Source organism: Mya arenaria, chromosome 12, assembly GCF_026914265.1.
Source record: "Mya arenaria isolate MELC-2E11 chromosome 12, ASM2691426v1".
Lineage (NCBI taxonomy): Eukaryota > Metazoa > Mollusca > Bivalvia > Myida > Myidae > Mya > Mya arenaria.
Genome location: NC_069133.1, coordinates 47763624 through 47907802, shown reverse-complemented (window position 1 = coordinate 47907802; position 144179 = coordinate 47763624). Strand labels below are relative to the sequence as shown.

The 144179-nt window shown below is 34.6% G+C and overlaps 5 protein-coding genes across 10 annotated transcripts; 2 read left to right on the top strand and 3 right to left on the bottom strand.

Moving 5' to 3' along the window:
• Positions 1–5937: 5937 nt before the first annotated feature.
• On the top strand, positions 5938–49846 carry LOC128210376 (fibroblast growth factor receptor 4-like). 3 transcript variants are annotated; one of them, XM_052914692.1, is made up of 16 exons: positions 5938–6090; positions 15266–15471; positions 28152–28308; positions 29074–29207; positions 29500–29562; positions 30581–30801; positions 32833–32956; positions 34696–34883; positions 36349–36493; positions 39018–39238; positions 40990–41272; positions 41710–41820; positions 42111–42322; positions 42614–42736; positions 43717–44037; positions 44429–49846. In XM_052914692.1, the coding sequence occupies exons 2-16, from the start codon at positions 15393–15395 to the stop codon at positions 44546–44548; spliced, it is 2502 nt and encodes an 833-aa protein (XP_052770652.1). In that variant the 5' UTR covers positions 5938–6090; positions 15266–15392; the 3' UTR covers positions 44549–49846. The 3 variants fall into 3 exon arrangements, with proteins under 3 accessions (XP_052770652.1, XP_052770650.1, XP_052770653.1); XM_052914690.1 differs by lacking the exon at positions 5938–6090 and adding an exon at positions 6102–6369; XM_052914693.1 differs by lacking the exon at positions 5938–6090 and adding an exon at positions 13215–13237.
• An 11855-nt stretch (positions 49847–61701) lies between these two features.
• LOC128210745 (uncharacterized) lies at positions 61702–62406 on the bottom strand. The gene has a single exon (XM_052915098.1). The coding sequence runs from the start codon at positions 62404–62406 to the stop codon at positions 61702–61704; it is 705 nt and encodes a 234-aa protein (XP_052771058.1).
• Positions 62407–64182: 1776 nt separating this feature from the next.
• Positions 64183–89618, bottom strand: LOC128211027 (AT-rich interactive domain-containing protein 5B-like). 3 transcript variants are annotated; one of them, XM_052915410.1, is made up of 13 exons: positions 89386–89618; positions 88906–89160; positions 84298–84511; positions 79799–80044; positions 79510–79646; positions 78937–79090; positions 77567–77619; positions 76627–76724; positions 73332–73482; positions 72341–72532; positions 71540–71878; positions 69295–70392; positions 64183–68600 (listed from the first exon to the last, which is right to left on the bottom strand). In XM_052915410.1, exons 1-13 carry the CDS (start codon positions 89404–89406, stop codon positions 68232–68234), a joined length of 3327 nt encoding a protein of 1108 aa, XP_052771370.1. In that variant the 5' UTR covers positions 89407–89618; the 3' UTR covers positions 64183–68231. The 3 variants fall into 3 exon arrangements, with proteins under 3 accessions (XP_052771370.1, XP_052771371.1, XP_052771372.1); XM_052915411.1 differs by lacking the exon at positions 76627–76724 and adding an exon at positions 76192–76289; XM_052915412.1 differs by lacking the exon at positions 71540–71878.
• A 149-nt stretch (positions 89619–89767) lies between these two features.
• On the top strand, positions 89768–113669 carry LOC128211028 (ectonucleoside triphosphate diphosphohydrolase 8-like). 2 transcript variants are annotated; one of them, XM_052915414.1, is made up of 13 exons: positions 89768–89892; positions 92512–92631; positions 93052–93187; positions 94496–94632; positions 103287–103404; positions 103712–103862; positions 104464–104638; positions 106312–106548; positions 107265–107411; positions 109254–109400; positions 109964–110083; positions 110617–110751; positions 111485–113669. In XM_052915414.1, the coding sequence occupies exons 2-13, from the start codon at positions 92524–92526 to the stop codon at positions 111713–111715; spliced, it is 1842 nt and encodes a 613-aa protein (XP_052771374.1). In that variant the 5' UTR covers positions 89768–89892; positions 92512–92523; the 3' UTR covers positions 111716–113669. The 2 variants fall into 2 exon arrangements, with proteins under 2 accessions (XP_052771374.1, XP_052771373.1); XM_052915413.1 differs by having other exon boundaries at positions 89770–89935.
• An 857-nt stretch (positions 113670–114526) lies between these two features.
• On the bottom strand, positions 114527–128080 carry LOC128212502 (uncharacterized). The gene is made up of 12 exons (XM_052917986.1): positions 128021–128080; positions 125654–125803; positions 124839–124930; positions 123922–124417; positions 122468–122933; positions 120583–122049; positions 120023–120119; positions 119558–119639; positions 118176–118246; positions 117212–117307; positions 116324–116464; positions 114527–115933 (listed from the first exon to the last, which is right to left on the bottom strand). The coding sequence occupies exons 3-12, from the start codon at positions 124906–124908 to the stop codon at positions 115857–115859; spliced, it is 3063 nt and encodes a 1020-aa protein (XP_052773946.1). The 5' UTR covers positions 124909–124930; positions 125654–125803; positions 128021–128080; the 3' UTR covers positions 114527–115856.
• Positions 128081–144179: the final 16099 nt, after the last annotated feature.

The following is a 144179-nucleotide window of genomic DNA, read 5'->3' as shown; positions in this document are numbered from 1 at the left end:
CGTTCGTTCAATCTCTCCCGGAGCATTGAAGTTGGAAGACCGATACATGCCACCAAGTTTCGAACTTTGTTCACGTTGTTTTCGGAGATCTTAGAAGGTAGTGTCAAACTTAATACATCGATATAAATATGTGCTTGGCAAATGCATGAATAATAATCAAATGGATTGCTTTTTTATGTGAAATTTATTATTATTATTACAACATACAATTAATCGTGAACTTTTTATCGATACATTAAAATGTTTAGAAAATAAATATTTGTATTATATATTTCTAAAAAATTCTTATACTGCTTTTATTTGCTGTTTAAACATAAGAATTGTCTATAAAACTTTAAAGACCGTCGATAAAATAGTTTTTTAGGCACAACATTTTGCTTGACAGAAAAAAGACTTGGAAATATGTACAAATAGCCATGTACTTGTTCTGGTTCTTTCTTTAAACAGGGGCCAAACAATGTAATACTTCAGTGTTTACTTTTGGTCTTCTTAACAATAAAGTCAGCAGGCCGGGCGCAGAACGCCGCCACATAATCGTTTAGCAGACCCGTTATTATACACATTAACTTTCTTAGTGGTCAGTGCGAAATGCCGCGCGAATGCCTCAATGTTAGCCAGCGCGCATGCGTGTACTTTTAAGTATCTTAATAAAACCAGTAAATGACTATATGAAAAGTTGCGGTTGTTGTCGTTTCTATGTTTTGTAATCTGCTTAGTGGATTTTTGGTTGTCAGAGCTATTCCTAAAGATTAAATGTGAATTTGTCTGGCGATCCCATTTGCGATGACATGACCATGAGCATCAAAGGTATATTACTGTTATTATATTTATACCATTTTTATGAATGTGAAATACTTTAAAACAATAACGGGCCTGTATGTTGGTATAGATATATTACACGAGGCATATATGTTCAGTTACTAAATTCAATATTAATATATACATTTTAATTATATTGCCCCAAAACTGCAATAATCCATCTTAAGCGTTTATTGATGCTCCATGTTATAGTTCATACTTAAGAATGGACGTATTAAACAAAACAATATGTAATTAGAATTTTAATATAGTATTGGTGTACTCGAATAGATATGTATACGGCGTTCTGGGTATATGCTATATTTTAAAATTGCCTCATATTTTTATTCGTTGTATCAAAAGCATCAGTTATTTTCTTCTAAAAGAAAATGAAAAATATATATGTGGATTGGAATTACTTTATACTTCAGTAAAGTCATAGTGAACTTTCTTCATACTATGAGGTTTTTCATACTACAGTGTATGTGGATTTGTTTTGAAAATAGTCGTTACAGCTCGGATATAATTCAGTTTAAATTAATTAAAAATTAACCGGAAGAGAGGTTAGCGGTTTATTACGTATCATGAATTTCAAGTGCGCTGTTTTCAGGTAGGTGGTGACTCTGCATTAATCGCCTCGTTCAGCACTTCGAAAACCCATTAACGTCAACCTTGCCTAACTTTAAAACAATATAAACGTCAAAACAAGGTTTTATTCTGCATATCTTCATTGTAATCATTTAAATATATTGACTACATGTACATTGCGGTATATATTTTATTTATGAGTTTTAGTAATTGTACATGTACACTCGACATGTGACAAATGCTTTTTAAGAACACCTTGCTGGTATCTTAATATGATAGCTCATGAAATGACACCGTAATTTTTAATTTCTATGTAATGCTCAGGGGCGTAGCTAGCCCTCTATTCATGTGGATTCATAATTGTGCAAGGGGGTCCGGGGGCAAGCCCCTCGGGAAATTTTGAAAACAAATGGTGCAATCTGGTGCATTCTGAGGTGCTTCATTTAGTATTGGAAAATGGACAGTTTTAGGATCATGTAGTCAAGTACGCATACTGCAACATCGGCTCCAATGTTTTTGTTTTATTTTGTTTTCAGACTCATGTGGATTCATCAGCGTACTCGCGTATAGGCAGCTACGCGCCTGATGATTTCTATAATTTATGCGCTATATTGTACATATCATTTATGTATTGTTTTTTTATGCACAGTATATGTTTCTTCTTCTTCTGCTGCTGCTGTTGCTGTTAGTGTTGTAGATGTTGTTGTTACTCAAGTCCGCTTTCAAGCAGAAAAAATGTACCTTAAAATATATAACATATACAGCATGTGTTTATACCACGCCCACAACATAAATGACGCAACGCTATTGGTCCCGTACTGGTCTCGCGCTGACCCCATATTTTTTCCATATTAGGTCACCAAAATTATATCGTACCAAAATGGCGTCTTTTTTCGGATTCCAATGAATATTCCGATGAATAAATGAAACATTTAAAAATGTAAACAGGTTGTCGACGTGATATATACGTTACGGTGTTAGTAGGTGATCCGATCTGGGATATACGGAGCGCAGGAAACCATATTCGGGTTCGAGCTTCTCTGTCACCCGATATGGTTTCATTTGCCCGGTATATCCCATATCGGGTCACCTACTAACCCCGTTAATTATAATAGTACCAGCAGGTTTGAGTGTTCTTGTTGTGGTTTGTAATAATAGAATGATGATTTCACTATTATAGTAATTGTAATGCCTCGAATGACATTGTTCTTGGTTTAGATAATAACAGTTAGGTTAATTACGGTATGTATTTATATATACAAGTAGGATAAGTTTATACTATATAAGGATATCACACCACATATATAATATAAACACCTGAGGAGACAATGGTTATAAATTTATAAAGAAAGAACTCATTATATATATGATCGTACATGCTTAATATTAGTAATTAAAAAAATATCACAATGTGTATGACATCGCTCAAAACTGTTTGAACAACAGCAACAGTACTATATTAAGGGTTGTAACTGCGTGCTAGTACCGTTATATATATTTGCTAAATTTGCCGATATCTGTCGACAATTGTCTCACTTCCCAAGTTTTCTACTTTTGTCGACACCCGTTTGTTCGATTTGTCGACAATAGCTTCACCTACCAAGTCGGTTACAATTGTCGACACCCGTTTGTTCGATTTGTCGACAAAATTTCACCTATCAAGTCGGTTACATTTGTCGACACCCGTTTGTTCGATTTGTCGGCAATAGTTTAACATACAAAGTCGGTTACATTTGTCGGCACCCGTTTGTTCGATTTGTCGACAATAGTTTAACATACAAAGTCGGTAACATTAGTCGACAATCGTTATACCTACTCAGTGTGTTCTGTTTGTCGACAATAGCCTCACCTACCAAGTCGGTTGCATTTGTCGACACCAAGTTGTTCGATTTGTCGACAAAAGTTTCACCTACGAAGTTGGTTACATTGGCCGACACTCGTTTAACCTATTCATTTTGTTCTATTTGTCGACAATAGCCTCACATACCAAGTCGGTTACATTTGTCGACACTCGTTTAACCTATTCAGTTTGTTCAGTTTGTTCTGTTTGTCGACATTAGTTTCACCTACCAAGTCGGTTACAATTGTCTACACTCGTTTAACCTGATTAAGTTTGTTCTGTGTATCGACAATAGCCTCACATACCAAGTCGGTTACATTTGTCGACACTCGTTTCACCTATTCAGTTTTGCTCTTTTGTCGACAATAGTTTCACCTACCAAGTTGGTTACACTCGATTAACCTACTCGGTTGGTTCTGATTGTTGACAATAGTTTCACCTTCCAAATCGGTTACATTTTCAACACTCGTTTTACCTATTCAGTTTATGCTAATTGACAACGAATAAATTCACCTACCAAGTTGGTTATATTAATTGGCAATAGCTTCATCTACCAGTCGGTTACCTGTGTTGACAAACGTTCCACAAATATATTTGGAAAGATCTGTCGCTTATAGTTTCACGTTAAAACATTAGTCGACATGTCCAAGTACTAAGTGGTTACATCTGTCGACAATAATTTACCTTGCCAAGTCGATTAGATTTGTCGATAATAATCTCACCTTCTCAGTTGGTTCCATTTGTTGGAAATAGTTTCACCTACTAAATGGTTTCATGTGTTGATAATAGCACGTACCCAGTTTGGGTTAGGTTTGTCAACAATAGTTTCAACTTGTCCAGGTGCGTAGCTGCCTATTCGAGTACGCGGCTGAATCAACACGATTCTGACAAAGGAAAATCAGCCAAAGTTGCAGTATCAAAAAGCACCTAAAAACGCCCAGAATGCAACAGATTACACTATAGTTTTCGAAATGTTCCTAGGGGACATGCACCCAAACACCCCTAGCACAAATTATGAATCCACATGAATAGAGGGCTAGCTACGCCCTTGTTCTCTGCTGGTTACTTATATGGATAATAGTTTCCGCTAGCAAGTCGGTTAAATTTGTCAACAATAGTTTCACATACAAAATGGTACCATCTTGTCAGCTGATTGCATTTGTCGACAATGTTTCAACCTGTTTGTCGAGAATAGTTTCATATGTAGCAGACTTATGACATTTGTGAAAAAATACACACCTACTTTGCTAAAGTGTCGACAGTAGTCGGTTTCATTGCTAATGCTCTTTTGCAGATTTTTTTTTAGATGATGTACAGCAATTATAGACACTTACTTTCCGGGTTAAATGTTTGCGAGCGGTTGCAGGGGGTGGGCCCGAACAGTTTGAGATGATGTACAGCAATTACAGACACTTACTTTACATGTTAAATGTTTGTTTCTAAGCACGAGCGGTTGCAGGGGGTGGGCCCGAAATAGAAAATTGAAATCGAATTGAAATGAAATAAATTGCTAGAATTTGCTTTTGTGTACCCCCCCCCCCTCCCCATTTTTTTAAGGACCAGCGCAAGTAAAAAGGTAACGCCCCTAAGTTACGCCACCTCTAACGTCCAATCCTGCATCTGCCCCTGTGATATACGGATTAGCTTGGATTGAAAATGTAGCATCAATTTGGCCCCACATTGCACGTGTAATTACAGTACTGTAGTAGCGTAACACAGAAGATTTATGAAAAGTAATAAAGTTTTTATAGTACAAAAAGATTCCTCAAGAGTGTATTATATAGTATTATAAAGCAGCATGTGCATCATTACTCCATATTACTGAAGCAATTCGAGATGTTCGCCCTCCCATGCGCGGAAAACAGGTAACAATTGCAGAATTTCAGGGTAAATTTCAAAATAGTTCCCCTGATATCTAAACGCATTTTTTTATACGCAGGCATAAGTTACCACCAATCTAGACTTTTTTTTTTAAATGGATTTATTATAATAAAGTAGTTATAATTATTCAACATTTGTGAATATAGACTAAAATATGAAAGAAAATACACCAGAAAGCACCAGTTCAGTAGACTTATAATAGAACGATGCCCGCATTAAATTTTATCATGTATTTTTCGGTTTTAGGGGAGTGAATCACGTCCAAAATTGCGTCCCCTTAAATGCACCCCACCCTCCCCACCTCAGACATCAATTCCTGTTTACTGTGTTATATTAAAAAAGTATATACATTAGTTAATTCTAGTTACTGTGTGTGTCGTAATTAAAAACGTTCACATTTCCGTCAGCAATAGCATGACACGGACATATTTCTGTCTTGAATGCAATAGAAACATGTCATTTGGTGACCATGACCTTCCTCCCATATTCTGGAAAGGAGCAAAACAAAATACAACATGTTGTGTTAGTGTTTGTGAACTAAGCAAGGCATATATGGCATGTAACACTTCCCGAGTCTACCAAAGGCCAAGAAAAAACAGGGTACACTTGCATTTTAATTAAATTCCCGACTGCGCAGTTGCCGGATCATTGCATCAAAATTTATATCCATTTTGAGTATCTATCAACTTGAAAGTAAGTTTAAATGTTTTCTGTAACTTTTGTTTTTGATGCAGTCAGGCGAATACAATAGTTCATATGTTCAATCATTTACTTTTTGTTCGATGACAATAAAAGTAAATAATTAAATGTTCATCTTCTCTTGGCCTAAAAAAGCGCCCCGCGGAAAGCGTTTAGGTATCAGCGAATTTGATTGGATAAGTAAACCCGAATTTCGGCGGTGGGCGGGCCAGGCGATTCACGTGACTTGTTTTTTTCCAAAATGTGTAATTCACTCATCAGATACACGCACTGAATACCTCGAGGTAAGATAGGACTCAAATTTTGTGTTTTGGGTGTGAGTTTTTCATCAATTTGGATTAAGATATATCGGATTAACTCGTAGGATTTTATACAGACCATTACACCGTTGTTATTTGTGCATTTTAGAGACTTTGGATTTACTTTGTGACTGCATTTTAAACCATTCTGATTCTGTCTGGATTAATACGGTTATTGTTTCACAAGTTGTTTATCGGGTGGACGAACGGAAATTGAAAAAAACTGTGATCGGTTTAAAATAAAAGGATTTTATCGCTTAAAAGGTGAGTTTGACACAATTGTGTGTAAAAGCAGTGCATGTGCACCTTGCACGTGCTTGTGGAGGCACGTGTATTTTGTGTACTTCAGAATTTAAATTAAAAAAAAGTTTCACATGCTTTTCATTATTGATGAGTGTCATCTGCGGGTTTTTTTCTAATTCAAACTGTTACAAATATTTCATGAAAGAAAAACCCTTTTAATCAAAATGATACTGTATTTAATCTAGACTTGCTTTAATGTTGTTTTTTTCCTTTTCCATTTAATGTTTTCAAGGTTCAGAATATTATTTTACATTTACAAATAATTCTACACCGAAAGTTACGATGAATTGATTGAACTTTTGCCTGTCAGTCTTTTGTGATACGATTCATCCTTTTATAAGAAAAAGGGCTTTCTTTACTTATGGTGAGAAACTGGGCTTTTTTGCTTTCTGGTGAGAAATTGAAGGAAGAAAATGGGAGCGTTCCTTGGAGAACTTCTCAGTCTTCTAATACAGATTCTATTGAGCATGCGATGGGAAAAGTGAAGGGATTTTAGTGTTTTCAAATTACTGCTGAAGATAAGAGCTGAGATTTTCCATCAAGATGACATTCTTGCTTTGTTTTTGATCCATATCATTCCCGTGTAGTCGTGAAACTGGTCCCATAAATGCATTAATACTTGTTAAATGAATCGGAGTCAAGTTGTCATCTAAGTGTTTCTATTTTGGCATGTTGGAATTGAGAGTTGAACAGACTCTTAATTGATAAATAGTGGTAATATATCTTTATTCTTTTAACTAGACAATAACGTTACTCCAGAATAACATGCCTTTCTATTTCAAATCCTTAGAAGTACATGTATTATTTCAACATCAAAACTCATAAGATTTCAATCATTTGCATAATATTCAATGTATTTTTTTTACGATAAAATAATGTGAAATTGCATTGCAGACAGTAATATAGCCTTTGGTATTCTATTATAAATAAAAAATGGTGATATTTTTCTTAGAATATGTTAATTAAAAATTCTGTAAAGTGGTATTTAAATAAATGCACTTTACTAATTAATAAAACATCAATTAATTAAGAATGCAGCTTATTTGCAAGAATTCATTATTCATTAGCTAGATTTGATGTCATTAAATGCATGAAGTTTTAAAGACCTGATATCAGACATGCAACATCTATAAAATAATATAATGCTGGCGTAATTCAGGTATTATTGAAACAAAGAATGCATTTAAATGTGATGAAATGATATTTTATTATAAAGTAAGAAATAGTAAAGGTACATCACACACTGCTCTGTTTTTAATTAGTATCATATAAAAAAATTCAACACTTGGCCAAACAGTCAACACATAAATATTTGAAAGTAATGTGTTACTTTGTTTTCCAAGAAGTCGGTCATTTGCCTTGACCATTGCATCTATTTGGCAATTACATTCAAATGGCAGTTCATCTTGCATTTTGTTGGACATACAATATTAGGACAGTAAAAGCATTCAATTTCAACAAAACAATCTGATCTGATCATATAAGGAAATCAATTTTTATGTATGGAGTATTTGCTGCAAATTGCACTCAATTTAATTAAAATAACACCTGAATTACTTACCTTGTGTCAAAAGATTTAAAATGGCATTGATCAATTCATCATAATTTATCTTGTTACGAAAATCTCTTGTCTGATCTATCAAAGTGTTTGTTAAATTGCAATATAAATACACAAACGATCAAGATTATCAGATTATTTCAGAAAAAGCAAACATAGGTAGATTGATATACCTATCAGGTACTTCAAAATGTCAACACCTGATTTCTAAACACTTACCAATTTTGATCGACTAAATTGTTCGGAAGTTAAGGGTTAGCTGGAATAAAGAGAGCTGAAGAATTAAAGCTAAAAAGGACAAACGTTACAATTCAAAACCTTGGCTCTCATGTTGATAATTGATGGTCTTGATTTCTTTACAAAGCACAATTAAAAATGCATTAATATAAAATCATATTTCGTCATTGATAAGGAGTTCTCTATAACAAGGGCACTAGGAAATGTTTCATGGTCATATATAAATTTACAAGCATGAAATATATGTCAGTGTTGTACACAGTCCCATTTCTTTGTAAACTATGCGCTGCAAAGAGTACTAGGGAACATATAATAATTGTGATAAATATCCTTTCGGTATTTTTATTAAAATGCAGTGAAAACTGAATGCAAACTACAGCAAAACATTGCAAGTATTAATATGGAAAAAAGGAGGTATAACGAAGGTTAGGCATTCAAGTCTATAACAGTTACTCAGGTGATAACAAAAAAAGGGCCTCGATATACCTCTGCTATGCCACGCCCTTATTTTGGCCGTCTCTTTATAATGTGTTTTTTGGTAAAGGTGATTTGAATTAATGTGTTTTGCATTAAATACATACATTTAGGCCTAGATAGATTAGATGTCTGTTAAAATGAAATATCTTGCCACCCCCAAGGGCTGTAAACTGTCTCCAGAGAACCTAAACTAGGTTATTGCTGAAGATGATTTTCAGACATTTGGAATGATGGGTGTTTACTGAATGGGATTGAAATGGCTGCCATATGGGGCTGAAACATAAATATTAGTATTTGAATCCCTGGTCTGGCTTGCCTTGTGTTGAAAGGGAAGTATTTGGCGTGTGCCAGTTGAGAATAATAGAATTATCAAGAAGTTTACATTAGATGATTTGGAATGATTCCTGGCGTGGCGTTAGGAGTAGCATTATAGAGCAGTTGTTATTAGTTTCCAGAACTTCAAACACAACATAATTTGTCACTTTTGATGGACTGATAGATTTTGACTGAAATATGTTAAAAATAATGGACTTATCAAGAAGTTAATGTAAGATTATTTCAGATGATTCCTGGGCTGGCTTTATGAGTAACATTTTCGGTGATGTTATAAACAGGGGTTTTAAAGTTTTAATCCTAAAATCAGAATTGATAGCTTTTAACTTCAGAGACCACTTGTATGAACAGTTTTAAACCTGGTTTTTGGTCAGACATTTGCATCAAAAACAGAAGGAACGTTCCATGTAATAGACGACAACAGGGAATGGAATGGAAACAATTGTAAAATGGGGTTTAAGCCCCTTAAAACTGCTGCATATTCACAACAGATAACCCTCCCAGGCCCCAGGCTGTTTTTCAGGATTGACAATTATCAGCTGTTAGGACCCCTGTTTTAAGGTACCAGAAATTATACAATTTTATAGGTTTAATAGAATTAGATTGAAAGTACGTTTATTCTAGGCAAACCAGCTTTTAATGCAGAAATGCCTATGATCATGCAAGCTAGCCATGTTCTCTAGACAATGGAATTGTTAAAATAAAACTGGAGATTACATTTTCATAGTGGTAATATTATGGCCATGAATCCACTAACTCTCATTTCATGATCCAAGGAACAAATGATTAGAAACTTGGTCAGTCTCGGCAATAATGAAGTTGTCATTTTCTTTGATGGGATCATTGAAACAGCCAAGTCTGCTTTTTTCGATCTCCCATAGCAAGTAGGAGAGGACAGATTCTTGTATTTCATTCCGGGCAAATTTCCCTCAAGTGTGACTAGGATCGGAAATTTTGCTGTCAAAAATAACTGTCTACAACGGTTTATGAACACTGATTTGGCCAAGAATTGCTATCGACATGATAAAATTGGTCAGTCGGTGAGCATGTTTTCTTGGAATTTTCATTGCTGTCTTGGCATCATTATTCAATTGAACTAGTTTCTGCCTAGTCGAGAAATATTGCTCTTTAATAATATTACCATTTTGCGATTGATAATTATGGCATTTTCCAGGCGTTTTATTTGTGCCACCAGCATCATTCAATCTGGGCGATAAAATCATAAAAATAGAAGAAATATATATATATATATTTAATAAACCATTATAAAGCTCATGTCTGGGGGTTAATGTTACACAAGACACAAATAGTATTCAGTTCTGTTTTCCTATAAAAAATGCACTTAACGAAGGCATGCTTTGAGTTGTGTAAGAATGCCTGCTGTTCTAATGTGAGGTATCATAACAAATATACCCAGCCGGCTTAACCTGACAATCTTTTCTAACTAGCTCAAAACCATCAAGACCCCAGGGTTCCAAGTTAACTAAACCTGGCTGCCAAAAATTTACTACAAGATTTATATTTTGTTGTTAAGTTACGTTACCATTTGTATTAATTGTTAATTGAGCCCCTGGAATTTGGCAAATTTTTGGAATTCGGTTTATTTTCTTTTTGTGCACTATAATCTGGAATACCGTGGAAGTTTTTAACACTTGCGAACATTCCCCATCCTGTTTTGCCTTGGACCATGAAAAGGGTTTACTGACAACACCAGTCCACAATTTTGAACATGCGCTAGTGCATCATGGGGGATACAGGAGGCCAGTGTGTTGGGCTCTTTTTCAACTGAAAAGGGGGCTGAATTTCAGCAAACCCTTTATAGCATAAAGAAAGAATATAAAACAATGAACACAATCATTATAAAACACAGCTAGAACAATTTATGTTAAAATGCAGTCTTATTCTCTTAAAACACTTCACCCCCAGGGACACTTAACCCCCAGGGACACTTCACCCCCAGGGTTTTCAAGAGGCTTTGCTGTGTTTCTTTGCATTAAATATACTGTATATACATATATATATAAATATACAATAGTTCATTCACTATTTTAAGCCCCATTCACAGAAATGTGGAAAGAAAACTCTAAAACTATAAATCTTTTCTTTGATGATAAAAATAAGAAAATGTAGACAAACAAATCCTATTAGTTACAGTTTTGTTATCTGAAACACCTTTACACTGTAATTTATTATTATACTTACAGCAAGTTGGCTATATGATAACAGAAATATAACTAATTACATGAAATATATATATATTTTATGTGTCTTTAAGGAGAAATAAATTTGAGGTGTTCAGTCTTTTTGTTCAAAAGTGCTAATTGATTTCCCATAATTATTTCCAGTATCATGAAAGATAAACATGTGTGTGAAAAGTATTCAGATTTGCTGAAAATTGAAAAATGGTGCAATTTTGTAACTATAAAAGGGCAGTTTCAGAAACATTATCTATTGTTGTAAAGCTGTCATGCTTAAATTATCTAGTTAGGGATGACCTTTTGCGAATAAATTATGGTGGTAATTTTGTGTAGTTGCACAGGTTGAGAGTTGAAAGAATGTTGCTTGTTTCCCCCAAAATTAGGCCATTTATCATGAGAACCACATTTTCACCATATTTAGACCAAATTTGTAAATAAATACACGAACCAAGATGAATCATTCTTTGTATGCATGTAATTTCTTTGCATTATTTTCTATATTATAAGAAATTTCTCCATCCAGAAAGTAAGATTATTAAGAGCCTGACTTAAAGTTCATGGCTTTAATCAAGCCAATCAGATCAAAGTATATTGTTTACTGTATTTTGGTTATTGGCGTACAAGACTTAGTCAATTCCCTAATTGGGCGGTGAAGTCTTACTGACAACTGTTTGAAAAAAAACTTTGCAAAGTCTATTTGTCCATCAGCTAATGAAAGCATGATCATGATGCCTTATTGCAACGAAAAGACAGTCAATTTTTACTGTCCAAAATGTAAATTTTAACAGTGGATTTAAAGAACTTCTTTAAGTGTTATATAAGGCTATATTTATTGACCAGTTAATATGATGTGAAAACAATGGCAACTATACATCTATGGATCCCTTGCTGGTTCATCAGCCCGCCCGGTAGTAAGTTCCATGTTGATATTTGTAGAAGAATACAGCTCAATCGCTGAATCAGTGATTCAGAATTTACTCAATCATTAAATCGGTGATTCAGAATTTACTTGATGTTTTACGGTGTAGTAAAAGCTATGATCATTCAAGGCTCCAACACTTTCAATGCCAAGTTCATTTGGGAACAGTTGTAATGATCTACTTAATAGGAATATATTGTAATTATATACATATTACAAATAAAACAAACTTAGCCTGGCGGTTGCTGTTGCTCCCTTAAAATAAATTAGTTTAATCTTAACAACAAAAACAATAGCCAGAGACTTTCCAACTATACACAATTTCCTCTTTAGAACAACAGTATTTCTTGGAGATCTACATAGTATCCACGGCAAAAAAGCCAAAACGTTGTAAGAAACATAGAAAGAATTATCAGATAGAGCCATCTTGCCTCCACCCCTCAATACAGTACTGCTATATTTTAGACCCTTGTGTGGCTTCCAGTCAAATTCATGAGGAGTACAATATCAAAATTGACTTTTCTTTCAACATCCACAACAAATGGTCATTTTGTCATTTTAATCTTTTGAAACCATAAATTTTATTTTTGCTTTAATACTATATCCAAATAAGTAAAAACAAGTTGTTTCTAGAAAATAATTTTCTAAGAGGTCAATGACATTTAGGGAGAAAAAATCAGGTTACATGTACCTAAACATCTTATATTGAATGGTGAAATTGGCTTAATATTACCAGCTCTTTCTAGTAATTATGCATTAATGAATGTTTTATGATCATTCAAGGACAGGGACTTTAGAAAGTATGTGCCTTATTTCCACACAATTTCTCACCTACGCTGTATAGTTTATAGAAACAAAAAGAGAAGAAACCACATGAATCATTTCTGTTCTCAGAGTTGTTTTATGTCTGATGTAAAACCGACATACAGATGTAAGAAAGCGTGTCAACAAGCTGTCGGCTTTTGTCAACTTGCTACAAACTATCTTATTCCAGTAATAAAGTAATGTCATTACATCCCCGTCCTATAAAATACAATCAGTGTAAAAAATATTGAGGGATTTAACTTGTGGGTAACATGTTGGAGTACTATTTGCATATATTAACGTGTAAGTGAAAGTTCTAGTCAGTGTGTTTTCTCAAAGAAAAAACAGTCGAGGCTCGTTCGAAGACATATTTTATGGCCGTGTCTTGCTTAAATATTAAAACAATTACAAAAATGATGCATTTGACATTGTTTTAAGGCAGCAGGAAGGAGGAATTTGTTTTCATACATGATATTGTCACTTGATAATTGTTTGTGTTCTTTGCTGAGATTGGATGTATAGCAACTATAATGCCATAATTTTGTGATACTTTTTGAATATAGTCCTCCATGTACAATTTGTCTCTTGTTTATTTTTATATTTATGTGCAGACTTTTCATTATATGTGCCGAAACACAAGCTTACATTGTTTAGTTTATGGATGAATCAATTTGGTGATTACGCCAGTGATCATTTCCATGGCTCCAAGGATTCTAAGTGTTTGTCAGTTTGGGAAAATATGAAAGAGGTCCTAGTCACGTTTGAGTGAATGTCAAAGACGGTTTTGTTGTAACTGTCATTGCAATTCAGGTAATTACAGGGATAAATTTGTCGATGTGCACATTGTATTTTTTGTCACTGCATTATTGTACGTCCTACATGTCTTAAGAAAATTTAACCTCCTTATATTTGAAATGCAGAATGTAATAAAAGATATACTGGTAATGGAGACTGTAGACGTTATATTATACGCATCCTAAGGGAAGCGAGGCCTTTAATGTTTGTAATTTTTTGCCGTAATTTGAGAATTGAAGCTACATTTTGTATGCTGGAGTTTAATTCAATTGATGCAAACGAAACAAATGTATGAAATAGAGAAACATGATCATTATGATTCAGTTCTGTGCATTATTTAGCTATAAACTTTTTAAAGTCTGTATTGTGGTTTTCGAACAAAAATGCATAACAGTAAATGCTGTTTTTGCATGCAAAATTGTAAACATTTTAAGACAAATTGCAATTGTAAAATTCAACACCAGCATGCCCTGAACTTGAAGTAAGATGGTGGTTGGTCTTGCTCAAAATCTGAATTTCATGTAGCTGAGGGCTTTTTGCAATTTTAGGAGTAAAAAAAGTGCAGATTGCCGTGTTCTTCGAAAAGTCTTATTTCAATTTTAAGAGTTTGTGAGCTTTTGTGGGTGGTATAAAGTTTATATCATATTACAATATGAGTTGATATTCTAATCAATCTTGTTTCATTAGACCACAATTTACTAAGTTATATGTAGTAAACAGTGTCATTAGATTAAGATTTACTAAGAGATGTTACTTAACTGTATCATTATTGTGAATATTTACTAAGTAATATTAGTTATCAGCATTTTATGTCAGTTGATAAGCTGTGATTTTCTGCAATGGGATTCTATTACATAGCTGTCAAATGCTGATTGCAAGGATTAGAAGGATTATGGCACTGAAGATTTCTTAATAAAGTTACAGATTTAAACACATTTGGTGTTGGATGTAATACAGAAGCATTTGTTAATATTAATCTCCTTTCCTTAGTGTCTAAATAAACAAACTTTTAAATAGCCAGCAGATGTAAGAGTTTAAAAAGTGAAAATACCTGGAGCCTAAAAAGGGCCAATTCGTTGTACAGCAAACAGGAAATTGTAAATCCTTCTTTTATACTACAGCCGTTTCCTGTTACAAAAGGGTCCCATGGTGCCCTGCTTACACAAGAAACTGAATAGCCCCTGGAGCCACATGTGGTTGAAATAAGGGCTGGGTGGTGAGGAGGTGATACTGGATAATTCTACCAATTAGTTCAGGGAATTAGCTAGGATTGTTTCTTGACCTTGTTAGCTAATTTCTAGGAGAGCCCTTACTCAAAGAGAAAACGTTACTGGTGGTCAGTTGGGATTTTATGATCTTGTAGGGTTTGGGCTGCTTGTTATGTGTTTTCAGTGCCTTCCACAAAGGTGTGTGTGCACAGTCAATTAAGTTTGCATTCTTGAATAGAAACTGTTGTGTTCTTTGCTACAATTTCCACCCACATACAATCTATTCACTATGTGAAAGGATTTTACAGAAATTGTGCTTTTATTTCAGAAACATCAACCTCATCAAGACATATCTGATGTTTTTAAGACTTTGACTGGAATATTCTGAAGCTCGTCCATGAGTAAGACGTGGGTGACGCCCTCGAAATCAGAGTTCTAACGTGGGTGACCTCATCATGACCATGGAGGCGGACACTCGGCTTGGCCTTTTGACCCAGTTACTTCTCTTTGCGTTGTTGTGGCAACTGACTCTTGGTAAGTTCGTAGAATAACCTTCACCATCAAAGTAATAGTATCTCTTAGTTAATGTATGATATTTTTCCTCCATGTATTTAAAGGTTATGAATTCAATGATATGAAAGAGATTCCATGTTATTTATAAATTTAAAACACCCTATGCATGGCTGACTAAGGTTTTTGTGTTAGAAATATTTCATTTTCAAGTTTTAGTATTTTTAATGTAGAAGTGCAGACTGAATATAAATTTACAAAATCATTTAATTCTGCACTTGTATGTATAATATCGATTGAATTTAGGAACAATGGTCTACCAATCAGTTGACATTTGTTAAATATCAGACTTATAAAAGTTAATGAATGGTAAATTGAAATGAATAATATTATGGCATGGTATTTTAAAGTTGTCATAAACTTTGATGTGGTTAATTTATGAAAAAATTAATGCTCAAGCATATAGTGAACATATTATGGTCTGAAACTTTGAAAAGCGTTGAGAAAATTAATTTGTTTTATCTTCCATCTATCTTAGGAGTCAACTCCAAAGTTTGCTCAAACTTTGCTTTTATTTTGGCTGGTAAAAATGTCAAAATTATAACCCCTAGCACTTTGGTAACCATTCGGAGGTGTTTGTTTAAGATAAGCTTGGTCAAAAACTCATTTAAGATGTCTGTTTTGCTGGGGAGATTGCTTTCAATCCAAAGTTTGCAAATGAAGGGGTTAACTGCTTGCATTTTGAACTCTTGAAAAACTGGTCTAAAATATATGCAAACAATTGTATGAGGGAAGATCCAGAATTAAGCAGACTAATGTTTTGAATAGATCCTCTGTTGTAAGTTTACTATCATCTCAGAAATAAGTTAAAACATCTGAGAAAATGACCTTTCTGTTTACAAATAGATTTTTTTTTTATAACTTTAGATACTTGACAGTAAATTTTGGTATGTAGATAATCATTCGGATGTTATATGTATGGTACAGAAAACATGAAGAGAAAAAATTCACCTGGTACATAGGCGGGTTTGGGGTCTTTGACCAAGAGGTTTTCCATTTGCCCTTGGAAACTGTTGAACATGCATGCCCGTTGCCATAAATCATTTCAGCTAATTGCTTCTGACCAGTGGCTGTCATCCCCAGCAATTTACTGATAAGCACTTGAGCACAAATTGCTGGAAAGTTGTGGAAAATTGGATAGTCAACACTAGGATAATGATGAACTAGCTATAAAGTATTATTTTGAAGACTTTGCAATGAGAAATTCACAGGAACATGATAAATATTTAATGGTTATTTTGCGTACTAGTATATAAATATTTAATACATGTATGTTGTTTACGGACCATATCTTTGAGGTAACTTTAATTGTGTCCAGTTTTCAATGATTTTTTATTCAAGGATGGTCTTTGTGTCATTGACGGAGTCGCAATCGGAAAATAGGTGCCATCCTGGTATGCTTTAAAGATTAGTTAGACCTAATACAGAAAAATATTGGGTCACCACGTGACCAGTCCTGGACCAATGGCGTCTCGTCAATCTTGTTGGAGGTGTTGATACATGGAGTAACACTGTGCACTAAGACCTTGAATATGATTTCTGAACAGATTGTTAAGAAAAATATGATGCAATATGGTGTCTGAACATTTTCTAAGAAAAAAGCCTTGAATTATAAATCATTCTTGTGATCCTGCAAACCAAATGTATGTTGCCCAACTGTGTCCCGTCAAAGAATCCCATCTGTTACAGGCCCGGCATGGTGTATTGTTAAGATAAAACATGAGTCTTTCTTCCTGGAATTGCCGGCTTGTTCCAAATGGTGTGTTTTCTAGAGGGCATTCAGTGTAAATATGTATAACAAGAGTAGATTATTGTGTTTAGCTGATATCAAAGTTAAAACAATGGTGTTTTGTTGAATTTTTGCTATCTATTTTTGTGAATGTTATATCGGTATTAATTATTCAGATAGTTAATAACCATTTACTAGTTTTGCAAAACAGATAACATGTTATCGAGTTAATTAATAATTTTTTTTGTGTGTATCTAATGCTGATTAGCCGGAATAACATTTCTCTATAATACAAGTTACATCACATCATAATTATAGCGAAGGCTGTACATCAGTTTCATCGGCTGACTATCTTTCAAAAGTACATAAATTGGGGAAAGTTTTATCTGAAATGAACAAATAAATGGGAGAAATTTTGATAGACTCCTGGCTGAGGTTGATAGGGCGCAGATAAAGAAATTCCTGCTAATTAAAATACAACAGGGGTTTCACATTCCTAATCAGCTTTTTTGAATACTTATATTAGTTGTTCCTATTTTACTGATACACTTTGTGGTGAATTTTGGTGAGATATTTTTGTTTGAATTTCAAGAAGAGATGTATGTAAAAATCTGTAATAGATGCTGTTGTCCATCAGAGAAAGGGAAAAGGTACCAGAAAATTATGTCTTAATATACCAGGCAATTGTTACCACGGCCTCCCAAGGACTAGGGAATAGCCGGGACTTTGACTTTTGGTCCAAATCCCATTTAAAATTTCTGACCTGCGGTGACAAACTACCTTCCAAATACCCCTGCACCCCATGGACATCCTAGGTAAGGCCCATTCCCTGCCATATTTGGCGCGAAAACAAAACCACAGCATCCACTCGGCACTGCGCGTCCACCTGGTATACCCCGTGACCTGTTTCGGGGGGGGAACAAATGGGTCAGGCCACAAGTTATTACAACATAAGCAAAAGGACCTCCCCTGTAATGATCAAAATAACAATGGGGGGGGGGGAACAACATAAGATAATCTGACCCATTACTTGAATGGCAAAATTCTCTTAAATCAATGTTTTGACAAGTTAATCCTAGAACTTCAAATCCCAATTCAGTGATGTTAGTGTGAATTGTTTCCAAATTGAAGTTCTTCTTCCCATAATACTAAGAAAAAGGCCTGATGACCCTTACCATTTATAGGGATCATTTTTGTGTATATAATAATTATAGAGTATTACTTTAAACTTTGTCATATGTTCTGCATTTGTCATAATTTGTTAGCATATATATATTTTGGGGGGTAACAGTTCATACCAAGTAGATGAAATTAAGTAAGAGTTTTACCTTGCAGATAAATTCATGTTGATGTGATAAAACTAAAAGCCTCTTTGTTCATTAGTATATCAAAGTTGTTAATACAGTAGAAATCTGTCTAATTTATAGTTAATCTTTCAATGATCAAAAGTCTCGCGGCATTAGCTTCTCATCATAAATGGGTAAATTTTCCAATTTGGACAATTTGCATCATTACTGAACTGAGACGGCCATTTTGGAGGATGGGGAATAAAACTGAAATCACATAATGTTGATATAATATAAAGATGCTTTGATAGGAAATCAGGTTGTATCAAAATAATGCAGTTTTATATGGAAATAACAACTTTCAGTTGAAATTTAATGACAAATATATGAGTTTGACTTTTCTTTTGACAACAAAAATAATCACCAATAAATACTTTTATGATACATTGTAACGTTTTTGAAATTTGAGCACATATGATGTTAAAACAGTCATGAAGTAATATTTTCAAATTGTTTATATTAATATAAGTGAATATATAAAATGTGTACCTACATTTGTTTATTGTACGAATATGCGATATACTTTTGTGTAAAACTTTATTAATGTGTTTCGATGCATTATTGTTTTGCAGTTTAGTAAAAATAATAGAAATATGATGTGTTTCAAAGAAACTATATCTCTGATAGTTTTTAAGATGACGTCATCTTGTCAATACAACACCAGGCTTAATCTGTTCTAATGAATTTCATCATAAAAGAACATGTCAAAGGAATAAAAGAGACAACGAGTCCCATTTTGGCACCATATTGGGAACGTTCGCGCGAGTTAGTCCGTATAAATATGAGCTGAAATAATGTCACAAGCAACATCTGTAATTGATTGCAGTAAATTCTTGTTTTGAGTATGCTTATGTTGTACAGTAGTAAAAAATTCCATGCATATTTTACGCTAATTTTTAGAATGATGTAACAGAATTTGTCTAATTAAATGTCGTTTTGAGCACTTTAATGTATAACTGTATTCACTTTTGGAAAAGGTTAGTATGACTTGTAAGGCAAAATTTTAAATTTATATATTCAAAACAAATCACAGTTGTATTTTATTTTGACAAAGGACCACCATCGTTTTTTTCATTGCATTTTAGCTTATAAAAGTTTTTTGTTTGACACACAATACAAAAACGAACGTTGACTATTATACTTTGCATGAATGAACTAGATTTAAATATTTCGCTGTGTCAGTTTCGAACCATTTTGGAAACGTGATGCACCAATGTGCGATATAATACTGATGTTGCATGCCGTCTTTACACAATGTCAGGATTAATTGATCAAATTATAGTGTAATTTAATCTTCATTATGACAATTATTGTCTGGAAGAAACTGGTGTCCAAATTCTCTATCAAGTTTGCCCCCCAAAAAATGGAAAAAAATCTGGCAAAAAGGTCTTTCACCAGCATCGATTGATACCATTCCATTCTTTAGTTTATATGTTTTTACCGTAACATCTGTTCAAGTTGTTTATGAATTTACAATTTATTTACTATAATGAAAGTATAATTTATGAATGTGAATGTATGACTCACTTTATTTATATGTATTTTTGAATACAGATAATATGCAAAAACGTCAAAATTATTAACGACTTCATGATTTGGATATTGATAATTCAGATGTACAATTAATATTCTAAACAATAACACAACATCTGTTTTTCAACGAAGGTTAAATTATTATGATTTTACAGAATCTGATGTAAGCATGATTTATAAGTTTTCATATGATAAAAGCTCAAAAGTAAAAATTACTATCAGGACTACAGAAAAATGGGATATGATTAGGAAAGAAACAAGATGGGTCTTAGTGTGTAAGGTAAAACTGTAGAGACATTGAAAGATCTGATGTAAATTAACTGGTCACCTTGCAAAAAGCTAAAGATTCCATATGCTTGTGGAGATATTTATGAGGCAGGGAGGGCTAGAGGGTACATGTTGTTATCAGTGGGGTTCTAATTGGCAAGAACAACAGCACTAATTGCTCACAGATAGCCACAAGGCGGCAAGGTGCATCTCAACAGAGATAGCAGTGATTGCAGGACAAGATAGCCCACTATTACAAGCTTACAAGCATGTATTTCTATTGTTGTTTTTCAAGGAGCAAAGGGGTCTGGGGAGGGGTGGGGGAGGGTTTAAGGTTAGCAACCGGACCTCTTGCATCTCACTCTGTTTCTTCAAATCTTGACAGGGAATTGCAGTCGCTTCTTTCTCAAATCATATACACTTTGAACACAATCACTATGATGGCCAAAATGCTGCCAGTGGGATGGGGCAGATCTTCATTTACTCTAACAACATATATTATTTTAGGTACACACTGTAAGGTAGTATTTCTATTCAAGATAATTGCAGGGTCGTTCATATTCAGTTAACTTCATGTCTTGTGACTTGAAGTTTTCAAACAATTAAACAAAGTATAGATGAAAATACAATGGACAAGAAAACAAGGAAATATAAATACAAATACCTTCCGTTTTGTTTCATGTCTCTATGTCAAGTTTGGCCTATGGACATTGTCCACATTCATTGGAGGTTTGTTAGATTATGAAAGACACAAATGAGGAATGTTTCCTATTTCTCGCCTTAAAATGGCCAGTCACCATAGAATTTGAATTTACAATCATGAATCACCATGGAGGGTGGTCAGGTTCTAGATTTTAATGAAGTGAGGAGATTTGTTTTCAACTATTCACTCCGTATACAAACTGTCTTTGTGTCATCCCGCTGCGATACCACAGTGTAAATGTTTGTGTTTTCGTTTAATTTTCACATGCTTTGCCTCAGATAAGTAGTCGACAAGTAGTTGTAAAAATTCAGGGTGGTATACTTCCATCCCTCTTGACCATCCACTTCAGACTAGTGAAAGATTGGATATAAGATGCTCATCATCAAATACTGCTAGTACTTTAGATCTTATGGTAAAATAACAAGGTTACATAATGGTAACAAGGTTACATAATATCATTAATCTCCAACCTGGCCTGATAATTGCTATGATAGATCAGGTTTATACCATCAGGTATATAAAGAATATTATATGCAGGAATAAGTCAGTAGGGTGCACAGAAGTAGTAATTCATCCTATTATCTTGTAATTATCCTGTTATCCTTTATCAGTTATTGGCACTGGGCAATAGCTGTATTTGTTGCTTAATTTATTTTTATTGCCACTGATGGCATAAGAAGTGTCTGAGGTCTTCATTCTGGAACAATTGAAGACAGTGGCAGGAAAACAATTGAATATGTGTCTGAGTGTATGTTATCAGTTATTTTGTTCATTTGACATTTGATGTCTAGTCAGTCAATTTTCACTGATGTTCAGTCAGGAATATTTTATTTTTGGACGAACAAGTCCAAATTTTTAACCAAAAGTTCTTTGCATAAGAAATTCGAAAAAGCCCCAGAATTCAGTCACTGGATATTTTGTCTATTGACTGATTTGAGCCAATGTTGAATTTGTTTTTTGCCAAGAAAACAAACATCTTAACGAAAAATTCACAAAGGGAGTCCTAAGTTAAATCCACAATGTTTAGGTTTCAACTGGAATTCTTTAGAATTTCTTTAATAAGAATAGGCATTTATTTATTTAATTGAAGGCTCGATAAATTATATTGCAGGAACTCTGTGTAGTGTCTTTCTCGTTCGAATGCAGGATTTTTGTATGAGGAAAAATCTCTGTTCTTCCTAGATCTTGCAGGAAGTATTTCGGATTCCCATATGTTTGTTAGTTCTGCTGCATTCTGAACATAACAAAGTTGTTAAAAGTGGCAATTTAGGTAAACAAACATTAGCATACTTTCTGGTGATAAATCGTTGCCGTTACTTTCATTTCTTGCCCTTAAACTCATTAATCATAAGTACACAGCAGACTCTTAGACAATTTCCTTGCAATTCGGGCATGACCGGAAAATATTTTTAATGGGAAGATTCAGCTTCTATTCTATCTTTTCGTCATGATTATTTCACCAATGATTTAAAATCGGTGAATAAGATAAAGATTATAGTCACGTCTTCATTCTTTGAATAATTTCTTCGTTTGTATCACCTTGTTTGAATATAATGTGTAGTTTTAATAAAGTCTTGTGTCATTACTAAAATAGAAGAAAAAAAGATGTGGATAAAATCAATGTCTTTGTACTGAAGTTTAGACTGACTTATTACATCTCGTATATATGAAATATTTTAATTAACATTTGAACGTTTTAAAACATGATTTTAGGATGGCCATATTTTCGATAGAAAATAAATTAACCGTCATTTTAATGGGCTGAATTTACTCACAATGCTCAAAAAAAGCAACCAAGGCAGTCTGAATGTTTGAATTTTAATAAGCTACATTCATTGGAGCGATTGTAAAATGTCATAAAAGTGACACAGATAAGTATTATGATGAAGAAGTCGACACAATTAAATTTCATTTTGTGGAGTGAGCAGCCTCCATTTTTTTGCTAGCTACAAAGCTACTGTGTTCAGCCATCAAGCTGTTGATTTAGGTTTGATATTCAATGGAGATTTAATGGGTTTTCACCTCTCTTTCATATCATAGCCGTGGAGTCTTTAAACTGATATAAAGAATTAATGATAAATAGTTGCCATAGTATTAAAATTTGTAAGACTTTATACCAGTTTTATTCATGTGTCATTGAATTTGGGGTTTTAAAACCATATAAAAGCTTCTTCGTTGTTTTCACACCTGATGCGTTATAGTAGAAAATTGGTTTTGAAGGTAACTCCAAGTTTAGCACAGTCTATGAGATTTTATCTTGACTGGTACAATAGCGGTACAGGATGTTTTCCTAGGGCTCACCGTGGGTAGAAACGAACCTTCTTTGTGTAAAGTATAAGGGATTGTGTAAAGATAAACCCGAGTGACTCAAAAATGTCATGGTTACTGTACAATAATGTGGTAAAATTATGAATTTCTATAAGCAGTTACCATATTGTGGCAATATTTCTGCCGACATGATATTGTTTGCTTTAAGAAAGGGTAAAGCACTCCCTGTGAATAGAGATGGGCACTTGAATAAGGGGATTTAAGATTTCGATCACCCCAGTTACAGATTAAAGTACAGGTGCGCGGTGTTGAATTTAAATTTTACCTGTTGCCGTAATCTTTGGTTATTTTAAAATTCATGTGACACAACTGCGCAGTTATTTTGATGCTTTTATTTTTACAGCGTAATGGCTTCTTCCCAGAAATCGTGATTGCTTTGAAAGGGCTCAAGGAAAATTGCTTACCAAAGTTTATTAACCAGAACATGAAGTTTAGCTGTTGAAAGCTTATATTTCATTTCTGATAAAATAAAACAATCACCACATGTTATTATAATAATAGAACATTTATCAGTGATCTATGCTACATTATCTGTAATCTCAAATTGTTCAAAAAGATAAAAATCATTTGTGAATACAGTCAGCAAGTGGTTAGCTAGGACATATATTTGCTTGTTTCCTGGAACATCTGTAGAAGTGCTAGGTTTATTTAGTATCAGAGAGTTGACTGCTAGCATAATCAGAGCTAATATCCAGTCTGACACCTAAATATATGATGATAAGATAAACCAGTCTAAATTTCAAATATGTTTATTGCAAAAAAACAGAAATTAGGGTTAGCGGTTATCAGTAGGGTTTATTTTTTTTGTGTCAGTGAGTTTTTATGGCTCTTTTGAAAAATAAATAGCTTATTTTAAATGTTGAAGTATTTAAATTTGCTGATCATTTGAACAACAAAAAAATAATGTAATGTATATATCTGGAAAAGTGTTTTGAACAGAAAGTGACTCATGAAATATTTCAGTCATACCAGCTCGACAACAAAATTATGATATTATTATAAATCTCTAGAGAAATGCGGTTTGTGTCTTTACTTTACTTTAAATGGTTACATTTTCCATAACAAAGCAATTATTTGGTCGTTAATTAGCATTCAAAACGCTGAATATGTCATGTATATGTCTACACCGTTGTCGGAATTCAAAGTAGTGTCAAATTAAAGCTGACATATATTTCTGATGTCATTTTCAATAGAATTTAGAGGAAAATTGGTCCACATGAATTTTGTTCGAAAATGTGTCTACTTAATGTCAGCCGGTTTACTGACACCATTAGGGGGATTTTCTGAAAGTTCATTTGGTAGAATTATTACATTGGAAGTACCCTTATATAAAGTACCCTTATATAAAAAGAATGCACAGTGTTTATTTTCCCTGAGAGAAAAAACATCTTTCACATTTTGTTTCAATAATGTAAAAATGGTTCAAAAGAATTCATTACATTCTTGGTTTACATTGCTTTGTAAAACTAATTCACTGCTGTTGGGCTGGTGTTAAAACTTTGATAGTAAATAGTATGAAATTTGATTTTATCAATTTGAAAATTTTGTTTTATGGGGCTGTTTTGGATGATTTACTGAGAAAATTGGTGTACTTTGTAAAGCCTTTAAAATTTACACCAGATTTGCACTTGGTTTGAGATGAAGATCGGATACATGTAGGAAATGAAATATGCTGAATAAAGAGTTAGGGGGCCCTTACTCCAAAGTTGTGGGTGAGTTCCACAAAAACAGGAAATGAAATTTGCTGAATAAAGAGTCAGGGGGCCCTTACCCCAAAGTTGTGGGTGAGTTCCACAAAAACAGGAAATGAAATTTGCTGAATAAAGAGTTAGGGGGCCCTTACCCCAAAGTTGTGGGTGAGTTCCACAAAAACAGGAAATGAAATTTGCTGAATAAAGAGTTAGGGGGCCCTTACCCCAAAGTTGTGGGTGAGTTCCACAAAAACAGGAAATGAAATTTGCTGAATAAAGAGTCAGGGGGCCCTTACCCCAAAGTTGTGGGTGAGTTCCACAAAAACAGGAAATGAAATATGCTGAATATAGAGTCAGGGGGCCCTTACCCCAAAGTTGTGGGTGAGTTCCACAAAAACAGGAAATGAAATATGCTGAATAAAGAGTTAGGGGGCCCTTACCCCAAAGTTGTGGGTGAGTTCCACAAAAACAGGAAATGAAATATGCTGAATAAAGAGTTAGGGGGCCCTTACCCCAAAGTTGTGGGTGAGTTCCACAAAAACAGGAAATGAAATTTGCTGAATATAGAGTCAGGGGGCCCTTACCCCAAAGTTGTGGGTGAGTTCCACAAAAACAGGAAATGAAATATGCTGAATAAAGAGTTAGGGGGCCCTTACCCCAAAGTTGTGGGTGAGTTCCACAAAAACAGGAAATGAAATTTGCTGAATATAGAGTCAGGGGGCCCTTACCCCAAAGTTGTGGGTGAGTTCCACAAAAACAGGAAATGAAATTTGCTGAATATAGAGTCAGGGGGCCCTTACCCCAAAGTTGTGGGTGAGTTCCACAAAAACAGGAAATGAAATTTGCTGAATAAAGAGTCAGGGGGCCCTTACCCTAAAGTTGTGGGTGAGTTCCACAAAAACAGGAAATGAAATTTGCTGAATAAAGAGTCAGGGGGCCCTTACCCCAAAGTTGTGGGTGAGTTCCACAAAAACAGGAAATGAAATTTGCTGAATAAAGAGTCAGGGGTCCCTTACCCCAAAGTTGTGGGTGAGTTCCACAAAAACAGGAAATGAAATTTGCTGAATAAAGAGTCAGGGGGCCCTTACCCCAAAGTTGTGGGTGAGTTCCACAAAAACAGGAAATGAAATTTGCTGAATAAAGAGTCAGGGGGCCCTTACCCCAAAGTTGTGGGTTAGTTCCACAAAAACAGGAAATGAAATATGCTGAATAAAGAGTCAGGGGGCCCTTACCCCAAAGTTGTGGGTTAGTTCCACAAAAACAGGAAATGAAATTTGCTGAATAAAGAGTCAGGGGGCCCTTACCCCACTGTTGTGGATTAGTTCCACAAAAACAGGAAATGAAATTTGCTGAATAAAGAGTCAGGGGGCCCTTACCCCAAAGTTGTGGGTTAGTTCCACAAAAACAGGAAATGAAATTTGCTGAATAAAGAGTCAGGCCTCTAACCCAACATTTGTGGTTGAGTCCCATAAAAATCCCTTTATTTGCCAATCAAGTCAAGAAGACCTATCCCAGGTGTAAGCTGGTATTCATGCAGCATTAAAGAAATAAAGGCAGAGGAAGTCATTAATTTGTGTGTTTCATGAAATAATGAAATCTTAGATATGAATGGCTTGGAGGTCATGTTGCACATTCTCGGCTAAGGTTTCCATGTAACATCCAACCTTTGAACCTGTCAGGCCCAAATATTCCTTTTGTCTGCTCACACATGTACATAAGCATTTCCTTTCACTGAAATTACATAATTGTTTTATTGAGTTAAATATAAAGATTTCTGCCGAAGAAATAATAAAAATCTTGGTCCTGTATTATCTTTGCTGGATGGCGGAGACATGGTCATATGCAGTTGCTAAATAACTAGTATTGAATTAATGCAGACACTAGTTTCCTTAATGAAATAAATTGTTAATTGACAATTAGTGTTGGTAATGTCTTTCATGTTACATAATGATATTATGCTTGTTAAAGTCATATTTAGAAATGCAGAATATGAATTTATGTCGTCAGGTACATTTATGAAGCATTAAAAACTGTTGACACAAGTTCAGATCAGTAAATAACTTTGCATTTAAAATGTGCCAATGTCAGAGGTGACAACACATTGAGGATGGCACACAAGATAGCCTCGATGTTTTATTGCCAACCAGCATAATAGCATTTCCTGTGTTTAGAGATAATATTCTCGTATAAATTTTGGATCATTATAAAATGTTTGCACTGAATTATGCTTTTGTGCATTAAAATCTTGATCTGCAGAAATCTTAAATTTGATAACTAGGGCTTCGCGAGAATACAATAAATATGATAATTTTACAGTTTGTTGCCGGATGTTTCTCAAAAGAAGATGAGTATTTAAAATAATCGCACTCTCAATTATGCTGACAGTTTAATAGACATAAAATAACGATAATATCCATTTTAAAGCTCAAGTTTTTTCATCGCATTTGGGTTACATAAATAATTTCTTTCTTAACACCTCAAAATAAATAATTTGCCTGTTAGAAATAGGGTAGCTTTTCAGACATATTCATCGACATGTCTTAAACTGAGATGGTCTTAAAGAGATAATAATTTTCTCACATAAAACAAAATACAGCTTGAATAAGATTTAAACAGATATGATTATTGCTAAAAGAAAAGAGATAGATAAAAAAGGAGAAAAAAATAACACAAATTGAGAAACACTCCTAGCTATGGATGGAGATACAAAAGTGTTTTTGTTTGTATTTCCGAAGCCTCAGGGAGGGACGTGAGTGAGATACACTACAATAAAAGGATGATGTTTATCTGTCTATCAGCCTCGGTTATTGCAAACAATTATCTCCTTTGTGATAAATATGGCAGACTGATGTAACACAAAATGCTGCAGCCACAGTTTATAAGGTGATTATTTGAAAATAGCAAATTACCTCCTTTTGAACTGTCCTGAGAAATACGGCAGTTGTCCCCCTTGATGATTTTCAGTTTTAATAAAAAGAAAGTTCTAAAACGCAGTCAACGAAGATGGAAAAAAGAGATTATACTTTTTTTCTTTGATGCATTTTCAGGCTCGGATGGTTTTGCTCCTGAATGGTCCTCGATATTGTTGCGTGATCGACAGGTATATGTCAACGACTCCACCAAACTCCTGTGCAGGTTTAAGGGAGCCCCCAAACCCTACATCGAGTGGTATGCAAATGGAGAACGTCTAGGACCGTCCAAAAGGTAATCATCCAATACTTGTCTATCCGTCCTATGTAATTTCCCAACCATTTAAATAAGATTTGTATGAGCAAGTCAATTTTTGGCATCATAGTTTTCAACAAGCGACCACTGCCCTTCATTCTCTTCTTTAACCAATGCCAGAAGACAAAAAGGAATTTACAGCCTTCTTATTTCATTAGGCCAGTATGTCCTTGGTCTATTTTTACTTGTTGAAACTTATTCAGTTAGCAACGATTGTGAAACAAGTTGTAACAATATTATATTAATCACCCTTATTGTCATGATACTACGGGAGAATGTGGTCCTGAGTAGTGAGGGAAACAGGAGTACCCATAGGGAAACCTGCTTGCTTGGTGACCACAAACCAAACTTACATGTCTTTATTCGCTAATGTATCGAGTCTTGAGTTTGAAATTCAAGATTCAAAACAGCAAATCATGATTTTATTGTACAGTTGTTACAAGAAGAGTGATAATGGTAAAACTGGCAATAGATGTTGCAAAGTAGAATGTTTAACAGTTATTTACACAATTTATGTCAACAATAATTACATTGAAGATAATTTATGACTTCAAAGTATGTGCTTGTCTGGAGTCTAAGACTCAAATGTAAGACTTGAGTAAACATGCAGACTCTGGCCACAAGGGAATATAGACCCTGTCAAAGACATATTTTATTAATTAACAGGTCAATTAAAAAAAAATGAAAAATTGTGAAACATTTTTTTTTTTCAATAATGAAAATACTGTTGTTGTTTTTTTTCAGGTTCAAAATAGCCAAATATTCCCTGAATCTTAAAGATATTAAACCCAAAGACGCGGGTAGTTATGCCTGCAAAGTTTGGAACCAGTTTGGCTTCCTTTGGGGAAACTTTACTCTCAAAGTTTTAAACAATACTGGTGAGTCGGGGTAATATTGTACATTTATAAATGAGTGTTTTAACACCTCTTAGAATTTGTAAAACAACACCCTGGTATCAAGATAAAATTGCAAAAAACATCAACACTGAAGGAAGAAAAATTCATAGTGACAATATTCAAATGAATTGTATTTAAAAACCAAATCCTTTTTGTTGCTAAGTGATGAATTTCTAGCAAACTTGCATTTGTTGATTAGATGATGGGTTTTTTATAATGACAAATGTAAATAAATAGAAATGATACCAAAAATTTTTTTTATGTTTTTTTTCAGAAAGTCCAACGCCTCCTGACTATTACATTGAAGTCCCTGAAGATATCTTTGAAGATCTGAAAAGTAAGTTTCATTAATTCTAGGATTTGACACTTTATTCTTTGTAGAACAAGAACTATGTTCAAGGCATGGGTAGTCTTCAAGCATACACTCTGTATAAGGTGTAAACAAATAAAAATGTTTCCACTTAGCCGATCTGCCTTATTTTCTCTGCCCGACCCTTCACTTATTTCATTCGTTATTTCCTAAAATATGTGCATTTTTTGAGAGAACATGTTAAAATTTGACCATTTTTTTTTTTTTCAAGATTTTCTACAATAGTGATAAACCAATCTGATGTCAGTAAGGTATATACCGTTCTCGAAAAAAAGAACAATGAAAAATGAAAAAATATGCCTACCTTCCTCATTTTTTTTGAGATGTTAGTTGAAACTAAGAACTTTTTTTTGGCTATGTTTACTAAGTTTGTGATCAAGCCTTTCCATTATGAATTGCCGTTAAAATTCTTTTTTTTTAATTTTAAAGTGTATTAAAAGGTTAAAAAATGGAGTAAACTCCTTTAATGTCATTTTAATGTCTCTCATACCCTTAAATTTCTGATCGCCTAAATGAGTAATTGTCCAATGTTGACAAAATAACTTGCTGTGATATTCCCAGAGATGTCAGATGAAAAAAGCAGGCTCTCAACAGTCCATGGTGCATGTTAAAATATCACCCTGGCTCCAGTGTTTATAAAATTATAATTGATGCCTGTGTTAAGATTACAAAACACTTCTTGATTGAGACAATTGGGTCACGCCAACAAAATTTATTGAATTAAACCGACTGACAGGCATGTTTTTGTTTGGAGATTATATTTTATTTCATATTTTATAATGTCCTGATTTTTTTTGCAGTGCTTTGTAAAGAAAATAATTAAGTTTTGTCATGTCCATTTAGCTAACCTCGAACAGCATTATTTGCCAATTTAATAAAAAAAAAAACAGTCAAACTTTTACCATAATTATGTATGAGCTCTATATATGAATGTGAGACAATACACTTACATTTAAGTTCTATATTTTATTATTTGTTTTCATAGGTAAACCAGCATTTTCAAGAAAGAAGGATTATTCCGACTATGTAAGCGGATCTGCAACAAAATCCGTGACGCTGGACTGCGACGCAATAGGGTATCCTGATGCGAACATCACATGGTACCGAACAACAAAACTGAGTAACGGAATTCCGGAACCAAATGTGCCATATAAACCCAATATGCGCCAAACTGGGCTCCAGCCAATCAATTACAGCAATTCCAAGGTTGGTAGTATATAAGAAAGAAAACTTTTTGGGCCTAGCTATTCAATGACAAAACCTCAAGAGTATTGTTATGTCATGGCCTAGGTGTTGTCATCAGAGTCATTTTGCATAAACTTTAATGCTGGCCATAACTCAAAACTTGTTTTAAGGTTTTCAAATGAAACTTGGTACATACGTTGTCAGAAACAATACACACCTGTATTTTTGCGCCCATAGTACTGGCTTAAATAATTAAAGAGTTATATCTCAAGTGATGTCTGAAAAACGTCAGGGTTGGGGTGTTTACTCTGTGATGATATACGTTGTGCGCCATTTATAAATTGAATCATTTGAGTTTTGCTTTAAAATGCCAGCAATGGAATTAATCAGATGAATTCAAAATAAATTGATTTAGCATGGAATAGATTTATTATTTAATCAAATAATTAAATCCAGTTTTGATCTTTTTATGAGCCTAATGTTTATTTATGAGTCTGATATTCTGTTAAATGAAAACAATAGGATAAGTGTCTCAGATCTATATCAGCAATGTCATGAATTTAAATTAGATCATGTTCAAATGAATTTAAATAAGCTGTAAGTGAATGATGGACGAGTGTCTTTGAACGCAAAAGATCAGAAAAGGTTTTTACTGTCTAACAAGCATTGTCTTGAAACGTTTATTATGCTAATTGTCAGTTTATGCTTTTTTCTTGAACTCTATCCGTCTTTTCCCCGAAATTATTACCACAGTGTGTAAATATACAGTTACTGAAGCTGCCTTTGATTTCAACTTTGTCTGTTTTGAATTTTGCTTAATTTGTGACGGATGGCAGAGACTTAGGAACATTACGGGTTTTCGGTACAGCTGAAATATTTGTTAGAAAGCAATAAGCAACTAGCGCCAAAGTTTTTTCAACATATGTTATGTATTGCCACTTGGCCGAACTTATTAATGCCTTTCGGATGGAATATAATTCCGCCTCCTAAAAACTATTCCTGCCAGCTTTCGTTAATCCTTCAACTAGGTGAATTAGTGTAAAATTTCATATATTCAAAGATTTGCACATGCATTTTAGAAATACTAAACTGACTTGCTATGACACAAAACTAGTCCGTTGTTTTTGTTTCAGTGCAAAGATAGTTAGGTGCAAATTCCTTTTTTTGAATGGTGCGCAATTTTTTGCGCACTTATTTTGAGTAACAATGATTTCTTTCAAAAAGTATCAGAAAGAATATCATTTTAGGAGGTTTATGAGGTTTATTTTTGAAAATATTATTTCATAACACAAACTTTGAGGTATCTAAGAGAGAGATGTGGGCAGCTTATGGGTGAACCAACATGTATATCATCACACATGCTCATGAAAAATCACTTTGATTAAGTCGGAACACTGTTTGAATGGGGAGAAAGTCTGCTAAGTTGTCTTAATGAGGCGTTCACAAGTTCGCTGGCAATTGTTAGGCCAGGCTCCTTAATTGCAGACCCAGGCTTGGAGTTCTTTCTGGTTGCCATCAAAAAATAATATTTACTCACTTTCTGTTTGTAAAAATGAGAAAGCCACTTGCCCCTGCCGTTTTCATTTTGAAAACCCCGCTGGGTGGCGTAGGGTAATTTAGGAGGCAAAATTAATCCATTTAAATTTTGGCGCAAAAAGCCTTTTTGCCCCGTGAGAGTGCCAAGGTCACTGTTGGCCAAAAGGTCAGTGACCACGGTAATAAAAAAACGTATTGGCTGAATCAAGAAAGGAAATCAAATCTTGAACATGTTTTTACACTTATTTGAAATCAAACAATCAAACATAATGCCTGTTGAAATGAAAAAAAGGAATCATGTTTATAGAACCCTTACATAATGAACTACAAACTGTCAAAATTCACTACCTTTACTGTTATGCAAAAAAATTCTCATACATTTTCATATTTTCATTCTCATCTATTTTCATACTTTCATTCTCATATATTTTCATACTTTCGTTCTCATATATTTTTAAACTTTCATTCTCATACATTTTCATACTTTCATGCATTAATTTGCCCATATATTTTCAGTACAAAAAGGAAGGCTGGAAGTTAACAATTGAAGACCTTGCGCTGGAAGACAAGGGGAACTACACTTGCATTGTAGCTAACGAACTTGGCTCAATCAACTGGAACTTTACTGTGGAGGTCCTTCGTAAGTGTTTCATGACGTCTTTAACCCTAGTGGTATACTGTTTCCACCTCTCATCTGTGAGGTATCTGGTCCAATCCCTTGCTGTGACTCTTATGGCATAGGGTCTCCAAAAAATGGCTATGCATAACGCATTTGAAAAATGGCCACTCGTAATGGATTTGAAAAATGATCTCTTATAATGAATTTGAAAAATGGCCACTCATAATGGATTTGAAAAAGTGGATTTGAAAAATGGCCTTTTGTAGTGAATTAGAAGAATTCTCTCTTGTAATGAATTTGCTCGCAACATCTTGTATGTAGGAGTGCTTCTGATGTTAATACATACATGGCGGATTTCAGCACATTAGTTTCAACAAAACAAAAAAAAGATCAAACCCTTGTTTAATTCAGATTTGTTTGCCTTTGTTCTACTTTGCATTAGCTAATATCAAACTGGATATGATTTCATGTATAAAAAGAGTAAAAACCACACCTGTGATAGATAAAAGATAATGTTTATTTTTGATGACAGAGGAGACTTTTAAGGACATTTGGTAATGAAATATTTGTCTTATCAACTAAATCTGGTAATGATGTAATGACGGAAATGTCTCAGTGTTTTTTTTCCAACCCTTTTGTGTGCTGAAATTAGACCCCATTCCCCTACTGAAAAAAAGATATATTTTTCCCCTGTCTAGGTAAAAAAAAATCCATTTTTCAAATCTCCTCTTTGGAGGAGCATTGACCTCTTAACATTTAGCAATAAAGTGCCATTCATGAATATGTCCATAGGTTTTTTGAATAAATGGTTTGAAAACAAGTTGCTATAAGTACTATTCCACTCTTTGCCAAAACGATGCTAATTTTCCCCTATCAAAGCTGCCACCATTCCCTCAAGACTGGAAAAAATACTGTGTCAGTAGCAATAACTGAGATTGTGCCTAGAAATCTCATATTATTTGGCAACATGTGTAATATACAATCCATTTGCAATTGGAATTATACTATCATTGACAAGAGTCTATATTTTTTGGCAATAGCGTTCCATCCATTAACATTTCTTATAACAATATTATGAATTGACAATGTTTGAGCTTGATATTCCTTATTAATAAGACTATTGATGGATGAGATGTAGTTCTCCGATAGTGGTGTATTTCTCCTGGCAAGATATCGCAACTTATCAGTGTTTTATTGTAGACAATTATCTCTGATCATCCTAGGCATTGGCACTTACAGTCGGAGTAGAGAAAACTGAAATCCCGTAATTTGCAGAGATACTTGCGAAATTGTAGACTGTTGTCGAAGTGGAATTTAAGAGAGCTTCAAGCTAAAGTCGAAATGAAAAGCTTTTAGTTTGGTATTTTCTGTGTAGTGAAAAATGCTTCTTTTTTATGTCTGAAATGCTTCTTGATTAGTTCTTGATGAATATGCCTGAAAACGTTTTTAATAAAGTGGGAAGGTATTGAAATTGTGCATCAGAATAGAAACCTCAGAGAAAACTATACTTAAGATAAACGTATATGATTGAAATAAATAGATATTTCTTAAACTGAACAAGACACTTTTTGGTTTAATTAATCAAGAGGAGTTAATATATCTTTTTAAAATACACTTTTTTCTTCTTTTTTTATCATGAATAGTTAATTTATCTTTTTATTACAGTTTTTTGCATTACATAATATTAAAGTCGGACACCCATTTTAGTATTGATTTTACATAAGATATTATGTGATGACATGTGGGTCCCTTTTATTCAGAGCGTCTTCCAATCGCCCCGATTGTGGCTGCGTTGGAGAACCAGACTGCTGTGGTCGGTGAGGACGTCATGTGGACGTGTCAAATCGTGCTGAGCGACTCGCAACCAATGTTGCAATGGTTACAACATTACCAAGTCAACAACTCGTGGACGAATGAAAAAGGCCAGCCACATGTCAAGTTGTTGCAGGTGAGCTGATGTTTTGAAACTTCTTTTTCTTTCTTTTTTAAACAAAATGATCATATAGACGAACTTCTGTATCTGGTTGAAATATTAAAATTTCTAAATTACAAAATAAGCTGATATATTTTGAAAATGTGAATTTTTAAAAAAAATTACTATAATTTTTTTTTTTTTTAAATTTTAGTGAAAATAATTTGTTGATCAACAACCATATTGGTACCATAACTGTGTAACTTGATTGTTATTTATAAACTCATGATGACTTTTATTCTCCTGGAACTAATCACAGGGCAAAACGGTATTGTATTTAAAGAGTGTCGAGAATGATCCCAGCCTGATATCTGTGTTTGAATGCAAGTCTTGACCACTGATTGGTAGATAAAAATAGAATCTAGTCATCTGACTATGATCACATGGTTTGCCATGTGACCATTGCATGGATTGCCTAACTCCAGTCATGTGATCTGCCGGAATTGTGAACATTTTGTGAGTTTGTGTTAGTGTGTTTTATTTTTCTCAGTGACTTTTATGTTTCTGTCTGATTTTATATGATTTCTTAAGTTGTTTTATTTCCCCCCTCTGTTGGCTGCTTGTGTATGAAGAACTCACTGTTCAGAGCGCCGAACATCTCATTGTGTTAGTAGTGTTGTATTGTGGAAAAAATGTTTAAACTCTTGATGATAGTGTCATCCCTGATATCTTAAATATATTAAGTGCAGAAAGTTTAATATGAAGTTATACAACTTCAAATTAGATATTTGTTTTTGAACCTCTCGGTAAAATTTAATATTCTGGTTTTATTTTCTCATTAAACACTCGCACTTGTCATGATTTCCATTTTGATGATCGTCGCAAAAATGTCAAAGGAAAAAAATCTACAGACGAAAAAGATAATTTTTGATGCATGATTTTAATGTTGTGGTCATTGTTATTAAAACCAACATTTGTTTTTCTAAGAAAGAGGTTGGCAAGCCAGTGATTGATGTCAGGAAATATAATGCCTTGTTTTAAAATTGCATGATTGTTAAGATAAGAAAGAGAGGCTGTTACCTAGAGATTATTTTATGATTTTGATCTAACAGAGTACTAATATCAAGCATTTGATTAATTGATATTAATTGATGCATGGATTCTGTAGGAAGACTAATTTGTTCTAAAAAACTGTGTAGGAGTATATACGGCATTTTACATTATTAGTATATATTAAAATTATCAGTTACTTGAAATAAGAAGAGTTGATGGGTCTTTGTCATCAAAGCATTAAGAGACAGGTGAATAATGCAGTGCGTAAATGATATTCTGAACAGTTTAGAAAGAAAGTTTGGTTTGGCTCCTGTGCATCCCGTAAAATATAACTATGGCAACGGATTTTGTTGGTCTTAGTTACTGGTCATGTTCTGATAATTATTAGGTTTCTTTATATAATACACGCTATTTGCATGCATATACAATATGTATCTCCTAATTTCAGCAATCTGGGTTTGAGAAGACTGTAGATGACCCACAACTCCTTGAGCTAAAAAATGTCTCTGTGAATGACGCGGGCTGGTACACATGTCTTGCAGCTAACTCCGTCGGAATGAACTACCGCAGTGCTTACCTCACTGTTCTTACTGGTAAGTTTGTTTTTAGCTCCACTGGCCGAAGGCCATGGAGCTTATGTCGTCACAGATTGTCCGTCGTGAGTGAGTGCGTGCGTGCGTAAACTTTTACTTTAAACGACATCTCCTCTGAAACTGATAAGCGGATTTTGACAAAACTTCACAGGAATGTTCCTTTGGTGGTCCTTTACCAAAATTGCTCAAATGGTTCCGGTCCATTGCACAATATGGCCGCCAGAGCTAAAAATAGCAAAATCTTTAAACGACATCTCCTCTGAAACGGTTCGGCAGATTTTGATGAAACTTGACAGTAATGTTCCTTGGGTGGTCCTTTATTAAAATTGCTCAAATGGTTCTGGTCCATTGCACAATATGGCCGCCACAGCTAAAAATAGCAAAATCTTTAAACGACATCTCCTCTGAAACGGATAGGCAGATTTTGATGAAACTTGACAGAATTGTTCCTTGGGTGGTCCTTAACCAAAATTGCTCAAATGGTTCCGGTCCGCTGCACAACATGGCTGCCAGGGCAAAAAAATAGAAAAACCTTTAAAGAACATCTTCTCAGAAACCGATGATCAGATTTTGATGAAACTTAACAGAAATGTTCCTTGGATGGTCCTTTATCAAATTTGCTTCAATGGTTTCGGTCCACTGCACAAGATGGCCCCCAGAGGTAAAAATTGAAAAACCTTTAAACGACTTCTCCTCAGAAACCGATGATCGTATTGCAATGAAACTTGACAGAAATGTTACTTGGGTAGTCCTTAACCAAAATAGCCCAAACAGTTCTGGTCTGCTGCACAACATGGGCACCAGAGCTAAGAATAGAAAAAAAAAACGTTAAACTACATCTTCTCAGAAACCGATTATCCGATTTTGATGAAACTTTACATAAATGTTCATCGGGATGCCCTTTAACCAAAATTGCCCAAATGGTTCCGGTCCGCTGCACAACATGGCTGCGAGAGTTAAAAATAGAAAAACCTTTAAGGACTTCTCGTCCGCAGTCTTCACGAAAAACATTTTAACCCACTAGCCAGTTGGACTAGCATAATGGCATATTTTACTAGTCCGAGTAATCTACAATCTAGTAGTCCGACTATTTTGCCACATTATAAAACTGTATGCTTGAGGTAAATACCTATTTCAATTGAGCAGCTTGCAGTTTGAGTAAACATTTCTTTATTATGATGCTCATGCAGTGATAGGGAGTGACATCCTTCTGTTGGGAATAGTGCTCCTTGTTTTTCAGAACCTATGGGTACTATGTAAAAACAAAAGGCATCTTGCTTGAATAGACTGTAATAATATCAACATGGTTAGAAAAGAAATGCCATGCTTTAATAGCTTTGATTACATTTTACTACTGAATTACCTCCCTTTAATAGAAAAAAAAATAATGTCTTAATTTTTCACGTATAGCATCTTTAAATAATTTTTAAACAATAATAATTTATGAGTAAACATATAAGCATAAAGTTCTCACAAAAAGATCAATTTAAAAACCTTACATTTATACATAGGAAAGTATATATAGACTGAACATTAATTTTCGTTTAAGTGACATTCTGAAAGTTTATGAAACAGCTATTTTTAGTAACTTAAATGGCCGAAAAGTGTAAGTGAAATACCAAGTCGATTCTATCTCGTCAGTTCTTGTTCAGGTTAGATATTTGCTTCATAATCTATTCAGATTAAATGTTAACCGATGATCAGATTTTGATGAAACTTGACAGAAATGTTCCTTGGGTGGTCATTAACCAAAATTTGTTAAATGGTTCCAGTCCACTGCACACCATGGCTGCCAGAGCTAAAAAATAAAAAAAACTTTATACGACTTGTCGTCGAAACCGATGACCTTTTTTCGATAAAACTTGACAGAAATGTTTGTTTGGTGCTCCTTTACTCAAATTGCCCAAATCATTTCGGTCCACTGCACAACATGGCAGCCAGAGCTATTAAAGTAAAAATTTTTTTTAAATAACTTCTCCTCAAAAATTGATGATTGTATTTCTATGAAACTTGACGAAAATGTTCGTTAGGTGGTCTTTGCTTGAACCTTTTGGCCAGTGGAGCACAGGCACTGATGTGCCTCTTGTTTGGTATTCCATCAGATTATATAATTGTACTTTAGGAATTGAAGCATTATCCATGATAAGCCCCAATTTGCTGAACACGTCTGGGAGTAGCTGTGATGCCAAACAGTGGACTCTCTGAGCACCTGTTTGGTTAAATGTAAATGAACTATATTGAAACAATAAATTGAAATACTGTTGTCAATATATATCAAAATAACAGTCAAAACTCGCTATATTGAACTTTGTTATCTCGATGTTTTGGTCATGTTGAACTTTCTCGGTTTTTTTCCTGGTTTAGTTATACACTTTTTGTATTTCGGCTTGTATCAAAATTTTGTTATCTTGTAGTATTTCTCAAGGTCCAAACAACTTTGACATGGCGAGTTTTGATTGTGTTAGATGGTGCATTAGGAGTTTAGCTAAGTATAGATAACAAACTTCCCTTATTTTTCACACAGTCGAGGAAGCCGAGAGACTGAATGCAATGAACACCACAGTAAGTCAGGCCATAGTTGGCTCCCCTGGGGACAAGATGCCCGGGAAAACCATCCTCTTCATCGGCCTGAGTGCCGGGGCATTGCTGATGTTGATCGTCGTCATAACAGTCATGGTCTGCAAGTTCCGACGCAAGCCAAAGTACCGCTACGCTGATGTGAAGCGAGTAATTGTGATGAGATCGGTACGGATTATACATTATATTATATAGTGATGTTCCGATGATCGATTATAATCGAAAATCGATTGGTTGGGCCTGAAATCGGCGACATCGATAGTATTTAGTTATAATCAATTATCGAAAAAAAAAGAGAAAAAAAGTAAGTGTTCAGATGTTATCTTTAACAAAATGGCTGATGAAAGCCACAATGAGCAAGAAAATGAACTATTTGTTATACAACAACACTTAATAACTTCAATCATAGACATAAGGTATATGCATATAGTGATTAAGAGTTTAATACTGTACATGAATAAAACTACAGCTCAGGTACTATCTAGTATTTTAAAAACCGATTGTACTATCGATAATTGGTTACTTGAGTGGAACCGATCGATAGTAAAATTGGAACCGATTCCCAACACTATTATTTTATCTTCCCTCCGTACGGATTATACATTATATTATATCTTCTCTCCGTACATCGGTATGGATTATACATTATATTATATCTTCCCTCCGTACATCGGTACAGATTATACATTATATTATATCTTCCCTCCGTACATCGGTATGGATTATACATTATATTATATCTTCTCTCCGTACATCGGTATGGATTATACATTATATTATATCTTTCCTCTGTACATCGGTACGGATTATACATTATATTATATCTTCTCTCCGTACATCGGTACGGATTATACATTATATTATATCTTCTCTCCGTACATCGGTACGGATTATACATTATATTATATCTTTCCTCTGTACATCGGTACGGATTATACATTATATTATATCTTCCCTCCGTACATCGGTACGGATTATACATTATATTATATCTTCTCTCCGTACATCGGTACGGATTATACATTATATTATATCTTCTCTCCGTACATCGGTACGGATTATACATTATATTATATCTTCCCTCCGTACATCGGTACGGATTATACATTATATTATATCTTCCCTCCGTACATCGGTACGGATTATACATTATATTATATCTTCCCTCCATCGGTACGGATTATACATTATATTATATCTTCCCTCCGTACATCGGTACGGATTATACATTATATTATATCTTCCCTCCGTACATCGGTACGGATTATACATTATATTATATCTTCTCTCCGTATGGAGTATACATACATTATATTATATCTTCCCTCCGTACATCGGTACGGAGTATACATTATATTATATCTTCCCTCCGTACATCGGTACGGAGTATACATTATATCTACTCTCCTTGAAAATCCTTTGAAAATGTTTAGTACATGTTTGTTTTATCTCACTTTTTTATGAGAAATTGTGCATCTTGTTTGGCTTATGAACATACTTATCTTTAATCAAGACATCTTTTTTCCTGTAGAAGTTTTGTGCTGTACAAAACATTAGGCATGGTTAGAATACAACCTACATTTACAGCCATTGCAATCATTAAGTACAAGGCTTAATCATTAAGAATTTCAACTTTCATTGGTGTTTAAAGGTTTGCCCACTGCCACTTATCTGTGTCAGATTTTGCATTGACAATGTGAAGGCAAAGGTTGTATTCTACTTCAGTTAGATGACCTGAGTGTTATCTTAATGATTAATGTTTTATTTCATGTCCTCGGACTATTACAAAGGTATATGGCAATAGATAGCAAAAACTGACATGCTTTCATATTAATAATAATTATGTCGGGGTTAACAAATAGGACCACCATACTATTAATATTAAAAAAAAAAATAAAAAAAATATTTATCTTTTATAGAATGACCTGTACTATCCTGACGAGGGAATACCAGGAGCGGAACCAATCCAATTTCCCGAAGTGCGAATCGAGGGAACGGGACGTAGGAGACGATTTTCCTCCGACTTGACAATGGCTTCAGAGTATGAACTCCCACTAGACAGCAAATGGGAATTCCCGAGAGATCGGCTAACACTGGGGAAAGAACTTGGCTCAGGAGCTTTTGGGGTCGTGCGGGAAGGGTCTGCGATTGGGATGAGTAACCGCCAGGGATCTACAACAGTTGCTGTTAAGATGTTAAAATGTGAGTTGAAGCTTATTTTATATTATTTGTGTCATACGAAAGGGTATAATTTGTTTTATTTCAAATTTATTAGTGTGTTATGATTAGCATACTGAAATAATAAAATGTCAGTAACCTTAAGTTTATTTATTTGTTCATGCTTATTCAAATAAATATTCAATGACAACACTAACAGGTATAATATGATGAATATATTTAAATTGACTTTTCAGTAAAAAAGGGGGCTTTTTAAGATGGTACACTTACTTATCCTTTTGTTATGCTCAAAAGTTAACTTAAAATGGTTTTAAAACTGACTCTTGTACAAAAGATTTGCAACACAATGTCAATAAACTGTTAGTCATGTAATCATAACAATATGTTCTTGTAAAGGAACTTTTAAATGAAAACCAAAACATTTCGATATGCTCTGTACATAAATCATTTTTTGCCCACAGTGGATGCCACAGATCGTGAGATGACTGATTTGATGGTGGAGATGGAGATGATGAAGATTGTTCGTGGACACAAGAACATCATCTCCCTCCTCGGCTGCTGTACTCAGAATGGTAAGGGTTTAGAGACTATCAAAGAGTTTTGTATTCAGAATGATTATGGTTAAGAGATTTACTGAGCATTTTAGTTAAACAAGTTCAATATGATTCTTTTGTTAGATGGCATGATTTGTTTTAATTATAATCTTTTTGTGAACATTTAATTATAATCTTTTTGTGAACATTTTTGATTTTTATTAATCTGTGCTTAGTAATGATACATCAGCAATTAAGATAATTACTGTTAGAATTACGATTTTGCCATGTTTCTAGAAAAAAACATGAACTTGACTTTGAATTTCCAGGTCCCCTTTATGTCATTACGGAATTTGCGCCACATGGAAACCTGCGTGATTACCTACGATCCCGACGACCCTTTACCTCCGACTACATGAAGCCTTCCGTATTAATGGATTACGAAAAACCGCTTATTCAGGAGAAACCGCTAACAGAAAAGGACTTGATATCATATGCCTATCAAATTGCGAGGGGCATGGAATATTTAGCTTCAAGAATGGTAATTGTTGTTTAGCAAAGAAATTGATTAATTTAATGTTTGTATTGATGAAAAAGTTCAGCCATTTGATATTGTTTTACTTGGTATGATAATTTTGATTGTATATTGTTTTTTTGAGTAACATATTTAAAAAAAATGAACGATGAAGATTTTATGGCACTCAGCTGCAGAAGTTGCTGTATTGTTTAGTCCAAACTGTTAAAGGTTTATATACTCGACCATCAATGATTTAAAATTCTCATTCCATCTTAATATCCTTAGTGAAAGAATCTTTTCCATTTTCATGTTCAGTGCATTCACCGTGATTTGGCAGCCAGAAATATTTTGGTGTCGGAAGATCTGGTATTGAAAATTGCTGATTTTGGTTTGACGCGGAACCTTTCCGAAGTGGACTATTACAGAAAATGTGGGGATGTAAGTACTCTGTTTGAGATCATTTATTGATGATCATACCCTATTAATAGAAAGGATTACTAAAGAGTTTGACTATTAAAGCAAGAGTACTGTAACAGAATCAAACAGAAAATGGTCATATGAATAAATGAAATTTCAGTTTTTGAAGTTCCAGTTTTTGGCATCACATCTTTTATTCACAAAAAAGGGAAGGGTAAACTACCCAGTTCCATGGACCATAATAATACTTCTCTCTATTTTTAATCACTGGTATCTAATGAAGTCCTATTTCATCATTATTTATTTAATTAGATTTTTTTTAATAAGACCTATTTTTGCTCGTTACAGTGTTCATTTGTTTAACCCTTGCAAACTTGCTCATTTCGCTTAATTTTAAGAAAAATAAGATGTCATTGGAAGGTTAACTTTGGAAAAACAACGATAATTCAATTATTTAAATCATCGATGTCGCAGCATGTTAATCAGAAGAAGAATCATGGTCATATGAATAACATTACATGAAATCATGTGATTATGATTCAACGTACATGTACATGTACTTGTCTTAAAATATGTCACCGTGAAATGAATGTGATCAATATAATATCAAAGGCAAGGGGTTTTTTTATCCAACAATTTAAAAAAAAATCAGCATTATATACAGCTGTTACATGCAATAGAACATTGTTAGAACACCATAAGCCAGAATTATGAATATATGTTTTAATTAAAAAAAGTCTCACATTCTGTTGTGAACAGATTTAAAAAAAACCTGTAATATGTACTGTATAATCTTAAGAATATGTATGGGACACTTTTAAAGTGCATCTATATTCTTCATTGAAGCTTTAAGATTAAATATCTCAAAGAAACCAAAACATATTCTTTCTGAAATGTTATAGAGATAATTCATGTACGGTACATCTTTTATCTCAAGATGATTAAAGTGGTTAATGCCATTGTTGGAAGTAAAAAAAACTTCATTTTCTTAATTCTTTTAGGGTCGTCTACCAGTAAAATGGATGGCACCAGAGGCGTTATTTGACCGTCGGTATACAACTAAGAGCGACGTCTGGGCGTATGGTGTTCTTCTTTGGGAGATCTTCACCCTCGGAGGTAACCCGTATCCATCAGTCCCTGTTGAGGACTTGTTCGAACTTCTACGAAACGGGCACCGGATGGATCGACCCCCGTACGCGAGTCATGAGGTGTACCAGATCATGTTGAACTGTTGGCAGCAGCTGCCAGCATTGAGACCGACCTTCACTGACCTCGTACAGGAGATGGACCGGATTCTAACCAGCAAGGCCGGGAACGGAGAGGTAATATGATTGTTTAAGGCTTGTGATTAAATTTTATTTTTTATGCTGACAGTCTTTTCGGATATCTGAAAAACAATTTATTTGGTTATCTGATTAAGTGAATCCATACCTATTCCATACTTGTTTTCATTTTTTAAATATTTGGTTTCTGTGTGAAAGCAGTCAAGTTGAAACAATAAATAGATCACACGTTATTGTGTTGTAATTCTTGTCTGTTGCTTTTACACTTACTGAATAAGTTTGTATAACATCACATGATTGACATACACATGTTTTGTGTCAACTTTATTTTCAAAAGCAGAGCTGTGTGTCTTGTCTTTATTTTAGTCCGGTGCAACTGTGCAAAAAACAACAACATTTATAACAATTTTAACTTGACACTGATTTTCAGGAGTACCTTGACTTGGAACCCTTCGAGACGGTGTTGATGTCGTCATCCGATAGCCAGTATTCCTCCATGTCTCATAGTACGGCGAACAGCGAGTCCGACATCTCCTCAACCATTGTGTAGTCATGGCAACTGGCTTGTGGTTGCCAGCCACTGAGCTTTTTCTCTTTGTGACCATGCAGTTACTCCCAGTAGTCATATAAATCTTGCACTTTGGTCAGTTGTCATAAAAGAGAAATGGTAATCGTCATGGAAACCAACTTGACATTGGTTTAAAAGACCATACAGTTACTACCAGTAGTCATAAGAAGCCCTCACTATGGTTAGTTTTGGAAAACAAATCTAAATACTGATGTACATTTCTTGTCAGTGCGAGGATGGATCAAACTGCTATCTCTGTGATGATGAACAAATGCGTGGCAACTATGCTGAATGTGGTCGTTGTGGTTGTGTAAGGGTTGCTAAGAAATAAATGTTTCTGAACTTAAAACCAGTGCCATAGCAACCATTTATAGCTGTTAATCTGTTTCCATGGCAACAACTTGGCTGTGTAAAAGAACTAGTGCCATGACTCGTTAGTCTTGTGTGCATAAATGAATATGGCCAAAATTCTCGACTTTCCTAGCACGTAGCTTTAAATCCAGGCACTAGTGATCTTTCACTTCAGTGTCGCATAAGTGGTATTTAAACTGACTCCAATGAGCCGGTTAGACTTATGTATTTGATTTTGTGTCAAATATTGTATGTTAAATAGTATAAGTTCATGTTAAAACTGAGTTTTTCAGACGTAAAAAAAATATTGGTGCTGTTATTGTGTGTAATGAACTGAGGTAACATTTAGTGTACAAGTGGAAGGCATTGAGTACTTCATTGTTTTGTTCCGAACAATGCTAGATGCATCAGATTGGAGTTCAGAAGATTACCTTACAACGGTTTTGAAAGTTTTAAAAGTAATAGAAGATACTTCAAGCAATTAGTGACAATGTGACAGTAAGTTGTGAAGGTTTTGTGATAGTTTGAACATATGAACATGATTCTTGCGAACGTTTTTTCTATAACGTCGAAGGTGAACACTTATTGGTGATACTTGTAGATGGTTTAACTTTAATGTCGGAGTTGAACACTTATTAGTGAAGCGTGTAGAGGTGTAGATGTTTGAACCTTACTGTCTTGAGTTGGTAAATAGGTTTGGATCAGGTATGGAAAAGTGCTGTATTTATCCACAGAAAATAATTGACTCCTTGTCAGTGGTTGCAATTTCGATGTTTGTTGGTCTGCAACAAGAAGTGTAGTAAGCGACATTATGGTGTGGGAAGTATTGGTTGTTTTTGCAGATGATGAACGGCGTCATAGACATATAAACAGTGGATTAGAAATTCCCTTCTGCGCTACGTAGATCATTTTGAACACTCATGACAATGGGAGATCTCATCCGCGATAATAATTTTAGGGGCAGTTTAGCTGATACATGTTAAGCATGGGTTAAGGATCGTTAGTTTACTAATTCATCAATATTGACCGTGACTATACATAGACTAATGAGATTCAACAAATACAAACAAATTAATTTCTAATTACATGGAATCTTCGATCTTTGGCTTAATTTCCCCCACGCTTTCTGAAAGCATATTAACAATATGGGGCAAACTATTTCTTCTTATGGTTTCATCAGTATGGCCAACTTCCAATCCATGGTTAATATGTCCGTGACCGTTTTGATTATTGCATAAGGGATAAGACTTGTATTAGATGTATTACTGTAGAAACAACAAAAAATACTAAGTAACAAAAACATTTTCTTATATGAATTTTGATAGGTTTTAACCGAGCTAAAACCTAGCTTGTTTCTCATTTTCTGTCTTGCTTAAAATATTTACAACAAATGTGTTCAAATTGAAAGAGGCTGCCATTTAGATATTTTTCATGACTATTTTTAGCTTCCTCGTAACATACTCAGTCGTTCGTTTACAAGTGTTTAGATCTTGGGAGAGAGATAGACGTCCTTTTTATGAAATTCTGTATTTAATGCTGTAATGTGTTCAGTTCAGGAAATGGCATCTTGTTTATAATTTATGATAATGCTGTTTATTGTATTTTCTGTAATACTATGTCAGTTTTAAATCCATCTTAAAATCATTTTTTGCCATATCTGTATATTTTGCACATAATCTAAATGTTAGAAATCCAGTGTCTTACTTAAAATGTAGCTTGTATTTATTTCAGCCATGCATTTACATTGTTCATAACATATTTCTAAGATCTGGACTGTAGTTCATTAATTATCAACACCTGGTATTCATGACTCGTGTTTCAATATTTTATTTCAATGCATGGTAAACACCTATTAAACACTGAACTAAACGAAAAAGCATTGTATGCAACTTAGTGCTTTGTTAATACCTTTCATGATGTTTCATTGTTCATATTGTTTCAAATTTCTTTTTTGTAGTTCATTTTGTCTCGTTGACATTGGTAGTTGATTTACCATTAATACCAAAGGCATTGAATGTTACAAATGTTAACAAACTTCTTTTTTATCATTTTACAAGTTTACGTGGAGGAGGATACCTTCTGATGTTTAAATTGTTATTATTCATTGTTGTTACAATTTTGTGTTGAACGCACAATGAGGCAAATACATGCATTGTTTACCTTGTAAAATATGAACGAGGTCGGCTCGAACTCCCTGGGATCAGGGAAAGTACCTTGTGCTAAATTGGAAAATTTGAGCCAAGCGGGAATGCTTTAAAATGGTCCTTTACATCTTCTTCTAGCCATTGAAGAATAGGAGTTTGAGCTAACACATTTGGCTGTAGTAAGAGTAACTTGTTCCTTGTATGTTAAAATAAATAGTATCTTTTTTAAAAGCTTTTTTCTTGTTTTTAAAAAAAATCGTAACCAGAATCAAGTGTTCTTAACATATGTTAAGCTTAATACAAAAGTCATGTTTTTAAGTATCTTTTTTATGCGTATTGCTTAGTTTTTAAATGGTAACCATGGAAACAATGGCATAACTTCTTTTATTTTAGTTATTTTAATTTCATTTTTAAATGTTTTATTTTGTACATAAATTGAGAGAAACGCGAGGATTACAATAAAATATCAACACAAATTTCATATTAAATGTCTTTGTTGTTCTTAAAAGTGCTTGTTTTTGCTTTCAAATTTTCTTACTTGAAGAAAATGAACAATTCCAAGTCAAGAATGTGCCTCCGAATACATGGACAAGTGGGCATGAAATTTCCATTAATCAATCATTTTATTCTGATAAGAGAGCATTTTTGTTGCCTTCAGGGGAAATTTTTTGATCTAACCAACATGCTTACTGTATCAAATTGTTCAATTAAAAAAATACAGTGCCTGATTTTTTATTAAATCATTTATAATTTAAGTGTATGAGTAAAAAAAAAAATCCACAAGCTCACTAAAATGAATCTCCTCATATTTGAATTTCATCATCAAGTAGACTTTGTGTCATGGAAATGTTACATTTTTATCTAAGTCAAAATTAGTTTATATACTGTAGTTTTTTTTCTTGTAAATAAAATTTATTGGACACTTGTGTAAATTTTAGTTCTGTAAAAAATAAATAGTACGTAGAATGCGTGGCTGCAAATAAGAAATGTAAAAGCAAATAATATTTGTGTAGATAGATTGTGTGAACAAATATGTACATTTATATTATGTACTTAATTTAATTGTAACAAATTATTTAAAAAAAAAAATACGAAAAAATAACCAACAAAACAAATAACCAAACTCAAAGTAACCTGTTTAAATTTAACCTTTCTCTTTTGCAGTCATGTTTTAGTAGTAACTACCACAATTTTACACCAGCCTGTGTTCATACATTGTATAGGTTATAATTTTGTTTTGTTCCTTTTAAAAGTATGATGATTTTTTATTTGCTATATACGAGTACAACTATGATTAGCAATGCATTTTAGAGGCATATTGTTATAGTGGAATTTGACCTGAATTTAAGAGCATACTGTAGTAGTTGTACCTGACCTGAGACATTTTCTTTAATGGTTGTACCTGACCTGAGACATTTTCTTTAATGGTTGTACCTGACCTGAGACATTTTCTTTAATGGTTGTACCTGACCTGAGACATTTTCTTTAATGGTTATACCTGACCAGACATTTTAGAGGCATACCGTAATCTGATCAGACTGCTTTGATATCTTTGTGAACAAAACTATTATTTTAAGTTAGTGCCAAGTACAGTATAGAACAATATGGATGTGTAAATGTGTTGTTTTTAAATATGAAAGGTCTTGTTTGGTAGAATAATGTAAAATCTGAATTCTTTAATCATATAAAATAGAAAAATCTGAAATAAGGAAAAAATCTTCCAATAATTCATAATACTTATATTTTAGTGTTCTTAAAAATCTAGGTGAAATGTTTTGGAAGATATCTGATCATGTTGCACCCACTTTGGTGCAGTTCTTGTTATTAACATTTTCTTTATTTGCTGTTTTGTTTTTGTATACTTTCTGTTTCCCCCTTGTTCTTGTAATCCTAATCCTAGTTTTTATATGGCAATGTTTCCATGTGTCAAACCCTACAAACCACGCTAAGATCTCTTTAGTTGTTAGAATACTAACTAATCATGACAAACCGCAGTGTTCAAAAACCTTCACAGGGACTTACAGTTCAAATCTTTACCTTAGATTAGCTTATGCATTGAATATTTTTACATAAGACCAGAGAAAACTCATGTGAACATTCTCATCCCCAACAGCCTCTGTCCCAAACATACTACCCGATATAAGCAGACTACCCAATACCGATTTTTTTTAATAATGTGGCCTTGACAGTCTTCCAACACAAATGTTATGCTACGAAGTCATGCCAGATTGAAAATTTGTCCCATGTAAAAAAATATGTTGTTTAGATGCCAAGTGTAAGCTATAATATTTTGAGATCAAAACCAAATTTTCAGACTTTTATTGAATTTGATTATACTACATGTTCAAAACCTTGAAGTCAAGGAAGTTTTTATCTTCAGTAATGTTTTACTAGACTTTGTAACATATATAGGGGATGACATCTCCAAGTATGGTACAACTTTATAGTGGAAGACCTCGTACGACTTGGTGTGAAAGTGGTCAAAAAATGCTAAAATGTAAAGTACCTATTTCTAAATATCAAATATATCCCCCTTTTTAATCCGGATGAGTATCTAAACATGATTTTTCTCTTGTCTTAATGTTTATCTCATTGTAATTCTTCATTTTCAGTCACAAGGAAGGAATCTCTGACTATCTCCAGTTACACTGAGGATTTCAGTGTTGTTTTTATTATTTACTTGTTAACCTTTTTTGGAGCTTTATAATCATGTCATGTTTCATTGGATGTTCTGTTATGTAATTTGTAAATTTTGTGAAACAAAAATAAAATAGTTATTAATGAATGACTTCTTGAGTATTATTACATCCCATGGTCACTATTTGTTCAATGTGCCTGGTGCTGAAGGGTTTTTGTTAAACAGCAAACCTGGATGTACATGTCACGTTGTGTCACTATTTGACAATAGGGGAACCTAATTTCGTTAAATGCAAACATTTAGTTGGAAATATGTTTCAAGGCAAACAAAATGGTGGATTTAGAATGAAAAGCACCGATTCAGGTTCCAACTTTTGCCTGGTCAACTTTTTCTTTTCATTTTGATAAATGTAATGTGTACATTGTACAACTTCAGAATTATTTGTAGGATAACACAAGTAAAGTGTTAAATGCGAAAACAGTGAGTCTACAATTGCAAGATTAAATAGGAGGTTGCAAACAACTTCTCAACTCAACTGCAACTTTTTACTTTACCTGTTGGAGTTATTATCAAAAAGGAAGATGTTGATGCTTTGCTTGAAGACAGTACGCACAAGCATATATGTTATGAAATAGGAGAATAAACAAGATTGTTGGCATTTAAGAACAATTTAACATGTGTTTAAGAAAATGTTGAATTCTCATCCAAGACTCTTAAGTCTACCATAAACTGAATTAACCATACTTTAGAATAGCAGCAAATAATTGCAACTAGTTATTGAACGACGTGGGCTTTCAAGAACATGTTTACATCCTAGTAGTAAAATTGGTGAGTTCTCTCCATAGTGTCACTTGACCATGAAGCAAAAAGTCATAGCTTGTTTACACCAAGATCACAAGACTAAGAACTATATAAACATTTTGCTACATCACTTCATTGTGCTAGCCTGACTCTTAAGACAGAGCATAAAACAAGATCTCTGGTACAACTCAATAAAAAATACATCAGATTACTATTAGAATAATGGTCATTGGTTGTGTTACTTCTTTGAAAGCTCCACAAAGATTACTTGGTAGTAAAAGAAAGTCTGGTAGTAATTGCCAATGCCTTTAAAAGATCATCAGTGTATATGTACATGTATGTGTGGTCAGACCATGTGGAAATGCTTGAAGGCGAATGATTCATTAGAAGTGAGATCTTCTCAGTTTCAGAACCCTACCAAAATGTGTAAACTTCCTAGTACACAGTTTTTCTAAGAGTACACCGTTTAGCTGCGAGTACACAGTTTAACTACTATTACACAGTTTTACCTACTAGTACACACAGTTTACCTACTAGTAAAATGTTTACCTGCTGGTACACAGTTTACCTACTACTACACAGTTTACCTACTTGTACACATTTTACCTACTAGTGCACAGTTAACCTACTTGTGCACAGTTAACCTACTAGTGCACAATTAACCTACTAGTGCACAGTTTCCATACTAGTACACAGTTTACCTACTAGTGCACAATTAACCTACTAGTGCACAGTTTCCATACTAGTACACAGTTTACCTACTAGTGCACAGTTTACTTACTAGTGCACAGTTTACCTACTAGTACACAGTTTACCTGCTGGTACACAGTTTACCTACTACTGCACAGTTTACCTACTAGTACACAGTTTACCTACTACTGCACAGTTTACCTACTAGTACACAGTTTACCTACTACTGCACAGTTTACCTACTACTGCACAGTTTACCTACTAGTGCACAGTTTACCTACTAGTACACAGTTTACCTACTACTGCACAGTTTACCTACTAGTACACAGTTTACCTACTAGTGCACAGTTTACCTACTAGTACACAGTTTACCTACTAGTACACAGTTTACCTACTAGTACACAGTTTACCTACTAGTACACAGTTTACCTACTAGTACACAGTTTACCTACTAGTGCACAGTTTACCTACTAGTACACAGTTTACCTACTAGTGCACAGTTTACCTACTAGTACACAGTTTACCTACTACTGCACAGTTTACCTACTAGTACACAGTTTACCTACTAGTGCACAGTTTACCTACTAGTGCACAGTTTACCTACTAGTACACAGTTAACCTACTACTGCACAGTTTACCTACTAGTACACAGTTTACCTACTAGTGCACAGTTTATCTACTAGTACACAGTTTACCTACTACTGCACAGTTTACCTACTACTGCACAGTTTACCTACTAGTGCACAGTTTCCATACTAGTACACAGTTTACCTACTAGTGCACAGTTTACCTACTAGTACACAGTTTACCTACTAGTACACAGTTTACCTACTACTGCACAGTTTACCTACTAGTACACAGTTTACCTACTACTGCACAGTTTCCATACTAGTACACAGTTTACCTACTAGTACACAGTTTACCTACTACTGCACAGTTTACCTACTAGTACACAGTTTACCTACTACTGCACAGTTTACCTACTACTGCACAGTTTACCTACTACTGCACAGTTTACCTACTACTGCACAGTTTACCTACTAGTACACAGTTTACCTACTACTGCACAGTTTACCTACTAGTACACAGTTTACCTACTACTGCACAGTTTACCTACTACTGCACAGTTTACCTACTAGTACACAGTTAACATACTAGTGCACAGTTAACCTACTAGTGTACAGTTAACCTACTACTGCACAGTTTACCTACTAGTACACAGTTTACCTACTAGTACACAGTTAACCTACTTGTGCACAGTTAACCTACTAGTACACAGTTTATCTACTACTGCACAGTTTACCTACTAGTACACAGTTTATCTACTAGTACACAGTTTATCTACTAGTATACAGTTTACCTACTAGTACACAGTTTACCTACTAGTACACAGTTTATCTACTAGTACACAGTTTATCTACTACTGCACAGTTTACCTACTTGTACACAGTTTATCTACTAGTACACAGTTTATCTACTAGTACACAGTTTACCTACTAGTGCACAGTTTACCTACTAGTACACAGTTTACCTACAACTGCACAGTTTACCTACTAGTACACAGTTTATCTACTACTGCACAGTTTACCTACTAGTACACAGTTAACCTACTAGTGCACAGTTTTCATACTAGTACACAGTTAACCTACTAGTGCACAGTCAACCTACTAGTGCACAGTTTATCTACTAGTGCACAGTTTTCATACTAGTACACAGTTTACCTACTAGTACACAGTTTACCTACTAGTACACAGTTTATCTACTAGTACACAGTTTATCTACTACTGCACAGTTTACCTACTTGTACACAGTTAACCTACTAGTGCACAGTTTTCATACTAGTACACAGTTAACCTACTAGTGCACAGTCAACCTACTAGTGCACAGTTTTCATACTAGTACACAGTTAACCTACTAGTGCACAATTAACCTACTAGTGCACAGTTTCCATACTAGTACACAGTTTACCTACTAGTGCACAGTTTACCTACTTGTACACAGTTAACGTACTAGTGCACAGTTTACCTACTAGTGCACAGTTAACCTACTAGTGCACAGTCAACCTACTAGTGCACAGTTAACATACTAGTACACAGTTTACCTAGTAGTACACAGTTTTCCACCTAGTACATAGTTTACCTACTAGTACACAGTTTACCTGCTGGTACACAGTTTACCTACTAGTACACAGTTTACCTGCTAGTACACAGTTTACCTGCCAGTACACAATTTACCTAATAGTACACAGTTTACCTACTAGTGCACGGTTTACCTACTAGTACACAGTTAACCTATTAGTACAAAGTTAACCTACTAGTACACAGTTTACCTACTAGTACACAGTTTACCTACTAGTGCACAGTTTACCTGCTAGCACATATTATTTACTGACACACATATTATCAATTGGTGCTCCTACGTGCACTTATTATTTACTGATGCACATATTATCTAATGGTGCACATATTATCTAATGGTGCACATATGTGTACAAATTATTTACTGATGCACATATTATCTACTGGTGCACATATTATCTACTGGTGCACATATTATTTACTGGTGCATATATTATTTACTACTGGTGCACATATTATCTACTGGTGCACATATTATCTACTGGTGCACATATGATCTACTGGTGCACATATGTGAACCTATTATTTACTGATGCACATATTATCTACTGGTGCACATATCATTTACTGATGCACATATTATCTACTGGTGCACAAATTATCTACTGATGCATATATGTGCACATATTATTTACTGATGCACATATTATATACTGGTGCACATATTATCTACTGGTGCACATATGTGCACATATTATATACTGATGCACATATTATCTACTGGTGCACATATTATCTACTGGTGCACATATTATCTACTGGTGCGCATAATTATGTGCACATATTATTTACTGATGCACATATTATTTACTGATGCACATATTATCTACTTGTGCACATATGTGCACATATTATTTATTTACATATTATCTACTGGTGCACATATATGCACATATTATTTACTGATGCACATATTATCTACTGATGCACATATTATCTACTGGTGCAAATATTATCTACTGGTGCAAATATTATCTACAAGTTCAGAGAACACATCTACTAATTCACAGTACACATATTATCTTCTAATTCACAGTACACATATTATCTTCTAATTCAAAGTACACATATTATCTACTAATTCACAGTGCACATATTATCTACAAGTTCACAATGCACATATAATCTACAAGTTCACAATACACATATTAACTACTAATTCACAATGCAAATATTATCTACTAGTTCACAGTGCACATATTATTTACTAGTTTACAATGCACATATAATGTACCAGTTCACACTGCACATATTATCTAAAAGTTCACAATGCACATATTATCTACAAGTTCACAATGCACATATTATCTACTAGTTCACAATGTACATATAATGTACCAGTTCACAATGCACATATTATCTACTAGTTCACAATGCACATATTATCTACTAGTTTACAGTGCACATATTATCTACAAGTTGACACTGAGTGCACATATTATCTACTAGTTCACAGTGCACATATTATCTACGTGTTCACAGTACACATATTATCTACTAATGGACATACTTATGATTTACTAGTACACAATGCACATATTATCTACTAGTTCACAGTGCACATATTATCTACACGTTCACAATGCACATATTATCTACAAATTCACAATGTACATATTATCTACTAGTTCAGAGTACACATATTATCTACTAATACACATATTATCTTCTAGTTCACCGTGCACATATTATCTACTATTTCACAGTACACATATAATCTTCTAGTTCACAGTACACATATTATCTACTAATTCACAGTACACATATTATCTACTAATTCACAGTACACATACTATCTACTAATTCACAGTACACATATTATTTACTAGTTCACAGTACATATATTATCTACTAATTTACAGTACACATATTATCTACTAATTCACAGTGCACATATTATCTTCTAATTCACAGTACATATATAATCTACTAATTTACAGTACACATATTATCTACTAATTTACAGTACACATATTATCTATTAGTTCACAGTACACATATTATCTTCTAATTCACAGTACATATATTATCTACTAATTTACAGTACACATATTATCTACTTATTTACAGTACACATATTATCTACTAGTTCACAGTACACATATTATCTACTAATGCAAATATTATCTACTAGATCTACTAATACACAGTATACAGATTATCTTATGGTGCACATATTTTAAACTAGTGCCCAGTAACCATTCACATCTCCGTATACTATGTTTTATATGATCCTGGGAATCGGATGTATTTCAATATGTTTTAAACAACAATATGAACTTGTATTTTTTTATTTACAGAAAACGAGCATCATAAACTACCACTTTCCTGGCAGCTGTCTGTTAGTCATTATACACAAGAAAGTAGACATGTGTACGAGTGGCTATAAGTAAACGTTATTTCCCTTTCAAATGTTAGCAAACGCCATCATTTTCTGTATAATTTGAAGTACCCACTTTCCCGCTTTACCTCGGGAACTCGTGCTAGATTCAGTCTGTATGGCGACTTCTGCTTCTTCTACAACTTAGACCCCACTCCCTGATAATTTTAGTTCAAAGCCATTCACAAGTACTTTGAAAATGAACAACGAAACAATTATAGTAAGAAGAAAATGTGCGCAGACTCAAGTGGAAAACATATATATACAAAACGAGGCATATGTTTACCGTTATTTTGAATTCCTAGCCAACTGCCAACTCTATTACGTAGGAAAGTGCCAGTGGTTTTCTTTCAGGAAATGCAAAAATCTCAAAGAAAAAACAGCGACCAAATGCAGAATGGAAGGAAATGTAACAGACTCCTGGAAAATATACTGTATGGTTTCTATACATCATCCTTATTCTTTGTCTAAAATATTAAACATCTGGACAGGTGATCTAAATCTCTTCACGCAATATGTGTGCTGAAAATAATTTGAAATTTCATAATTAAAAGGCGCACAATATAGGTTGAGAACGGTGGTATAGCGGTGCTATTTTTTATCTCGTTTAACGACTTACGCATCTCGTTTAAACGCCTTACGTATCTCGTTAAAACGACTTAGTATCTCGTTGTGACGACTAAGTATCTCGTTGTGACGACTTAGTATCTCGTCGTGACGACTTAGTATCTTGTTGTGACGACTTAGTATCTCGTTGTGACTCGTTGTGACGACTTAGTATCTCGTTGTGACGACTTAGTATCTCGTTGTGACGACTTAGTATCTTGTTGTGACGACTAAGTATAGTGTTGAAACGACTAAGTAACACGTTCAGACGACTTACGTATCTCTACACCTCATACAAATTATACTTAAAACGTATGTGTAAGTCATCGCACTATTGTTATACACACTCATACAAATAAGTTTCACTATGTCGTCGTGGATACGAGATAGGCACATATAGAGTCTTTTGTTCCGCGTAGTCACATTTTTGTTTCCAATTTCGATTGAAGAGTCTTCAAACTTGGTATGTACATTGGTCATGGTAATGAGATGACCATATTGATTTTAGGGCCAGCTAGTGTGTCAAAGGTGAAAGTGACGGTGAAATTTACCAAACAAGTTACGGGTGCTCCCGACAGCCGACATATGTCATTCGCAGAATTCTATTAAGCCTTGTATTAGCAGTGTAAATGAAAATACTATCACGAGTATTGTGGGGTAAAAAATAGGTCACTAGGTCAAATTAAAGTACAATGTTGTTAACACACTAAAGGTTACAATTTTGGTCGACCCTTGTCTTCATGACCCAATACAGATCGAACTTGAGCGTCTATCACTGCGCTATAGTTGTACGCACTTCAAGATTCATTAATATACGTCAATAAATTACATAGTAGGCACCGGGGGTCCGTTATAATCAAGATCTTAGTCGATTTTAGTCGTGAACTGAACTAATCTGAGTATCATAGTTTCATTATTTTGCTCCGTATTCGAGTGAATTGAACTTCATCCAGCTTTAAATATGTACACATAGTTGAGGAAATAAAAGAAAATCAACGTGGTGCCATTTGTGATGTTAATTCAGATTAGCGCACTCGCTTCTCACCAAGGCGACCCAGGTTCGATTCCCGGCTCAGGCGCATGTGAGTTTGGTTCGTGGTCACCAAGCCGGACAAGTGGGTTTTCTCCATGTTCTCCGGTTTCCCCACAACACAAGACCACACTCTCGCTTAAAATCGTGCCAACAAGAGTGATTAATATAATGTTGTAATAACTTGTTTCACAATCGTTGTAAAATAAATGTGTTTAAACTAATTCAGATTTATGATTATCTAAGGTACGACCAATTTGGGTCATGTTCACAATAAGTATACTATAAAAAAGCGTAAAATCAAGATTTTCAGTTAGATATTTAGCGAGTGTCACAAATATAATTAAAAACTTAAGTTAGACAATCAAATAAAACAACTCAGTTTTAAAACATAAAGACAATCTCTCAGAAATATTTATTTAAAAAGCGATCCTTCGATACTTGTGTTGATGAATAGAAATCGCAATAAACGAGTGAAACCATTTTCAGGAACTTGATAGTCATAGTTTAAGTTTCAAGTATGTTTTTAATACTAGTTGAATATATATGCTGTATAGAAGTAGGAGTAATGGATAAATGCTTCATAATTAAAAGAGCGTTGCTGAAACCGTCTGTGGTATATTGTATTATTATATAGTAAAAATACTTCAACAAAGCTACTGTGTCAAGTTTCTGTCTGTGAGAAATTTCAACTCAGTGGAAAAAAATGTCGTCTGTAAAATGTAAACGGAATAAAGAATTATGGGAAGAATAAAACAACATCTAATGAATCGTGTACAATAAATCTATATAATACTTATTTCACCAGTGTTAGTTAAGGTTACAAAAGGACTTGCCTGTAGTTTTCCTTATCTATGGTATACGGGAAAAATCCCTGTCTAAGGGAAATAACACCACATATTTGTACAATCATAATATCTAATACTTACCTCCCTTATATATTGTTATCCTTCATATGTCAGTGAGATCTTTGTTAGCGAGTTTCTTTTCTTCTTCTGGTAAGATTTATGTAAAGTAAATATACTTAGTTACTATACAATTTCTTATTTTTTAGGCTATAAATAAGGCCATGCCGAATCGTTACTACAATGTATGTTTAGCGTCCGCGGACGGATTGTTTTTGGGCTTTCCGATCGAAAAAACACATTTTATATATACAACGAATTTGCCGACTATTTTCCTTTTACTAGAATTCAAACTACAGAACACAAGTATAAACAACATGCTTCACTCTTTGTACTAGACAAATGATCTTGGCATTTGATATCAGAACATGATGCATTATGTGTGATTCCCAAGATCAACGAACTTGAAGACAAGTTTTATTTGAACTTATTCAGCAGTGGAAATCTATCTGACAATTTAGGAAGGACTAAGAAGACCCTGGTGTCTATATTCTGCATAGTATGTCACTCATTTAATATTCTTTTGTTTAATCAGGATAGCTAGATAGGTTTTCATACTAAGCGTTGAAGCTTTACATAACAATTTGATATTGCCTAAGCGCAAACAATTTGGAGAGGAAGAAGGAACTGGTGTTTGTATTCGCTGTCTGTCTTTCCTTCCATACGTTCGTGTCCACTTTCCATCTCCCCACCCTCCCATTAAAAACATCGATAAACTGTCCCGTCTATTTCCCAAGGCGAAATGCATTACCTGGCTGAGACCTCACTAGGTCAAGGTCAAACCAATCTCACTGAGACCACTCTAGGTCAAGGTCAAATTACAAAGTCAAGGGTTTAATGAAACCGTGTTTACATGTACGTTACAATTTTCCTTCACCCATTGAAGGAGTAAAACAAACCCACATTGGGTCCATGTTTTATACAAGGCGACGTGCCGTACCAATGGTGGAGCCTAGCCAGCTGAAGGTCAAGGTCAACATATTAGGTCAACAGCCTTATTTATATTGGGCAGACCTGTAGCATGTTGAATTGTACGTGTCTTTGTAAGACTGAGTAAGTAAACAACACGTCGTGTCAGGTTCGATCCTTTTACTCAACAATCATATATACTAATCAACGGAAGTGACGTCGACGTTAAGTCCATACGCCGCGACGTCACGTTACGTAAGTTCGCGCGTAATGTTATACAAATACAATTCATGACACTCCGGGGCGGCGAATGATATTAGTCTCTTGCACTGACGGTGTCACACATCACTTCTAGTGGATACAGTTTTACGATAGGGCGGGTAGTGTGATCCATTTTGTGTCCGAATCCGCGCTGCACGAACCAATCCATCGTTTCCGGTAATGGTCTCCTCCACAACTGCTAGTTTCCATGAGGACCTCGGTGTCTCGTTGTGGACCTGGATAACGTCGCCAACCTTGATCGTCTGCTGGTTTTTGCCGGAAACACGGTGGTGCTCCCTTAAAGCTGTTAAATATTCAGTCTTCCATCGTACGCGGAAATTGTCAATTAACTTTTTCTGGGTCCTCGCTCGCCTCGTGATGTTTTCAAAGTTACTCGCACGGGGGCCCGAAAGTTCAATGTCATCGGAATGAGGCAACTTTGTAAGTCGTCTTCCATACAGCAAGTGCGATGGCGTCAATGGGAGCGCTCCGCCTCGACCTCTCCGGAAGTGACGTAAGTTTGTGGACGGTCATTGATAACGGCCTCCACTTCTGTGATGATAGTGGATAACGTCTCGAAGTCCAAATACGATCGACCGAGTACCTTCTTGACGGCAGTTTTGGTCAACCCCATCAGGCGCTCCCACCATCCTCCGTACCACGGAGCACGTTTTACGATAAAGCGCCATTCTGTTCCTTTGTTGTTGAGCTCTTCCTGTACTGCATTTGATTGCATGAGTTCACGTAGGTGATTCGCTGCTCCTATAACTCCATGGTGGGGAATGTAGTGAATGGGATGATCGTTTTTAACGTTTGTATCCACTGTTTCAATAAATCCCCGATCTCTTTGTTCACGAATAATTTCACCGTATTTTTGCAACATGAATGGTTCTTTTTGCAACCACTTGATCAAGTTTTCTGTACGTCTCACGCTAACGTCATAATTGGTCGGCAACGGCAGATGGTCATCTTTCCATGGAAGCTTGGCGATGTAGCGACCCTCGTCATATGATATGTTAGATTCCATGTAAGTCTTCAGGTTACGGGAACCGGAAGTATCGTCTCCTTCCGGTGTGATTCCGATGGACTCAAGCTTCCAAAAGCGCTCCAAGTCCAGGGTCGTCGGCGGAGTTGTGATGACATTCAACATGTACTGAGCGGATGGTTGTTGTGTTTTGCCGGGTAACGGACCGGAAAGCAGATATCCAATTTTCGACTTCACGGCAGTAGGCCGTTGCCCCTGACGACATGATTGAAACTATTTTCCAGTATGAATCCGCACCAATCAGTAATAAAATGTCAAAACTTTCAGCATCAGTCACTGGGTGTGCCAACTTAAGTCCCCGGAGATAACTCAATGACTTCACTTCCTTTTGAATGTTTGATAACGGCACTGCAATAGTTGGGACTATCAAAACATCGATTTCGATTTTCTCATGTCTATCTGTAAGAAGATTCACTGTCGCCGTCGCCATTTGTCGCACGTTCTGTGTGCTGTCGCCGAAGGAAACTAAGTGGATTGTCTCAATTCCCGTCTGTCTTAGTTTGAGTTTGGTTGCCAATTGTTCAGTAATAAATGACCTCTGTGCCCCTTCGTCAAACAAAATGTTGGCATCTGTTGCTAGCAATCACGCTAGCAATGGCAGTTTTGAGAAGAACATTTGGACGGTGTTGTGTCGTTGAGTGCAGTATGGCAATGTCCGGTTGCCTGTCTGTCTTTGACTGAAACAGAGCTGCTTCGGGATTCAGTTTGCCTATTGTCCTCTGCTGTGTGATGCCTTCGCTGACAATTGCGACATCTGAAATTTGACTTGCAGACGGATACTTGATGGTCGTCTGATAAGCAATTGAAACACAATCGTTTACGTTTCACGCATTCAATTCTCTCATCAACATTGGCTAGGCTTTCCCAATCAGACGATTTGTGATCTCCATTGCAAAAAGCACATGTCACTCGACTAAGATAATTTGTAACTTGTTTCGATACCTTTCGTTTGTGCGTCTGCTTCCTGTTTGTTCTACCATTTCCGGCAAGGAAGGATGCTGTTGGCATGTGATTTTCCTGGAACACTGGGATTTCTCCTTCCTGTAACACGTTGATTTCCGTTCCAATGGCTCGTCTCACTTCCGGTAGCGTCCACGGTCGGTCGCCATGGTCACGGGCCATATTACGTCTCAGCTCTTTCGGAAGTTTGTCTCTGATGATGGGAACCAACAAGTCGCCATATGATTCTTGAGACTGGCCTTAGGACTCGAGGCCTCTGATGTATGTTTCCATTTTATCACGAAGTCTGTATGCTGTGCGGAGTATTCTCCGGCCGTGGCAGTTCAAGCAAGGACTGCATATACGTGCTGATGATCTTATGCGTCTGGCCAAAACGTTCTTTTAGTAGCTCAACGGCCTTTGCGTAATTTGCATTCGTTAATGGGAAACCAGCAATACTTGAGGCAGCGCTTCCATGTAACAATGATCGCAGATAGCTGAATTTTTGAACATCAGACAGGGTGTGGTTCGAATGCACTGATGACTCGTAGCAATCCCAGAAAGTTTGCCATTCGGTTATGTCACCATTAAAATTCGGCAGCGAAAGGTATGGCAATTTGTGATAAAGCTGTGGCATCACTTCTGATGGCGCTGACTGTTCGTTTATCCGTATCGCCTCTGCATTGCGATTCTTGTTTTCGTCACTCTTGGATAAGTCTGTGTTCTCGGATGCATGTTGTGTTTGTCTACGGTGTGTCAGCAGTTTCAATTCAAGGTCGATAGAGTATTCCTCACTCTCAACAAGCTCCGTCTCCAAGTCAGCAATGTCTGCATGACTTACGATTTTCTCACATAAGTCTTTGATGGTTTCCGCCTTCTCCGCTAGAATTTCCAGCAACTTGATGCGCTTGAAATTAGATGATTCCTCCTCAAACTTCAAAAGTATGTTTTCGACAAGTTTCCTATGTCCATCTCGCATTGAAGTTAGCTTTGTTAGCTGCATGTTGGCTTTGTCACGGCACCAAAATGTTTTTGTAAGACTGAGTAAGTAAACAACACGTCGTGTCAGGTTCGATCCTTTTACTCAACAATCATATATACTAATCAATGGAAGTGACGTCGACGTTAAGTCCATACGCCGCGACGTCACGTTACGTAAGTTCGCGCGTAATGTTATACAAATACGATTCATGACAGTACGCAAGTACACATTCAAGAGCTTACGATGTAGGAAAGTCTTTTTTTTAAAATGCCTTAATATATATTACGTGGTGGCAGTTTTGCTCCGCTCCCCATGATTTGTTGTGTGAAGAAAACAGACGTTGAATAACAATTTTCTAACATTCTAACGCCATCCTTACGACAAACTTTAACCAGTAAACCGTTACATGTATATACACTCCTTAACTTTCTATATATTTGTTTAATTCCGCCTGATCTCGAGATTTAAGCATTTGCCATTTCGGGAGACCCAAAATTGATATGTACGCCGGGCGTACTGGAGAACGCACCTGCCAAATGAAGTTATATTGTATACTGACGAAACCTGTCATACGTTCAGCTTATTAAGAGAATGTACAGAACCCATGTCTGGCTCAAGGATGAAAACCCCATCTTGGTCCAATGGTCTATATACGGTGGTATGCAGTAACCACGCATGAGAACATCGCCAGCTGAAGGTCAAGGACATACTTTAAGGTCAAGGAATTCCCCTTTGATTTTGTGTCCCTCAGTACCACTAAGATTTGGATAGTATCGATGATGTACGAGTCAAGTGTTCAAACTTGACGTACAAAACCCATATTTACCCCAAGGTCAATGTCACAGTCCTAGGTCAGGAGTTAAGGCTTGCAGATTGTGTCAAAAGATCATTTGTATAATATAATATTTAAACAGTTATGATTTTTGCAAATTTTGGCAACAAAAAAAGGATGTAAAATTAGTTCTAACAAAATTTGTAGCTGAAACTGGTATTCAAAATGGCATGGGATCGATCCTTTCAAATAGCTATTTCCCGATTATTCCTATCATCAAGCATAATTAATAATCAAACGAAAAGTTCGAAGTCGGCGACTATTGACAGCCGTTTTGCATAATCGAGTATTTAAAAATAATAACCTAGGTTGTTTTTCCACAATGCTTAGACAAATTCATCCCAATATACATTTCAATAAAACAACTCAATTTGCCACAAAAATGTATAGCTTCGGATATATGTACGCACAAGATGTTATAATGAATATATACTTGATGCCACATTTTACCCAATATTCAAAATAAGAGGTGTTCACACATGTAAGAATTAAATTGAACATTAATCAATTATTGATCTGCTTGTATCTTTGTTGATCGATTTTATTTCTTGGTCCGATTCTCAACAAAACCAGGGGTGGATCCTGGATACGACGTTTAAAGGGGCATAAGTTAAAGGGCGTAACCTTTTGACGTGTGCCCCTCCCTCAGAACCGAAATTTATTTGGTTTAAAGAGTTGGCAGGGGGATTTTGGGGGTACTCCCCCCCGGAAAGTTTTAACAAATATAAGGCCGAAAAGGTGCATTCATGGTTAATTTAATCCTTTTCTCCTGTATTGAAATAAACAGAAATTTTGACGATTTAAGGCGGTGGGAGGGGGTGACACTTGCGACCCCCGACCCCCCCCCCCCGCTATTGAATACAGATGCTCTTTCAAAACACTTGTACTTTGTCCACTAGTGTGAAATCTAGTAAAAATGCATTATCATCCCAGTCAAATTCATAGAAACAAGACTAAAGTTAAATTTACCTTTTAATACAAGTATGACCATATCATTAATATTAAACATTGATAACACCTTGTACAAATTTATGAACATGAAAATAACAATTATAAAAGTTATATATTGGACAAAAAACTAAGTTATCATTTTTACAACATTACCATATTCTATCAACATTTAACAATATCCCAGACGAGAAAACAAATATTAAGATTCACATATTTTATTTTACAGTTCTTTTCATGAAAAATTCAAGAAACATGAAAGCTATTGTGAAGTAAAATATTGTCAAAATAACTAAATGCGCAAGATTCAAAAATTAAAGCTGCACTCTCACAGACTGGAAGTTTTGACAACTTTTTTTTTTTGTCAAGACAATTTTTACGAAAAATGCATGGATATAAGACTGCTGACAAAAAATCAGATTGCAAGTTTGCATATTTATGTTAAAAATAAATGGTGTGTAATGCATTTTTCTGAAAGCCTTACCATTGCTTTTAGCCATAAAACGTAAGTTTTCGAATGGAAATATGAAAAATTCAGATCTGATCTTTAGTCAGCAGTCTTATATCACTTGTTTTTAGATTTTTATGCAAAAATTCACTCATTCGAAGACAAAAAATAAGTAATTACTCCAAATGGTAAATCTGTGAGAGTGCGGCTTTAAAATCAATGTATTTTTTTTTATAATCATTTTCATTTTAAATACTGAATCTTCAAAATTTATGAATGGTATTAAGATTGTATATGGAATTATGGAAAATATTTTAACACAGTTAACTAGGCTTTATCAATTTAAGATATTTTAGAACCTTTAAAATGTCTTGCCATGTAAGCAAGATGTAAGTTGCAAGTTGTAAGACACAATGACCACAGTCTTTCAGCATAATAATAAGAAATTACCCAAAACAGAAATAAAATATTTGCCATAACAAAGAAATAGTTTTTACATGAATAGAATATATCTAAACAATAATCAATCAATAATTTACTTGCATACACTTCAATATTAAAATGTTTATCATTATTTTGAAGTGTAAATTTATAATATTATTTTGCATGTTCATCAAAAAACTTTGAAAGCATAAATGAGTAAGCGAAATCCACGCTCTGTAAGTTCAAAGAAATCAGTGGTTGATTTCCGAACAATTGTAAAAAAAAAAAAATGATTGAGTATTCTAGTAATTATCAAACTTCACAGGATACAAGTGCCTCTTTTAGGTTATGCTACATGTACATTAATTACTTTGTTTTTAAGTTGTTTGCAAAATAATGTGGCAATGAAAAAGTAGTCCCTCCACACACATATATCAACAAAAAGGGTTTCGCTATCTCTCTATTTTAATAATGATCAAATCCTTAAAAATTCAAGTATAGATATATAAACTTGGCCTAAAACATAATAAACTGTGTTTAGAACAACCTGACCCGACCTGGCAAAACCCCTCAACCCAAAAGTTTGTTTTCGACCCTTGATAAAAAATCTGAATTTCCAATTTTTAATCATTGTTGACCATTCATGTTGATTATAATTAAAAACACTAAGCATTAATTATTACATTCTCAATATACCGAAATGTCATAGAAAGCATTCCCGACTTGCTTTGCTATTTTGACTGGACTTAAAAAAAGAAAAAAGAAAGAAAACTTTATCGCTACCCTGCCTAGAAATTTGAGACCGTTGCCCTAAACCCAGATATTTTCTTTAGGCCTTTGGAAATAATGCAATGATTGTGATACGACATACATTTAGTTTCAACATAGAACACAGGCTAAAATTGACTAGATAGTAAGTGACAAACCAGTAAATGTTAAATTGAACACTGGCAAAAATAAACAAACAGCAATTAATATGGTTTTCAAGACATATGAGAATGAAGGTTTCCAGGCATATTGATTCTTAAAACTTGTGTCGACGATTCATCTTAATATCATATATCATCTTTTATTTTAAAGATTAAAGTCCTTACACAATGTCACTGCCAACGACATCAAGGTTAAGGTCATATGCAAATACAAGCAAGAGCGCCGCAGAGCATATGCCAACGCTCATCTGTTATTTTTCAGTCAAAACAGTGGCATAACTGAACAGTTATTGAAGCCATGCTGTGCATGTGTGTATTATCTCGGACAACATGTGTACCAAGTTTCATTTAAATATCTTAATACATTTTTTGAGTCATGGCAAAAGTTTAGGTTATTGCATGCTGACGATGACAACGACATTAGAACCAAGCTGTGCATGTGTGTATTGTCCTGGCCAACATGTGTACCAAGCTTCATTTAAATATCTTAATTTATTTTTTGAGTCTTTGCCAAAGTTCAGATTATTGCACACTGACGATGACAATGACACTAAGATCATGTTGTGCATGTGTGTATTGTCTCCAACAACATGTGCACCAAGTTTCATTTAAATATCTTAATATTTTTTTTGAGTCATGGCCAAAGTTCAGGTTATTGCACGTTGTCGATGACAACGACACTAAGATCATGACCACACCTCCACTTTTTTCTTCTATAAACAGACAAGCTAAACAATTCAGCAAAAAATATAATAACAGAAATTGAAAGTAGAATAATATTCATTAACAATAATAATTGAATTTATGCAAAGACATGAATAAATTAAAACATAAATAATGAAATTATTCTCACATAGGTTCATTAAATCAACAACACTCAGTTGATTATCTTTTCTGATTGCCAATATATTATGAATAAATATATAGCACTTTTGTTAAATATATCAAATACACAATTTAAAAATAGATATATTAAGTGCCAAATTTTTTTCTCCTTTGTTACCTGGTCACAGCAAAAGTCCATTAATTTTGGACCATATTGAAACGTAACAAGAGCTGTTTAAAATGTTCAATTTATGTACTCATACAATATTAGTTAGACCATACCAAATTGTTGTTATGTTTGTTGCCAAACCTATCTAGCTATCCTGAAAAAACCCCGAATGAGCCCCTGAAATACCCTGAATACTTAATGAGTGATATCATATGTAGAATATAGACACCAGAGTCTCCTTCGGCCATTCTGGACGATTCTCAATTATAAGATAGATTTAAACTGCAAAATGAGTTTGAATAAAACTTGTATTTAAGTGCGTTGATCATGGAAATCTAACAGAATGCATCATGTTTTGATATCAAATGCCAAGAACACTTGTCTAGTACAAACTATGAAACATGTTGTTTACACTTGTGTTCTGTAGTCAGATTTATAGGAAAAGGAAATTTAAAATATATTCGACAAGCTCGTCGATCATATAAAATGTTTTTGTTTTTTGATTGGGAAGCCCAAATTCTATTCATCCCCAATGCTAAACATAGAAACGATTTGGTATGGCTGAAAGAAAATTAGCAAACTATGGGCTGATATTTCAGAACTTTGTTCAAGTAAACAATGTTGTTACAGTCATTGTTGTTTACTTTACTTACATCTAAGAAGAATTGAAACAACTGTTTCATAAACTTGTTTATATTTAAATAAGATAGCACATATTCAAATAGTTCATGTTTCAAAGTTAACATCAATGTCCTTGTTGATCATGTCTTCAACTTTAACAAAGTTCTGAACAATTCGCCCAATGAGGAGGCAACAAGTTTAATCTTTGCCTTATGTGAGCAGTCAAACAATTTACCATTATTATGAAAACTGAGCAGTTTTGATTTAAAGAGTAACATATGTTACGCTCATCGATAATTCGAGGCCAATATTTTCAAATGTCATTTAAATCGATGCTGTAAATTAATGGGTTAATAATGCTTATTGACAATGGTAAATACCCTTGAGCAAAACAATACAATAGATAAAATAGGTTAATGATTATAAACAAAATGAACTATTTCGACATTCTTGACGCAATTCCTATCTCATCTTAAGCAGAACTTAATTCTAATAAGCACATTTTTTGTCCATAAACAGGTACTTTCAAATAAGTTTCACTCTTTCCAGTGTTTGAATGTCAATTATGCTAGTATTATAAATGATAAATGATAAAATAAACACTGAAATAATATTATTATAAGTGAAATAATCCACAGAATCCATTCAAATCTATCTTTTGCCAGCTGTTGATCCACTGGGATTTGACTTAATAACAGAGGGCGCAACAGACGTAAACATTCCAGGATTCATCCCCGGAAACATAACGGGGCCTTGTAGAAAATCTGGGCGCAAAAATGGAAAGCCTCCCATGCCCGCAACTTGACCCTGTATCATCTGTTGAAGCTGGAGGGGGGTGGGGAACAGTCCTCCCATCCCTGGGATTCCTCCACTCATCCCCGGCAAGCCCAGCCCCCCCATGAGCATTTGTTGCGGGAACGCCGGGTGAAACATGGCCGAAGGATCCATAGGTAGGCCGGCCATGCTGGTCATGCCTGGGAACAGTTTGCTGCCGATCTGGGGTGTCATGGATTCTGATGTCTGTAAAATTGTCATATACATTTAATGTTTTCATATAGATACCGTCCAAGCTTTAGTTAGAGACACCTTCTCTTTGTCACTATAATAAACAGGACACATAACTCTTGGTCAGTAATAAGAGTTCAATGATACAATGTAGAAAGTGTGTATCACTGAATGTTTGTTGTTTAAAGCTATTGAAAGCAAGCTAACAATTATATAACCTTGCAAGAAATGGAGCTCATAACAGAATTAACTTTAGAATACCTTTAAAGAAATGTAGCTTACCTCAGAAATAAATTAAGAAGAACTTGCAAGAAATGGAGATTACCTCAGAAAAAAATTAAGACCTTGCATGAATGTAGTTATTTCAGGATTACCGGTACTTTTCGACATTGCAAGAATTGGAGCTAACATCAGGATTAACTTTAGAATACCTTGCAAGAAACGGAGCTTACCTCAGGATAAAATTAAAAACTCCTTGCAAAAAATGGGGCTTATCTCAGTATAAACCTTAGATACCTGGCAAGAAATGGAGATTTCCTCAGATGAACATTTAGCATACCTTGCAAGAAATGGAGCTTACCTCGGAATTAAATTTAGAATACTTTGCAAGAAATGAAGTTTTCCTCAGAATTAGATTTAGAATACCTTGCAAGAAATGGAGCTTACCTCAGAATTCGATTTAGAATACCTCATAAGAAATGAAGCTTACCTCAGGGTTAACTGGAGATGGTTCTTCTTTTTTGATGTATGGCATAGAGTGGGGATGTGGCACATTTAAAGGAACATTCTTGTGGCAAGATAAATTTCTTTCCCCTACATTCTCCATTGGGTTAAATTGAGATTTCTTTGAGAGATCTTGGGGAGCATCATATGGTTCAGATTTGGGAATAAAGTTCCCTTCTCGAGTGAAACTTGCGTCAAATAACAAAGATTCCCCTCTGTGATGTTTAGCTTCTTGAGCTTTCATTGTCTTCATGCTAAGGTCAAGAACCGGTGCATCAAGATTGCCTGAAGATGAAGGAGATGAATAAATGTTGCTTTGAGATCCATGCAATTTTTGACGTTTTACATCACTTTCATGTCCAAGCACTGAACTGGAATTACCCATTGGATGAGAAAAGTTTTTGTTTGAATCAGAAGGAGGATATTGTCTTTTGTTGTTGTTTGTATGAGCTGGTGTGATTGGTCGTTGGGGAAATGGGCTTAGAGCACTCGATGATGTCTTGACGCTGAATGTGTGAGCAGATGGCGGTGAAATCATGGGTCGGCTGACGGTATTAGACATTGCACTCTTCCCTGAACTTACTGAACTATTATGGCTAGCACTGGCGGCCATTTTGTTTAACGCAGTCAGTGGCTGTTCCTCTTTGATGCTAACAGGATTTCTTACATTTGCAGGCAGAGACTGTATGGAAGCACTGATTGGCTGATAATTAAATGATGGAATCATGAACGGCATTCCCATGGGTGACATTGCCCCACCCACTGGTAAAATCTGGGGGTAAAACATTGGGCGTGCCTGGTTTGGGACAGGCAATAACGTTGCCGGGAGGGGCTTTATGTCTGACTGAAATGAGGATGAAGTAGAGAAGACATTATTTGCCACTCCACTGCTTGGCTCACTCTTAACACCAATGTTAGAAGTATTCGATTCTAAGATCCTTCTCTCAGGGACATTGTTGCTTGCTCTAAGTTTATTTTCTTTGTGTTCCATGTCCAACCTTGAGGTATTTGTGTCCTTAGGTTCAATTCCATTCTGGTGTAAGAGTTCTCTCACTGTTTTCTGGGCTGTGAATGGTTTCCTCCCCTGAAAAAGTTTTTGAAAACTTCTAAAGTAAGTTATGATAATTTTCAAACCAACTTCAGTAATATCACAGCTGTATCCTTAAGCATGTATACTAGACATTACCAATAAATAACTTTTGAGTATGAATTTTAGCATTTTTTACAGTTATTTTTGTAATATTATATTGTTAAATATAGATTTTCAAAGTATATAATACTGAATGAATTAAATGACTTTGTAAGACAATCACTTTGCAACATAAGTAAGCTTACATAAGGCAAGATTAATGCAAATACATGAGGAATGGGAAATGCGCCAAACAGACACGACAAAAAGTCATATGCACGAAAACACCACAGATGAAGTATAAGCACAAAACCTGGCAAATAATTTTAATATAAAATGTAGTTCATCAATTCATAAGAAGCACTGTTCTAATGCATAGATATCCGTGCAAGTTTTCAAGGTCAGGCCAGCTTAAAGCATTATAAAAATGTATGCGAATATGAAACACGCCAGCAGACACCACAGAATAACAAAACACCACCAAAAGGAGCAGAATTATACTGAGTGTCAGCAACAAGGCTTATACAGCACAGCCAATTAGAAGCAATGAGACATCTCCATATGTCAGTAATAAATTGCCCAAGTTTATCAAATGCTTAGTTAGCAGGTGACTGCAGCTTCCAAAGCCAATCAAACGCTTGGTTAGCAGGTGACTGCAACTGCCAAAGCTAGTCAAATGCTTGGTTAGCAGGTGGCTGCAACTCAAATGCTTGGTTAGCAGGTGGCTGCAACTGCCAAAACCAATCAAACGCTTGGTTAGCAGGTGGCTGCAACTGCCAAAACCAATCAAACGCTTGGTTAGCAGGTGGCTGCAACTGCCAAAACCAATCAAATGCTTGGTTAGCAGGTGGCTGCAACTGCCAAAACCAATCAAACGCTTGGTTAGCAGGTGCGAAGGTGTCTGCAACTGCTAATCAAATGATTGGTGAGCAGATGGCCATTAACCATTAACACATTGCTCCTTTGGTATGAAAATATTACAGCAGGGAAAACATTGAACCATGAAGCCATTGCAGATGTTGTGAGGTTAACAGGCATTGATAAAAGCAGTTTGGATGTGTGTATACAAGAATAAAGCGGCATGGTTGCAACAAATAAGGACCTTTTCTTGAAGTTTCTTCCTCTGCTGATCTGGGAGGACGTTATTACTAGCTTCATTTAATGCTGAACCTGTATCCTTCGTTTCAACTTTACTGCTTACATGTATTACTGGTGTAGTACAGCTTATATTATTAACAACGACCTTGACCTCTTTAATGCTTATTGGGGTATTGCTAGTTGAAATAGTGGGTGCCTCTAAAACAGTCACATTATCAATTGAGGATGAAGTGGAAACTACAGATTTATTGGACACTGTTGTAGAGCTTTCTGACATAGGTGGAGTTTTTTCTGCGAATTTCTTTGCATTATTTTCAAGCTGGCTGGCTTGTTTCTTAGCGTCCTGAGGGGTCAAAACAGAATAAAAAGAAAATTTTACAAAAATCAGGAGAATATTTTAATATACAAGGGTTGACCCAGAATATTTCAATTTTCTTCAATTATTTTATATCAATCTGATGTCATGAAGTTGAAAAATAGCATTTTCACAGACTTTTGGGACAACCCTTGTACAATGAAATATGTACCCAAAACCATTGTTAAACCTAAACTATTTCTGAAATCTACATGTTGTAAATAACATTTAACCATGATATTGTTTTTTTAAAAATTCACATTGTGAAATTATTCTCAGCAGACTGGTTCATAATGAATCTTGTCATAGACTTTTATCTTGGAATTATACCATGAAACTGAACTAGTAAATGATAAAAAGTCATCATCAAATTCAAATGTATGATTATCATGAAACAGTTTTTTTTTAATACAAATGTAGGTATATTTGTTGATTGATATTTATTCTCACCTTTCTCATTTTCATTTTCTCAATTTCCTGTTTAATGATGAGAGCCCTGTCAGAGAGCTTAGAGATATCGTCTGCAAACAACTTGTGTCCTGTGTGACCTGCTTTAGAGAGAATAGAGATGGCGTCTGCTGACATTTTTTGTCCTGTATGACCTGCCTTCATGTCTTTCAGTGATGGCGCTGGTGCAATATTCTACAATATAAACATAATATTTTAATAAAACCTTTAGTTCACACCTAGTTCTTCTAGCTCAACTGTGACACAAGCCTATAACTTAAGTATGTTTCATAGAGTGAAACCAGTACTGATGTGTATTTTGGAAGGCTGGAAGAAAGTTCCATTGGTGGGGAGCAGACCCACTATTTCTTTTGTAAGAGGCGAACCACTAGACCACTCTTAACCTGTATTAGATGACATAAGACTCAACTCAAACATGTTTTATTTGTTTGATACAAAGTATTATCATAAAGGCATTATACACAGCCACACTGGTGTAGATATTGGGGGCTTGGGCACTGACCCTCTTCAGAAATGTATTTTTTTAAGTTTGTTGGAAAAGGCTCCAATGGCCATTGAAGAAAAACAGCATGTCCAGGGCAGCATGGCCTTGGACATCCTAGCAGGGCGCCTAGACTTATCTACTTTTTTCTAGTTACACCCTTCAAGTATTTTATCAAGAATGATGCTCCACAAGTTTATGTTGTCATTGTTAACTTATTAATTGTGTACCAAACTTTATGTGGGTACCTCTACACTTTTAAAAGTTATGGTATTTACTTTATGAGTTAGAGCCAACTGATAAATTATAACATGGTCACTGCACATCTCAATTAATTTAGCAAATAGTGTAATGTAATGGAATCATATTTTGTCTACACCATTCAAATGCTGTCCTCAACAACAGGAAAACAATAACACAACTTCCACCTTTGACTACTTTGCTTTAAAATACAGTTGAGCCCAAAATAATCAACTATCTTTTAAGTCTCACCAACGCCTTTTTCTCCATCCTTGAGTTATCTCCCATGATGTCGTATCTATGTGCCCCTGCCAATATGTCTGGCTTCAGTTTCTTCCTCTTCACTGGAGCAAGTGTTCTACCCTCTATCTCATTCCTATACCTCTCATATGGCAACAGTAGCCTAAAACAGAATAAAGAATCCGTTAACAAGGGAAATTACTGTTTTATTTTAGCTACTTTCAAAACCTGTTGGCTCGATATCCCAGGGACTGACCCAAATACTTTAAGCCAGGTAGGAATGATTACAAAGTGTAAAACAAAATCAGTCCTTTTCATACAGTTCGAGCCAATGAGGAGATCGAGCCAAGCAATATCGTGACAATGGTTTTCAACTGTATAATTAAGGTGTATATAGTTTTATAACAAAGTCTTTAATCGTTAAATGCATCATTGACATTGCTTATGACAACTGACAAACACACCTCTATTGAATTTCATCGCTTGTCCATTTTTCTTAGTCATAATTTTATAAGCTAGAGCTATGGGCTTTGCTACACACACCCATACTGGGAGTGTAGGACAGATTCCAACAACCAATTTTTAATATAAAAGAAAAAAATCTCCTCAATGTTTTTAAACCATTTTTTTTAAGAGAAGAAATAATCAAATGTAAAATGTCATTAAGTGAGACATTTTATAACCTACGTAAATGACAAGAAAAGTTGAACACCATATGGGTGGGATATGTACGCCTATGCAGAAATTGGTTGTGAGGATTATTGGAGGGGGCTTCTGTTTGTCTCTCACACACTGTCACAAGTTTCATAATTGTGTACAAACCCCCATGTGAATATCTCAAACAGGCCTATAGCCAAAGATTCTATAAAAATAAAAAAAGACAAGTTTCCATCAACAAAATCTGCATTCATTTGCATAACATTTCAAGGTTACTGCTTTATGACCAAATAAGCGATAAGTGATGTAAACAAATATTCTAAAAAAAAGGTCATTTTTAAGGATTTGCTTAATGCGTAAGTAGATGCTACTTGATGCAATTAGCTTGATATATTATCCCTGAAATTAATCATTTTATCATTCTCTCAATATGCAAAAAGTCAATCCAAGGAAATTACATCAAGTAATGATAACCATGCATAGTATGTATATACATCACACCAAGGATGCATAAAAATCGTGCAAATACACAAACACACACACTAAATGAATGGCATAGCTATTTTCACCATTATACAAACACTACAATGTAGTAGAACCCCTTATTCAATGACTGCCACCCCTGATTCAATTACTGCCACTCCTGATGCAATGACTGCCACCCCTGATTCAATTACTGCCACTCCTGATTTAATGACTGCAACCCCTGATTCAATTGCCAAACCCCCTGATTCAATGATCGCAATACCTGATTTAATGACTGCCACCCCTGATTCAATGACTAAAATCCCTGATTCAATGACTGCCACCCCTGATTCAATTACTGACAACCCTGATTCAATTACTGCCACTCCTGATTCAATTACTGCAACCCCTGATTCAATGGCTGCAACCCCTGATTCTATGGCCAAACCCCCTGATCCAATGATTGCAATCCCTGATTCGATGACTGCACACCTGATTCAATGACTAAAATCTCTGATTCAATGAATGCAACCCCTGATTCAATGACTTCCACCCCTGATTCAATGACTGTAATCCCTGAGTCAATGACTTCCACCCCTGATTCAATGACTAGAAACCCTGATTCAATGACTGCAACCCCTGATTCAATGACTGCAATCCCGATTCAATGACTGCCACCCCTGATTCAATTAATGCAACCCCTGATTCAATGACTGCAACCCCCCTGATTCAATGACTGCAACCTCCTGATTTAATGACTGCCACTCCTGATGCAATTAATGCAGCCCCCTGATTTAATGACTGAAACCCCTGATTCAAGAATGAAACTCCTGATAAAATGACTGCAACCCCCTGATTTAATGAATGCAACCCCCTGATTTAAAGACTGCCACCCCTGGTGCAATGAATGCAACTCCTGATTCAATGAATGCAACCCCCTGATTCAATGACTGCCACCCCCTGATTTAATGAATGCAACCCCCTGATTTAAAGACTGCCACCCCTGGTGCAATGAATGCAACCCCTGATTCAATGAATGCAACCCCCTGATTCAATGACTGCCAACCCTGTTTCAATGACTGCAACCCAAGATTCAAAGCAATAATATAACTGTACATGGATAAAAAAAACCTACAAACAAACATCTATTACCAACATAACAGAATTTCTACATGCAATATCCTCAAAACCATGCCTTATCAAAGGACAGTTTTGTACTTCAAGAGGTAAAAGCAAAAAGGTTCTAACTGCTACATTATTCAATGCCATTTAGAATGTTTTGGCTTTCACCCTATGACTTGAGGTACAAGAATGTATCAAATCTTGACATTGATTCTGCCATATAATTTAAGGCTTGCCTTTTAATCTAATTTGTCATTTTTCAACCAATGCAAGTTAATGCAAGCAGTAAAACCTATACTTAATAAATAATACAATGATGCATTTAAATACCTTTTCCTTAATAAGACTGGTAAAAGTTAAATTGAATTAAAATATCTGAGAGAAATTTCTACTCATTGGGATGAAATTCCAAATTAATCATGCTTCATTTGCTGTGTTATTGAATGAAGGAATGAATATTTGTCAAGCATTTCTAAGAGACTAATGGCAGTACAAACACTCATGAATGCATAACATCCCAAGCCCAGAACAAAATGCAATGCAATACAATGTATAATCATGTGTGATCACATTCCCCCACGGTCAAACTCTACCCACACATGCCCATGCATTTACACATGGGACCTACTTCTCGTAATGTCTTCTCGTGTATGTTGCGGCACTTGTGCTACCTGCATTACCTCCGAGGGCGTCATAAATGTTCTTCCATAGACGCTTAGCTGTGATCTAAAAATGGCCACAACACAATAATTTAACAACAGTCACACAAACAACATTCATGACACAATTTGTTAGATTTATGGCTTCTATTATTTCAGGGTTTTTTCTATAACAGTTCATTGACATGGAATTCTTAGAATTGTTATATTTTTCTACATTTTCAATACTATATAAAGACAAGGCCAAATACATTAGCACAAATATTCTAAGAAATGCTCCATCATTTATTTCATTAGCTGAACCAATTTCCATTTACTGAAATCTATGAAGCCACAAATCCAGACAAATTGTGACATCATCCATCAAACGAAACTGTCTTCCTGCTTTACAGGAAGTGACCTACTTTTCGTAGTGGCGACGTGTGCAAGTTGCTGCACTCGTAAAGCCTGGGTTACCACCCAGTTTGTCATACAAATGTTTCCACATGCGCTTGTTTGAGATCTGAAAATATACCCTCGTTACATACAGAATATAAACTTTGAAGTATTTAATGTTTACTCTATTCAGATTTGAAAATGTTAGAAAATGTGTATAGAAAGTTTTTTGTTAGTTCATTACATATTCAAATTATGACTAGATCAATTTAAGTCAAACAAATTCCAGTCTCTTCATTTTCAAGACTTAGTTACTGGTATACCTTCATTTAGGTGTGAATGCTGTTTAATAAAAATTCGATGAAAGAGAGCAAACAAATAAACATTTCAGTATAACAGGTGTTGCTAATAGCCTAGTATTTTCATGCCTGACTTCGATTCATTTAGTTAATTTACTGAATTATAAATGCTACCACCAACTTAGTAAAGAAGCATCTACTTTTTACAAGTTCACAATTCGGTTAGAATTTAATACAGGAGTGCAACTAATTGACCGCAAACGCTCGCCTGTTTGTTTTTCTCTTTCAGTTAAAAAAGGGGCATAACTCTAAATATTCTTAAAGTCAGAGTTATTGGCCTTTTTTATACATGCTTGAATTGTCATTGGCAGCATATGTACTAAGTTTCATCTGAATATCTTGAGTAGCCAAGATTAAAGTTTCAACGCCAACAACAATGACCGCTAAGGCTACGCAAAAAAACAACAGACTGGCTAATGACACCCAGACTGGTTAATAACACCCAGACTGGCTAATGACACCCAGACTGGCTAATGACACCCAGACTGGCTAATAACACCATTTTTTGAAATCCCTAATGGCTATGTCTACAGGTAAAAGCAAAAACAACCTAAATGATGATAAATCAAAGCATATTAAACACGTTCCCTTTCTCTCCTATGTGTGTTACCTGTTCATAACCCCCAATGTCCTCAGCGAGGCTGTAGAACTGGAACAGATCAACTGAAAACATACACAATCAACAAGTTATAAATCATAAAGAGCTGAGAGTGGTCTAGTGGTACAGGTGTTGTAGTTTTTTGCCTCTCACCCCAATTTTTGTATAAATCAGATAAAAGGCAACAATTTAAATTTTAAATTTTTGTTGCCAAAAAAAGAAATAATCAGCTGAAAAGCAGAAAATTGGCTGGCAATTACTCTCCAGAGAATAAAATTATAATTAGTGCATGCATAATACAGATGGTATTCATGGATTGTGAATACTTGATTATTTTTCAGCTTTTTTTTCCCCCATGTACAGTACCTAACAAAGTTTTTAGAGTTTACCTGTTTTTTCCTCCCTATTTTTATCCTGTTTATTTCATATCCAAAAATAATATCTTCAGTAAAATACAGTGTCATATAAATCACAAAAATGGAGTTAATATTGATTTCATTTAATATGTTGATATGCAAAATCACATTTTTATGGAAACATGTCATTTTATCAAATACAGCTTCTAAGAAGTATTGATTTGGTTTGAGGAAAAACAACAAGTAATTGGAAATCATAATTTTCATGACAGCTTGAGAAGATGATTATCATAATTGACATGACGCCAAACCGTATAAATGATCTAAATATTCACTATGTTAAACCAGTAGAGAGATTTATAAGTCACATGATAACCCTAAACAAACAAATGCAGATGGATTTTGATTAAATATGTTCTTTTGTTAAGCAAAGAAGATTATCATCAAGGGCAATCCTTATCTGATTTCAGGGTCAAATGAATTGCTTTTTTATCATTAAGTGAGGAATTATTTTGAAAATTATGACTAGGATATTAACAATGCCGTTAACTTTAAATTGGCTCTCATATTTAAAATCAATACATACACATGTATAACAAACATAAATTTTGAGTGATTAACCTTTAACTACTTGCTAAATAATGCATTTATGGAAAATATTAATAACTGATAATAAGAATGTAACCATGTATTTAATAGCTGAGAACGCACAATTATTAAATGACTGGAGAGTGCTAAAATATTTACAGTTATCAACTATCGTTTCATTAGGTAGAAATACCGTGTTTTCTGCACCTTCCTTTCAAAGTAAGAACCATTGTTTTCGATATTTAATAATCCATTTTGGTATATTACAACAAATATATTAATTGTGGTACATCTTATTTGGGAGTAAATGTGCATCTTAAACAAAATTCTGAACAATCAGCCCATTATCTCTTTAAATACAAGCATTGATGAGTTGAGAAAGTGTTGCATTGTTGGGAACAAGTTCACCTTATAAGTATAACTGACACTTAGACTTACTTTGCTTGAAGCCAAGACTGGGTATCCGACCAATCGCGGTGTTCCGTCTCTTCATAAACTGGTGCAGGTCGATTAAGAATGCCTGTTCATCTTTGCTGACCTTGATCTTGTCAATACGGAAACCATTCCGCAAAGGTGTGGCTCGGGAACCAGTCTGAAGTTGAAATAGCAGGTTGTGAAAAAAGGTATTTTACACATGTTACTGTGAAATTATTAGAACAAAATATTTGGTAAATTTCGTTCATTTTTAACGATTTAATAAATGTGACGGAATTAACATTGCTATTAAAAATTTAGCTCTTTTATGTATGTACAAAAACGTCCTTGCTTGAAAAGGCTCTGAACAATAAAAGCACTGAATATGAAAAAATATTGCTTTTATGCTTGAATTTACAGCCCTTTTATCCAATTGTCCATTGACCAGTCAGTGAAACAATCAGATAACTAATAGTATGATAATTGGATAATATTTTGTAAGTGAATAGTAGTATACAGAATTAATTGAAAAAAACTACAACAAAAGTCTGCAAAAACCATTGGTCTGAACTTATTGCAAATTTATTAAAGGCATACCCGTATCTTGTTAGCTGTGTCCATATTTGAGGAGAAGCTCGAAGAACAACTGCTATTCTCTTCTTCTGATTCTCCTCCCCCCTCACGACGTACAGAACTCTTACGGCGACCCCTGGGGCGGCCCTTCAGGTTGGGGGCTGCAAGATGATACACAGATGTAGACTACTAGTCAAAGATAAACGTAAAAACAGGTCAGCTTAAAGAAAACTGCTATTTCTCTAAATTCTTCATATAGAAATAAGGAGAACTGACAATTCATAGCTGCACTTAAATTAAACAGTTACTGTACCTAAGTGGTCACATCTGAGTTCAAAATCATCCAGGTCTGCATGTTCAAAGATGTCTTTGCAGAAGTACACCCGGTTGTTCTCCTTTTGCGCAGCAAACCCCCCGATCGCGCACACGAGGGCATTTTTTAGCCACTTATCCTCGCAGCCTTCGAGACGTTTCAGCATGCAGCGGTATCGGCAGTAGCGGGAATACGTCATGACGATGATGTCCGGGGAACAGTCTGAGTCTATCGGCTGCTTGCCCTCTGAGAGATAAAAACAAAAAATTAAATGAGTGCATATGTTTTTTCTTCTTCACAGAGAAAAGAACTAAGAAAATTGCATACACAAAGTTGACCGAGTATCAACTAAATTAAGATGCTTAAAACAGTTAAATTGAAGGCATGTCATTTGCCAGCAATTATAATCATTATGATCATTTCATATCTATGTGGTTTCTCCTGTCTTCCTATTCACGAATACATGTATAAAGTCTCCCTTAGTTACAAGATTTTTGCATACATGTATCTGCAAAATGATAGCATAAATACAAAATTCTTTAAACTAATTAAGGATCTTTCCATTTTGCCAATAAATAATTATATAGAATCTTTTTCCATTACAATAGTCAATGTGATTTCCTTACATTAAAGGGGAGAAACTCTGTACAAGCAAATAAAAAAAGATTTTTAATTTATGCAGTTCTCTCCCTTGACTTTCAATTATTTTCTACAATAAAAACCAGGCAAGTGTAGGCAATAAAGATGTAATTGATACCAGCTTTCAACCAGAATATTTATGTCCCTATCCTATACAGGTTTTCAACCATTTCATTGAGTTTTTCATTAATAAATTCTAGTTACAATGGAATATCATATTCTAGACATATACTTAACAGTGAACAGACGATGTTTGTTTATTTTTTTTTTCTCATTCTACAGTGAAACAAAATATCGATAGAGTGAGACGAAATAATGAATAAATTATTTAGCTCGAGGCTAATGGGTTAATTACAACTAGCTCTATTACAGCCATTAATTCAAGCGTATTTCAATTATGATTAAAAACGTTTATTGCGTATGAATTTATCTAAACAAAAGAAGTATATTTGGTGTATTTGAAAAAAGTTGTATACCGGAAATTTAGTAGTTGAAACTTAAGTGATGTTGAAGTACGAACTTGATGCATAGTATCACAAATATGTAAATATGATAAGGCCTTCAAGTTTATATTCAAAACTAACATACAGGAAATAATATTGAGATTAAATTAATGAATTTAAGCTGCAAATTCTGCATACATGTTAATAAATGTTGTCCTTGTTTAGTACATGTATGGTAACTGTGCAGAAAAAGTCTGGATAAAATCAACAAATGTAATCCTATATATATATATATATATATATATATATATATATATATATATATATATATATATACGTACACTTTACAAAATGTGCAATGACAACAGTAATGTAATTGATCATTTAATTATTCATTCGTAACTATGCATAAATAGACATAAAACAGTTTGAACATTTGAGGGTATTTTTTATAGACTATGTCATAAATATCTGAAACAAGATACTAGTTTACGGTGACTTTGTTACAAAAGTATTTCTGCATTTTCCTTAAGATCTGTTATCATTATACTTGTTATTTTGTGAAAATGATTTATATTTAATCTCAAATCTTCAACCAAACTTGAATTATTAATTCGGATCTTTATAGCTTAAGTGGAGGCATATATACATGTCTTAACAAAAATTGATATGAATAGATGAAACACGCTGGTAAAATTTTAACAGAATGTTATTTACATTAAGAAAGGTCATATTTCAAGTAGAGAAAGCAAATGGTTTAGTTTCACCGCCAACTATGTAATCTTACTGTAGTATCAATTTGCTGCTCAGGTAAAACTTCTTCTAACAAGTTATCATTTGTTTGAAAGAAAAAAGAAAAAAAAATCATTGGCAACCAAGTTAAAAGGAAGTGAAGAGAAATGAGCTAACATTAAAACAACTGTTTTGATAATATCAAATTAAACAGCCATGAAATTGATGATGAATTTGAAATACAAATTAACATTAAATCCACATTAATAAACATTATTAATACAAGATTGCGTTTATAATATTCATGTAGAAGTAATTAAAATGACAGTTCACGTACTTGATCTTGGAAACAATAATAATAATTATAACAATGATAATAACAAACAATTATAGAAATAATAAAAATCATCATCATCGTCGTCATCATCATCATCATCATAATCATCATCACCATCACCACCACCACCACCACCACCACCACCATCATCATCATCATCATCATCATTATCCATAATCAATAACATAATGTTAATATAAAAATAATTATCAATAAATTATCTTGGATAAGAATAAGTCTTTTTACTGAAATTTAACAGATACTTTGTTCTGCATTACTCATCAGTAACTGTTTCATTGAAGTCAGCCACTTAGCATTACTCAAATTATATCTGCATGACCATAAAGTCTGTCTGTGTGTACAATATTGGCTAACTTTAAAAGAATGCAGATTGAATATAAGTGAAAATTGCTGATATTTTGAAAAAAGTAATGATACAAGAAAATAAACATTCACTTCTTGTACAATCATGTGAATACAGAGAAAAAATCATTCAAAATACCTTTTTATAAATACATGAAACTGATGTGCATTTTAAAACTAACAAATCTTTAAACTTAATATGAAAAACATAATCATTAACGGATATTGACCTTGTAATAGTTGTTAATTTCAAATTTATTAAAGTAAATAATGGTAATATTTTGAAATAAGATATAACCTACACAATCAATACGATATACAGAGTCATTTACAGAAATTTTAACAAAGCTTTTAAGCTTTCATTAAACAATTTATCGCAAATATTGGATAGCACATTTTGAGAACAAAGAGAAATGGCTGTATTGATTTATTGGACACAAAGTATCTTTATTTTATGAAATTAGTGATAACCATCATGTTTAAATATACATTTCACAAAAACCTATAAAACTTCGAAGCTTATAAACACACTATCAACTGCATGAAAGAGTTTTTTTATTATCTAAAATATCAGATATTCATTTTTATTATATTTCATTTATATGCATCTTACAACACTATCTAATTGACTCAGTATAAAAAGCCTCAAGTATTTAAAAGATGAAAACCGACATAGCTTCACAATAGATTAAGTTCTCAATTTAAAACCAAGTATGAAAGGACAAAGCGCGTTAATGAATCAAATAGGATTGAAGTTAATACCAGATAGGCTGTTTCTGATTGTCAGCAAGCAAAAAGGTCAAGATAAGATATAATCAAAAACAGTCTGTTTACTACTGAAGTGTAGATGAATTTAACAACTTGTTAATATGAATGAATATTTATTTAACAAAAAATGACACTTCCTTTTACTAAAGAGCTTTGATAACTGTATGATTTTGAACCTGAAGGTGATACGCGAAATAAGTATTCAATCACTATGACTTTTGGTAAAATAAAAAAAAATACAAAGTGATCGAGAGGGCACATCATAAGATAAAGAAAGGCAGATTGCCTATTTTCATGTGACCTCAATCATACACAAGATGTCAGTCAACATCTGCTAATGAAAGTATTGGCATTTAATACAAGGATCAATAACATGATAGTCTGCTTCTGTGCAATATTCTCTGATATGTCAAGTTTATACAAATCATCAAGTGAACTGTGATTGATTTCTACTAAATATCAAATCTTTAAATAAAAGAGAATGATGCCCTAAAGATAATCATTAAAAATTAAGAAATGTTTGAAATAATAGGGACCAAAGAAAATTAAATTTTATCATTAAAATTAGGGCACTTGTATATATTTTCATTTTGAAATTAAATTTATTTAATTATAATTAGATGATATAGATATTATGTGACAATCAATATATATATATATCTTAAAGGGGCTGTCTCACGTATGATAAAATAGCGAAAAAAAAAAGAAAATTGTCAAAAACTGACATAAACTTGGCATCGATGTATACAATGCATTGAAACTTACTGACTGAAGTACCACATAGTTTACAATTTATTTAAGTTTAGCAGTTATTTCATATTTTTCTATTAAAAAAAAGATTACTGGGTATGTCTACCAGGTAGAATTCATTCCTTATGCGTCATTGGCTAGTCGGTGTTATCACGTGATATTACCGAGGTAGGTGTATACCTTAATTATGTCACCCGATTAGAATAAGCCTTTGTAGCTCAGTGAGTAAGACGCTGGACTTCAATTTTGGCGACGCAGGTTCGAATCTGGTATCTGACACATTTTTTTTTTTACATTTTGGTACTTTTTTTTACAATAATGATATCAAAGCGTAACACATTCTATTAGATAATTGTCCTGAGATTCGTTTCAGAAAAAAAAGAAAAAACTTTTTTTGGTGCCAATCTGTGACACAGTCCCTTTAATCATCAAAATAATTTCCCAAACCAATGGCAAACCTAAAATACCTGTTGCGATTTTTTCTTTCTCAATGTCACGATTATCAAGCCCAAAACTGTTCATCCCAAACGCCTCAGCCAGCTCCTTGTGACCTGGCTGCATTGGATAGTCCAAGCCCATAAAAGCCGCACGACCCTCGCTCCATGACACATCATGGACGATCAACGAGGCTAGGTCACTCAGCTTCAGCACAATCTTTTCATAGTAGGCAAGGACTTCATCCTGCAAATAATAATAAACATTTCAAAGTATGTGTCACCAGTAACTTATAAGTAAAACATGTTAAGCATGTCCAAGATTTTGTCATCATTATTAATAAAACATATTATCAATTTAAATCAATTGAAAATAATGTATGAAATAAAAGACTAGCAAGAATAAACATTCGCAGACATCAATGGCAGGTGCAACCTTCATCCAAAAATAGAACAATGGCCAAATGCTCAAATTTTCAAAAGGAAGCCATTAGTTACATCAGAGACGCAGGCAAATTGTTTTTTGTGCAAGTGTGTTGATAACATGTTTATGTTTTAGCTTATCTAACAATGTAAATCGAAAAAATAATAAACCTCTTGGCAATATTGTCGATTGTTGACATTTACTCCCGAATTACCTCCTAGAGAAGAGCTATTAAGCACGTGCAAAGGCTACACTAAACTATTTTTAATTTCACGCTTATATTCTGAACAATTGAAAATCCAATCAAAGAAGGCATCAGAGGCGCATTTTTGATATACAGAGGTAAATTATTAATAAACATGTTTTAAGACATTCAGTAAATAGAATATCTGAGGTAAAAACTGATGAAATATTTTCCGAACGATTCCTAGAACTCGTATGATTTGAAACAACCCTCTTTGGTTGTCATGATATATTGACGGTTTTCAATAAGAGAGAAATAAATACTGTACCATACGAAAAACATCCAGAAGTCGGCACTAGGTAAAAGAGAAGGATAGAATAATTCCGTTAAATTTTAAAAACTAAATGAACTTTCTTCAAAAATATACGAAGGGGTTGTTTGAAAAGTGACGTTGGACAACGGAGGTCCATTAGAAAAAGTATGTTGTTTTGGAAAAAGTGTAACCGAATTTATTTAATTGTTACCGAAGAAAGAAGGATTTTACTATTAAAATAAATGTACACAAAGATAAAAGGAAACCTTTTAGAATATCCCACATGGTTTTAGTCCCACCCATTCATGCAAACAGCCGTGAGAGTCTGCGTATTCCACATATTTTTAAAAAAAAAACACCGTGACCAATAGCGGATCAAGGTGGTGCACCCGGTGCCCCACCCACTTAAATCGTTAATGTTATTTCAATATAGGAAAAAAGGAGTAAGATACGCCCAAAATGCGCCTTTTCGGACTAGAAATTGTGACCCCCCATACCCCCTCCCCTTCCCTAGAACCGGCCTCATCATCATTGTTGACATCATTTTCCTACCTGTCGTCAGAGTACAAGAAATTTCTTTATCTATTATCCAAATTATGTATTATCTATTATGTTGAGTTTTAATAGTATATGTTTTATTTTTTACAATACTTTCAGCCACTCAGCTAGGGACAATTTGGGATTACGCAGATCGATTCCTTAGGGTATGTTAACCCCTTAACCCCCTACCCTGTCAAACCAAAAACCCCGACTTGTCAAAATTTCATTACGCAACTGCGTTTTTGCGTTCAGTCAGCTACGCGCCTGTCTATAAAATAGCAGAGAATTTCACTGAAGCACTCGACGAGAAGAAAAACAAGTAGTATATTTATTTCAATACAAATCATGTGCAGAACGTGTCCTTTAAATCTATAAGTGACTTTTACAAATAAACAAATACCAAGGTTGTTTATGCATCTTAAATCCACTTGTTTTGTGTTTTATATTCATTTAAGTTTGTCCTATTGGACGCATTTGCTTTGTTAAAACACACTAAAATGACGCGTGATTAACCGACCAAAAAATCATTTCTATGCGTGTAATTTGCTTAATTATGTTAACAAGCGTGTCCGTGCTTTTATTAACTTTCACTTGATAATTCATTAGGGTCAATTTCACAATTTCTGACGCGTCAGTTGTAAAGAGATAAGTATAACCTCACGGACATATATAATAAATCTTCTTAATTAATGTAAAAAAATAAATATAACAGAAACAAAATCATCTTCATTTGATCAATATGTATTCATTTACATAACAGAGCTGGAGACTTGGCTAAAATCAATATACACAAGGCAAGCACTCTTCTCGCATGTACCAGATATGCCATGAAAGAAATTATCATGAGTTGATTAATTCTCTGAAAACAGGCCTTGCTAAGAAATTAGTTTTCAAACACGTTTTATGAAGATATTTAACACGTATTCGTATGCTTGATAACAAAATCAGAATATGAACAAGAAATGAGTTTAACCAAATTTATAAATAGGTTTATTTGGATTAATGTGTAACATTACTAGTTTAATGTTTTTAACCAAAAATGAAATAATATGATTAAACAAGTAAAACCTTTTTTAAGGATTCATATATTTGTGTGCAAATATGTATGTAATAAGAAATATAATATAATGTATTACTTTTAGAAATTGCTACGCTGGCAGAAAACTACAGGTTGGAGGGACGTACATATTCTCTTATCACAAACTCCGCATAATTGAATGTACACATGTATAATAGCGAACAGGCTGTGTACTTTATCAAGGCCATGCATCTCGAACCATATTTCAGTCTCGAAGCTATTAACATATAAATGTATAACAGGGAAATCAATTGTTATAAGATAAGTACAAATGAACGTAGTTACGATATTCATTGATTATATAAAGTGAACTATATACATCGTGTTTTTATTAAGTAATTACATTCAAATTCATTGAAATGAAAGTGTTGACCTGCTTATGCAATATTAAAAACTATATTGGTCGTAAATATTTTCCACTTCACATAGTTTAATATACACTACAGCGTTCAGCAATTTTAAATAAAACTTACAACATTTCAAATAAAAAAATAAAAGGTCATAACTATTGAATGCATTACTCATTTGATTGTGTTTCAAATGACTATTAAATTTGATACAGTGAATACCATTTTCTATTTTTATTGACGAAGTACAGAGTAATAAACGCAAGTCAAATCGTAACTGAATCAATAAACAATGAATATTGTATAGCCGCACAAATTAAGTGACGTGAATACGATGATGATATTTTAACATGGTCTATTATTCAAACACAGAATATAGTGAAGAAAAAGATTAAGACTGAAGGAGGGGCACTGTTAGGGAAATCATTTATTTAAACATGAACGATAAATAATTACTGGCTGGTTTGAAGTAAACATGTTAAAGGGGCCTGGTTGTATAGGGTGTAAAATGACACCAGCTGGGGGAAATGCAGCCATCAAGCGCATAGATTTTTTTAACACGTTCTTCACTATCAGTCACTCTTAATATATTTGCCCATAACCGGTAGTAGGAAATGTGTGTTTATTGAAAAGCTTAAGGTTAAACAAAGATGTAGTGGATTTAAGCACGTGGCAAGATTAAAATAGACATGTCCAATCAGTATCTTAATTCTAATGAAGGCAATATTATGATTTAATCCATTACAAATTGCGTTTTTTAAACCTGATATACCTTCAAAGTTATCAAATGCTTAATTAAATCTACAAAATGCTTTTTCTTATAACGTACAATAAAGAGTAAAACAAGAAAGCTTTTAACATTTTAAAATAAAAAAAAAGTTGTGTAAAATTTTTTTTGCATTACTTAAACATTCCAATATAAGAAAACCCATTAAAGTTAGATTGTCAACATTTAATATATTAGCCACATATTTGATTGCATATAATTAATTTGCATATTTTATACATAAAAGTACTGACAATGTACATAAATGTTATCTGTCTTGAACTTGTCTTTGTTTAGGCCACATGTTATAAATACACATACAAGACTGGCAAGAGTAAATTATCGACAATAATAACTCGAATACATTTCCCTTCGGGGGACCCCATCACAGAACGATGCCTGGCATTGCAGTGTAGGGGAAACGTTTATTGATCTTAACTTATACCTATCCGGAAAATCTAGAATATAATATAGAAGCTGCTTAAAAATGAAAAGACATTTGTTTCAATGCATTTGATTCTTGTGAACCAAAATACAAAAAATCATCTGACACGTACATTACATGCGTATATTGCAAAGTCAAACATAATAACCGACGTGTTAAATCTTTACTTGCAAATACGTGATTAATCAATAAAAAGCAATTTCACTCAAGGCATTTTTCTTCCCAGAAATTAGACATGATCTTTACAAAATACGACTAACATTTACGAAAGTAAATTTATGGCAATGAGGAGATTAAACGCGTGTTTACTTAAATTAAGATTAATGCGCAATATTGTTCAATAAAATATATTTTTGTTTGGCGTCATTAAGAAGCTATTAACAAGCGAAAGCTTGTAAAATAATTTCAAATTGCTAAAAAATAATCGTGAACAGCTAAATATATATCGTGAAACAAATAATACTATTTTTAAATATATATATATATTTTTTATTTAAAATATTTTTAATGTGTGTTTTAATCTTTAATTATTTTGGCTACGCACCTCTCCGTGGTTGGGTTGTCGACCATCGGGGGTACATTCTGGTAGAAAATATAGTCTCACACTCGCTAAATCTGAGGACGAGTGTTTTTCTTCCCATACAAGCTGGAGTTCGGCTATGCAAATCGGGATGGAGTCAAGTATCTTCATAAAGAAAAACTGTCCCAGACTAATAATTTTACTTTTCCCATCCTTTTTGTATTTAAATGCTTTAAAAAAGGTACTGGAGCCATGTTTTCCACACGTAGGCCCAAATTTCTGAAATTTAACCATTTTTCATCAATAGCGTAATCACACAATAAAACCTTGTAATATCATCATGTATAATACACTCGGCAAAATATCAGATAAATAGCTTCTCTATAAACTAGGTCATTTACACAATAAATAACTGCTTTAAAATTAATAAAACTTGAATTTAATATACCAAAACATGCTACATACATCAACAAATACGTTGTTTTAAAATTTTAAAATATTTACCCTCACTTTTACATCCTCCATTTCATCTTTTATTGAGTTTTATATTTGTTATTTCAGATTATACATGTACCCCCTACAATACGATATATTTAGACACTAATTAATGACGTCACAGAAAATAAAGCGCACTTGCTACCTCATTAGCATAAATTATTGTTATTGAAGTAAAAATAGAAAGATAATGATGTTTTCCAACTATTATCTCGCGCAAGTTTAAGTATACTATTAATTTTTTATATTGGTACAAAAATCAAATATTTTAACACACAAATTTCAATAAAATATGAATTTATTAACAGTCGAAATTGCTGGTTCCCAATATTGAGTGAATGAGCAGTATTCTGCGCCTGTGTTCTGGTATTGGGAACCTGTATTGTTGACGGAAGCAGCATCCTGTCAAAGTCCACCAAAACGAAAGACTAAAAATATATCTTCTTTTCTGTTTTAAGTGTTGTCAGTGCATACTCATATTGTAATTTTTAGCATTCGTATTATGGACACGTTTTCGTAAGCATTGAGGTCAACTTACATGAATAAAGAATCCCAAATAGTACGTAATATACCGGAATATATATTTTGTACATTTCTGTCTTGAGTCACAGTTAAGGCTTTAGGGAGCCGACCGTTGTGTTGCTGTTAACACTAGACCTTACTTGAAGTGTTTTTTACGCTCATATGTAACTTAGTAAAATGTATTTTACACCTAAGTTTCATTCAATAAAATGTAATGACGATTGTACAAAAGCCTGCTGGCACATAGGAGTGCTAGCCACAATAATGTGCGTTTAGGGATTTTTTTTAACATTTGGATATTGTGGCGGTTAAAATCAGCCGCCTGGTTAGCTCAATTTGTAAGAGTGCCAGTGTTCTGGTGGTCGTGGGTTCGAGCCCCACACCGGGAGCACTTTTCCTCCAAAGTTTACTTTACTGGTGGCAGCGGTAAACGGCACGAGTGCCTCCGTTGGCCTTAAAGGTTAGAACCAGCCGCCCGATTAGCTCAGTTGGTAAGAGCGCTGTGCTAGTGTTCCGGCAATCGTGGGTTCGAGCCACTTTTCCTCCCAGGTTTACTTTAATATTCATTTTATATGGACTAATAGGAGTGCATACATGCACAAATTTTACATCCGAAGCTGCAAAATTGAGCATTCAGGGATCCTTGGTAACCATTTTAACATTCATTTTGTATCCCTGTTTCAATAGTGCCAAGTAAAAAATCACCAAAAGACCATGACATCAAATTCAGGTGGACAATATAATAACTTGATCCTAAAATTAGTGTAACGGTCCGCTGAAGGCAGCGGATGTGCATTCAAAGTAATGTAACGGTCCGCTGTTGGAGGCGGATGTGCATTCATAGTATAACATTCCGTTATAGACGGAAGTATGTTCATAGTACGTGTATACTTGGTTGGTAATATGCAAATTAGCAAAGCCCGGGTTCTGTGTGGATAGAGAATTTGCTGTATATAAATACCAGCCGACTCCTTCAGGGTCGAGGATGCTTTTCTCTGAAGGGATCTGTTGGCCTTGTTTGACGTCGCACTTTACAACAGATTAAAAACACGAGACAGCCCTGTTATCCCATTGCATTAAAGAAGACTGCTTGTCAAGGGAAATCACTGTGTAGGAGTTGAAGTGATTCTACAACAACAATATTTTTGATTGGTCAAATGGTTAACATAAGAAAGACGTACATTGATCATAGCAATGGTAACGCACATTCAACAATTTGTATTTGCTCTGACAGTAACAGAAGTTAAACTTTACACTGGGTATTTATGCCAATTACAACCCTTATATGTAGGGCTGTTACAGAGAGGCTAAACTAGAGATTTTTCATCCACATTGTCTCCTTTCTGCTTGGTACATTTAGATAGTTTTTGATAGAAACCTTGTGCTAAACAAAGAATAAATTGTTGTTGCCTGAGCCATAGGGTATGTATTGTGACTGTCAGTTATAAAGTCACTTCCAATAGCGTAGCAAGTTCTGTACCCAGATGATTGAGGTGTCCTTTTCTTGAACTAGAGGTCATGTATTCAATCCTCAGTCTGAATACTATTTATTTTTCATAGTTTTGGGATTTGGTCAAATTATTAAAAAATACTAGGAATGCAAACGAATGGCAAAATTGATATTCGAATATTCGGTAATTCTTTCGATCGAATATTCGAATATTCGAATACCAAAATGAACCTTTAAGAATTGTAGTAAACTAGTATTCACTAACGTAATAGCCGGGGCCCTGTTACCCTTCTGTGTCGTATACGGTACACGCGACGGACCCTTATTGTTCCACAAATTAGCCTCTGAATTTCCCTATTTTCAAGATATATATCCCAAGAAAAAGCGATATATCTTTATAAAAAAAAAACGAATTATACCAATTCCTCTGCGTTCATTTTTGTAAACAATGCAAAATAAGATCAGGTAATTGCGTATTTTCCCGGATTTGCATCCTCGTTCTGGGATTGATGTTTACGAACTATAATTATAGAGAACGACACCATGGCAAAACGTCGATTTTGACTGATGTATTGTACTACAATACAGGACATATATCCTTAAACGTTAAACCATACAGTTAATTTGTACGCAAGAGCGATATATCGAAAACCTGGAAAACAGTTTAAAGCACATAACTAGCACATGTCCTTCATATCATCAAGGTGATTTTAGCAATATCGCCAAGCTTGATTAGCAGTGAAAACAAAACATTGGTATAAAGGCCGATCTCTTAAACCCTAATTGGCATGGCCATTTAAATGTACCCAAAATAATTAGAATGTGTTTGATGTCACTTGTTTAACAACCAGTAAATGTAAAATTACGGGGACTGTTTATAGTTCCTGGCGATATATCCGATATGACGCGTGTATAGTGTCATCAAGTTCACACCTCTGGCATTAGGGGTCCATCGTTGTAAAAACAAGACAGACGAAGATGACAGTTGTAGGCAAAAAGTTAGTTAATTTATTAATTCAACAAAAACATCGAATATTCGAATACCTATTTTGACATTCGAATACCAAACGTTCGATCGAATATTCGAATATTCGAATATTCGTTTGCATCCCTAAAAAATACATAAACAAATCATTATCAAGATATGGATATTGCTTTTTCAGAAAGAGTAAATAATGGATGACATCCTGGTTGAAGTTGTAAGCCGTCTACCTGACCATGACGGGAAGCAGTTCTCCATAGCAACGACCGAACGCAACACTGTGGCTGGGCTGATCAGAAAGGTGCGTAAGGAACATTTGGATGCAATGATAGATTATATTTGAAATTTGGTTGAAAAGGTCAATACCAACAACTATGGATTCTAAAACAGCAAAATCGATAAATGTATTATTAAGGTTTCAACGATATTTGGAGCCATTTTGGTCTCATTTGCCTTCTTTTAAAACAAATACTTTACTGAAAATTCTTACAAATCGTCTTTTCTGTTACTTAGATTGGAAATGAATGTATTCAATTAAGGTGAGAGTCTTATGAATGAAATAACTTTGATGGCATGAAATGCATTAGAAATACAGGTTATAGAATGAAGAATCCAAGATGTTTGTACATGCATGAAATAGTCAATCTTTTATCATCACTCAGTTTTCACTCTTCAATAATTGAGAGCAATATTTGGTCTGATTCCTAACATTTGCATGTAGGTGTGTAAGGAACATGGGATTCCAATGAAGACGAGTTACACTCTTCGGGACAAACGGGAACGAGTGTTGCAGTGGTCACAAACGCTACTGAATCTTGGCATAAGGCATGGTGATGTTGTTTACCTTAACAGTGAAGGTTTGTTGCTATTTTAAACTTAATTGTTAGTTTTTAGCTCGACTACTTGAAGAATAAGGAGAGCTATCCTAGTCACCCGAGTGTCGGCGTAACCACTTATGTTAAAGTTTGCGTACCACCTCAAATAAGTCCATTGACATATGGCTTTGAAACTTTGCACACTTTTTCACCATCATGCCCCCAACCTATACACAGGAGGAGGTAACTCTATCAAGCATTTTGACAAAATTATGCCCCTTTTTCGACTTAGAATTTACGTTAAAGTTTGCATACCACCTAAAATATTTTCAAAGTCCATGGACATCTGGCTTTGAAACTTCGCACGCATGTTCACCATCATGCCCCCATCATGTACACAGGAGGAGGTCAATGTATCGAGCATTTTGACAGAATTATGCCCCTTTTTCGACTCAGAATTTACATTTTAGTTTGCGTACCACCTCAATTATTTTCCAATTCAATTTATGTAAATATCTCAGCACATCATCTATTGCATTGAAATCTAATCTAACAGTGATCCATGCATGTTTCGCCAAAACTTTTCAATCCTAACACCGAAAAGCGGCGGAATAGTCGAGGGCGCTGTCTCTGTGACAGCTCTTGTTTAAGACTGAAATCGAGGTACTGGTATAGCCTTGCTAATGTTGTTGTCAGTGTCGCGCATGTGCAAAAAGATTAACTTTGGTTATAGCTCAAAATAATGTTCAGGATATTCATATGAAACATGAAACACATGTTTCTAGAGACTCAGACAAGCAACACATGTTTAATAGAGACCATGACTCTAGCTTTAATAATTGTTGGGTAATGCCCCTTTTTCAATTGAAAAGCGAGAGAAGAGTGATGTCTCTGCAGCACTCTTGTCACTTCTCACATATTATTATGGAATGTGATTTGTGTTATTGGGTACCCCATGAAGGCATCCACAATGACCGCTGTCTGACTTAAGGAGTTCTTGTCCAATATTAACTAATATCAAACTATGTTATGTTGTTTATCAGCATGTATATCTTGAATGAAACAGCTATCCAGCATGATTGCTTGAGTAACTCCAAAGATATGACCAATTTGTACCAATATGGCTTCATCTGTTGTCTTATTAAACTTGAAAGTTAAGTATTAAGCCAATGCCCATCATTGTAACACTGTCTATGTGCACATTATATTAAATTAAAATGGTAACTTTTAAACCTTCTGAAGTCATTCCCTTCAATTGTACCAAATAGACCTTGCAAACTGTTTTACTTAACTGTAAATTTGCCAAGGATCAAATCTATTTCATGACTTGTTTGTATTTTCAATCCCCAGAGGAGGACTTGGTCCACCACAACCCGTGTAGCTGGAACAGTTGGTGGTTTGTAGCCGCAGTCTCTCTTCTTATTGGCGGTGTTGGCATCACGGCAATTACCATCATGTTCACAAGAAATGGAGAGACACCATACCAGGTTTGTCTGACATTTATACTTTTTTGAACCTGGTTGGTATGGCAGTAGTCCATATCTCCACAATAACTGAAAAAAATAATAACAATGCTGGCGTTAATTTTGATCTTCAAGCGTTCAAAATTCTGTGAACAGAATTTAATTGCATAAAATCAAATGTAAAAAAGTAAAGTATAAAAAGTGATTTCTAATGACAACTTTCTAATATATGTTTTCAACATATGAAAGGGAAAACATAACATTTTAAAGAATAATGTGCAGGCCGAGCCAGCAGTGCCTATTTTGTGTGGAGCTGCCACAGTGCATATTGTGGGGTTTCACCAAGGATATGTTTTATAAAACACATTTTTAACCCTGCCTAATGTGTAAAATGTGTGAAACAAAAAGATGCAGGTATTGCCATATTAGGGAACAAATTCCAATACCTGGTAGAGAGTTGCAAGTTTAAATATCGGCATTTGGGAAAGAAATAATTACTTCTTGTCATGCAGTGTTTTCCTGAGATAAGTTATAGACAGGGGTTGATATTTCTTCCCAGACACAACATGCTATTAAATGAAACTGAGATTGTTTTGTAGTTGGTGTTTGCACTTTTTATTTTTGTTTAGAGAATACAAATAATATTTTTTGTTTAGAGAGTACGCTTAAAATAATTTATATACAGTGAATATTTCTGTCTTTCTCATGCATGGTTTTGCTTTTGCTGGGGAATAAGAAGACAAACTGTTTGACAGAACACTATAACTTTGTCTGTTTTGCAGAGAAAACATTTGTTGTCATAGTCTTGGTGTCTGTGTTGTCTGCGTCAATGCCATTGTCCAAGGGGTCATACAAAACTTATTGTCAAAAAACTTTGAAGATATTCAAATGAAACTCAGTATATACATGTTGCCATGGGAAACAGCACATGTATAGATGTATAGCAAAGCCCATAACTTTGGCTTCAATAGTGGTCGAGTTATACCATTTATTCAACTGACAAAAACAGATATGCATTGGGGTTTGCTCCATGGCTCTCTTGTTATCTTTATGTTGTATTATGATTTATTATGCAACAGTAAATTGTAACCACGGCCCTCCCAGATCCGGGGGTATACCGGGCATAGCTGGAAAATGGGCCGTGGTTTTACCTTCCAAGTGGCCTCGCAGCGCTGGGTGAATGCGTTGGTTTTGTCTGCGCCAAAACTAGCGGGGAATGGTCCGTTCCTATGGACACTGGGGTGCGGGGTCATTTGGTGGGTATTTAACCAGCAGTTCGTCCCTGCAGGGCGCGGATTTTACCCGGGCTTAGCTGGACCAAAAGTCGATGTCCCCGCTATTCCCCGGACCTGGGGGAGCCGTGGTTACAATTGACTGGTGCATTAGTAATTGATTATATTGAATATCAGTACTGTCACAATTAATGTCACTATATACTACAATGACAGGAAGATTATGTTCTCCTTATGAAACCAGTTGTTGTTAATTCATGTTTTATCCTTTCAAATAAATATATATGTAAAACAATGGAATTATATTGCAATGATTTCTGGAAGTTTAAAGTCCCTTTGTTTGTGATAATGATTTGAATAATTGCAGTTATTAGCGCTTTAAGAATACTGAATTTTTAGCATTAAAGATCATTCTTTGAAGGTATTTAAGAAAAGTGTGATCTGATCTTTTATTAGGCCAAAAAAAATGTTTGTTTAGGGTAACCTTCCCAAAATTTCTAGGTAGGGTAGGTAGAGATTTTTTTCATTTTTTTTTTTCAAAATCTGTCAAAAGTTCAGAGTGTTTTCTTGCACATGGCAGTCTTTCCTACATTACTGTCATTGCCTGACTTTGTTTTATCATATAAACAATAATTCTGATTAAAATCTGTATTTATCCGCCCTTCATAACTCTCTATTCGCTAATGAATATTTTTTTTGCTCAGAAACGGAAAAAAATAGTTAGGGTCGGCGCATTTTTATAGGTAGGGTCGGGTTACCCGAAACGGACATATATTTTTTTAGGCCTTACAGGTGTTCAGAAATTCACGCAGAAATTGTTTTATTCCAAAACAAAAATTAAAAAATATGTCAAAACGGTCAATCTGTGAGTTTGCAGCTCTATGAGTTAAAGTGTTTTTTTTATTGGGCAATAAGTTAGCTTAAATTTATTAATTTCAACATGATTGTGAAGACGGCTTTACATATGAATGACGCTTATGACTGCCATTTTGTGTGCAGAATCTATAAACAGAAGTAATTGTTAAAGCTATGACAAAGTGCCGTATGTGTTGGTGAAACTCATGACCAGTACTACTACAGTTTCTAGCCCATATAATATTATTGGGAATTGTTGCTTGTTGTATTTTCTATTTGCAGAATGGTGTCATGCATGTTGAACACTGTATTTTCTATTTGCAGAATGGTGTCATGCATGTTGAATGCTGTATTTTCTATTTGCAGAATGGTGTCATGAATGTTGAATGCTGTATTTTCTATTTGCAGAATGGTGTCATGCATCTTGAACGCTGTATTTTCTATTTGCAGAATTGTGTCATGCATGTTGAACGCTGTATTTTCTATTTGCAGTATGGTGTTGCTCATGTTGATCCCTGTATTTTCTAATTGCAGTATGGTGTGGCACATGTTGAACGCTGTATTTTCTATTTGCAGTATGGTGTGGCACATGTTGATCCCTGTATTTTCTAATTGCAGTATGGTGTGGCACATGTTGAACACTGAATTTTCTATTTGCAGTATGGTGTGGCACATGTTGATCCCTGTATTTTCTAATTGCAGTATGGTGTGGCACATGTTGAACGCTGTATTTTCTATTTGCAGTATTGTGTGGCACATGTTGATCCCTGTATTTTCTATTTGCAGTATGGTGTGGCACATGTTGAACGCTGTATTATCTATTTGCAGTATGGTGTGGTGAATGTTGATCCCTGTATTTTCTAACTGCAGTATGGTGTGGCACATGTTGATCCAAGTATTTTTTATTTGCAGTATGGTGTGGCACATGTTGATCCCTGTATTTTCTATTTGCAGTATGGTGTGGCACATGTTGATCCCTGTATTTTCAAATTGCAGTATGGTGTGGCACATGTTGATCCCTGTATTTTCTATTTGCAGTATGGTTTGGCACATGTTGATCCATGTATTTTCTATTTGCGGTTTGGTGTGGCACATGTTGATCCATGTATTTTCTATTTGCAGTATGGTGTGGCACATGTTGATCCCTGTATTTTCTATTTGCAGTATGGTGTGGCACATGTTGATCCCTGTATTGTCTTTTTGCAGTATGGTGTGGCACATGTTGATCCCTGTATTTCCTATTTGCAGTATGGTGTGGCACACAATGAGCCCTGTGTATTATATTGACAGTATGGTGTGGCGCATGTTGAACCCTGTATTTTATATTGGCGGTATGGTGAGGCGTATGTTGAACACTGTATTTTTTGCAGTATGGTGTGGTGAATGTTTATGCTGTATTTTCTATTTGCAGTATGATGTGGTAAATGTTTAACCTTGTATTTTCTATTGGCACTATAGTGTGTTGAATGTTTAACCCTGTATTTTGATCCCCCGCTGATACAAAGGTTTCGGGAGGGGGATATTGTTTTGGCATTGTCCGTCCGTTTGTCATTCTGTCTGTCCATCCGTCCAGAACCATATCTTGGAAGGCATTGATCAGAAAATGTTCAAACTTGGTCAGAATGTTCCCCTTGAACAAATCTCGACCACTTGTAAAAGTGGGTCACATGGGGTCAAAAACTAGGTCACTAGGTCAAATGTTAGAAAAATCTTTGGAACAAACTAGAGGCATTATACATGGTCAAATATTCATGAAACTTATTCAAAATGTTTTCCTTGATGATCGCTTGGACGTATATAAAACTGGGTCACATATGATAAAAAATTAGGTCACTAGGTTAAATCTTAGAAAAATCTTGTCAGGAACCATATCATGGTAATGATTGGTCAGATTAGGTTTAAACTTGGTCAGGATGTACCCATTGATGAAATATGGATGGCTTGTAGAAGTGGGTCACATGGGATTAAAAACTAGGTCACTGGGTCAAATCTTAGAAAAATCTTTGGAACAAACTAGAGGCATTAAAAACGAGCTTGAAAATAACACACAATGAACATGATCAACAGGTACCTTAAAATGCCATTTTCCACTATTTACTGTTATCACTTCAGACATATCTGAACTTTCACTTAAGGAATGAATTGCGGGGTTGATGTCATTATCGGGGTATGAACGCAATTGGGTTGGTCAATGTGTGTGGAGTCCGAAGGACTCCACGCGTACTTTGACCAACCCAATTGCTTTCATATCCCCGATAATGACATCAACCCCGCAATTCATTCCTTATATTTACACCAATAAATGTTAAAAAAATACTTCATTTCATTTAAGAAAACCTTTCAGTAATCCGTTCTTACCCATTCTGTAAATAGAACGACCCGACTATAACCGGAAACATTTTTTCAAATGACGTCACAATAACGCGGGAAAAGATCAACCACTTGAAATCACTTTAAAATGTAAAATTAAAACAATTCTGGTACCAATATATTTAGAATATAATAAACTTACACTTTTAAAAATGTTGATCTATATTTTACGGGACCTGCAGACACAATACAACCAATAACAAGATCAATAGCTTTCATGTATATTGGTATGCAATGAATTACGATCCGAACATATCTGAAGATGTTGCGTTCATCGATTGATGAACTTAATTGCCGAAAGGCAGTTCATTTAAGGAAGGGAAGTTGAGGTGTAAATATTTTGAAATCATTCAAATTCATAGAAACTATTACAAATGTGACTCTATATACAAAAGTGTATTTCAAATAATTCCAAACAAACTCAAACTTATATCCAACGTTCATAACGGTCCATTTCTCTGCAGCCATATTACATGTTAATATCTATATAGGTATATACCACCTACTTTTCATTTCCAATCCATGAAATTTGCCTATTCAGACGGGGGATATCAATTCAACGAATTTGCTTGTTTTATTTGCATTTTGGTGTGGTGAATATTTAACCCTGTATTTTCTATGTGCAGTATGGTGTGGTGAACTTTTTACCCTGTATTTTCTATGTGCAGTATGGTGTGGTGAATGTTTTACCCTGTATTTTCTATCTGCAGTATGGTGTGGTCAATGTTTAACCCTGTATTTTCTATGTGCAGTATGGTGTGGTGAATGTTTTACCCTGTATTTTCTATCTGCATTTCTATCTGCAGTATGGTGTGGTGAACATTTTACCCTGTATTTTCTATGGGCAGTATGGTGTTGTGAATGTTTTACCCTGTATTTTCTATGGGCAGTATGGTGTTGTGAATGTTTTACCCTGTATTTTCTATTTGCAGTATGGTGTGGTGAATGTTTTAACCCGGTATTTTCTATGTGCAGTATGGTGTGCTGAATGTTTTACCCCGGTATTTTCTATGTGCAGTATGGTGTGGTGAATGTTTTACCCTGTATTTTCTATGTGCAGTGTGGTGTGGTGAACATTTTACCCTGTATTATCTATCTGCAGTATGGTGTGGTTAATGTTTTACCCAGTATTTTCTATTTGCAGTATGGTGTGGTGAATGTTTTACCCTGTATTTTCTATGTGCAGTATGGTGTGGTGAACGTTTAACCCTGTATTTTCTATGTGCAGTATGGTGTGGTTAATGTTTAACCCTGTATTTTCTATCTGCAGTATAGTGTGGTGAATGTTTAACCTTGTATTTTCTATGTGCAGTATGGTGTGGTGAATGTTTAACCCTGTATTTTCTATCTGCAGTATGGTGTGGTGAATGTTTAACCCTGTATTTTCTATTTGCAGTATGGTGTGGTGAACGTTTAACCCTGTATTTTCTATTTGCAGTATGGTGTGGTGAACGTTTAACCCTGTATTTTCTATTTGCAGTATGGTGTGGTGAACGTTTAACCCTGTATTTTCTATCTGCAGTATGGTGTGGTGAACGTTTAACCCTGTATTTTCTATCTGCAGTATGGTGTGGTGAACGTTTAACCCTGTATTTTCTATCTGCAGTATGGTGTGGTGAACGTTTAACCCTGTATTTTCTATCTGCAGTATGGTGTGGTGAACGTTTAACCCTGTATTTTCTATCTGCAGTATGGTGTGGTGAATGTTTAACCCTGTATTTTCTATCTGCAGTATGGTGTGGTGAACGTTTAACCCTGTATTTTCTATCTGCAGTATGGTGTGGTGAATGTTTAACCCTGTATTTTCTATCTGCAGTATGGTGTGGTGAATGTTTAACCCTGTATTTTCTATTTGCAGTATGGTGTGGTGAATGTTTAACCCTGTATTTTCTATTTGCAGTATGGTGTGGTGAACGTTTAACCCTGTATTTTCTATCTGCAGTGTGGTGTGGTGAACGTTTAACCCTGTATTTTCTATTTGCAGTGTGGTGTGGTGAATGTTTAACCCTGTATTTTCTATTTGCAGTGTGGTGTGGTGAACGTTTAACCCTGTATTTTCTATTTGCAGTATGGTGTGGTGAACGTTTAACCCTGTATTTTCTATTTGCAGTATGGTGTGGTGAATGTTTTACCCTGTATTTTCTATTTGCAGTGTGGTGTGGTGAATGTTTTACCCTGTATTTTCTATTTGCAGTGTGGTGTGGTGAACGTTTTACCCTGTATTTTCTATTTGCAGTGTGGTGTGGTGAATGTTTTACCCTGTATTTTCTATTTGCAGTGTGGTGTGGTGAATGTTTTACCCTGTATTTTCTATTTGCAGTGTGGTGTGGTGAACGTTTAACCCTGTATTTTCTATTTGCAGTATGGTGTGGTGAACGTTTAACCCTGTATTTTCTTTTTGCAGTATGGTGTGGTGAATGTTTTACCCTGTATTTTCTATTTGCAGTATGGTGTGGTGAATGTTTTACCCTGTATTTTCTATGTGCAGTATGGTGTGGTGAACGTTTAACCCTGTATTTTCTATCTGCAGTATGGTGTGGTGAATGTTTAACCCTGTATTTTCTATGTGCAGTATGGTGTGGTGAATGTTTAACCCTGTATTTTCTATTTGCAGTATGGTGTGGTGAATGTTTAACCCTGTATTTTCTATTTGCAGTATGGTGTGGTGAATGTTTAACCCTGTATTTTCTATTTGCAGTATGGTGTGATGAATGTTTAACCCTGTATTTTCTATCTGCAGTATGGTGTGGTGAACGTTTAACCCTGTATTTTCTATCTGCAGTATGGTGTGGTGAACGTTTAACCCTGTATTTTCTATCTGCAGTATGGTGTGGTGAACGTTTAACCCTGTATTTTCTTTCTGCAGTATGGTGTGGTGAACGTTTAACCCTGTATTTTCTTTCTGCAGTATGGTGTGGTGAACGTTTAACCCTGTATTTTCTTTCTGCAGTATGGTGTGGTGAACGTTTAACCCTGTATTTTCTGTTTGCAGTATGGTGTGGTGAATGTTTAACCCTGTATTTTCTATTTGCAGTATGGTGTGGTGAATGTTTAACCCTGTATTTTCTATCTGCAGTATGGTGTGGTGAACGTTTAACCCTGTATTTTCTATCTGCAGTATGGTGTGATGAATGTTTAACCCTGTATTTTCTATTTGCAGTATGGTGTGGTGAATGTTTAACCCTGTATTTTCTATTTGCAGTATGGTGTGGTGAACGTTTAACCCTGTATTTTCTATTTGCAGTATGGTGTGGTGAAAGTTTTACCCTGTATTTTCTATTTGCAGTATGGTGTGGTGAACGTTTAACCCTGTATTTTACCCTGTATTTTCTATTTGCAGTATGGTGTGGTGAATGTTTTACCCTGTATTTTCTATGTGCAGTATAGTGTGGTGAACGTTTAACCCTGTATTTTCTATCTGCAGTATGGTGTGATGAATGTTTAACCCTGTATTTTCTATGTGCAGTATGGTGTGGTGAACGTTTAACCCTGTATTTTCTATGTGCAGTATGGTGTGATGAATGTTTAACCCTGTATTTTCTATTTGCAGTATGGTGTGATGAATGTTTAACCCTGTATTTTCTATCTGCAGTATGGTGTGGTGAATGTTTAACCCTGTATTTTCTATCTGCAGTATGGTGTGGTGAATGTTTAACCCTGTATTTTCTTTCTGCAGTATGGTGTGATGAATGTTTAACGCTGTATTTTCTATTTGCAGTATAGTGTGGTGAATGTTTAACGCTGTAGTTTCTATTTGCAGTATAGTGTGGTGAATGTTTAACCCTGTATTTTCTATCTGCAGTATGGTGTGGTGAACTTTTTACCCTGTATTTTCTATTTGCAATATGGTGTGATAAACGTTTAATCCTGTATTTTCTATTTGCAGTATGGTGTGGTGAACGTTTAACCCTGTATTTTCTATTTGCAGTATGGTGTGGTGAACTTTAACCCTGTATTTTCTATTTGCAGTATGGTGTGATGAACGTTTAACCCTGTATTTTCTATTTGCAGTATGGTGTGATGAACGTTTAACCCTGTATTTTCTATCTGCAGTATAGTGTGATGAATGTTTAACCCTGTATTTTCTATTTGCAGTATGGTGTGATGAATGTTTAACCCTGTATTTTCTATTTGCAGTATGGTGTGGTGAACGTTTAACCCTGTATTTTCTATTTGCAGTATAGTGTGATGAATGTTTAACCCTGTATTTTCTATTTGCAGTATGGTGTGGTGCTAGATGCAGGATCATCCCACACACAACTGTTTGTATATCGATGGGAGGGAGGAAAGCTAGAAAATACAGCACAAGCCAGACAGATTTTTGACAAACCAGTACAAGGTATGAACTGTAACATTAAAATTAATTTTGATACAAACTTTCATGTAATTTCTGTTTCAAAGTATTTGAAATCTGAATTTCACGTTAAACATTTCTTTTAGCTTGAATGTGACAAAAGCTGTTAGCTTTAAGAATCCCACTTGGGTAGTTTCCTATGTAGTACCAAGTACTGATGTCAAATTTTAGAGGCAATGAGAATTCTCCTCTGGTGTGTTTTAAATGTTTATTTATTAGAAATTTGCAATTTTTTAAAAAGAAATATTTTCGTGATTGTGATATAAGTTAATTTCACTCATATCTGTCTCAGGTTCAGGTTTAACATCCTACGAAAACAACATTTCTGCCCTTGCTGGACCCCTGTCTGATTGCCTGCAGGAAGCTAAGGGTCATGTGCCATACACTGCTCATAAAACCACGCCCATATTTCTCGGAGCAACTGCGGGCATGAGAATGCTGAAGTGAGAATTTTCGTTTACATTCTACATTGTTATAATTACGCCTTTAATCATCATTTAATTTATGTATTTTACTATTGACCATCAAAGAACTTTACATCTATGCTGTATTATTTAATCATATATACTCTTTGCAGGATATTTACTCTGATTTCCTTTGTTTAAACTTTATTTATCTTTACAACGATTGTGAAGAAAGTTATATTGACTTATACTATGCCACTTTCGTTGGGACGATGTTGCACAATATTGTGGTCTTGTGTTGTGGGGGAAATCGGAGAACCTGAAGAAAACCCACTTGTCTGGCTTTCTGACAACCAACTAAACACACATGTTGCCAGGTCGGGAATTGAACCCGGATAGCCTTGGTGAGAAGCGAGTGCACTAACCACTGGGCTAACCAGACAACCTGATTTCCTCAGTAATTTGAGATTGACATAACAATAGCAATTTGTCATATAAAGACTCCTGTCTATGTGCTATTGTGTAAAATTAAGGGAGTTTGAAAAAAATGTAAAACAATATAATTGAATTATGATTAATACATTTTTTTTCATCAAATACAACTCTTCAAATAAAGTTAATTTTTTCCCATTTATTACAGTGAAGTTGACAGCTCAAAAAGTAATGCTATCCTTAACCAAGTGCGGTTAACATTCGAGGTCAACTCTACGTTCTTCTTTCCCAATGATACGGCACAGGCTCGTATTATATCGGGACAGGAAGAGGGGACATTTGGCTGGGTCACTGCTAACTATGTGTCGGGGAAACTGGGTGCGGTAAGTTGTCCATGTGATTTGGGTCCCTATATGAGGGTTTTAGCTGAAGGGTTATTGAAGGGTGCTGCACTCTTTCAGTAGCACCATTTTGCCCTCATGGAGACCAGCATGGGTACCCTTCTGCCTTCATAGAATTAAATGCAGAGACAGTCAAATAATGCCTTTTTACTGTCTAAAACTAATAAAAAGATTATAAATACGTACACACTTTACATATCTGGCAATTGAAATCTAGTATTACTTCAATTAAACACAATTTTTAACATTTTCTGCCAAGTTCATAATATTCAAGTTCTTCATAGCCTGATTTACTGTACTCTAATTTCCCTTAGCATACTGTCCCATTTTTGGCAGCACCCTGTCCTTTTCAAATCCTGGCTGAAACCCTATATAGCAAAAAACTGTTTTTAAAAGGACTCTCACATGGATTGTAAAATAGCATCTTTTGAGATTGATGTTTTTGTTAGCTTGAATTAAAGTACTGCAAATCATTAATATTTAGTAAAGGAAAGTTTCTGAAAGCTTGCATCATGCAGGAAAGTTTTATAAAACAAGTTAAAAAAATTATTGGCAAATTGGTATCTTGTCTTAGTTTAAACTTTATTCAATTTTATAACGATTGTGAAACAAGCTATTACAACTTATATTAATCGCTCTCATTGGCATGATGTGTGCGAGGGTGTGGTCTTGTGTTGTGGGGGATCCCAGAGAAACCCACTTGTACGGCTTGGTGCCCACTAACCAAACTCACATGCGCCCAGCCGGGGAATCAAACCCGGGTCGCCTTGGTAAGAAGCGAGTGCGCTTACCACTGTACTAACCGGACAATCTTGTCTTTGGTCATTTATATAGATGTTAACATTTTGTCTTTATCATCGTCAACTATATACTGTGTTAGCGATTTAGGTTAAAATAGTTAGCGGATTAACAATGACAAAACTACTGTTTACTTTCAAAACTATCACAGACAACATGACACTACCAAACTCCTTTCCTTAATTAGAAATAGGTTTCTTAGCTGGTGCCTCTTAAGTTTGCTGGTGTATTGGTATATTTGGGTCAAGATCAACAATATTCAGTTTAACATTTTAATTGGTTGTTTTTTAATGTTGGTTTCAACGATAATGCATTTTGGTGTCAGTTTGTGAAAGACTCTCTTTTAAAATTCATTTGAGAGAACAGTAAGAATTATAAAGATGTTTTGATTATAGAAAAAGGTAAGTGTTAACTGGTCTAAAGAATTAAGGTCTAGGTATTTTGAGAACTTTGGTGTTCGTGGTGTTTAAATTGTTGCTGTGCAAAAAGTTTAACCTTGACGATAACTCAAAAACCATAGTATTTATTGGAATGAAACTTATAACTCATTAGATGATAGTTGATTAACTGTAAATCTTTTAGGACCCATCAGTCATTTAATGTTTGTGCGTTTTCAGCATTAAATACAAACTGGTTACAATCTTGTTATCAGTAGTTAATATTTTCAAAAATGCATTGCTTAGTAAGTAGTAAAAGGATTCTCACTCAAAATATATGTTTGTTATACATGTGTATGTATTGATTTTAAATATGTGTATCACTTAATACCAGATAAATGAAGTTTAATCTAGTTTTGGTGAAGCTAAGCCCTAAGTTTTGAATATCACTTATTCCCTAACCATCAACCTTATTTTCAGGGCCTGGCAAGCAATGAGCTGAGCGACCCACTGTATGAAGAGCTAACAGTCGGCGCCCTGGACATGGGCGGGGCTTCCACTCAGATAACGTTCTACACGCCCGACCACGCCCAAATACCGCAGAGCTATCGGGAGGACCTGGATCTGTATGGGAGAAATTATACGGTGTATACACACAGCTACCTTTGTTATGGAATCAATGAAGCAATCAGGCAGTATCAGGCTATATTAGTTAAGGTGAGTTCGTAAGACTAAGGTTGTCACTAGCTACCTTTGTTATGGAATCAATGAAGCAATCAGGCAGTATCAGGCTATATTAGTTAAGGTGAGTTCGTAAGACTAAGGTTGTTTGTATTCTTGAAGCATGTCAAGTTTAGACTTTATCAACTGAGAGATCTATGGGAGAAACCACAATGTGTAAACATTGGGAGCCTTTGTTGTCGCATCAATGAAGCTATTAGGCAGTTCCAGGCTATATTGGTAAGGTGAAATGTGTGTGGTTTTATTATGGCTGACTGGTTAGCGAATATCAAACTGTGGATCAGAGCCAAGCACATCCTGCAAGTGTGATGTTGGGGCATACTCAACCTGCAATATATTAAATCTTTAATTTCCGTAGAATCAATTCCAAGCCTAAACAAGACTAAACCAATTTTCATTAGCCTTAAGTGACCACGTTAAGAGTTACCTGTGACTGGGAAATGTGTCATAAGATGAGAATAGATATGCACAGTTATATATAAATATACATGTGTATGTATAAAAAGTAATGTATAAACTGTGACTCAGTTTTATTTGCAGCTGAACAGTAGGTCTTTAGCAACTTCTTACATAGGCACATTAATTCATTTTGATGACTGTAGGGTGTTAGCTAGTTATGGTAGGGTGCTACACCCTACACCCTGGCAAACATATTTGAAGCCTGTGTGCTAACATAATTCTCTACATTACAGACTGAGGGGTACAATACCACCAACATCACAAACCCCTGTGGTCCAGATGGCTATACCATAGTGTTGAGCCATGCAGATATATTTGAAGCCCCCTGTGCCAATAAGTTCTCTCAGCTTGATTTACTTCCTCAACCAGGGGAGGCTGTGGTGAGTTTAGTTTAGTTAATACTAACACCAGAGTTAAACTATTTTTAGCTCATCTGTTCAACGAAGAAAAAAAGTTGAGGTCTTGTGATGACCTTGGTGTTGTTGTCATTGATCCTTGTCCCAAAATCTTTGGTGATATCGAGGGGTGAAAGCGAAAAGGTTCTATATTCTTCTTTATTCAATGTCACTTAGAACCTTTTTGCATTCACCCCTCGAATTATTAAAATGCAATTTGGTACATGTATTGCTAGAGACTTTACGCTCATGTTTTGCAAGTCCCATAACTCTGGCTTAAGTACGGTAATTGTTATGCACTGTTTTCAACTACAAAATCCCACAACAAATAAGTGTTGGGTTTTGCTCTGTAATGTTCTTGTGATTTTAACTCCCACATCTACTGCTGTCCAAACTGCCAGCCCCAATGTTTTTATTTGACATATTTCCTTTGTCAAGAAATAGTAGAAAAACGAGGAAAAGACTCCAATTATTCACAGTTCCAAATGATTTTTGATTGAAAAATTGAAATAAAATTTTACTTTATAAATCAAACGAAATGACAGATGTAAGCTGATATTATTCACGCTGAAGTTTGTTTTTCGTTAGAAACCATTACTGGTATCCATTTTGAGGAGCTCTTGTATTTCTCAAACTGCTACATAAGTATACTGCCTTTCCCTTTGCAAACTAGGATATGGATAGCCATACAGATGGATGTACATTTTTTGTTCGACTATTCGAAGAATAAGGAGAGCTGTACTACTCACCCAAGCTCGGCGTCACACCTTGGTTAAGGTTTTGCACCTTTAAGTCATTATCTCAGTAAATACATAATTTATTGCATTGAAACTTTGGATATGTATTCCCAACTATCTAACCTACTAAATTAATGAAGTTAGATAACAATTATTTGAATATAATGCAAATAAGGGGCCTTTATTATTTGACTTAGAAATTCTGGTTACGGTTTTGCATGTTAGCACACATCGGTTAATATCTCTGCATCTACTTAATGTATTGCAATGAGAATTTATACAATGGTTCACAACCATCCATTCTACTTAAATAATCAAGTAAGATAACGCTAGTTTGCATTAAATTCAAATAATGGCCCTTTTTTATTCGACATTGAAATTCTGGTTAATGTTTTGCATGTAACATCATGTATTGCATTGAAGAGTTGACTTGTCTTTGCATTTAGCTATCTATATTTTTGTTTTGTTCAACATCAATTTTAATATATATTTTCTGGGCACTGAACCACAAATTCATTGTATATCCCACCAACAGATAGAAACTTCAAACAATGCTCCACTGTAATTGAGGAAAATATGGTTACTCTTGCATTATTGTATACAACCTATAATCCTTTAATGTATTGCATGCTATTCCCATCAATAGTATTTCATTAAAGGCTGAATGTTTTTGAATTTTGCACAAATCTTCACAGGCATCATTTTAATCTAATTTTTCAGTGATCCACGCATGTTTTGTCAAAACTTTTCAATCCTTACACTGAAAAGCGGCGGAAAAGTCAAGCACGCTGTCTCTGTAACAGCTCTTGTTACAATTAGATGTAGTTTAGAACTAATAAAATTATATTAACAAAAACCTTAAATGAAATTAATTGTACAAAATTTCTAGAAAACTTTAAATGTAACCCATCTGGTTAATTTTATTTCTAGGAAAATCAGGACTGGCTTGAAAGCTTGCAAAACTTTAATCATCTTAATTAGGAAAACCTTTCTAATGCTTAGCCGATTCTCTCACATTATTGGCCATCAGTATTTGTTACCATTAAAACATCTATCATTCATCAATCATCTTTTCATCATTTACATTCAGGCAGACAACTATACTCTGGTTGGTAAGTGGAATGAGACGGAATGTTCCAACACTGTGAGAAAGCTGTTCAACTTTGATGCAAACTGCACCTATCCACCCTGTACGTTTAATGGAACGTACCAACCTAAAGTACACGGGGAATTCTATGTAAGTTATACAACTATCAAAGATATTTATCTTTATTGCAAATTGTAACTTTTCCCCCCATCCATTGAATGACACTTACAAACCTAAACTATATAGGGAATTTTGTCTCCTCTCATGCTATTTTGTTTTATAGATTAAAAAATAATAATTTAATAGCATATGATAAATATAATTATCAGATGTTGATTGGCACCTTCATTTAAGTTTTAAAAGGTGGGAATTGTTTCTAAATATAGTTCTGTTTATTTGGAAACAATTGACATGAAATTGAACCACCGTGATATGAATATTCCTAACTTTCAACCAATGGAGAGATTTACCAGTGAAATCATAACCCTTGGCAAACAAATTCCCGTGGATTCAATAAATCTTTTTGTTTAGTAGTTAATTATTGAGATTGTTTGTAATCTTATTTATTGTCATGTCAATGAAATCAACATTCAACACAAACTAGCTTTGTGTTTTATTTGGTTGGGTAATGGAATCAGGTACCTAACAGAATTTAAAACAATTCCGTAGATCAATTCAACATTCACGTTTAAAACAACTGTTCACATTTGTAGGCATTCTCAAGTTTCTACTACGAGATGGATTTCTTGAACTTGACCAGAAAGTCTGACTCTCCAACATTGACGGAGTTTGAAGACAAGCTATCATCAGTGTGTGCTTTGTTATGGGATGAAGTAAGTTCCATTTTGTTAAGACTGTGTTTGTGTCTTATAAAAGAATAAATATTTTCAAGTCAAGCTTTTGAACTTCAATTGTGTCAGACCATAAAGAAAAAAAACAACTTGATCTAAACAAGAATATTTTGTTTAATCTTGCACCTTTAAATTCACTTTGCGTTCCAGTTAAAGCATAGAATTTTCATTGCAATTGCTTACATGTTCAGACAGTTTGAGGTGGTTTTAACAATAGTGTTTTTTTGTGCTAATAACAGTGGCACAGAGTCAACATCTGCAACACTTAATTTATATTGTGGCCACAACTTAGTAAATTGTGGCCATAACTTTGTAACTTGTGGCCACAACTTTCTATGTTGCAGACACAATTTACTAAGTTGTGACCACAATATGAATAAAGTGTTGCGGATGTCACCTTTGTGCCACCTTACAAAACACATACATATCTGCTAAACAATGAACAAGGTGGTTTATAATCTGACCGAATTAAGTGACCACACCCAAAATTAAACATGCAAATCGTTATATTTCAGGTAAAGGTCCTCCCTACCGGCAACCCTTCCTCACTTGGCTGGTACTGTTTCGAGGGCCATTATATACACACCCTCCTTATAGACGCATACAAGTTCAACAATAAAACTTGGAATAATATACATTTTGTTAAAAAGGTATTACTTTCGATTGAGACAAGCATGTTGTGTCATAGGTCAGGTGTAACCTAGCTTCAGGTTAAGTATGGTTTCTTAGAAGGTTAAAATGAGAAAATTTTTACGCAACATTCATGTACATGAATGCTAAGGCATAAACTAAAGTCACTTCTCTATATATACTTATTTCCGTTGGACGTATTTTAATCATTTTATGAAAGTTTAACAATAGACATCAGGCTTAACCACACTGATACCATTGGAGAGAATTACTAGTCAGACAAATGAATGCACATGGATTTGAATAAAAAAAAAAGTCAAACAAGGTTATCATCGATAGCATACATAATTCCATCAAGTGTTTTGTAGAAGTGAAATAAAAAAAAAAGCAAAGCTGAGCCCAATTTCTCAAACAAGTTAAGTCCCTTATAACAGGATTAAGCTTAGCTCACTATTCTTGATCTGGTACAACTTGTGTAATATTTTCAAGAGTATAAAGACTTTTAAAGGAATTTATTTTTATGATGAAAATAACGGTATTTTTTTCATAAGGTTCGAACATTTTGGCTAAATGAAGTACCTGTAAGCAGCTTGAGCTTGCTATGCTTCAACATTTTCAAGAAATTGTTTTGCATAATAATAACTTATTACAAAAAGAGAATAGTTTTAGGTACTCTTTACAGTATTTTAATGTTATTTCATACTTGGAAACCTGCATTTGGCTGAATTTACAACTTCACTTTTCTGTTTCCAGATAAACAATACGGATGTTGGTTGGACACTAGGTTATATGATAAACTCCAGCAACACCATACAACCACTGGGACCACAAACTTTCATCTCTACAACAGCTTTCTCGTCTCTGACAGCACTTTTCTGTATTTTTATTCTCCTGTCTGTGGCGTTTGGCTGCTATGCCAGACGATATCAAGAACAGCGAGCAAGAGGATTTTATGAACCTGTACCCGCATATGGGGCTGTGTGATGTTTTGAAAGATTTCCATTCCATAGTGGCTGCTACCCACAACGAATATATATATATTACAAACCTATGCCAACATAATTGTGGCTTTATTGCCAGAAGATACCGAACGACACATATGGAAATATGAAAGGCTTTGATATCTTTTGGTATTAAAGGGGCTAGACACCAGATGATTCAAATGCACGAAAAAAAGAAAATTGTCAAAAACATACATATATTAAAATTGTTGTGTACAACACATTGAATCTTACTTACTGTATCGCATCACTTACGACACATGCATCTTTCATAGTTTTTGTGCACTTTTTTAAATTCAAAATTTCAGATATGATTTTAACTGGGAAACCATTATGCGCTATTCTTAAATGGGGAAACTGAAATGTGACAGCAACATAATCGTTGCACTTATTCTTTTAATTATGTAATATGAAGTATTAACGCCTTCTACCAGCTTCCATTGACAATTATAGTTTAGTTTCGATGAAATACTGTATTTGCTGATTTTTTGGACCACCTGGTGTCTATTCACTTTCACTCCACAACTTTTTGGACTGTATGATTGTTTGATTCTCTTGACATTATCCTGTCAATAGATTGGGTGATACGCCAAGGGATATCAGGATTTCTTTTCACAGATTTGTTGTATTTCCACATGAACTGTATGTGCCTGCGTGTTTGTGCCTGTGTGTTTGTGCCTGTGTGTTTGTGCCTGCGTGTTTGTGCCTGCGTGTTTGTGCCTGCGTGTTTGTGTGATGATTGGATGTGTAGTTTCTTGCCAATGATCTTGATAACATCAAAGCCCTGAAAAGTTTGATTACTAGTAAACTATGTGATATCATATTTGGCAGGTTGTATTGTATCAAACCTGGGATCAGCTTTTTCATGTAATAATTGTTTTTAAATTCAGTTTGTATTGAACAGGGTCATCTTAATTTACACATATTGTTTGATGAAATGGGTGCAAAATAGTTTTGAGATTGTGTGTAAAAATTGATGATTTATTTACTGTGATCTGCAATTTTATGCTGTATTTTTTGGTGCCGAGTAATATTTTGTTGAATGTCTATTTTTTTAGAATGGTTGTATTTTGCAGGATAAGTGCTTAGTAATATTTTGTTGAATGTCTATTTTTTTAAAATGGTTGTATTTTGCGGGATTAGTGCATATAAGATGTTGCAATGGGCTATGTCCTCCTTTTTAATTATGCTAGAGGAAATTTGTTCATTCTGTTGCCAATTTTTTTCGAGATAATATTTTTGGTTTAATCATCTTCAAGTGAGAATCTTTTATAAATATAATAATTGAAGGTCTCTATTGCATTTTTTAATTTACAATTATTAGTTTTCTTTGATTTGAACATATTTTTTTTTCCCAAAGAACAAGCATATGCAATAGTATACAAAATAATCAATATAATGAATTGGGCTGGAAAAAGATCAACAACTTATAAGAGCCCCTTCCAACAAACTGATTTTTTGATAATTTTATTCAAAGAGAGTAATGTTAATTTTATATTTTTACAAACACCAAACAGCAACTACCATATGCTTCTTTAATTAAACAGAATTTTGCAATTCTAAGCCTTAAGTAATTATATTAATATAAGTTAAGTTTTGATAGCTTCATGTGAAATATGATGTAGTTTTCATGATGTTTTATCATAGCAATTTGTTCAGATTTTGATTGGAAGACATTTTCATTTGCTGACCCTTTTTGAAGCTGAACGAGTGCCTTTAAATGTTATCTAGTGTGATATTTTTGTGTTTAATGCTGGGAACACTTGATTATTGATATGACCACACATTATGTGCTATTAATATGCAGTTTATTTTACTTATCTAAGAACCTTTCATTCTAGTTGGGAAATACTCATTCTGTTTTCACCGTTTGTTAGTATATATATATATTATTTCTTTATATTTATACATAGCTAATAAAAGATTACTTCATTCAAGTAGTTCAATATTTGATTATTGTCTGATATCACATATTGAAATAATTTGCATATAGGTATGAAATGTTCGTCTGTCAGTTAGTTGGACGATCCTTTGGCAGAACTAGTCTTGTCTGCACAATAACTTGAGAACGGTTTGACCTTGGACAATCAAATTTTAGTTATAAGTTAGCCTTGTCCAACCTTTTTGGTCAGTAGGTCAAAGGTCAGGGTCACAGTCGATAGTTTTATAATAAATGTCCGCACAATATTTTGAGAAAAGTTTGACCTAAGACCATCAATCTTCAATGGCTTTTCTTGACCAGTAAATGACCACTTTTGATTTTGGGGAGGTCAGGATAAACAAGATTATAAAAATATTGCCCACACAATAAATCAAGAATGGTTTCATCTCTGACCATGAACCTTCGGTGGTAGATTACCCTTGACCAGCAAATGACCTCTAGTGGTTGATCTAAGGCCAAGGTTACGGTCGCCAGTTTTTTTAAAAACATTGTCTGCAGAATTACAAGAGAACCATTTTACATTGAATTATGTAACTTTATTGGGTTACCCTAGTTCTGCTTATGACCCATTGTTTTTAAGGATCCATGGACGTTGCACCCAGACCTCTGTGTAACAAGATGAGAAACTGACGTATGGTTTCTTCTTTAAATAAAAAAGGACAGATTACAGCGTTTTATCTTCTCAATGTTTTTTGAAAAAGGTCAGAGTTTATGTCTTTATTCATTAGTTAGATAAGAGGTCATGCCTTATTAAAACTAGGTCAGTAGGTCAAATATTAATACTCTTAGAATCAAGGCTTAAGTGAACAATGGGAAGTCAAGGGTTTTGTTAAAAACAACATTTTCTTCTTGTTATTTCACATGTCTTTAATTCATTCAAACATACCTTGCATTTACTTCAAACACCGGTATTTTTTTAAATCTAAGACTCATAGGCGTCATTAAAGTAACAAATAAATAAAATGTACAATTTTCACACAATAATCAATTTGCATTTGAAAAAATACTTCATTTTGTAAAGGTATTAATAGAATAAACTATTAAGTGTACATAAACTAACAATAAATGCACATTTTTTATGTAAACTGATTCAGAATTTCATACAAAAGCATTATGACTAGGAAAATTTCAAGTCTTCCAGTGATGTCCTATTCCCTTATATAACTCAATCAAAGAAGATCATTAGCCCCAATTTATGTATTTTTGCCATTCAATGCAATTTGTAATTGGTGACGCAAGCACAAAATTAGGTAGGACTTGAAAAGTTATAATGCAATATTGCATGGCCACTGGTGTGACAGTTCATATTGTCAACATGAGGGAAATACTGATATCCAAGACTTCGCTATGGATAACCGTATTTACCTGAACATTGACAATACATATTGACTCACTGGCAGACATGCAATATTTAGTATATTATACCAAACATAATAACATAAAGTCCTTTCACCATTACACAACTGTCAAGTTTTAATCAATTTATTCTGTAATTATTTCTGTAACAATTGATAGAAATCTAAAAATATAGCAAAGACAGTTTTGATACACAACAAGTTGCTTACACTGAAAGTTACAGATTAACAACTCATCTTATTAAGCGCTTTCCAACTCAAACTTGGGAAAACAAAATTGTCTTTTTTTAGACTCATGCTAGTATGTGACAGTATCATACCAACTCGTCATAACCCTACTGTCAGTGTGTGGCAGTATAAAATTGCCCATGATTGGTATATGAAAATTTCACATGGGCAGGTCACGTGAGGTATAATAATATAAAAAATTGCTCATGATGGGTATATGAGAATTTAACACGGTGAAGTCACATGAGGTATAATAATAGCTAATAGCACTTATTGTGAAAATTTTGGCAGTCAAGCACTAGTCCTGAATGTGTTTCCTTCATGATTCCTTGCTCCCTGCAGATAAATAACCTCCTTGATCTCCCTCTAGGGAATATGTTCATATACAGTGATATTTCAGTACTGCACATATATAAGACTTTAGTGAAGAACAACATCACAAGTACATGGCATTGTTCCCTCTTCTTCTCTTGAGGGGGTATTGTCAATATACTGTGATAGCTTATTAAATATCACAAGTAAATGTCACTATTCATGAGGCTATTATGTTTCTTATTTTCTGTCAGGATTACTTGTTTGTTTTGCACTTTGTCTTTCTGTCATGATTCTTCGTCCATTGCACATTTCCCAAACTCCCAGATTTGTTCTCTGTTTGTACGTGCTTGTCGACGCTTCTCTGAAGATAAAACAACAGCTTTTGTAAATATATACCTAAAAGTAAAACAATTCAAGAGAAAACCTTTCTGGTATTACACAAAATATTTCATCTAAGTATACTGCACTGTTGTTATAATATTTATTGCCAAATGCAGAAAAAAGATATTTTAACTACAGTGAAAACTCGCCACATCAAAGTCATTGGGACATCGGAAAATACTTCGGAACAAACAGTCGATATTTCTAAATACAAAAAGTGAATGATTTAACTGTAAAAAATAAAGAAATGTTAAACCAAGGTTACCACAATGTGTCGACTTTTTCTCCGATAAAAAAATGCTAAAAACCTAAAAAAAAATCCCACTAAATCTGTTATGCTAAAGCAAAAATGAACAAGGTAGACACCCACCCTTAGCCTCCTTGAGCTGCTGTCTTTCTTTCTCTCTCTTCTCCTTGGAAACGTTGGTTGCTAAGCCGAGGGCACCTGCCACTAGTCGCCGGGCAGCGGAGGCTGTGGTCTCTGGGCGGGGTTTGTAAGGTTTAAGAAACTCTGAAATGGCAGTGAGCATTGGTAGAGACTAGAGAGCAATGGTAGTCTTTTGTTTATGACATTTTGAAAATTATTTTATTAGCCTACAAAATTATCATTCATATCGAGTACAAAAGCTGGTATTTAAACAGTCAACTTGAGTCAATTGCATTCAGAAACAGACTAGACTAATTAAGTGTTGGGCCTTGTGGCTTTAAACAGGATCTAGATTGAACTTCAGGGTTCTGGGATTGTCCCTGTAGTTGAACTGAGCCTTTGATATTTGCCCTTTTTGTCAATAGGGGCCATCATTCTGTTGATTTAATTTTTAATTGCTAAACCAACATTTAAATATCTTGGAGGTGATTTGTCCGCTAGTTCACGGATCTGATGGCTCCATGGAGTTGGCATGTCAATCACATTCCTGTATGTATAGCATGCTTCATTCATTGATCATACAAATACTTTGTGTTGCAATTTGCAAGCTATGATGAGTTGGGGCTGCCTTAGACATTGGCAGATATCAACCTAGGGTTCGTAGGTTTGATCCCCCGCCACGCCACTAAATATAGTAACTGGCTCCCATGAGAGACGCTAAACTGGGGTCCTGTGTGACAATGAAATATGCTTGTGCAAGAGCCATGATGACTTTACCTAAGGCTATGTTCTGTCTATGCACTATGCCTCACATCCTAACAGAACTAAAACTCTTGGACCATGGATAGTCTGGCAACGTCAATAAACGAAAGAACACACCCCTCTACCTACCTACATGCCCTCGGGCCTTTTGTTTCGACTGTTTGGATGCATGGGACAGTGGACACACCTTCAGCAGGGGATGGACCATGTCTAGAGCATCCTGGGCTGTAAAAATAATAGATTTATACATCAAGGGTTCTAATCAGCTGATAATTGTCAATCCAGAAAATCAGCTGAGGGTCTATAGTATCATATGAAGGTTTCATGCTCAAAGCAAGTTAAAGAGGCTTAGAACCCCCCCCCCCCCCCCCCTTTTTTTGAAAGTCATCTATACTCATTTTCAAAGTACTTTCTACGTTTTATGCAAATGTGCGCAGTTGAATCAGGGGTCCTTAAGGTAAAAATTAATCCTTATATCAGGTTTTAGAGCTTTTGACTTTTGACTATTGTACAGTTGTAAAAGGTTTTTTGCTCATACATTTACATAAAAAATCTTTACAACTGTACAATAGTCAGAAGTTGAAAGCTCACAATCCTAATTGCAGGGTTATTTCTGGACTTTAGGACCCCTGATTCATACATAATAATTATGGAGCTGTTAATGACACACTAATATGGTAAAAAAAAGAGACAAAAATATCATGGCTCTTAACATATTGATATATGCATTTATGTACTTACATATAATTATGGGCATTAGGTTCACCATCTTTTTTAGAAGTATACAAGCCATATAACAAAAGGTTTTTAATAATTATAGGAACATGTAATGTAAGTGAAATAGCCATTTTTTTTTATCTATCACATCCATGGGAAGCAGGATGGCTCAAACATGGTAAAAATATTTTTAATAATATTATATCATAATTATAAAAAAAAGAATTTCAATACCCATAACTGGTTACTGCCACCTACATGTATGTTAATTATCCAACCCATGCCTGGTAATATATACCAAGTCTCACCAATTTCTCTTTTAACATAAGTTATTAATCCTGTATGACTAACATGCAGTATAAGTTAGGAGCTGTACCTGCAATGGAGCTGCTAAATATTCCTAGGGCATGAGTGTCATCAACCCACTTCAGGTCGAAACCTCGGGACCTGATGCAAATATAAAGCATATTGTAAAATGAATACAAGTTTTTAAGTATTTAGTTAAGATGCTGTATGGTCATTTGTTTGCTGAAATAACTGTGTTCATACAGCATAAATGCATAAAAAATGTGATAATACTTAATCTTTACAAAGGACAAGGCAAATGTAAAAAAATATGTATTGTTGTGATTAAACAAGTCCTCTTTTCTGTTTTTTTTATTTGGTGAAGGGTTGGGACCTAACATATGAATATTATTTTAAAAAGAGTTAAATGGGACTTACTGCACATGTGTAAACTGGTACCAGTCTTGCTATAATGAACATGTGTGCCAAATTTGATGTCAATATCTTGTTACAGTTTTCAAGTTATGGCCAACATAAAAGCATTTGAACATTGACAATGACAACACCAATGCTCTGGCTATAGCCAACCATTGTTTAAGGTAGAGTTATTGAACTTAGTGCACATTCAGGTACCAGTCATGCCATAATGAACATATGTGCAAATATTGTTGATGCCTTTTTTCTTCCAAAACAGCAGACAAAATAAATAGTTATAACATAAATATGACTTATGAAAAGTGTTCGAACCATGTAATCAAAATGTGCAGTTTTATGCTGTGAGGGAAACAGGTGGAAAATCCACTTGTTCAGACTAGTGCACAGATAATAGGCTGAAATCCTAATCCAGGAAATTAAGTGTGAGTATAAGGGAAACAGGCTCCAAGCAGGGTTAAGAGGCTCAGACCCATGTTGAAACTAGTTCAATAGTCATCAATATCCATTTCAAAGTATTTCTTAAAGTGACACTCGTATTCAAAATTAATACATACGCGTGTAGAACAAACATAAATTTTGAGTGATAAACCTTTAACTGCTTACTAAATATTGCATTTATGAAAAAATATTAATTACTGATAACAAGATGGCAGCTGTGTATTTAATAGCTGAAAACGCAAAAATATTAAATGATTGGTGAATGCTAAAAGATTTAATGTGATCTACTATCGTCTCATAAGGTAGAAATACTGTGTTTTCTTCACCTTTCTTTCAAATTAAACACAGTATCCTTCATAAGAACCATTTTTTCAACATTTATTAATCCTTTTTGGTAAATTAAAACAATTGTATTAAATATGGTAAATCTTATTTGGGAGTAAAAGTGCATCTTTAATATTTTTGCAAATATCCAGGAAAAAGAAACATATGAAAGTCTGAAATGGGAATCTACCTATTCGCAAACTAGCATGCAAAGAAATGCGATGTTTTAACACTGAATATGAATTGTGAATCTTTTTGGCAAAAAACACCCCATACATGAAGCTCTGGAATGCAGTGATAAGGTCCCTGGTGACAAACTCCGCTGGAAAGTCGTAAATCTCAATCACATGGTTGTAGTCTGAAATACATGCAGAATTGGCATCATTCACTCCAACAGTATTTAAATAAAGTACAATGTAGTTACATTGAATGTAACACGATAATTACAAAGGGACTAGATTACATTTTTTTAAGGTGGAAGATTTTCTTTCCCATTTTAACATGCGTCTCAAATTATAGTAAAATATGGAAAAATAACTTCATCAGAAAACCATTGATTTGTGTGGAATGTGAGCTTGGGGGAAATAAAAGACAGGATATTTGGAAAATATGATCCTTTAAATTATGCGAATTGGAAGAAGCCGGATTTTGCCTGTTAATATAGAAGATGAAAAAGCCTGGGTACTGTGATAAAGAAATAGGCCACTTTCCAAATTGTTTGCTGAAAAGCCCTACACTTACTGGAGACATCAAAGTCAGCCTTGTCTCTGGGCTGGTAATCCAGGTAGTTAATCGTCTTTGATTTCTCTATCTGGACCTCCCCCACTGTTCTAGTTAACTGCCAATAAACAGACAAGAAAATGATGAAAAATTTGACCATCAAGGCGTTAATTAAATACATCCAAAGTACCAAGGAATAAAAAGCCATACATGATACAGAATGAAAAACATGAGTGTTATAAATTTAGATGCTAATTTTAGATTTAATTTCAATTTCATTTCTATTAATAAATATAGAACCTCCAAGTGAAATACTTAAAGCCATTTAGGTGGCAGTTTCGCCAACAGGTAGTGATTTTTTTTTATATACATGCATATTCATATACATGAACAAAACTTCACCATCTCTGGCTGAAACTGCCAACTATGCTAAGCACTAGGTATCCGTTTAAAGGATCACAATCAGCATTAAATGAACTTAATTTAATATACTGTTACTTTTTACCACAAATCATATACTCATATCAATCATGTACTCATATTCTTCTTAGGGCTTATCAGTGTCAGATTAATTTTCCCACCTCTTCCAAAGCCTCTGGATCCAGACATTCACCATCATCATCAAACTTGGCATCCCAGGAATCTTCCTCCTCATCCTCTTCACCAGCTAGCTCAACCACCCTTTCAACAGCAGCACCAGCTGTCACAGGCTTCTGTCCACTGTCAATATTTTGTTCCTGATCTTTATTTTTTTGGCCAGTCTTAGAATCAGGTTTCATTTTAGTTTTCTTTAAGATTTTAACAGTTTTTGTTTTCTTTTTATCCACTTTTGATGCTTTCTTGATTTTCTTAGGTTTTTGCACTGAAGTATCTTCACTTTCCGAATTCTCACATATAGTTTGTTGACATTGATCTAAGGCACCTTTTTCTATTTGTTTTGAATTCTCATGTTTATTAACACTTTCATTTCCTATTGGTTCATCCAAATTAGCTGACTGATTAAATTCATTAGCAGACGTGCTTTCAAGTGATTGAAAATCTTGACTTCTTGTTTCATTTTCAAGCCTGTCCTTAATTGCACTTTCTTCTTCATGTGTTCTTTCTCTAACAACCACTACATCATTCTGACTATTGTTAGTATATGATTTGTTTTTAATCTGTATAGGTTCTGACATGGCACCTAACTCGAAGCTACTTGGAAAATCTTCAGTCTTTTCAATACAAATAGTATTCGACTCAACACAATCTAGTTCTTTATCAACATCAATATCAGGAATTGAAGTTCTTGAGCCAGCTCCATAATCAATACTTGTTTCTTCATCTCTATCTGTTTCCATTACAGTAGCCTCTTTAACACAATCTCCTTTAGTATCAATAGCACCATTATCAAATTCATCAGTCACAAGCTGGTTATGAATGGCATCACCATTTGCTTCAACAATATCATCATCATTATTCCCTGTATAATCCATTCCTTCCAATTCCTGATATGTGGTTGTATCAATAACCATTTCTTTCACATCACTGTTCTCATTTTGTAATATATTTTCATCACCATCTATATTCTTCTTTGCATCTTTGTCAAAACTTGCTTGCATATCTTCAAACTGTCTATGACATTCAGTTCTTTCTCTATCAAGATTAATATTGTTTTCATTTTCGAAATGTTCCCCAGCTTTATCTAATGTATTATCTTCTTCAGAAGCACCTAAAGTTTGACCATCAACTAAATGACATTTATCATCACTAATACTTTCAATATCACCTTCCTGTGACTCCTCGCCTTTGTCCGTACAATCCCCAAAGCCCACCGTATGTTCCACCCTTTCTCTAAACAAATTATCCCCAGTAACAGTGTCAGTTTCACTTTCTGTTGACTCTTTAGAGGTAGCGGTACTAGTAACATTATTTTCAACATCGTCCATAATTTCTTCAATGTTTTCTTCACCTTTCAATCTTTTTGCTTCCCTGTCGTTTATGAGATCATCTTTCGGTTCGGCTATACCTTGAAGCTTAGCTCTTGGAACATATCTTTCCATTTCTTTCTTCTGAAAGTGTGCAATAAGGAGACAGTGCTGGCATTAATAAGTTAATAGTGGATTTAACTGGTTATTAAAGTTATCCTTACACCGATGGGCATTACATTTTTGTTATTAAAATAAAATGAAACACTTAAAAAACAACAAAAAAAACGCTAAATGGGATATCGTCTGCCCCTGATAATAAGTATTTGGTTTAAAAAATAAATATAGTGAATCCAAGTCCTTGTGCACTTGTTTATCCAGGGTAATCACATGAGTAATAAATCTCTACATTGGTTTAACAGATATATACATATTTGACTGGTGGTCAGCAAAACCATTAGTAAAAAGCCAAAACGATACCCAAAAATTGAGTGAAACAAACACAGAAGTAAACAAACATAATGTGTGATAATTTATATGACTGACAACAATTTTCACCCACCTTCTGAATTGTTGAAGTTTTTTTTTCTGTCATCAAAGGCATGTCATGAGAGTCAGAATAACTTTTCCCTGAACGTTCTGTACTTTGACAAGAAGACTTTGAGCTTAACCCTTGTGATTGGGAGTTGTTATGATCATCAGACAATGAGCTGGAAACAGAATCCCTGGTGGTGTGCCCATGAGAATGACTCTTGAGTGATGGGAAGTTGTTATGACCATCAGACAATGTGCTGGAGCCAGAATCCCTGGCGGCGTGTTCATGAGAATGGCTCTTGAGTGACGGACTAGATTTCATGTCATGGACGGGGGATTCATAAGGCTGTTTATTCTGTGTGGGATGATTAGGGGTCTGATCTCTGGTTGTTGATGGTGCCTGTTGGTGACATTGCTGTCCTTGTTGTTCCTGGGGTTGTTGCCTTCTGGCTCTTGGCACATACACTTGCACATCAGGTCTTTTGTTTCTTGATCTGAAGTAATTAGTTATGAACCAAGTGAAAGAGAAAATAGTTATAAACACACAATACAATGAAGATGCTATATAAGAAGTTTTCTAAAGTTTACACATGCATTTTTGATACCATATAGAGTTCCCACTCATGAAGATCACGAGCGTCCAAAAATCATGGGTGCGAATATTAATTTTGTTGGAATCCCACTACGCGTTCTAAAAATAGACATGACAAATACTATCTCGTCCTATCGAATGGCTAAACCGCAGATTCTGCTCGGTGATGTCATTACAATATAGATGGGTTTTTACCTTTTTACGCCTGGCAAAATGAATGATAAGCAGCGAAACATTGTAACCAATCTACACAAGGGTCTGCATCCAAAATGTCAATGCAATGAAAGCTGACAGCGTTTGGTTTAGGAGAAAACAAATCAAAATCATCAAGTAATCTGAACAATGAACCTATGCAAACTTCAGGCAATGAAACAACGAGTGCAAAGATTAAGAAAAAGTATCCAAAAAAGATTTTAGAATAAGTGGTTTGCTGAATTTTCGTGGCTCAAATATGACTCGGAAAAAAGTCAGTTCAGAAATGTAACCTGTAGACAACAGACTTTGATTGACAGGAATTGGAATAGTTGTTAAGTTGTAACTTCAATACAAAACTAACAATTTGTTATAATGTAACTTTACAATAAAAAAATAAAATATTTATTTATTTCAAACCCCCCAAAAATTAAATTTTAACCCCTATTTTTGAACCCAGAGGGTATGTTTACCCTTGAAAAAAATAGTAAGTGGGAACTCTGCCATACATACAAAGTATAAAAATGAAAGTAAATGCATTTTATAACTAAGATACCTAATATTTGATTTGTTTTAAAGACCAGATCAGTATAGAAGTTCTGTTGTGTTGTCACTACAACACCTGATATAAACTTATGAAAATTATGAATTGATGCTTGTTACATATTTGATTCATAAATATATTTTATAGAAATTACCTTTCCGGCCTTCCCCTGCCTGCTGATTTCTCCCCTGCCTGACCAGCAATAACGGGTGAATTTCTCCCCCTCTCACCAGCAGACAATCTTCCTCTTCCTATTCCTCCATCCTTGTTTCCCCCCGCCTGATCAACAATTCCAGTTGAATTTCTCCCCCTCTCCAAAGCAGAAAATCTAGGAGAGTCATCCCACTTCTGATGGTCCAATACTGGACTTCCGGTCCTTAAACCTGGAGAATCAGGATTCCCAAAACTGTCCCCATAAGGACTCCCCATTCTACCACAGTCATTATCTTGAGACCATCGACCTGTGTCATGTCCATATTCATATTTTCCCCCGTTGTTCTCTGCCCCACTGCCCTGTTTCCAATCTTGCTGCCCTGGACTGCTATTGTCAGCTTTGTTGTCTGTGTACCTGTCATGTTGCCATCTATTCGTGTCAGATTGCCAATTCACAGGGCTATCTCGTCTTTCATTATCGCCACTGTTGTAACCTTCTGAAAACAAACAAGATCATGCATAGATTATACTCATTAGATAATATAAGCAATTTACAATATCATTAATCAATATTCTGCTTTTACATATTTATTTATTAATATACATGATGATGTAATGTTATGTGTTGACATAAATTTGTGTTCTTATGTTCTATATACTACATAGTACAACAGGTAAACATATCCAGTATACATATCTGGTATACATATCCGGTATACATATCTGGTATACATGTCTGGTGTACATATCTGGTATTCATATCTGGTATAAATATCCGGTATACATATCCGATATACATATTTATATACTTTTTGAAGAAACCTCGTATGCATCTTTTTTAAATCTGGTAACAAATAATTTCATCTCATGCCAGGACACTATCTCAACACTTAGATTTACGAACAAGCATTAACTAACCCCTTCCAGCTGGTGATCCCCCTGGTCGGTCAGGGTTGTCCCGAAATTTGGCCCTGCCTCTCCCTTTCATGTCGCCCTGACTTTTGGCTGAACTGAAATTTAAAATCATATTTAATACTTCAATGATCTCATTTAAAAGTCATTGCACATGTGTATCAATACATGACCACTATTATCCTTGATTTCCTATTCTCTTTTTAAGTGATAATTGTTGTATTAATTTCTTGTTAAAATTATAAACAAGCATGAAACGTGAAATGTTTTATACCAAAATTATTTTTACCAAATTGTCAAGAACAGCATTTAATTAGTAACCTATGTATCTGTTAGTATTGTTGTTATTTATCCACATATTACTTATTGCACTGCACAGCAAACTATCTGATACAAGATATTAGAGAATGAATACAAAGAAAATGCTTTCCGATTTGATACAGTTAAAATACAGTACAGTCCATGTGTAGTCCTCACTTTTGTTTTACTCTGCTGATTTTCATAATCTCGGACATGAAATTAAATTGATGCTATCTGTATTCCTAGGTGTTTGTCGTTCTCTGTGACCCGACATTGCCTACTAGTGAAAAATACACATACTGGTAACACATCAACCTAGCAATGCGCTTAAATCTTGCATGATCTAGTAGCTCAAAACCATAATTAAATCCAGCATTAAAATACAAGACATAGAATATATGTAAAAAACAAAAACAATGCTTTTGCAATTCTTCCAAATTTATGATACGTGAAAAAGCACAACTTCTGAGTTATTTCAATCTTAAAACTGTAGGAAAGCAAGAATATTTAATATATCATACCTAGGATTGTTCAGTGCCTCCTTCAAACAGACAACAGTTCTTCTACCTTGCCCCTCGCCAACTGAGAAACTATGGAGTTCTGGGATATCCTGTGCTGTGCGATGTATTAGGAATCGTAGGTAGTTGTTCACTGGTGGGTACAGTAACACTCTGAAACACAGTCAATTGCTTTTATTTACTGTAAAACGATCACTTGTTGTTGGAAGTTGATTCTGGCTCATTAAAACATTTATAGTCACAGACCCGATATGATAAAAGAGGATATTAAAACCCTATTTCTGTTTGTGTGTAAGTAATTATTACATTACGTTGTATACTCAACAGTCATTAAAGCCAGTGTTATGGGACTTGCTACCCAAGTTCGTATTTGGCTTCATTTGAATACCTTGAACAGATTTAAAGCAATAGCCAAAATGGAAGTGTATGCACTTCAGACACCCAGACCATACCAAGGCCATGGCAATTATGAATACTTTTAATAGCAGGTCACTTTTTTAATCGAAAAAATGTCAAACTTTCGTTTGTTATCACATGAACACCAAACATGTGGCTTAGACAGACTTTTTCTACACTGGACAATGTGCTTTATTAAATCAACATGTAGTTTAGACATTTATGCATATAAAAGGATTTATAGAAATTATGTCGACTCCAGTTTTTTAGATATAGTTAAGGATATGCTAAATGTATCTCCAAGCGACTTGGCTGTCACAACCAAATTACTAATTAGAAACTGACAGCTCCCTGTCTTTTAACTTACACACTAGGAGAAGCAACTTCTACAAATTCCAATAGTTCTTTGCTGACAAGTTGGACAAATGTCTCATCAGATTCCGACAGGTAACGGTCAACGAAGTAAACAGCCAGCTTGAAATTGTTACTATTCACTGAAAGGTTAATCATTTATACTTATTTGAACAGTTGGAGACAAACATAACACAAAATGTGGCACAAGGATGTCAATGTCAAGCCAGGGCCATGATGGCTTTTGAAGCAAAACTGAGAGTAAATGTCCGAATTGGGGTTGAAAACCCCAGACCTTTCGACCCACAGATTTCACTACAATCATGTCACTATAAAAGTTACCTCAACAGCAATATATGGATGACACTACACTCCTCCCTATTTAACCTTTTTGAGACCGGATCAGAACCCTCTAACCTAGATATACTGACCTGTACAGGTTCCATTACCACCCTGTTACATTCAGGTGCTACCTTATTCCTTCTGACATCATTAAAGCTAATGAAGGATTGTATGACCGAACAGTAGCTACAATAATGAGCGATCAGGGATACTTTTTTATTATTTTGACATTTCTTATGTACTCCTGCTACGCTACAATTTCTACCATTTAACACTGGGCAAAAGAATAAAAATTATAGTAATATTATGCATCGATGTTGAATTATAATGACAAAATTGTTCAATATATACCCGACAGTGATCTAAACTGGAGGAGACTGAATTTTTCAATAGAGTTGTTATTTTCACATAAATATATTCTTGGTCATCATGACTCATGAATACCATTTTATACATGTACACAACCTGTCAGATTTGTCCCAGTTTTTTCAAATATCGGAATACTTGATAAACAATCCACACATGTTACTGTTTGATGATATCTGAATTTGTTTTTTTGTCATAATGACATAAATAAATAAATGTGTTTAAAAGTTGGCAATAATATTTTCGTAGAAATATGAATTTATAACAGAGATAATTTCAAATTGTGGCTGCAAGGATTCTCTGTGCAAGGACCGTTCACTACTTTTTGCAGCAATGATGGATGTCTTGAGTCTGCCATAGTAAAAAAAAATCATCAAAAGACTTGTTGACGGCCATTTAGGTGGACTAGACCAATCAGGAGTTTGAAGCCTTACCATTTAACCTGCAGTCAACACCACAACTGCTTCGCTTTAAAAGCTAGCTCAACAATTATTCAGTTGGAAATGACATATATGCTGACCTTCTTCTTTCCACCTCATAGGTTTGCATTCCAAATGCCAAATATGTGAATTTTTTTCCCAATTTCAAGAACAGAACCCCAAATGAGAAAAAATGTTGTCACGAAAAGCCTGGCTTCTTGGCTTCTCGACTAACACCTTATTATAGGCACAGATACTTATTGCCCAAACTGACAAAAAGACCTAAAAGCTCGTCCCAAATCAGAAAATTTGTTTCGAGTCTTTTTCCCAAAATGGACAGAAAAGCTGACAGTACACTACACTGTCTACAGTATGAGAAGAACAATTATATTTACCTTGCTGAGTAAAAAAAACAACAGTAAAAGACAACAATTTTAAATGATACGTTATTTCTTGTTTAAAATATTGTTGTTAAAGGTAGTTTAAAACAAAATACCTTCTCAAAACTTCGCCAAAAACTATTATTAGTAAAATTGGAAAATTGATATTTTTTCGCATCTACATCAATCGGCGCTTGCAAACAGATTGAAGGCGCTCGATTCCTCGACAAAACGGCCAGACATCAAATCGGTCATTAGACAAACGGCATGCGATGTGTGATTAACACATGTCGTAAGTGACCGATAATAGGTCTTTTGACATGCATTTCAGCTTCTTTGATTAAACGATAACCCCTTGTTCAATTAATGGTTGTATTGCATTGGAAATGTTGAAGACATAGTGACATGGACCTATTAACCATAGGTTTATAGGTCATCAATAGTGATGACCCTGTTATATTTGAAATAGTTTGTACTTATCAAATTTCACTCTTGCAAGTGTGACGATTCAATGCCTCGTATTGTGGGATAGTGCATGCTTTCTATGCCCCAACCTTGCTGCGAAATTATAAATAGTTCAGGAATGCATTAAAATGTGGTTTGGTTAATCTGTATTTCACATTGAAAACGAAAAATAAAAACACACAATACAACTATCATAAATTTAATTACATCTTTGCATGTATGCTTAAATTCGCCGAAATAAAGCTTTGTAAACGTCTTGTAATAACAATGTCGAAACCATTTTCTTTCCAAAAGTTGCTTAGCCTACATCATAAGTCATGAGCTATTTAATACTCAAAAAAAGAGATGTTCATAAGTGTCTATATTACAATTACAAAAAGTTACATATAACATAACATAACATATTGTTTATTGTAGTACAAGGCCTCCGGCCCAAAATACAAATATCAGAGAATTACATAATAGTGGTGACAGAGTTATGCATATATAAGTAGTATAAATATAAAACTGTATAATACAAATATATCAGGAAAATATAACTATGATAGAAAACTATCGATCACGAATGAATTCCTCTCGAACAGCAAAAGCCTTTGCAATATAGTGTGCAACCAATATAACACTTCGCCTATTGTAGTCTGATAATAGTTTGTAAAACAAGTGAAGCGTTATCATTCTATTTTCAAGTTGGTCATACAAGTACGTTTGTCTAACATCATTATACAACGGACAGAGTAATAAAAAGTTACATATCTATTACTACTTTGAGTTTATATTTTAATACTACTGACTGTTCGTTGGTAGTATGCGTTTAACCATTTTATATTAAATGGAGCGTAAGGAAACGTCAATTGCTTATTGAAATTTGATGTAATATATCGTTTTCCATTTATTTTTGTTCCATTTTCTTCGCTTTTGAAATCTTGGAAAGCCTCTATTTGAACATTGTCTATTTTTTGTTAGGTTTTTCGATATTGTGAATATAACATAATAACGAAATGTGTCTTGGTTGTAAGTTCTTTATATTTGTGTTACCTAATTTTGTTTTAATATCGTTTGTAATAGATTTTTTGTTTGTTTTAATATCGGTTGGAATAGAAACTTACAATTCGAAGTATTTCAGGTAATCATAATTATCAAGTCTATATAGATAATTTATTTGGTTAAAGGAGTGATATGTATATGTTCGAAAATCATAAATATCTACGAGGTACTTAATTCCTTTGTTATTCAAACTTATGAAATACTGATTTCCCATCATGTTGGATTATGTGATCATATTGTTTATTTGCTTGCGTACAGTACATTGTTTTTTTTCTTATTTAATTTGAAAACATTTCTAGAACATTAGAAATATGGCTGAGGATAAAGGGTAGCCTTGTCTGACACCTTTATAATTTCGAAAGGATTCGGAAAAGTGTCCGTTATTTGATATAACGCTAGATCACGCTAGATATATCATTGTAAATTGCTATTTGATGACATCGTCTCCGAAATGCATTTTTTTCGAAACTTTTAATCATAAATTCGTGGTTTACACTACCAAACGCCTTTTCAAAATCTGCAAAGAATATCAAACCCGGTAAATTGTAAGTAGCGGTTTTTCATAAAACCTGTTTGTGAAGAACATGTACATGTACTCGACGTTAAACGTGTTTTTTATCTGTTTGAAATTGCTTTTGCTGCAATTTTGTAATCAATATTTAACAAACTTATTGGTCGCCAGTTAGATAAAATGTTTGCTAGATTTTGGTATGAGAGTAATGAAGCCTTGTTTTTTAAGCAAAATGCTTCTCGCATTCAAAGTCCGGACTGTTATTGTTCTTAAGATCATCAAGGGCAAGCTTGCATCCATATTCGTTTAGTCTCCCTTCAATTGAACTTTTTAAATGCTTTTTAACTTATTTGTGGGTATGTTGAAAAAAAACCTTTGATTACGTTGGAGTAATTTTGCTCACCTTTTATAGAGTTGTTGGTAGTAAAATGATAGAGCATGATGTATTTCTTTAATTTCAATTATATCTTTTTTATTTGCTGTTAACTTATATATGGCTTGCTTTCGGCTTTTTTATTTTTCAATATTTGCGAACTATGTCGAGTTATTTTCGTAATATTCGATATGTTCTGCTTTTGATCTGATAAGAATACCATTTACTTTTTCGCTATATATGTGTTCAAGCTTCTGTTTTAATTCACCGAAACTTTCTGTAATTAAGTCAGTGTTTTTTTTCTAGGTTTTCAACTTCTTCTTTTTTGTTTCGTCTTTTTTTCTTTTTCCTTTTCTTATATGTCGTATATGTTATAGTTTCATTGCGTATAGTTCCCTTAGGAGTGTGTACATTAAGCTATTGCATATGGAAAATGTAGATATATATGAATATTGAAGAAAGTCTTAGAAAATGTGATCTTTGATTCGCTCATGCAGACGATGGTGCATTTCACTTTAACTTCCAGTGTTTACAGAAGGAAGTATCTTAATTTTTTTTATTATTATCACAATCCTAATAAGTACTGTTTACTGATGACGACATAGCTAACTTCAATGTTAATTTTACCATTATTCTGTAATTATATCCTTTTTTAATACAATATGTTTCTCACGTCCCGGTCTCCATTTAATATACCATCTTATTATTATTATTATTATCGGACAGAGGGGCGGACGGACGGACGGACGTACTGACTGGCACGTTTATATAAGCCATCAATATTTTCCCGGTTTAATGTGATACGCCTTTAGAATGAAGTCAATTTGAACACACTGAATGTGTATCACCAAAGTCGGGACACATTTTGTTTTGGGCATTTTTTATAACTAGTCCTGAAAAATATTGAAGGGTCGACAGTATGATTTTATACCTAACCAAAGTACCATTCCAACGTAATTGTTTTTGTTGTTGTTTTTATTTTCAGATAAGAATCGAAAAATGCCCATTTGAGTTAATTGGATGTTGTTGACAATTGCGCAACAATTGTGCGAGCTAAAACTGCCGACGGCGAATACTATTGCATTTAAATACTCAATGAACGTAAAAGCAAAAAAATGTTATCACTATTACTATTTTTAATGCAAACATTTAGCACTTGTGTGAATGTAGTTATATATTGAAAGGATTCGTTTCATTGTTGTTATATCAAACGTGAACATAACGTTGTGGCGACTGTGGTAGCAACGTCAATTTAGTACCGATATATAAAGACAGTTGTCTCCTGTTCTAATGAAAATCAAATAAATATGAAACCTAGACTGTTTAAAAACACGAGGAGTGGATATATTGCTTTGTTTGTTCTTGTAATTGCATTTCAGTGGGGAATCTTGTGTTTTATTGGATATACCTATGTAAGTTTATGCAAAATCTTCAAAAAAATATATTTATGTAAAAAAACGACGGTAAATATGACGGTAAAGTTGGAAGGTCGTTGGGTAATCGAATAACCAACTACCTAATAGATGCTAAATTATTAATTTTGCTAACAAATGTTAAACTGAAATTAAGATATATGCTCGACAAGTACTATCATAGAAAGACTATACAATTGTGAAGTATATAATCATTATTGCACCTCGTACACAGATGTAACTTGGTGAGAATCACTTTTTTATCTGAGTAGTTTTCTACAATCGCCAGTTGGATATTCGACCATTTCCAGTTGTTTTTTCGCGAAATTCAAACTACTACCAACCAATTTGTGGTTTGCAAATCAGATTTTATCAACTTATATGGTCTACAGCTATACATGTGGAGAAATCTCTCACTAAATTTATTTTTACGCGTGTAAACATATGTATTTTCGTGAAGAACGCTATTTTAAATCATTCGCCAGAAAGTTATTTAAACATTGTCATTTGATTATTCGCGGGATTCAGATTCAGGTACACATGGAAATAAATCAAAATGTTATTGTGTTCTTATTCATGTATATCTTCGTAACAAACAGTGTTTATAAGCATTAATATTCGAACATTTTGGTTATTCGACCATGTCCAGTTCATTATTCGTAAAAATCCAACTACCAACCAGTTGGAAATTGAAATTGTAACGTGTTCTCTAGTGAACATTTGACGCTTGTTGGTTATTCGAATATTTCAAGTTGTGTATTTGTAAATACTGTACCTCAGAACTAAACAATAAAATTAATGAAATTTTGAAACGTTTTAATTTTGGCCTTTCCCACCCATTTTATATATTGGAAGGCCTTTGAATTACATACACATGTTTGGTATTCCCCATCCGCTTTGTAGTGTTGCAGGCCCTTGAAATACATACACATGTTTGGCCTTCCCACCCACTTTGTTTTGTGAAAGGTCCTTGAAATACATACACTTGTTTGGTATTTCCCATCCGCTTTGTAGTGTTGAAGTCCCTTGAAATACATACACATGTTTGGCCTTCCCACCCCACATTGTTTTGTGGGAGGCCCTTGAAATACATACACATGTTTGGCCTTCCCCATCAACTTTTTAATGTGGAAAGACCTTAATATGTATACACATGTTTGGTCTTCCCCACCCACTTTGTATTGTGGCAGGCCCTTTAAGAATATACCAATGTTTTTACTTTCTAACCCACTTTGCAATGTAGAAGGTTCTTGAAATACACACACATGCTTGGTCTTCCCCACCCACTTGGGTTTGTGGAAATCCTTTAAAGAGTATACACATGTTTGGCCTTCTCTACCACTTTGTATTGTTGAAGGACCTTGAAATACATACACATTATCGATTAAGAAATATGTTAAAATTCATAAGAATTGCATTATTACCTTTCAAATGGCGCAAAGTAATTTATGTTAAGTATTAAAATGAACGCATATGTTAATATTATAGAACTTAAACTACAAAAAAATGTGTTTGTTTGCAAAAGTATGTATAAATAGAACTCATGAGTTTGACATCGTGCTATTTTAAAATGCACATATAACTGACAGATTGAATTTGTTTACATTTATTTGATATTGTTTCAGAAGCCAACCTATCACTTAAACAACATCTTATCATTAACCGTTCGTCTTCGAGATTTCCATGCCGAAACGAATAACCCGAGAAAAGGATTTGCCAGCAACATTGAAAATGATGTAAACCATCTACGGTTATTAAGAAATTCTGAAGAAACACAAGGAAACTTTACAAGATCTAAACATCAAAATAGTGTTGAAATAAGCTGGAACGAAGACTATGATGCAAGTTCAGAACACGTTCCTATAAAGAATAATATCTCTGCAAAACTAAACAATACAATAAATGAAACCGATGATGAGCCAAATGCAGACCATGTACAATATAATAAGCAGGCAATTAATGAAAAGAAGTCAGACAGCAATGGTGATAATGAAATTGATATAATTCCAGATAAAAATGTGGACAATCGAGCTTTATTAAACGATAATTCAACTGGAATAAAACGAACAAGAGCACAGTGGAAAGATCTAATTAAAAAACAGAATGAGTTGAATACTTATACCTTGTACGGCCGTGCAGGATCGATAACCGTCTACTATTATTCTGCCCAAGTATTTTCGACCAACGGTACAGCTGGGAAATGGGAAAGTGTGGTTTTAAACGGATGGGAGGGACAGGGTTCGAAACACACACCATTGAACTGTTGTGTCAAAGTTAAGAATGGCAGTACACCTATCATGTCGCCAGTAGAAAGACATCCGTGGAAAGTCCATGACTCCATGCCTGTTAATGCAGTGCAATTTACGTGCATGATTCCACAAGCGTCATCATCGCTTGAGCCAGAGTCAGTTGGCCTGACATTGGCCGTCTGTAAGGCTGTTACACAGTATATTCAACTTGAACTTGTTGCTCCAAATGAAAGCAATTCAACATCTTCCAAGTTTGCCATATGCGGTAAACTTGTATACGGAGATTACCCAGCCGAAAAAGTTTTTGAATGGTTGGAAGTGAACACTGCTATGGGAGTGGACCATATTTCTTTATATTCCTACAATGTGTCGAAAAGTATACAGAAGGTTCTGGACTATTACGAAAAGCAAGGCAGACTGAAAGTGAAACCGTTTGATTTTCCAATGAAGTGTAAGTAACCCTAGTTAATAATATGCTGAAAATATTAATTATATTTCAAATAAGGATCGACGTCATTTTGTTTAGGTATTTGAAATACATGCATGATGGCAGCTCTCTGTCCTGTTGGATACTCTGATGTAACGTACGGTAACATATGCACTTTTGTCGTGTTTTGGACACGTGACGAAAGTTGACGACAATCTAATTCTCCCTCGCACGTGGCTTTTCTTTCTTTCAGCGTGTTTGTACTTTTTTACTTAATTGATGAGGCTAACAAGTTTATGTTTTCTATAATTGATAATTGTTGGCGAGTGTTATGTTGAGATATTGCACACCGGCTAAATCCTCTAGTAAAATTCTACTCGAACTACTGCTACTGCTACTGCTACTGCTACTGCTACTACTACTGCTCCTGCTACTGCTACTGCTACTTCTACTCAAGTTCCCAAGCGTCATGGCTTTTTCCGGTATTGATATAGTATAAATTATAACATTACAAGAGATGTTCAAATATTTCAGCACGTTTTCCACGAGTTATTGGCCAGAAGTACATCATGTCGTACATTGACGAGCAGATAGCCCTCTACGATTGTGTCCAACGTTACCGCTTTTATGATTACGTTGCCGTGATTGACGTCGATGAAATTATAATGCCTTACATCAGTTATACACAAGCTAAAGATATCAATTATAAAATTATGATGGTAAGCATATTTTAAAATAATTGACAGTGTCTTTTATTGGTTAGATTGGGTAAATTAAGTTTTACCCTGATATGCTTCATCTGTTGCAGTTTTCAAATGAATCTAATTTTCTAGAGTAAATGTTAACAATCCATATCATCGGATGATATAGAGGATAATTGTTTCTGTTGATGTAAGATCGTTATATATTTCACCGAGTGAGCACCAAAAGCCTTATATTATTTTGGTACTCACGAGGTGAAACATAATTTGATTTTACTCTTACACAAGCATTTTTTATGCCTAAAAGTATTTAAAATGACAGTTAATTGTAGTTTTTCCACCAAACATACCGCACCGAATTGTAAATCATAAATAATAAATTGTAATATAATCATAAACAGGAGCAGTTCGTTCGGAGAGTAAGCACGTATCTGTCTCTACTTCCGGTCTCGACGGATACGTTTTTACACACCGAACTCGACGTAAAACAGGTCACCAGAAAAGCGCTTCATCATAATATCCATTTTATTAACTACCAGATAATATAATGGAACTCTATGAGGATCCTTCAAGAATTATTTTATAAACGACATGACACGTTTGAATTTGCCATATTTCTCAAAACCTCTATTGGAACAGATTGGACATGTAGTTTTGAAGTAGTAAATCTCATACGTACTGGACTATATAAAGGAAGCGTAAATAAGCAAGAAATTAGGCATAAGATTAAGAAATCAAATTTCATTGTCAATTCTATAAGATCCGTAATAAAACATGAAATGACGTCCGATATGTATCGACTTTTATTGTTAAAAGGTGATATACATTTTATTAATAAGAAGATGAATAAAAAATCAATTAATTAAAAAGATATTGTTGGTTAATTAAGTTTACAAGGTGTCTACTATAAGGGAGGGCAAACCCACATTAGACTACTGTAAATTATGTTGTTGCTGTGAGGAATATGGTAGCAGGAGTTTAGCGGTTTGGTTTTATGTATCGAGTACGCGGTAAGGAATTCGAAAGGAGTAAAGCAATTCTTATTATCATGTGAACTTTCATGAACATTTTTAATGAAATTGACCTAAAGTTTTATTATCCTTAATATAATAAGGGTTAAGATAACTTTTCCTATGTCATAGTATCGAAACGTGCTGAAGGGGTGAACATATGGTAATTCCTTGTCTACATAATTATAAGCTCAAACGTTAGCTAATATTAAGAAGTTGGTGTTCATATGTTTTATTCGTAAATACCCAACTGCTTTTTTTGTTTCTTTGATTTAAAAGTGAACAATATTGAATTAAAATCCTTTTAACTTGAATAATACAGGAAGTATTGCCCATTATTAATTCATTTATATTGTTTTTCAGAGGCGTTTGTTGGAGAAGTATCCAAATGCGGCTGGATTCACGATGATGACCAGTACCTTCGTGCTGGATTGGAAACCAACCCACCCTCAAGCTGATTACATGATTGGACAGTATACTCGAGCTTTGATTCCAATGTGGGACCGTCCCAAAAACATCATTATTCCATCAAGGGTCATGTTGGATACTGTATGGACACATTCGTATACAACCCAAAAGGACTACAAAAAGTAAGATTTTAAGGTCCCAGAAGGACTGTCCGTCTGTTAGTCCGATCATCCGTCTGTCCGTCCGTCTCGTCCCAATGATTGCCAATCAAAGACAACTGAAGGACGCTTGGTAGTCAGGATTATAGTGACAAGCAGGTGAACCCCATTGATTTTGAGGTCAGTTGGTCAAATTTTAAGGTCGTGGTGACCTCCAGCTGAAAACTAGTATCCAATCAATAACTCAAGTAGTCTTAGGCCCAGAGGTGGCATGTAGGTTATGACCAGCAGATAAACTCTATTGATTTTGAGTTCAGTGGGTCGAAGGGAAGGATCGTGGTGATCTCGTGCTGACATATATGATATGTTTTCAATCAAAAAATGAGAAACGCTTTGACCCATGAACATGATACTAGGAAGGCATGATGAAAATGATCAGCAGATGAACACTATTATTTATGAGGTCTGTAGGTCAAGGTTTTTGAGGGTCTCTGGCTGAAAATCTAATTCCGATCAATAACTGAAGAATGCTATGACCCATATCTCTCAAACTTGGAAGCCAGGTTGGTAATGACCAGCAAATAAATCCTATTTATTTTGAGGTCGTTGGGTTAAAGGTCAAAGACGTGGTTACCTCGAGGTGAACATCCGTTTCAGATCAATAACTGAAGAAAGCTAAGGACAATATACCACACACTTGGTAGGCATGTTGGCAATGAACACCAGATGGACCCTCTTATTTTGAAATCAGTGGTTCAAATGTCAAAGCTATAGTAACCTTAGCTTAAGGAACGTTTCCGATCAATAACTGAATAACGCTAAGGCCCAGAGACGAATTTTACATAATCCAGCTATACATACATACAGGCCCAAATACTAATTACTATCTGGCCAACGAGGCCTTTCAGAAGCATTTGTCACGTCCTGTGACAGCTCTTGTAATTGCTACTAGACAATGACGTAGAAAAAAGGGTTTTGAAAATGTTTTAGAAAGACGGGTTTTGAAAATGTCTTAGAAGGACGGGTTTTTAAAATGTCTTCGAAGGACGGTTTTGAAAATGTCTTAGAAGGACGGGTTTTGAAAATGGCATAGACCATGAAATGTAGTCTAAATACTTTAACTAAACTTGAAATGCTAGATGGAAACACGATGAACGAAAACATCACATGCTTAATTTCGTTAAACATGTTTTTTGTAATATTTTTAGGTTACAATTATTGATAAATGGTGGGAAAAGTGTAAGATGTGCACATAAACTAGTTTAAAGTTCCTGTGAAGTCCTTTGTCGCTTACCGATATAAGCCTAACTTTTATTGATAAAGATCTTTTGATGTATGTTTAGTTTGACTGTGTTGTTTGTGCTGGGAATGTCACTCGTTCAGCGTCTGTTGAACCCTAGCTGATTGCTTTCAAACAGTGTCTTTTGTAATTGTTTCGCATGTAATGTCCGATTTAGTATTATACAGTTGTGCAGATTATTTATTTGTAGGGATGGCAACGAGTACCCGAGTACTCGATCGAACGTCCGAGTACTCGAGTACCAAATCACTACTCGAGTACCCGTAATTTTTTTTTATAAAAAACACCAAATACACGATTTACAGACAAAATATCAGATCTGGTTAGTTGCCAAGAGGACAATTTACGGTCCCTCTAATCCCCGCTGTGTACACAATTGACCTCAATCAATTAGTTGACAGTTGTTTTAATAGTTGCAATCTGTCAACAAAGGACCCCTATTTCAAATTAGCAATGTTTTGATAGCGGTACCTAACCTACACAATTCTATTGTTTATAAATTATTTGTGTTTTACATTTGCATGACACGGACATTTAATTGTTCAGAAAATCATTTGCAAATGTCAATATATACTTGTAAAGGAATCAATCTCATCTAAAAATTGTTTTATCACTCAGAAACGTTAAACCAGAATTGAATTGAATATATATGCAAAAAGCATGAAGTCTGTTTTCGCAATCATGTTAAAAATATATATGTTTTTTTCAGATTTTCACTTTCGTCAAAAACTGTGTTATTGTTCCACTATCGCCATTGCCGCACCGGAAAAGGATCTGACAAGAGCTGCTTGACTGACGAAAAACGTTCCACAGTTGTGAATACAATGAAGATATTTATTTCCACCATCCGACAAAGGCTTGACTCCAACAGAAGGCTTATATTTAATTAAGACTATTTTTTATCTTAATGCTTATGCTCGTACGTTAATGTCATTTCAGAATTTGGTGCAATCAAATCCTAATATACGCCTTGCCTTACCCTTTTGAGATCGTGAATTTTAGTTAGAATTAACTTGACGCGTTCATATTCTATTGTGCCAAAAAACTGTAATGGAATAATGCTCTTATGTAATCTGCTGATGAAATTGGATGTATAACACATGACTTGTTATAAAAAATCGTAATTAAAGCTAAATTTAACTAAACTGATTGTGCAATACAATAAATATACACTGAACAACGAACATTCGATTAAAGTTACTAGTGTTGTCATGGTTCTGTATATATTTCCGTTGTAAATTCGAAATGTTTAACATAGGTATAATATATAGTTTATACAATGACATTTATTAAAGTCCCCGTTTACCGTTTGGACACACATACCACAGTTGATTGAAACAATCGATATCATTTTAACGTCGAGGCATTATAATAAAATGACCTAAAATAGTTTAAACTACTTTACATTAATGTTAAAAAGGACTAAGCTAATTCATATTCGTTTCGGTTGAAAACACACACACACACACACACACACACACACACACACAAAAATATACGTTTAAATTAATGGACTATCACTAGAACTAATTTCTCTAAGAAGTAAATAAAACAATTAACATCTCTTCACTGGTGTTTTATGGCATTATTCACAAGTTTTGCAATGTTGTTAACAATTTTCTTATTTTTATTGAAAATTAAGTACTTAAATTTCGACAGTGTCGGTCAAGTAGATCTGATACTAGTGATGAAACGATTATCGAGTACAATCGATAAATCGTCACTGGCAATACTATGTGTCGGCGACAATCGATAGTGGTTGTCCAAAATCGATGTCGCTAATGTTACTACCGGTAAGTACGTATTTTTTGTTTTGTAAATGTCAAGTAAATGTCATTTTTTCTTTCAGGTAAATTCTCGTTGAGCTAATATTTACAAGGGAGGTCACTCTCTTACACAATTGCGATAAATGTAAACACTTTTGCTTACAAACTCTCCCCAAATTACAAATTCGTTTTAATTGTTTATATATTTCATAAAACCTTCTTCAATAACCTGTCTCTATGGTGTAGTGGGTCCGGTCTTACCTGCAAATACCGGGAATCCCGGCTCGATGCATTCTGTTTTTAAAACCTTTTTTTTTTCTTTCGTTTGTAAATCAACTAATTATGAAATTAAGATATTCTAATAAAATCTTCAAAGTTACAGGTTATTGAATGTTAAGCTGGTTCACAAATATTTAATATGCTTTTAAATGGATAAAAGGCTAAGATAACTTACTTGATGCGGTGTGCATCATTTTGCAATTGATGTAGAATTATTAAGTATGTGTTGTGTTGTTGTGTTTTTTTCGGTAAGTTATTAAAGACAGATAAAGGTTATGGAAATTTACTTACTGTAGCAAAACATATGAATATAGCATCACACGTACTGAGTCCAAGTTTAACCATGGTCATGAATGACATGATGATACTATGTATAAAGAATGTTTCCCCTGATATTATGAACTTTCGATTAAAGTCCGATAGTAAATCGAAATGCTTGGTGCGATTTGATTCGATTATCGATAGCAAATGGAGTCCGATTTTCAAACACTATCTGATGCCAAAAAAAAGTTGTTTGTAAGTTATAGTATATCATTAATTGATGCAGATTCTACAGTATTATGTGTACTTGCAAGTTCTGTTTTCGATAATGGTGTTTGTATACCTATCCGTTTCTATCTCTAAATAATGAGATGAGAGTCTAAATTTAGTCAATTTCTTTCTTTTTTATCACTCTTAACATCAGTGAGATAATTTCAATTTCAAAATCAGTTTAAAGCATACAACAACAATTCATTTTTGTTTGAATTGATAAAGCATGTTTGCACGTACTGACCTTGTACCCTTTGTGATAACATATATGCAAATAGTAAGCACTATTATCCGGGTTGAAATTTTACCAAGACCAGGACTTTTCATAAAACTATTTTTTTTAATCTGCTTTTCGTTATTATAACGAGCGTTATTAACATATATACCTCTTTGTTTGACTTATGGCATAGTCTTGGTTATTCATAAATTTCAACCAGTACGTAACTGCTCGTTCTTTGCATAACAATGATAGGGAAAACTAACTTCCAAGTTCGACGACGACTGCATTGTTATATATCTGAGTTTTAATGTCAAGCACCTTCTTACAGGAGTTCATATGCAATACAGACACACAGGCGATACGAAGGCCATGGCAATTATCAATATATCATATGTTTCGTCGGTAAAAGGTTAAGGTTTTGTTTGATATCAAATTCACACTAAACATGTGGCTTAAACAGACTTTTTAGAATGGACAATAATAATATGAACATGTAGTTTACTCCATTTTTAGATATGGTTAAGAATATGATAAATGCATTTCCAAAAACTTGGCTGTCACAACAAAAGTACCAGTTTGATACAGACAGCTGCCTGTCTCCTTACTTACACTCTAGGAGAAGCAAACTCTACAAACTCCAATAATTCTTTGTTGACAAGTTGGACAAGTGTCTCGTCAGATTCCGACTGGTAACGGTCATCGGAATAACAGCCAGTTTGGAATTGTTACCATAGACTGAAAGCTCAATTAAATACAGTACGAGTCAAACATTACACAAAATATGGCACAGTGACAAGGATGTCAGTGTCAAGCCAGGGCCATGATGGCTATGACTATCAGAAGAACACTTATTTTACCTTGCTAAGTAATAACATAGTAAACGATTTTTTAATGATTTGTTTTTCGTGTTTAAAATATTCTTGTCTAAAGAAAGTTTAAAACAAAACACATCCTCAATACTTCGATATTTGATATTATTTTTTTCGCAGCAACATCAATTCGCGCTTGCAAACATAATGTGGGTGCGTGATTCCTAGAAAACAGCCAGACACCCAATTGGTCATAAAGCAAACGCCATGCGATGTGTGATAAACAAGTCTCGTAATTGACAGGTAATAGGTCTATTGATATATAGTTGAGTTTCCTTGTTCAAGCGATACCACCTAGTCCAATTGGTAAATGAACATGTTTAGTCGATTGATCGAATTCATTTGATATTTGGTAAACTTGTTCTCAATTAAATAGATGTATGGTTTATGGAAATTTGCTCCAATGCATCAAATTTAACGTAATTATAAACATTCACATTTTTGTAACATTTTGTATATAACTTTTCGGAAATTATGTTATGCCGATGTTGTAAGTTTGAGTCGGATAAATTGTTTACACAATACATTTAACAGATTCAGACCGCTAACTTAAGGATTAATCAACATGTTAAATATTCTTCAAATGTTTCCCGAAGTTTTAAATGCACACCTTCAACAGATACTGTCAAACAGAAGTCTGAAACGTGTTAACAATCTTGCAAATATGTTTTTCTTAATTAGATATATTGAAAATAATACGTATGTGTCGCAGAGGTTTTCATTATTTGTATTAATTCAACCTATTATCGTACTTTTATTGATGTACAATATATTCTTGTTTGCGTAAAAGTTCATTGTTTATCATATAACCATGACGTCTTGTCCATTCCATTTAGCTATGTATGTGTAAATGGCCCGAGGAGATTTGCCGGTAAGCCAATTAAATTTTAAATGAACTGAGCTAAATGATTGTGTTCATTTGGATATTACATAGTGAAAAAAATGTAGATATCTGAATATTGAAATAAAACTTAGAACATGTAATATTTGCTTCCCTTATCTAGAAATTGGTGTATTTCACTATATTCCCCGGTGTTCAAAGAAGGAAATACGTTGATGTACATAATTTGTAATATCCTACTGTTGAATATTCTCAATGGATGACGGCACTGTTAAATTTAATGCTAAATTAGCATTATTCTGTAAATATATATTTTTAAATATGTTTCTTACGTCTTATTCTCCACTTAATATACCATTGTATTATTATAAAACATAATCATGCCACACTATTATTTTGTGCCATTTTGTTGTAGCTGTCCGTTTCCGATGTTCTGTACAAGCATTCTTATCAACTTTGAATCACTGCATCACTGAATTTTTACAGCAGTTGTAAATCACATTCTGATTAATGGTAATTACAAAGATACTGCTACAAAGTTTATTATGTGAAATGTTTACATATCACGTATAAAATGTAGACATAATGTAGACATAAATAGATCCAAAGAGGCGAACGGACGGTCGAATTTATCAGACATACGGACCTACTGACGTTTATTAACATACCTAGGATATAGAATAGATTTCGAACTAGTATGGAAATTGTCGAGAAGTTGCAATATTTATATTTATACATAAGCCATCAATTGTTCCTTTAGAAATTGCAATGGGTCAATGTGTTGGTGGTGGTGTTAGTAGTTTATACTCCGGGTCCCGGCGTAAGCACATTGAAGGGTCCCAGAGTGACAGTTCGACCACCGCACACCTATCCTGGGAAGAACCAGTACTAGGTGCCTTCACCTCTGCAAGGAACTGACAACTTCTATACATGCCATGGTCAGTGGTACAGTGCGAATGGTCGTAGAAATGATTTCATAACCAATCACAACAGAAGTGACCTGGCCCGCCCGGGAATCGAACCCGGGTTGTCCGATTCAGAGTCCAACGCACTACCGATTGAGCTAACCGGGCGGACTTGGTCAATTTGTTGCTGTAGCTATCGTTATTTATATAAGCCATCGATATTTCCCTGGTTCAATGTAATACACCTCTGGAAGAAAGGCAACTTGAGCATACATTATAGCAATACCACAATCAGGAATATATTTTGGGTGATTTTTTAACAAGTCCAGAAAAATGTTGAGGGATCGACAATATGATTTTTTGAACTAACCAATAAACCATTTCGACAGAAATATTTCTTGTTCATTTAGATAAGAATCGAACATTTGCCATTTGAAGTAAATGGATATTGTTAATGAGCACGCAAGGTAAAATTGCCGCCGGATAATACTGTAATTGAATACTAAAAGTAAAAGGTATAAAAGTTATGATTAATATTATTTCATGCAAGGAACTAACACTTGGTCGATTCCAGTAATGCATTAAAAGGATTTGTTTTATCGGTGTTATATTGTGACTGTGGTACAACGGCCTTTCAGTACTAAGAAATAAAGACATTTTTCTTTTATCTAATGAAGATGAATTAAACATGAAACCTAGACTGTTTAATAGCACGCGGAGTGGATATATTGCTTTGTTTGTTCTTGTTATAGCATTTCAGTGGGGAATCTTGGGTTTTATTGGATATACCTATGTAAGTTCATACA

What these genes read in the sequence shown, in the direction of transcription:
- LOC128210376 (XM_052914692.1), top strand. Translation starts at nt 15,393, where the DNA reads ATGACCATGGAGGCGGACACTCGGCTTGGCCTTTTGACCCAGTTACTT. An exon ending in GTTGTGGCAACTGACTCTTG is followed by an intron (nt 15,472 to 28,151) that starts GTAAGTTCGTAG and finishes ATGCATTTTCAG; the next exon opens with GCTCGGATGGTTTTGCTCCT. An exon ending in GAGTAATTGTGATGAGATCG is followed by an intron (nt 39,239 to 40,989) that starts GTACGGATTATA and finishes TATCTTTTATAG; the next exon opens with AATGACCTGTACTATCCTGA.
- LOC128210745 (XM_052915098.1), bottom strand. Translation starts at nt 62,406, where the DNA reads ATGCAGCTAACAAAGCTAACTTCAATGCGAGATGGACATAGGAAACTT.
- LOC128211027 (XM_052915410.1), bottom strand. Translation starts at nt 89,406, where the DNA reads ATGGAGGATGTAAAAGTGAGG. An exon ending in ACACAGCTAACAAGATACGG is followed by an intron (nt 79,091 to 79,509) that starts GTATGCCTTTAA and finishes TTTCAACTTCAG; the next exon opens with ACTGGTTCCCGAGCCACACC. An exon ending in CAGTCTTGGCTTCAAGCAAA is followed by an intron (nt 77,620 to 78,936) that starts GTAAGTCTAAGT and finishes GTATGTTTTCAG; the next exon opens with TTGATCTGTTCCAGTTCTAC.
- LOC128211028 (XM_052915414.1), top strand. Translation starts at nt 92,524, where the DNA reads ATGGATGACATCCTGGTTGAAGTTGTAAGCCGTCTACCTGACCATGAC. An exon ending in TGTTTACCTTAACAGTGAAG is followed by an intron (nt 93,188 to 94,495) that starts GTTTGTTGCTAT and finishes TTCAATCCCCAG; the next exon opens with AGGAGGACTTGGTCCACCAC. An exon ending in ATGGAGAGACACCATACCAG is followed by an intron (nt 94,633 to 103,286) that starts GTTTGTCTGACA and finishes TTCTATTTGCAG; the next exon opens with TATGGTGTGGTGCTAGATGC.
- LOC128212502 (XM_052917986.1), bottom strand. Translation starts at nt 124,908, where the DNA reads ATGAAAGGGAGAGGCAGGGCCAAATTTCGGGACAACCCTGACCGACCA. An exon ending in GGGATCACCAGCTGGAAGGG is followed by an intron (nt 124,418 to 124,838) that starts GTTAGTTAATGC and finishes GTTTGTTTTCAG; the next exon opens with AAGGTTACAACAGTGGCGAT. An exon ending in ACTGCATTCCAGAGCTTCAT is followed by an intron (nt 118,247 to 119,557) that starts GTATGGGGTGTT and finishes TATTTGCATCAG; the next exon opens with GTCCCGAGGTTTCGACCTGA.